Genomic DNA, 144,179 nt, shown 5'->3' with positions numbered 1-144,179 from the left:
ATGGCCATTCTGACCAGTGTGAGGTGAAAAAACTCATTGTAATTTCAATTTGCATTTTCCTAATATTAGCAATGTTGAGCATCTTTTCGTGTTTGCACTGAGTATTAATCCAACTTTATTTGCATGCATGGCCCAGAGACTAACTTGGATATGTTTTCAAGATCTATCTTTCTCAGATGATTTAAATCAGGCTGGGTTTCTAGTAAGGAAAGTGAGAAATTTGGGGCTTATTTGAGAGGATGAGATGGTTAGATAACATCACTGACTCAGTGAACATGAATTTGAACAAACTCCAGGAGATAGTGGAGGACAAAGGAGCCTAATATGCTACCATCCATGAGGTCACAGAGTCAGACACGACATAACAACTGAACAACAACAGTGCCATGACTTCCATTTTCTCTCTTTGACTCCTTCTCATCAACAATAAAACATTCCCAACTCTCTCCCATCTTCAAAAAGTATATATTCATTACTCCCCCAGAAGTTGTTTTTCTTTCCTGTCGTTTACAGTCAAGTGTCCATGAACAGTATGAAAAGGCAAAAAGATATGAAAGATTAATTCCCCAGATGGGTAGGTGCCCGATATGCTACAGGCATAAACCAAAGTGAAAACAACGCCCAGTTATGGATGTGACTGGTGATAGAAGTAAAGTCTGATGCTGTAAAAAACAAAACTGCATAGAAACCTGGAATGATAGGTCCATGAATCAAGGTAAATTGGAAGTGGTCAAACAGGAGATGGCAAGAGTGAATATCAATATTTTAGGAATCAGTGAGCTAAAATGGAATGGAATGGGTGAATTTAACTCAGATGACCATTATATCTACTACTATAGGCAAGAATCACTTAGAAGAAATGGAGTAGTCCTCATAGTCAACAAAACAGTCAGAAATAGAGTGCTTGGATGCAATCTCAAAAATGACAGAATGATCTCTGCTTGTTTTCAAGGCAAACCACTCAATATCACAGTAATGCAAGTCTATGCCCCAACCACTAATGCTGAAGAAGCTGAAGTTGAATGGTTCTATGATGATTTATAAGATCTTCTAGAACTAACACCCAAAAAAGATGTCATTTTCATCACAGGGGACTGGGATGCAAAAGTGGGAAGTCAAGAGACATTTGGAGTAACAGGCAAATTGGGCTTTGGAGTACAAAATGAAGCAGGGTAAAGGCTAACAGAGTTTTTGCCAAGAGAACACACTGGTCATAGCAAACGCCCTCTTCCAACAACACAAAAGATTCTATACATGGGTGTAACTAGACGGTCAATACTGAAGTCAGATTGATTACATTATTTGCAACTGAAGATGGAGAAGCTCTGTAAAGCAAAAACAAGACTGGGAGATGACTGTGGCTCAAATCATGAACTCCTTATTGCAAAATCCAGACTTATATTGAAGAAAGTAGGGGAAACCACTGGACCACTCAGGGATGACCTAAATCAAATTCCTTAAGATTATACAGTGGAAGTGACAAATAGATACAAAAGATTAGATTTGATTGACAGAGTGCCTGAAAAACTATGGACAGAGGTTCGTGACACTGTACAGGAGGCAGGGATCAAGACCATCCCCAGGAAAAAGAAATGCAAAAAGGCAAAATGGTTGTCTGAGGAGGCCTTACAAATAGCTGAGAAAAGAAGAGAAGCTAAAGGCAAAGGAGAAAAGGAAAGATATACCCATTTGAATGCAGGGTTCCAAAGAATAGCAAGGAGAGATAAGAAAGCCTTCCTTAGTGATCAATGCAAAGAAGTAGAGGAAAACAATAAAATGTGAAAGACTAGAGATCTCTTCAAGAAAATTAGAGGTACCAAGGGAACATTTCATGCAAAGATGGGCACAATAAAGGACAGAAATGGTGGACCTAACAGAAGCAGAAGATATTAAGAAGGAGTGGCAAGAATATACAGAAGAACTGTACAAAAAAGTATCTTCATGACCCAGATAACCACAACGGTGTGATCACTCAGTCAGAGCCAGACATCCTGGAATGTGAAGTCAAGTGGGCCTTAGGAAGCACCACTATGAACAAAGCTGTTGGAGGTGATGGAATTCCAGTTGAGCTATTTCAAATCCTAAAAGATGATGCTGTGAAAGTGTTGCACTCAATATGCCAGCAAATTTGGAAAAGTCAGCCATGGCCACAGGACTGGAAAAGGTCAGTTTTCATTCCAATCCCAAAGAAAGGCAATGCCAAAGAATGTTCAGACTACTGCACAATTACACTCATCTCACATGCAAGCTAAGTGATGTTCAAAATTCTCCAAGCCAGGCTTCAACAGTATGTGAACTGAGAAGTTCCAGATGTGCAAGCTGGATTTAGGAAAGGCAGAGGAACCAGAGATCAAATTGCCATCATCTAATTGGATCATCAAAAAAAGCAAGAGAGTTCCAGAAGAACATCTATTTCTGCTTTATTGACTAAGCCAAAGCCTGTGACTGTGTGGATCACAACAAACTGTGGAAAATTCTTCAAAAGATGGGAATACCAGACTACCTTACCTGCTTCCTGAGAAATCTGTATGCAGGTCAAGAAGCAACAGTTAAAACCAGACGTGGAACTATGGACGGGTTCCAAACTGGGAAAGGAGTACATCAAGGCTGTATATTTTCACCCTGCTTGTTTAACATATATGCAGAGTACATCATGAGAAACGCTGGGCTGGATGAAACACAAGGCAGAATCAAGATTGCTGGGAGAAATATCAATAACCTCAGATATGCAGATGACACCACACTTATGGCAGAAAATGAAGAGGAATTGAATAGCTTCTTGATGAAAGTTAAAGAAGAGAGTAAAAAAGATGGCTTAAAACTCAGTGTTCAAAAACCAAAGATCATGGCATCCAATCCCATCGCAAATAGATGGGGAAACAATGGAAACAGTGACATACTTTGTTTTCTTGAACTCCAAAATCACTGCAGATGGTGACTGCAGCCATGAAATTAAAGGACGCTTACTCCTTGGAAGAAAAGTTATGACCAATCTAGACAGCATATTAAAAAGCAGAGACATTACTTTACCAACAAAGGTCCATCTAGTCAAGGCTATGGTTTTTCCAGTATTCGAGTATGGATGTGAGAGTTGGACCATGAGGAAAGCTGAACGCCGAAGAATTGATGCATTGTCTATCTTTCCCTGTTCCCTTCTTCTCAGGCCTCATTTCATTTCACTCTTTTGCTGTTTCTTTCGTCCCTCTGGCCGCTTTCAAATCTCCATTGCAAACTTACACCACTGCTTTTTACTTAATATTAATGTCCTCAACTGCTTTGTCCTGGGCCCTCTTTCTACTCATTTTAAATGACCTCCCCTCGTGATCTCTTCCCCTCCATGAGTTTATTGACTGTCATATACATTGATAGCTACCCAAATTGTCATCAGCTTAGATCTCTCTCCTGATTTCCAGATTTGATACCCAGCAGCATATCAGAACTATTTCTCAGTCGCTCTGCGTCCCATTTGAGTATTCTGCTTCCAGGTCAAAATCCTATGTGTGACTTTTCAGTCCAGACCATAGGCAAGAATATAGCTTTGCTTGGGGGGTGGGGTGGTGGGGAGCCTCAGTAAAAGGAAGCTGAGTTCCATACACCAGCCCCCCACCTCCAGCAAGCCTAGCTGAGTTCTTAGGCATATCTGCATTCTAGGCATGTCTGTTCAGAGGTCTCAGCTGAGGTACTTTTGTCTACTTTTTTTGTTTGTTTGATTGATTTGGCTGTGCTGGGTCTTAGCTTCGACACACAGGATCTTTGACCTTTGTGTCGGTGTGCAGGTTCGTTAGTTACGGCACGTGGGGTCTTTTTAGTTGTGACATGCGTGATCTTTAGTTGCAGCATGGGAACTCTGAGTTGCGGCATGTGGGACCTAGTTCCCTGACCAGGCATTGAAGCTGGGCCGCCTGCATTGGGAGCGTGGAGTCTTAGCCCCTGGACCACCAGGAAAGTCACCTTTTCTCTGCTTTGATTCAGTACCTTTTCTCTCCCAGACCTTCTCCTGCTCACCGACCTGCTTGGTTCAGGGGTCCTTGGCAGTGAGACATTCCTCCTGTTGGCGCTGTATCTGGGACTTCCCTGGTGGCTCAGATGGTAGAGAATCCGCCCGCTGTGCAGGAGACCTGGGTTCGATCCCTGGGTCGGGAACCTGGCTGGCCTGAGCAGTGCTGTGGGGAAAGGGAGCACAGGAGAATTAAGGCTTGCTTGTTACTTTCAGTTTGGCTCTTGCCCTAATGGACTACCTGGACGCTTTGATTGCTTGACATCATTCATTGGGCCCTTTCAATCTGAAAACTGTGTCTCTCTCTTCAGTGAAATAGAGTTTGTTGAGCTTCTAGATCTATGTGTGTTCATAGTTTCCGTCAAGACTGGGAAATTATTTGGCATGATTTTTTTCAAAGATTTTTTTTCTTTACTGCCCTCTCTTTCTAAGCACACATGTATTAGGTTGCTTGAAGCCGTGCCAGAGTGTACTGATATTCTTTTCACTTTTTTCCCCAATCTTCTCTCTCTCTCTCTCTCATTTTGGTTAATTTCTGTTGCTATGTCATCAAGTTCACTGATCTTTTTTTTCTGCAGAGTCTAACCTGCTGTTAATGTTAATTTAGTATATTTTTCATCTCAGACACTGTATTTTTCGTCATCAGGAGTCTGAATTTGTATTGCTCTCACATCTTGTTTTTTTAACATAAGAATGCTTCCTTCTTCCTTGAATGGTTTTAATGCTCCAACCTACTAACACTATTCATGCTTTTTTAAAAACTGATTTTCCTCCTCATCATGGGTTATATTTTCCTGCTTCTTTGCATGCCTAGTCATTTTTGATCAGATGACATATATTGTAAATTTTATATTGTTTGGTGCTTGAAATTTCTGTGTTCCCATAAGTATGCTTGAGTTTTCTTCTGAGATGCAGTTAAGGCATTTTGGAAGAGCTGGGTTGTTTTGAGGCTTGGTTTTGTTAGGTGGGAGCGGGGAAGTGTTCGGTATGTCCTAAATTTGCCTGACTGCCTGAAGTCCCATGAGTCATCAGGTTTTCTGCTCTGGTGGGTGAACTATCCCTGCTCTGTATGAGCCCTAGGTATTGACCTCACTCTTCCTTTGGGTGGGTCTTTCCATAGCCTCAAGTTTTCTCATAACACATGCTCTGATCAGTACTTAGGCAAACATTTGAGGGAGCCCCTTTGCAGATATCTGGAGCTTTTTCTCTGTCAGAATTCTCCTCCCTGTCATCCTGCCCTGTGAAATCTAGCTGCCTCAGTCTTTGTGGGCTCCTAGTTCCACCTCTTCAACCCATAGGGGCTTTGGGTTCTTATTCCTCGTCTTTGTGCTGATGCCTGGCAGTTCTGTCTGGAAAATCAGCTTGGGCAATCACAGAGCTTATCTCAGTTGTTTCTCTCCTCTCAAGGATCGCTGTCCTGACTGTGTCTTGATAAATATCCAGAACTGGTAGTTTTTCAGCTACTTTCTCCTCTCCATTTTCTCTGTTTTCTTATTATTAGGACATTTTACTTTCTTCATTGACCCTTGGTGTCTCTTAATCTGCTCATTCTGTCTTTTTAAAAAATTCTTTGTACTTCTGTGCTTGATTTTGGAGGACTTATTTGACTTCTAATGAAATTTTTATTTCTGCAATTGTGTGTTTAACGTTCAAAAGCACTTTATTATTCTGATTTTTTTTAAAATAGCACCTTGTTCTTGTTTTATGGATCCACAAGCATCTCGAATCTTTTGAACTTGGGTTTTTGTGACATTCTTTTCTGTTCTGATAGTTTGTTTCGTCAAGAGTCAATTTGCTCTATTTGCTTATCTCTATACTTCTCTTTTATGCCACTAGCTTTTCTCATTGTCTGGTAATCTTTGGGAATATATTTAACTGGTCAAAAGTTGTTTTTTTCCTTTCAAAATGCACTAAAAATGGTTCTTGAGCATCATAACTGATGTCTTATTGAATAGAGTACGCTGTGTCTGGGTTGGAGGTAATAAAAGGTTATGAATCCACAACAGTTGGCTCATCTCAGTGCAACTGCTGAGACCACAAAATTATGAAAGTGATTCATAAGGGAAGCCATGGAGAGCCATGTGTACCCACCTGTTTTTTATTTTGATCATTTGCAAAGCTTATTTTCTGCTTCAGGAATAAACTAAAATAGCACTCCATCCTAAGCAGGGACTGAGTCCTATTTTTCCACCTTAGAATTGGGACCAGACATCATTGCCTGGCCTTGCATATACCGATGCTGTTGGTAAAGCATGACCCTTTGAGATCCCTTTACCTGTCTGTGTATATCAGCCAGCATCTGCTAATGGCAAGAGCACCTATACCTTTGCTGGATTCAGCCTAGAAGTTGTCAGGAATGATGCATGGGGAGTATAAATACCCCAGCTCCCTAACCCCTTAGACAGGATACTGCTGAGGAACGTGTTGTACACCATTTTCTTGAGCTTCTCCATGGCATTAAGATTTACTCATCCACTTTGAGAGCTGGTTTATTGGAAATCTTCGTTTCCCTGTATCATGTTCTCACTGCTCTTGTCTTTTTACCTGCCAGGAAACTACATGCTCTCAATCATCACCTTAGGATCTTCTTCGGGGGGGAATCCAATTAAGATAGATCATAATGTGAACCAAAAGCTGACACCTTCTCCATTTCTACTTCTACCAAAAGCCCCACTCCTTTCTCTCTGGAGACTCATTAAGAGAGTCTGGTGAGGAGGGACAGATTTCTACTCTTGTGCTTCCGAGGGTGTATGTTGGAGAAGACTCTTGAGAGTCCCTTGGACTGCAAGGAGATCCAATCAGTCCATCCTAAAGGAGATCAGTCCTGGGTGTTCATTGGAAGGATTAATGCTGAATCTGAAACTCCAGTACTTTGGCCACCTGATGCGAAGAGTTGACTCATTGGAAAAGACCTTGATGCTGGGAAAGATTGAAGGCGGGAGGAGAAGGGGATGACAGAGGATGAGATGGTTGGATGACAACACTTACTCGATGGACATGGGTTTGAGTCAACTCCGGGAGTTGGTGATGGACAGGGAGGCCTGGCGTGCTGCAATTCATGGGATCACAAAGAGTCAGACACGACTGAGGGACTGAACTGAACTGAACTGAACAGGAGGAAGAATGTCTGTACTCAGAATGCAGCAGATCTGTCTTGTCTCTAAGACTGTTAAACCACAAAGAACACAAACCTGCCAGACGGGCAGGGGAACAGACCTCAGCTGTCATAAAGAGTCTCTTCTGCTGATGCTGCTGTTTCACATCCACTTATCTCCACCACAATGGGTACTTTTTGAGTTCTGCAAAATAAGAAGTCACAACAATACATAAATCTGCAAAGTTCATAATAAATTAATAATTGATGCATCACTTAAGGGAGAGGTCCTCCAACTTCTGTGTGCCTCAGAGTCACCAGAGGGCTTGTCAGAACACAGACTTAATTATAAGTCTCTCCCCTAGAGCTTCTAATCCAGTACTCTTGGGTTGGGACCAGAGAGTTTGCATTTCTGATAGGTTTTTCAGGTGATTGCTGCTGTCCAACAAGCACACTTGGAGAATCATTGCTTTAAGAAATTTTGAGGCTCTTCCCAGCCTAGTTAAGGTGATTATATTTTTTTAGTCTCTGTGCCTTTCATGGAATTTTCTAACACAATCTTTGTAGTTTTTCATGTGATTGTATTGTATTGGGTTGGGCAAAGAGTTTGCTTGTTTTTTTTTTCCCTGTAAGACGTGATGGAAAATCTGAACGAACTTTTTGGCCAACCCAGCATCTAGTGGATTCAAAGTTTCTTATTAGGGACGATAGGATATTCAGAATTTCCTACTATATCAGGCTAGCCTCTTCCACTAGCAGTTCTTTCGTCCCAGTAAAATATTAGCCTACTGCATTGAATTTTAAATGCCATCGGAAATCTCATTATTCTCAGATGTGACGATGAATATAGCCAAATATATTGCAAAGGCAGTTCAGTTTCTGTCAAAGGTACAAAGTTTCCAATCTTTTAGGACACTCTTTACCTGCATAAAGTGATTGGCTTTGAAGGAAAAACTTTGATAGTCCTGAGTCTGAAGCATTTGTATTGTACTTCCCAGAATAAAGAGCAAAGTCCCCTAAGGAGTCTGTGGACTGCAGTGTTTCCGGAAGGTGGAAAATTGGTACCAGAAATGGAGTGGAGAGAGGAAAGGGAAGACCTGTGCTTGCAAGGCCTTGGCAAGTGTGGCCAGCAAACAGGAAGGCTGCCAACAGAGCTTAATTGTGCACCGTGGGGACCCAGATGGTCCGGCAGGTTGGAGAGGATGAGTAAGAGGAAAGGGACTAGGCAGCTCTGAGGAGGGAGGCGCAGAGCAAGGAACAGATGCTGGAGAGAAAACAAAGTGGTCCTGGGAGTTGGGGTGGGAAACCAGAAGAACTCCCTGAGTTGGAAGCAGCAAAGAGATAGCTGCTTGTAGCGTCACCAGTGTGACTTAAGCAGAAATTGTCTCTGAAGGGCCCTTATCAGGAAATAGGCTACGATTTTCTGTAATAAGAAACACTATACCCTTCAACTGCTCTATTGAAGAGCAAGATACAATAAAGGTTAGAGGCTATTTTATTTTTTTAAATGTTTCATTCTGTATTGCAGTAGGGCTGATTAATGATGTTGCGACAGTTTCAGGTGAACAGAAAAGGGACTCAGCCATGCGTACACGTGTATCCATTCTCCCATGCCAACTCTTCTCAAGTTTATCAAGAGTTAAGATGAAAAAGGAAATGAGGCTTTCTGGAGAAATATAATGTATTTGATGACAAATACATGAGGTATGTTTGTTTTCGGAAGTGGAATTTGCTCCAAATATGGTAAATACTTGTCATACTTAACCTACCACTCTAATCTGTGCCCAAACTAACTGACCTGCCAAACCAGTGTTGTGTTATTTTAATTCTTCACTGTGGTCGAGATTCTTTCGTTACTTAGAAAGCACTAAACTCCTGTCTTAGTTTTATCTTTACAGACCCCCTGCAAAAAACATTGCCTGAAACTATCCAGATATTCATCAATGGGTGAATGAACAAATGCTGTGTGCGTGTGTGTATTGAATATTATTCTTCACATTAAGTGAAAGAAGCCAGACATAAAAGGGCACATATTGTGTAACCCCATTTATACACATTCCAGTCAGAATAAGCCAATCTGTAGAGACAGAAAGCCGATTGGTGGTAGGTATGGGTGATGAAAGTGGTTTGGAACTTGATACGGGTGGTGATTGCTCCACACTATGAATGTACTAAATGAAACTCAAGTGTACGCTTTCACAAGGTCAATTTTATGTTACGTGAATTTCACTTCAGTGGGGAGGAAAGAAAAAACATTGCCTGTGGTGCATCAGATTCAACTATAATGCTAAGCTTACTGTTTTAAGGGCTGGGGATCTAGCAGCGAACAAGACACACAGTCTCTGACCTCCCAGAGCCTACAGTTTAATGTGGACACAAACAGCTCTGTGCACAAGTATTTGTTGAGCTGAACTGAAATAATGTACAAGCTCCAGGAGTTGGTGATGGACAGGGAGGTCTGGCGTGCTGCAGTCCATGGGGTCACAAAGAGTCGGACATGACTGAGCGACTGAACTGAGCTGAAGGTCAAATGATGATGCCTGCTATGAGAAAGAAACAAGCAAGATAAGGGGCAGAGATAAGGAAGACCTCCCCAAAGAGGAGACACTGCAGAGAAATGCAAGGACACGAAGAGACGGCTGTGTAAACAGAGAATGTTCTGGGCAGAGGGAGAAACATGTGTGAAGGCTCTGAGACATACGTGTGCTTGGCATGTCCCAGGCACAGCAAGGAGGATGAAGGAGCTGGAGTGCAGAGAAGGAGGCATGCAGAAGAAAGGAGCCAGGCAAGTAGTCTGTAGGGCCTGCAGGCTCTGGGGAGGGTTTGGGTTTTGTCTTTAGTGAGACGGATACTCTTCTAGAGATTTCAACAGAGGAATGAACTTGTGCCTCAAAAGGATCCCTCTGGTTTCTGTGTGTTGATTACAGTTTTGAGTGGTGGGCTGGAGAAGATGTAAAGAAACCTGTTGAGAAGGTCCTGTAGTAATCCAGGTGATTGGTTGAAGGAGGGCTGGTTGGGGTAGAAGCAATTATCGTGGACAGAACTGCTGCACATTGCAGCAAAAAAAGGAAAAAAAAAAAAAGCCTTTCCTGGTGGACCACTGGTTAAGATTCTGCCTGCCAGTGCAGGGGACATGGGTTCAATCCCTGGTCTGGGAAGATCCCACATGCCTCCAGGCAGCTAAGCCCATGCATCATCGCTACTGAGCCTGTGCTCTGGAGTCACAGTTACTGAGCCCACGTGCTGTAACTACTGAAGCTGTAACTTCTGGGCACCCTAGAGCCCGTGCCCCCCAACAAGAGAAGCCATCATAAGGAGCCCAACAAGAGACGTCACCTTAAGGAGAAGGCTGAGTACCACAATGAAGAGTAGCCCGCACTTGCTACAACATGAGAAAGCCCACGAGAGGCAACGAAGACCCTGCACAGCACCCTTCCCTCCCCCCAAAAAGCTACACATTGGGCTAGTTTGAAGGTGAGCCATACAAGTCTTGGCGATGGACTGTATTTAAGAGTGAGAGACAACTAGAGGAGGAAAGGATGACTCCAACATTTTGGCCACATCCTTGACTCTGTAAGTCTTAGGTTCTTCATATATAAAGTGAGGGGGATTTGACTAGGCCATGTCTAACACTCCATCCAGCACCGAGAGTCCAAGATTCTAAGGAACACTAGCAATACACAGAAATGGAAGGACCAAACCTCAGTTTACTCATCTGTGAAATGCACCCATCTGAGGCTGGTGGTGAGGAGCAAGCGAGGTCATAGATAACCCTAGCATACCCGGAGCATCAACTACTAGCTGCCTTCCTTTTTTTTTGAATAGCAAGAGTAAAAGTTTTATATTGGCACACGTCTTCCTTTCTCTTGGGTGTATCTCTAAAGGTGGAACTGCTGAGTCAAACGGTAATTCTGTTTAGGGAACAACCGGACTCTTCTCTGAAGTGGCTGCACCATTTTACAATCCTAACAGCAGGGAACAGGAGTTCTGATTTTTCCACATCCTTGCCAACACTTGTTATTATCTGTCTTTTAAATTATGGCCATCCTATTGGATGTGAAGTGGTACCTCACTGTGGTTTGGATGGTATTGCTCTGATGGTTAATGATATTGAGCAACTTTCCATGTGCATCTTGGCTATCTGTGTTTCTTCTTTGGAGGAATGTCTGTTCAGAATTTTTGCCCATGTTTAAATTGGATTATTTGTCTTTTTATTCCCTGTGAAGCTCTTGAAAGCCCCAGTGCTTCTAAGAACAACTTGTATAAGACCTCAGGTTAAAAAACTGGGCTCTGGAACTGGGCTCTGAAAGCCAACCCAGGACAGAATCAGCTATGAACTTGGGAAAGGAGATTTTCAAGGTCACCTGACACTTACCTCCTTCTTGGCTTATAATGACATTGCACTAACCCCATTTAAAAATTTTAATGTCCTAGGGATTCTTGTATACCGATAAGAATGCACGTTAAATTATTTGTTTTTTTAAAGTTAACAATTATCTAAATAGTCACATTCTTTCTAGATGATTATTATATCAAAAACATGAATTTCACAAACAAGAGTTCCCCAAACATTTCAACAGTGATCTCAATCAGTTAAACTATTCCAAATGAAAACTTGATGAAAATTATGAGCCAAATTATGAGCTAGTATGCTGCTGCTTTAATTGCTAAATTTTGTCCAACTCTGCAACCTCTTGGACGGTAGCCCACTAGGCTCCTCTGTCCATGGAATTCTCCAGGCAAGAATACTGGAGTGGATTGCCATTTCCTTCTCCAGGGGATCCTCCTGACCCAGGGATCCTGCATTGCAGGAGAGTCTTTACCATCTGAGCCACCAGGGAAGCCTACTGTTAAGAGACATTTCTAAGTATAAAGACAGGTCAACTTAAAAAGTATCAGCGGGTACATGCTTGACTTTATCTTATAATCTACAAACAATACATTAGAGATAGTATAAAATGCCTTAAATATTTAAAAAATCTGACATACATAAATGCAATGTGTACAAAATTTTCAATATACAGCACACAAAACTTTGTTGCAAAAATGCCACTGTCATATATCTAAATTTTCACCTTTATTTTCTCTGCTGTTATTCTTATTTTCCTTTTTAAAATTGGGGCATAGTCGCTGTACAGAGCTGTGCTGGTGTCTGCTGAGCAGCGAAGTGGGTCAGCCACACGCATCCCTGTGCCCCTCCCTCCTGGATCCCCTTCCCAGCCAGCCCTCTTCCCACCCATCTGGGCCACCACAGAGGACCAGGCTGAGCTCCCTTTTTCTCATGTTGCTTTTCTGGGGGTACTGGAGCCCTCTACTTGCCCCTCCAGACCCACTCTGCCCCTGGTCCGCCCTGGGAGACACTTTGTATAAAATGCAGCCGTGGAGTCCTTTACCTTACGGCTCTGGTTGGGCCCTGCCAGGGGGAGGCGTCAGCCGGAGATTGGAGGGTAGGGGACTCTGAGGTGGAATCCCTTCCTGGAGGGTCTCCGTGGGTTGGCTACAGACCCTGCTACCGACCCCTCTACTCTTCTGGAATATGGTCCTCCCATTCCCCTCCAGGCCTAGAGCTAGTAAGCTCTCCACCACCCTCATGCTACAGCATTCTTCCTGTTGGTTTCCCTTACCCGTCCACCCCCTACAGATAGTCCCTTCTTGTGATCCTCTTCAACTGCTCTGTTGGAGTGTGACGTCTCTTTCCTTTTCGCCCCCTGATTGATAATCAGGTTACAATTTCAGTTGCCTAACTTGCAAAATTAGAGTGACCTTTGCTGACCAGTTAGGCTGATCAAAGCATTCATGTGTGCTAAGTCGATTCAGTCCTGTCCAACTCTCTGCAACCATATGGACCCTAGCCCACCAGGCTCCTCTGTCCATGGGATTCTCCAGGCAAGAATACTGGAGTGGGCTGCTGTGCCCTCCTCCAGGGGATCTTCCCGACCCAGGGGTTGAACCTGTGTCTCTTACGTCTCCTGCATTAGCAGGCAGGTTCTTTACCCTTAGTGCCACATAGGAAGCCCATGATGATCACTATAGCATTATCAGTTGATAGCTCAGAACCAGGGACAGGAGACTTGGATCTGCCATCCAAGGGAGGTGTCCAGGCAGAAGAGCCTCTATATCTTTTTGCATGGACTTTGTTTATTACATGAGACCCTGCCCAGGTTACTGGCTCTAAATAGTTTCAGTTTGATTTTTTTTTAATGTCCTCAGTCTTGTAATTCCTTGAGAAACGATACTGTTTGAAGGTCTTATCTTGAAAGTGGAGGCTGATAATGGACTATGTCCTATTGCATAAGTCTTTATGATGCATCCAATAGAAGTCATTTTGCAATTGATTGTTCCAAGAAGTGCCTGGTTTGGATTGACTAATTATGGTCAATTCAATGGACCTAGACAATGATTTTTTTTTTAATTTTTAAAATTACAAAATTTAAAAAAAATTTGTGCTATGATTAACATTAACAGGTTAACATTGTTAACTTGATTAACAATGTGATCCCTAGGTTGGGAAGATCCCCTGGAGAAGGGAATGGCTACCTACTCCAGTATTCTTGCTTGGAGAATTCCAAGAACAAAGGAGCCTGGCGGGATATAGTCCATGGGGTTGCAAAGAGTCAGACACGACTGAGCAACTAACACTTGAACACTTGATAGCTGATTAACAATGTTGTGATAAGTTTTAGGTGAACAGTGAAGGGACTCAGGCAAACATACATGTATCCATTTTCCCCCAAACTCCCCTCCCATCCAAGCCGCCACATAAAGTTGAGCAGAGTTCCCTGTGCCTATACAGTAGGTCTTTGTTTCTTATGCATGTTAAATATTGCAGCCTGTGCATGTTCGTCCCAAACTCCCTAAGAAGCCTTTTCCCCCATCCTTCCCCCCTGGTAACCATAAATTTTTTCTCTAAGTCTGTGAGTCTCTGTTGTGTGAGTTCATTTGTATCACTTATTTTTAGACTGCACATGTAAGGGATAGACAATGATTTTTATTTCTCAGTAATCATTAAGTCTGACAAGAAGAGGCCTTTCTACCTCTGGGTCTGCTCAGCACCTCAGGGGCACCTGAAGCCTCCAGGGCAGCAAGTACAGTCAAAATGACAGGGCCTTTTAGGGTAGCCTGCCTGGGGCACTTTCAGGCTTTCAAGAGAACAACCTTAGTGATGAGTCTCATTAGCTGCCCAGGGGTCAAGAAGAGAAAGACCCCAAGATTCCACACTTGAGAACTTTCTGATACAAACTGTAAGGTGTGAGTAGGTGCGGCAGGAGTTTTACTGCTCGAACTGTGAAAACCAATTTGATATTTGAATTTCCCCACCTGTGGACATGGGCTGCTCAACTGGGTGCTTCTAAGTCACTTTCAGACACACTTTCTGCTACTTGCTGGATCATTTTCTCCCAGGACCGTTGTGGAAACAAGAAACACAGCAACAGGCCAGCATCACCCCCGGGAGGGCTCTTCTTCCAGCCCTTTTTCCATCTAATGAAGCAAAGCACCGGCTGTTGCCCATCACAGAGCCAGGTGCTTTGCAGACGTCTACTGCTGGTTTTCAAGTACACGTCCAACACTGCCCAGTTAGCCTGCTGCCTCGTTGAGTGAGTTCACTGTATCACTGTCCTGGAGAACCATTTCACATCTCCTTATTTCTCCCCCAAACTCCTCTGTTCCCTCCTTTAGCTGATGACATTTATTAGGAACGTAGGAGATGCCAGAGTTTCTGAATAGCCCTCCCCACTCCCCAGTCGGCTAGCCTGCCTGTGATGACCCACATTGTCTTCTCTCTGTCCTGCCCAAGCTAGGACCAGGGCTCGGGGTCCTGCCACCCTCTCCTGTCCTTTCCGAGGGCATCCTCCCGGCTCCCATGGGCATCATCAGTGTTTGCGTCCAGGGCTCAGCTCAGCTGGAGAGGGAGAGCCTGGCTGCCAGGGATCGGAGGAGCTGATGAAGCAGCAGCCGTGGATGAGAGTGCCAGTGGGGTTTCCACCTCTCACGGCAACAGCATACACAGAGGCACCCCACTCCATATCCTCCTCCCATGGAACATGCCCTGGTCCAGGCCAGATGGATCAGTGGGGGTTGTCTCGCTGTTGAGGGAGCCTGAATCAAAGGCTTCTGCAGTTTTGTGAACCTAGGCCTGGAGAGAGGGGAGGGCGACTGGGTGCAAGTCACAGTGGCCAGCCATGCCTCAAGGATTTTCCCTCCTCCCTCATAAGGGGGCCCTAGCAGAGGCCCCTGAAGACCACAGATCAAGAGACCTAGGAATGAAGGTGCCAGAGCTGCAAGCACAGTGTGAGAGTGTGGCCAGCCAGGGACCCGAGTCCCAGACTGAAGCTCCGGTCAGAGACTTCAGGCCTGGCTGTCACCAGTTCTCAGGCAGGGAAGGAACTTCCCCCGGGTCCTGCCAGTAAAGCCTTGTAATTGCCTATAGTTGGGGCTGAAAGTCACACAGCACGTTTTAGGGCAGGAGCTGGACTCCACGAGGCCACCTGTGTGGTGGTGGTCCTGTCTACCGAGGCCATCCAACAGTCTACAATCGCGGTGGAATATCTATCACTCACCCTAGGACCCCACCCCTGACTCTCTTACCCTCGTCCCAGTACTGATGCATTTCTCTGAGCCCTGAAGTCATACTTCTCAAAGGAGGTGCCTACATCTGTGGTCTCCACCTCCCCACACCCTCCCCTTCACTAAGCTCCTTGAAACCTAGATCTGAATCTCATCACTCCACCGGAGACGGGTCTTGTAAGGTTTCTGTGTTAGGCTGGCTTCCCTGGAAACAGACTGAACAGAAGGGGCCCAGAAGGGAAAGGCAACTGTAAATGATCTTGGGAACAACTTTCATAAAGGGTGAGGAGTGGACGGCTGGGCAGAGGGAGAAGCTGAACTCAGATTCGGTCACATCTCAGCCAAACCCTCAGGGAGCTCTGCCGTGGGGTGATATTTCAGAGTTGTCTGGAGTCGAGGCAGGACTGGATTTGCACTCCTGCTTGAAGCAGACATTGGACGTGGGCTGCCCCCAAGGGAGGTGGGAGCTTGCACAAAGCCCTTCCTTCAGCTTGTCTGTCCTGACAGAGGGACTGGGAGGCACCCCACCATGTCCACCACATGGCCTCTGGGCCACTACATCTATTACACCTCCTGTCCTTATCTCACCCACCATGCCAGCTTTCAACACAGCTGACCAGGTCCTTCCTCAATTCCCAGAACACCACACTCTTGTGGGTTTTCTTCTTACTTGTTGACTGTTTCTGCTCAGGCCCTTTCATGAAGCTCCCTTTCTCCTCTTGGGCATTCCATTCTTCTGGTTCTTCTTCTCAAGTGTTTTTGTACCGTCTTATCTGTTTAAACAACACTACATCCTTGGGACTGCCCTGGAGGTCTAGTGGCCAGGACTCCATGCTCCCAATGCAGGGGGCCAATCCCTGGTCAGGGAACTAGGTCCCACATGCTGCAGCTGAGAGTTCACGTGCGACAACTAAGACCCAGAGCAGGCAAATTAAAAAAAAGAAAAAGCAAACCAACAGAAAAGAAAAAAAATAGAAAAAACAAAACAGAACAGAAAACAACAAAAAACTATGTCTTTGATGCCAGTGTTAATGTCTTTAGCCCAAAACTATTTCTGAACTTCTAGCTCTTACAACCAGCAACCGACCTGTCATCTTAACCTGATTATCTCACAGGCATCTCATACTCAGCATGGCCAGAACTGATGTCTTGGCTTCTCAGCTCACTCTATAGCTGCTCCCTCTCTGACTGACCTTTTCCATTGAGGAAAATGGCATCCCTTCTTTCCAGTTGTCCAGAGCTGGAAGCCTGGGATGTAGCCTAGATTTCTCCCTTTCAGTCAGTTGTTTCTGCCTCTGAGAATCCCTCCGCTGCTGTCTTGCTCCCACCTCCAGCAGACCCTGCCCTTATCTCTAGCCTGGCTGTAGTGAGGGTCTCCCGTTGCCTTTCCTACCCCGAGCCCTCCGCTGGGCAGTCCCTGAGGGCAGCCCACAGAGTCTACTGCAGACTCAGGCGGAATCCCAGCTCCTCTGTGCTGGGCACAGGCTTCTCAGTGAGAAGCCCGCACCCCGCAACTAGAGGGCAGCCCCTGCTCTCGCAGCTAGAGAAAAGCCCACCCAGCAACAAAGACCCAGCCAGCCAAAAGTAAATAAATAAGATGATTTTTGTTTTAAAAAAAAAAAGAGTATTTCATGGTGGGATTCGCCTGCTTTTCCCAAAGGTAGTCTGATTTTCATGGCTCAGTGCAAAAGGTGGGTCTGGGGTGCCCTTGGTAGGAAGGTACCAGAGGATGGTGGTCCTGGGCTGGTCTCTGCGCTGCACCACAGGAGAGAGTCTGACTGCTGTCCCCTAGGGGCCATGACAGCCCCCTGGGGAGCCTCCTTGCTGGCCTTCTCCTTTCTGTCTGGGACATTCCTGCGGTCAGCTTTTCTTGTTTCTTGCTGTGGCTCTTTGACAGTTTATCATAGAGCTGTTGTTGGACATCACTGTTTTATCCTGTTCACGTAGACCCAAGCAGTGACAGCTGCTCTCAAGTGGCACAGTTTATCTTTTTTTAAGAGGGAAATACCACTTAGATCATCTCCACTTACACAGATAACACGGTTAGCAGTCAGAGGCTTGCCTTTTAGTTCTCCAAGAAAACCAAAGTCCACTCAGTGAGCACCGAGGTTGTACACCAAACCACTCCTGGCCTGCCAGGTCCCTTTCCCAGGACAGCTTCTAAGAGGCACTTGAAGGCACTGCAGGTGGCAGAGAATTTGCAAACTGTGTGTTCAGTTGCATTTGATTTCTCTGTGTTAATAATTTGCCCTGCCACAGGGGCCTGGGGACAGCCACACATAGGCTGTCTTCTTCTTAAGGAATTTCTCCTCTTGACTGCCAAGTCCTGACTTCTGGAAATCCAAAGTAAGATGGCTTCTGATTACTGCTGCATTCACCAGAGTTCTCTGATAATGCCAGAATCTTGCAAAGAACAGGTGTTTTGGCTCTAGGAGATATCAAGGCCTCTACGTGTCTGTGCGTAATGCCAGCATGCATTAACCCATCCTTGGGTACTGCCAACCTCCCTCCACCCCCTTGGCAGTTTGCAGACTCATCTGCAGGTAATCTGTCATGAAATTAAAAGACGCTTACTCCTTGGAGGGAAAGTTATGACCAACCTAGACAGCATATTAAAAAGCAGAGACATTACTTTGCCAACAAAGGTCAGTCTAGTCAAGGCTATGGTTTTTCCAGTAGTTATGTATGGATGTGAGTGTTGGACTATAAAGAAAGCTGAGCACTGAAGAACTGGTCCTTTTGAACTGTGGTGTTGGAGAAGACTGTTGAGAGTCCCTTGGATGGCAAGGAGATCCAACCAGTCCATCCTAAAGGAGATCAGTCCTGGGTGTTCATTGGAAGGACTGATGTTGAAGCTGAAACTCCAGTACTTTGGCCACCTGATGGGAAGAACTGACTCATTTGAAAAGTCCCTGATGCTGGGCAAGACTGAAGGCAGGAGGAGAAGGGGATGACAGAGGATGAGATGGTTGGATGGCCTCACTGACTCAATGGACAAGAGGTTGGGTAAACTCCGGGAGTTGGTGATGGACAGAGAGGCCTGGCGTGCTGCAGTCCACGGGGTCACAAAGAATCGGACACGACTGAGTGACTGAGCTGAACTGAACTGAACTGAACTGAACTGCAGTTATTTAGACTTATTCCAAGTCTAAATGACAATCCAATGACTGGCTTTTTGACTCAAAAACATCCCCCAAATCCTCAGCTTCCTCAATTAAATGGGAGAAAGCAAACATTTATTGAGAGCCTTTAAATGATGAAATACAGTGATGAACAGGTTAGTCGTTGCCCACCAGTTGCACTGATAATTAGAGCTCTGACTAAGCTCTATAATGGAGAAGGAAATGGCAACCCACTCCAGTACTCTTGCCTGGAAAATCCCATGGACGGAGAAGCCTGGTAGGCTACAGTCCACGGGATCACAAAGAGTTGGACGCGACTGAGCGACTTCACTCACTCATTCACTCACTGGCAAGAATACGAGATGATTTAATAAGTTATTGCTCAGTCTCTTAGTTGTGTCTGACTCTGAGATCCCAAGGACTGTAGCACACCAGGTTCCTCTGTCCTCCTCTATCTCCCAGAGTTTGCTCAAATTCATGTCCGTTAAGTTGGTGATGCTATCTAACCATCTCCGCATTTACCTTTTTCCCTTAAAGTTATTTCCCAATGTTCATTGATTATTTTGAAAGATTAATGAACTTTAAAAAGTTGAAGTATAGTTGGTTTACAATGGTATGTTAATTTCTGCAGTATGAATTTTATGTTTAGAGCAGTATTAGATCCACATCAAAACCGAGTGGAAAGGACCAAGTTCCTGTGTACCTTCTGACCCCACGGTTGCCCAGTGTCCCTCACTACCAACGTCCCACACCAGAGGGATCCATCTGAAACAATCGATGAGCCTGCAAAGATGCAACATTATTACCCAGAGTTCATAGTTTACATTAGAGTTCACTCTCAGTATTGGGCACATATAGGTTTTGGCAAATGTAGAGTGATAGGCATCCACCATCATCATGTCAGGTAGGATGGCTTCACTGCCCCAGAAATGCTCTGGGCTCTGTTGTCCTCACGCCCTCCCCCAGCCTCCAGCCTCTGGCAACCACCTATCTGATTACTGTCTCCTTGGTTTGTCTTTTCCAGAATGTCCTATAGTTGGAATTATGCAGCTTGTAGCCTTTCAAACTGGCTTCTTTCACTAAGTAATATGTGGTTAAGTTTCCTCCACACCTTTTCATGGCTTGATGGCTCATTTCTTCAGTGCTGAATAATATTCCATTGTCTGGTTTTGTTTGTTTGTCCGTTTTACCTACTGAAGGACATTTTATTTGCTTCTAGGTTTGGGCAGTCCTGAATAAAGCTGCTATTAACATTAGGTGCGCAGGGTTTTGTGTGGACGTAAGTTTTCAACTCCTTTTGGTAAAAACCAAGGAGTGTGATTATTAGGTCATTGATTTTTAATGATATTTCCCCTGTTCTAATCTCCACAGTTCCAGAAATTTCAACCTGGGAAAATGGATGGATCAAACACAATTGCTCCTTCCTCCTTCCATCTCCTTTCTCCTCTTTCTCTCCTCGTTCCTCCCCTCTGCCTTCCCCCCACTCCTCTCCTTGTAGGTGGTTTGCAGTTGTGCCCTGTTCCTTGGTCTGTAGCTGTTGGTTTGGTTTGGTCTCTGTATTTCAGCCCAAGGAGAAGGAATTTCATGAGCGCTAGGGTCAGGGAGCAGAGACCGACAGAGAGGGGATACCCAGGTTCAAGAGCACCTCTGCACAGTGATGTATTCTATCAATATACATTGAGCCAAGTTAAGTGCTGCAGGGAGAGAAAAGCTGTGATGGGGGAGGGGGATTGGACGAAGGAGTTCTCTAAATATAGTATCTCACTCCCACTTCCCAGAATGGAATGTTCTCAGCTTCTCAATTTTTTTTTGAAGAGAATAAACCAGAGTGGGATTTGAAGAAGTGCAGCTGAGTATGTGCAGGTTTCCCTGGTGGCTCAGTGGTAAAAAAAATCTACTGGCAAAGCAGGAGATGCAGGAAACACAAGTTTGATCCCTGGGTTGGGAAGATCCCCTGGAGGAGGGCATGGTAACCCACTCCAGTATTCTTGCCTGGAGAATCCCATGGACAGAGGAGCCTGGTGGGCTACAATCCATGGGGTCACAAACTGAAGCCTCTGAGCATACACGCACACAGCTGACTGTGTAAAAGTTGGGAGGGGACTTGGAGGGACAACAACTGCTCGACACACCTCCACCTCCCCCATTTCCAACTTTGTCCTCTGGTCCTGCCTCCTGGGGCACTTGGCACACCTCTTTCCAGAGCCTTTCTGGGGGCTTCTCGCGGGCAGCCCCTTGCTTAGATACATGATTTCCAGGTTTTTCCAGTCTGCTAAGTGCTGTTCTTTTATTGAATTGTCAGGTTCCAAATATGGGTCAATACCTCTTGACTCTTCTTGCTCTTCTTCCACTATTGTACATGTGGGTTTCTGCTTTTTTATTCAGTTAATGTCACTTGGGTTGAAGTTTTCTATACTTGGAGGCAGACTCGACACCTTAAGTCCTCAAGGTGGTTGTTTAGAAAATGATCCAGAATTAGAGTGGAGGTCTGTTTGCCGTCCTAGGGGAAGATTAGAGATAAATGGGTCCAGTGGGCTGAGTTTCATGATGAGGGGCTCAGCGCTTTCTATTGAATATGAAATTCTTCAGGGGAGTTTTACATTGCTATTCTTGCACAAACTCACCATACTAGAAATCTCTTAAAAAAATATTTAGGGGCTTCCTTGGTGATCCAGTGGTTAAAAGTCTGCCTTGCAATGCAAGGGACACAGGTTTGATTCCTAGCCGGGGAAGATTCTGCATGCTGCGGGGCAACTGAGCCTGAGTGCCACAAGTACTATACTAAAACCTGTGCTCTAGAGAGGCCACCGCGATGAGAAGCCTGTGCACCGCAAGGAAGAGTAGCCCCTGCTCACCACAGTTAGTGAGAGCCCACGCACAGGCAAAAGCAAACATAGTTAAATAAATACTTTAAAAATAGTTATTTATTTGGCTGTGCTGGGTCTTAGTTGCAGCACGCGGGAGTTTTAGTTGTGGCATGTGGAGTCTAGCTCCCCGCATTGGGAGCTGGGAGTCTTAGACCCTGGGCAGCCAGGGAAGTCCCCAGACATCACTTTTGATGGCCAGGTTTCTATCTTTCAAATGGAGCAAAAACATCAAGGTACCTGTGAGGCAACTTGGCACCAAACAACTGACTCTTGTTTTAAAATTCAAGGTCCCCCCACTGGCTCTGAACTGGCCAGCAGACAATGCAAATAAGCTGTACATTGGACCTGGGCAAATCAGTTAACAGAGGCTTGAATGGAGGGCAGAGAAGAGAGTGTCTGTGTATATGTGTAAAAAAGACTGGAATCTTCCCCTACCCCTGCAGTATAATCATCACACTCCTCTTATCTGCAGGGTATTGCAACAGAAGGAGAAGCAGGGAACAGTGGCGATGAAGACAGTCTCTGGACTCAGGCTTGCCCAGTCTCAGTCCATTGCCTGTCGGCTGTGGGACCTGGAGGACTTCCTGCGTCCCCTATCACTCCCTCCCTCCAGTGTAGTCACACTGGCCCCCTTGCCCGTCCTGGCTCAGCAAAAGGGAATACTTCCTGCTCCCTTTGATGCGAGTGCTCTTCTCCAAATAGCTGCAGCTCTTTTTTAAAAAATTAATTCTTTAATTGGAGGCTAATTACTTTACAATATTGTGATGGTTTCTGCCCTACACTGACATGAATCAGCCACGGGTGTACACGTGTCCCCCATCCCGGACCCACCCCCCCCACCTCCCTCCACATCCCATCCCTCTGGGTTGCCCCAGGGCACCGGTGTTGAGTGCCCTGTCTCATGCATCGAGCTTGGACTGGACATCTACTTCACATATGGTAATATACATGTTTCAATGCTGTTCTCTCAAATCGTCCCACCCTCACCTTCCGCTCTTGCTTCTTCACTGCCTTCAGGTCTCTTGTTCACATGTCTTATCTTCACTGAGGCCATCTGTGATCTCCCTCCTACCTCCCAGCATTCCTTATCCACAATCCTCAGTTTTATTCCCCCCCAGAGTACTCTTGCAACCTGCCATATGACTCATTTACGTGTCTGCCATTGCTGCTGCATTTCTCCAAAGGAACAGAACTTACAGGATGTGATACACACACAGATACATCTATATACACACAAATGCATGTTTATGTGCATATATACACATATATGTGTGTGTGTATATAAATATAGTGCATATGTATTTTTATATGCGTATATGCTCAGTAAATAGCTGTCGGGTGGATGAATGAAACGAACTGTCACTCACTGAGATGAGGAGGAACTCAAGGCCTGGCATGGTGCATGGTCAGCGGGCTTGTGGCTGCCATGGAAACACAAGGGGCCCATGTCAATTATCTATGGCATAACGAGTAACCCCAATATAACAGCTTAAAACAACATTATGAGACTTCCCTGAAGGCCCAGTGGTTAAAATTCTGCCCTCCCAATGCAGGGGGCACGGGTTCCACTCCTGGCTGGAGAACTAAGATCCTGCACGCTGCACGGTGAGGCCAAAAGCAAACAAGCAAGCAGAAAGCAAAACCCTACTTTCTCAGTTCTGTGAGTCAGGAGTCCAGGAAGAGCTTGGCTGGATCCTCAGTTCAGGGTCTCTCAATGTGTCAGCCAGGAAGAGGGTCCTCTAGAGAACCCACTTTTTCTTTGATTTACTTTATATTGAAGTATAGCTGATATACAATATTATATATTATGTAAATTATTATATAATTATATAAAATATATTTCATATAATTTTAAATTTTCTACTGAGATACAATTCATAAAATATATAATTATATATATTTATTATATAAAAGTAAATATTATATAAACAATATTATTAATTATATATTATATAAATTACAAGTGTACGATACAATGATTCACAATTTTTAAAGGTTAGATGGCGCTTACAGTTGTTATAAAATATTGGCTATATTCCCTCTGTGGTGGTGGTGGTTTAGTTGCTAAGTCGTGTCCCACTCTTGCAGTCCCGTGGGTTGGGAACCTACCAGGTTCCTCTGTCCATGGAATTCTCCAGACAAGAATACTGGAATGGGTTGCCATTTCCTTCTCCAGGGGATCTTCCTGACCCAGGAATCAAACCCAGGTCTCCTGATTGCTGGCAGATTCTTTACCAACTGAGCTATAAGAGAAGCCCATATTCCCTGTGTAGTATGGGAAAGGTCCACTTTTAAGATCACAGGGTTGTTGGTGGAATTCAGTTTCTCTCAGTTCAGTCACTCAGTCATGTCTGACTCTTTGCGACCCCATGAATCGCAGCACACCAGGCCTCTCTGTCCATCACCAACACCTGGAGTTTACCCAAACTCATGTCCGTCGAGTTGGTAATGCCATCCAGCCATCTCATCCTCTATTGTCCCCTTCTCCTCCTGCCCCCAACCCCTCCCAGCATCAGGGTCTTTTCCGCGTCAACTCTTTGCATGAGATGGCCAAAGTATTGGAGTTTCAGCTTCAGCATCAGTCCTTCCAATGAACACCCAGGACTGATCTCCTTTAGGATGGACTGGTTGGATCTCCTTGCAGTCCAAGGACTCTCAAGTGTCTTCTCCAACACCACAGTTCAAAAGCATCAATTCTTCAGCTTTCAGCTTTCTTCACCATCCAACTCTCACATCCATACATGACCACTGGAAAAACCATAACCTTGAGTAGATGGACATTTGTTGGCAAAGTAATGTCTCTGCTTTTTAATATGCTGTCTAGGTTGGTCATAACTTTCCTTCCAAGGAGTAAGTGTCTTTTAATTTCATGGCTGCAATCACCATCTGCAGTGATTTTGGAACCCCCCCAAAATAAAGCCTGACACTGTTTCCACTGTCTCCCCATCTATTTCCCATGAAGTGATGGGACCAGATGCCATGATCTTAGTTTTCTGAATGTTGAACTTAAAGCCAACTTTTTCACTCTCCTCTTTCACTTTCATCAAGAGGCTTTTTTAGTTCCTCTTCACTTTCTGCCAGAAGGGTGGTGTCATCTGCATATCTGAAGTTATTCATATTTCTCCTGGCAATCTTGATTCCAGCTTGTGCTTCTTCCAGCCCAGCATTTCATGTACTCTGCATATAAGTTAAATAAGCAGGCTGACAATATACAGCCTTTTCCTATATATTCCTTTTCCTATTTGGAACCAGTCTGTTGGCCCATGTCCAGTTCTAACTGTTGCTTCCTGACCTGCATATAGGTTTCTCAAGAGGCAAGGCAGGTGGTCTGGTATTCCCATCTCTTGAAGAATTTTCCACAGTTTATTGTGATCCACACAGTCAAACGCTTTAGCATAGGCAATAAAGCAGAAATAAATGTTTTTCTGGGACTCTCTTGCTTTTTCGATGATCCAGCGGATGTTGACAATTTGATCTCTGGCTCCTCTGCCTTTTCTAAAACCAGCTTGAACATCTGGAAGTTCACAGTTCATGTATTGCTGAAGCCTGGCTTGGAGAATTCTGAGCATTACTTTACTAGCGTTGCACTAGAGATGAGTGCAATTGTGCGGTAGTTTGAGCATTCTTTGGCATTGCCTTTCTTTGGGATTGGAATGAAAACTGACCTTTTCCAGTCCTGTGGGCACTGCTGACTTTTCCAAATTTGCTGGCATATTGAGCGCAGCACTTTCACAGCATCATCTTTCAGGATTTGAAATAGCTCAACTGGAATTACATCACCTCCACCAGCTTTATTCGTAATGATGCTTTCTAAGGGTCACTTGACTTCACATTCCAGGATGTCTGGCTCTAGGTGAGTGATCACACCATCATGATTATCTGGGTCGTGAAGATCTTTTTTGTACAGTTCTTCTGTGTATTCTTGCCACCTCTTCTTAATATCTTCTGCTTCTGTTAGGTCCATACCATTTCTGTCCTTTATTGTGCCCATCTTTGCATGAAATGTTCCCTTGGTATCCCTGATTTTGTTGAGGAGATCTCTAGTCTTTTCCATTCTGTTGTTTTCCCCCTATTTCTTTGCATTGATCTTTGAGGAAGGCTTTCTTCTCTCTCCTTGCTATTCTTTGGAACTCTGCATTCAAATGGGAATATCTTTCCTTTTCTTCTTTGCTTTTGGCTTCTCTTCTCTTCACAGCTATTTGGAAGGTCTCCTCAGACAACCATTTTGCCTTTTTGCATTTCTTTTCCATGGGGATGGTCTTGATCCCTGTCTCCTGTACAATGTCACGATCCTCTGTCCATAGTTCATCAGGCTCTCTGTGTATCAGATCTAGTCCCTTAAATCTATTTTTCACTTCCACTGTATAATCATAAGGGATTTGATTTAGGTCATACCTGAATGGTCTAATGGTTTTCCCTACTTTCCTCAATTTAAGTCTGAATTTGGCAATAAGGAATTCATGATCTGAGCCACAGTCTGATCCCGGTCTTGTTTTTGCTGACTGTATAGAGCTTCTCCATTTTTGGCTGCAAAGGATATAATCAATCTGATTTCGGTGTTGACCGTCTGGTGATGTCCATGTGTAGAGTCTTCTCTTGTGTTGTTGGAAGAGGGTGTTTGCTATGACCAGTGCATTCTCTTGGCAAAACTCTATTAGCCTTTGCCCTGCTTCAATCTGTACTCCAAGGCCAAATTTGCCTGTTATGCCAGGTGTTTCTTGACTTCCTACTTTTGCATTCCAGTCCCCTATAATGAAAAGGACATCTTTTTGGGGTGTTAGTTCTAAAAGGTCTTGTAGGTCTTCATAGAACTGTTCAACTTCAGCTTCTTCAGCATTACTGGTTGAGGCATAGGCTTGGGTTACCGTGATATTGAATGGTTTGCCTTGGGAACAAACAGAGATCATTCTGTCATTTTTGAGACTGCATCCAAGGACTGCATTTCGGACTCTTTTGTTTACCATGATGGCTACTCCATTTCTTCTAAGGAATTCCTGCCCACAGTAGTGGATATAATGGTCATCTGAGTTAAATTCACCCATTCCAGCCCATTTTAGTTCACTGATTCCTAGAATGTCAACATTCACTCTTGCCATTTCCTGTTTGACCACTTCCAATTTGCCTTGATTCATGGACCTAACATTCCAGGTTCCTATGAGATATTGCTCTTTGCAGCGTTGGACCTTGCTTCTCTCACCAGTCACATCCACAACTGGGTATTGTTTTTGCTTTGGCTCCATCCCTTCATTCTTTCTGGAGTTATTTCTCCACTGATCTCCAGTAGCATATTGGGCATCTACCGACCAAAGTAAAAGTGAAAGTTCCTCTTTCACTATCCTATCATTTTGCCTTTTCATACTATTCATGGGGTTCTCAAGGCAAGAATACTGAAGTGGTTTGCCATTCCCTTCTCCAGCGGACCACGTTCTGTCAGACGTCTCCATCATGACCCGTCCTTCTTGGGTGGCCCCGCAAGGCATGGCTTATTTTCATTGAGTTAGACAAGACTGTGGTCCATGTGGTCAGATTGGCTAGTTTTCTGTGATTATGGTTTTAGTGTGTCTGCCCTCTGATGCCTGCCGGGAGCCGTTATGGGAGGTCCCGCCCGTGACGAGGTCATGAAGAAAATACCGGGCAGGCAAGGCCGTCCGGGACCCCATCTATCCATGACGAGGTCATGAGGAAAAAACCTGACAGGCAAGGCCGTCTAGGATAAGGGACCCTCCAGGTTGGCCTCGGCCTCTGCCCCACCCTGTGTCCTCTCCCCTTTCCTGCTGTTGTTCTTGTTCGCCCTGCTGCGGATTCTTGTGTTGCCTGCCGAGAGCTCTCCTGCTCCTCTCTCACTGAATGAGGACCAACTTAAAACCCTAATTAATAAATCTCCTGGACGCTGGTACCCTATGAAGGGGCCAGAGATGAAGGAAATGCTTCCATTCAAACATTTTGCTGGCATTCTGGCTTGTTTGATAAATGTGTGATCTCATTGCACAAACTGTTCATGATTGTTCTAAACATCCTAAGCACAGTACGCTAACAAAAGAAACTATTAAGCATAGGTCCCTCTGCAGATGAGAAAAGCCCCACAAATATTATAGCCACATATACACCTAATAGAAAATAGTTTAGATAGAGATTAGCTGGCGACTTTTTGCAGGTAATTAACTTTTAGACTAAAAGCCTGTTCTGTGCCATATCTGCTGTTTTTGCAATCCTTTGCATTTCTGTTCTGTAAAAAATGTAATCCTATCTAGTTCCCATGGAGATGACACCTAATAGAAAGAAAATAGATTAACCACAAAAGAGACAGGGTTGACTACTGAAGTTGCTTAAAGTTGCACCAGGTGCAAGCCATAAATTGTCAACAGGCCTGAAAGCCAAAAGATATTATACATAGAGATTAACCATAAAAAAGGCCCTAATAGGCACAGAGCCCTTTGCGGGGTGAGGAAGCCCTATTAGAAGATACAAAAAAATATTGTTTTAAAAGTGGTTATTAGATCAACGTTTGATTGATGTTAATGTGCTGAGGTTGTGCAGTGGAAACTATTGTTAATATAGTTAAAGATATAGTAAAATAAGAGTTTAGCCCTAGTGTAAAAACAATAAGATAATTGCTAATTTTAACCAGGAGTGCTAAACAGGGGCTCCCTCACCAGAGCCACAGAGTGTTTGTGTGTTAAACTTTTTAGATAAATTTAGCTGAGAATTTCTGCAAAAAGACTGTCTTTTATGTTAACAGGATTGTATTTCTATTATGTTACAACCTGCTGTATCATGAGACCGCCACTTTTCTGTTTCCTGCTAAGCTCAAGGCCAGAAGATAACGTACAAAAAATCTATGGGAAAAGACGCTCATAAACAAAAATATACAGAGCACACCTGGTTTCGTGAAGGACAAGCTGATGTAATGTTAAACTAAGTCTGTGTGCTTATCTGCCCCTTAGAAATGTACCGACTTAGGGTATAAAGGCTACGGTGAAAAATAAAGCAACTGCCAGACTCTGCTGCATATTCCTGGTCTGGTCTCTTTCTTTCTTTCTCTCTCTCTCCCTAGCAGACTTGGCCCTATCAAGGCCGGTCCTACGTGTCTCTCTCTCGCCGACGCCGTTCATCCTGAGGGTTCCCCTGGATCCTGCTGGGGCTGGACCCCGGGAGATGCCCTCTCACAACACCTACCATCTTATTTGGGTTTCTCTTACCTTGGACGTGGGATGTCTCTTCATGGCTGCTCCAGCAAAGCAGTTTCTTTAGGACCATTTTTATCTCAGAGGGGCTTCCCTGGTGGCTCAGATGGTAAAGAACCTGCCTGAAATACAGGAGACCTGGGTTTGATCCCTGGGTTGGGAAGATCCCCTGGAGAAGGGCATGGCAGCCCACTGCAGTATTCTTGCCTGGAGAATTCCATGGACAGAGGAGGCTGGTGGGCTACGGTCCATGTGGTCTCAAAGAGTTGGACATGACTGAGCAACTAATATTTTCACTCTCATTATGTCAGAGACACACAGTAAGTGGTCCTGCAGAGAGATTCTAGTTGCTGTCCAGGAGCTGAACCTGGGTGGCTTGGATGAAAAACCAAGAATCTTAGCTGCCAGACCACCAGGGACTAGAGGCTAGAAGCAAAATGGCCCTCGCTCTTGCCCCTGTTTGAAAGCAAGAATGTTTCAAGGAGACAAAGACTGTAAAAACAGGTACAAAGTTTAGAGACAGCACTATGTATGGGAGAGCACAAAGAGAAACAGTTTCCTTACTTAAGTCAGAAAGAAGGCAGAGCTACACCCCCGGAGAGAAAGGCTGTGGGTGTCTGGAACGAAGAACACTGGAGAGAGGAGGTTACACCGTTCATACAGGGTCAGAGCTTCCAGGTCTTCATTTACCTTTGACCAAGCATCTTGTTTCTTTTCCCACATCTGACTTGTCCTAAGGTCCTCCCCCATCTTCATGAGCATCTTTTCGCCAAGATGGATTCCAGTGCTGAGGCCTGTGGGAGGCTTGACATCACCTATTATGGGATGGCATCCCCTCCTTTTGGACCCCCCAGGAGCCTTCCTATGTGTGTGCAGACAGGGAGGTTCTCCTTGACCTCAGGAATGGGTATCTTATCTCTGTGCTTCGGCAGAACTCGGATCTTGCCAGTAACCTTGTCCTTGGAGTGTCTGGGTGAGAACAAAGCCCCAGTTTTACTCTGTTTGACCAACACCAGCTGTCCAGTCCTGGGGCCCATCTACTTCCTACCGCACTTAAACTGAGGACCTCAATTCCTTACTGGCGAGTGGGGGTGGCCTCAGGTCCTTGCCACATGTGTCCTTCCACCCTGGCAGCTTGCTTCCCCAAAGGAGGCAAGCTGAGAGCTTCTCTGGTGGTTCAGTGGATAAGAGCCCGCCTGCCAAAGCAGGTGACACAGGTTCGATCCCTCGTCCGGGAAGATTCCACATGCTGCGGGGCAACTAACTCCGTGTGCCACAAGTACTGAGCCTGCGTTCAAGAGCCAGGGAGCTGCAGTACTTAAGCTCATGCTCCACAACACAGAGTCTGCGCTCCACAGCAAGGGAGGCCGCTGCAATGAGAAGCCTGCACGCCTCAACACGCAGCAGACCCCCCACTCCACCCCTGTGCTGAAGCTAGAGAAAGCCACAGAAATAAATTTTTTTAAAAAGGGTGCAAGCTGAGAAGTCACTCGAGAGAGTCAGCCAGCAAGACAGGAACCACCATCATCTGTAACTTAAATACAGAAGCGGCATCCCTATGTTAGCTTCTGTCGAGTCACAGGTACCATGCACGCTCAAGAAGAGTGGATTACGCAAAGGCGGGGATTCCTCTGAGGTGTGAGTACCAGGAGGTGGGGATCAGCGGAGGCCATCCCAGAGTCTGCCTGTCACAGGTGGGAAAGAACACAGGCTCTGGAGCCAGACCACCCAGCTTCCCTTCCCTGCTGTGTCACTGCTTTCCCGAGTGATCTTAGGGACGTTACTTAGTCTCTCTGTGCTTGAGTCTCAACCTTTGAAAAATGAGGCAAACAATAGTATCCACTTCAGAGGGCTGTTGTGAGAATGAGATTAACATACAGAAGTGCTTGTTTATATAGCTGCACACAAGACTGGCTAACTTCTGCTTCATCCGGACGAGTACACAGTGCCGTCCTCAGAGGGAAAGATGTCTCAGCTGCCTTGGGTTTCCTGTTTTGGTAGAATTGCTCAATGCAGTCCAGAGCCTGTCCTGGCCCTGATTTGTCCTGCTCAGAGACTTTACTCTCGTAGCTGTAACCTTCTGGGCATATTTCTAGTCACAAACCCGGGACAATCATCTAGCTCATCAAGTGCCAGCCTGTACGTTCCAGGCTGTTGAATGAAGAGTTCTGATGGTCGTGGAAACTAAGGTGGTGTTCCCTGGCGGCTCAGAGGGTAAAGCATCTGCCTGCAATGCGGGAGAACTGGGTTCGATCCCTGGATGGGGAAGATCCCCCGGAGAAGGAAACGGCAATCCACTCTGGTACTCTTGCCTGGAAAATCCCATGGACGGAGGAGCCTGGTAGCCACTGTCTATGGGGTCGCAAACAGTCAGACAGGACTGAGCGACTTCACTCACTCACTCACTCACTCACTTGGCTCAGATGTGAGTCGTGAGGCGACCAGGAGACAGGAAGTGAACAGGACTCAGGGAGGAAAATCACACTGAGTTTTTGTTGCATGAGGCAGACTTTTATGTTTCTTTTACCCGTTTTTTTTACCCCCCAGGAAGTAGATTGGCTGAGCGCTGTCTGAACTAGGCTTCAGGGTACGAGACAGTTTGTAGTCACTCCTCTTGGCAGAGAAGAGGGTGGAATGGTGCTCCAGCTGCGCGCTTGCCCGCCCTCCTTCCCATTTTAAACATTAAAAAGAGGTTATAACTGGGCAGGTTAAAACAATGGAGTCGGGTTCCGAACACTACTCTGCTGGTCTCCTGTGGCTGCCTTGACAAATGATCATAAACTGACTGGTTTAAAAAGAACAGAAATTATTCTCCCACAGTTCTGGAGACCAGAAGCCTGAAATCCAGGTGTCGTCAAGGCTGCACTCCTCCAAAGGCTCTCAAAGAGAACCAGTTCCTTCTGCCTCAGATGGTTCTGGACATGTCTCAACTTGTGGCCACATCACTCCAATCTCTGCCTCTGGTTACATCGCCTCTTGCCTTCCTATCCACAGAATCCCTCCCACCCCCCACCCCGCCTCTCATACAAGGACACTCATACAGGCATTTAAGGCCCACCTGGATAATCCAAGACAATGTGTATGTCAAGACCTTGGACTTAATCCCATCTGCAAAGATCCTTTTTTTCCAAATAGAGTCACATCCACAGAGTCCAGGAGTTATGACCTGGGTATCTTTTTAGGAGATTATTTTTCAGGACTTCCCATCCCGCTGCTTGAATAATTTCATGACGGAATGAGTGAAGGATGCCCCTGAGACAAAGTGGAGATGACGGCCCCGTTGTGTAACAGTGAGGCGTGCTGAAATCATGGGCCGGGGGAAGGGCATTTCCAAATGTTTTAGGACAAATCAAGGCTCTCCCCAGAGCACAGTAGGCGAGGAGGCAACCCACGAAGATGAATAGAAGTGTAACTAAATGTTTACTCACTCATGTTTTTTGAGCTCAGACTTAAAGGATCCATTCTAAAGATTAAAGGCAGGCATACAGCTCTGGGCAAGTGTTTTAGAGCATCCAGAACCTTTTAGGGAGAGTGCCAGAGAGACTGCAGCGCCAGAATGAGCCAAGAATCTTCTAGAGATGAGCTTCTGAGAAGCCACATTTGCAGCAGGAAGAGCAAAGAAGGGCAGGCCCGCTCCCCTGGGTAGGTGTTTTGTAAGTGAACCAAGAGGAAACAACTGTTCAGTTGCTATGTTTGCTTCTGGCCTCACCATCAAAGCAGCTCAGACAGGAAAGGACAGGTGGGTGACAATATGCTGCTGGGCAAATCAAAGCCAGAGACAGGCGTGGTCAAGGGGTCCACTGGAAGGAACTCTGGCTTCTGAGGCTAGAAGACTTGGCAGACTTGACTGTGGACCAGTGAGAGAAATACGATGGGGGTGCTGGAGAAGGGCCAGTGGAGTGAGGGTGAAGGAGGCTCCAGGCACCCACGAGCAGATGGGGATCCTCAGATCATGAAATTCTCCAGTCTGACCCGTATTGTAGAGAGTTCATTAACCATGGCCCAAAGGGTAATTTTGAGTCTAGGGAGACTTGTTGGGGATGGAGCTATTTGGTTGAAAAATCAATAATGCAATTTATTCAGTTCTGATTCATAGAGTCAGCTAACCAGGCACCCCTCTGTCTGAATGTTTATTCTTCTGCTTTTTTCAAGGAGAATCAACAGTGTGCATCTCTCGAGTCCACTGGATTCAGTTCCTGGGAGTTCCCTCCTCCCTTCCCCTGCTCCATTCCCTAACCCAGTCTGGACATGGATCCTCTTGCTGACCCCCCCCATCATTTTTCCACTTGAATATGAATGAGGCAGATGAAGACATGTAGCCCATGAAAGGAAATCCCGACAGCTCTGGACCCGCCAAAGGCTGGCAGCGGAAATTATAAATGGGCAGAGACCACTGAAAGAAGAGGTAAGGCCAAGTTAACTGGGAGAAGGGGAGTAAAAGCATGTAAAGCTTTACCAAGAAATATTTCTTGGGACTCCCCTGCTGGTCCAGGCGTTAAGATTTCACCTTTCAGTGCATGGGGTGTGGGTTTGATCGCTGGTCAGAGAGCTAGGATCCCACATGCCTTGTGGCCAAAAAACCAAAATGTGTCACAGCAATGAACATCCCGTGCATTGCAACTAGAGAGTAGCTCCCACTACTGGAGTGATGAAGACCAGTATAGTTTAAAAAAAAAAAAAAAACCCATAATAAGATACTACCTCCACCTGTCACACACCATTATCAAAAAGACAAGGAAAAAAACACTGTTGATGAGGATGTGGCTAAAAGGGAACCCTTGTGTACTGTTGACGGGAATGTAAGTTGGTATTGGCACTATGGAAAATAGTCTGGAGTTTTCTCAAAAAATTACAAATAGAACTACCATACAATACAGGAATTTCACTTCTGGATATATTTCCAAAGAAAAGAAAAAGGCTAATTTGAAAAGATATACAGGCCTCTATGTTCACCACAGCATTATTTGTAGTCAAGATATGGAAACAATCAATAGATGAATGGATAAAGATGGTGTGGTAAATATGCAATGGAATACCACTTATCCACGAAAAAATGAAATCTTACCATTTTTGACAACATGGATGGAACTAGAGGTTATTAGGCTAAGTGATTTAAGGGATTTGATTAGGGTCATACCTGAATGGTTTAGTGGTTTTCCCTACTTTCTTCAATGTAAGTCTGAATTTGGCAATAAGGAATTCATGATCTGAGCCACAGTCTGCTTCCAGTCTTTTTTTTGCTGACTGTATACAGCTTTTCCGTCTTTGGCTACAAAGAATATAATCAATCTGAATTCGGTGTTAACCATCTGGTGATGTCCACGTGTAGAGTCTTCTCTTGTGTTGTTGGAAGAGGGTGTTTGCTATGACCAGTGCGTTGTCTCGGCAAAACTCTATTAGCCTTTGCCCTGCTTCATTCTATACTCCAAGGCCAAATTTGCCTGTTACACCATGTGTTTCTTGACTTCCTACTTTTGCATTCCAGTCCCCTATAATGAAAAGGACATCTTTTTTGGGTTTTCGTTCTAAAAGGTCTTGTAGGTCTTCATAGCACCATTCAACTTCAGCTTCTTCAGCGTTACTGGTTGGGGCATAGGTTTGGATTACCATGATATTGAATGGTTTGCCTTGGAAACGAACAGAGATCATTCTGTTGTTTTTGAGATTGCATCCAGGTACTGCATTTTGGACCCTTTTGTTTACCATGATGGCTACTCCATTTCTTCTAAGGGATTCCTGCCCACAGTAGTAGATATAATGGTCATCTGAGTTAAATTCACCCATTCCAGTCCATTTTAAGGGACTAGATCTGATACACAGAGTGCCTGATGAACTATGGACAGAGGTTTGTGACATTGTACAGGAGACAGGGATCAAGACCATCCCCATGGAAAAGAAATGCAAAAAGGCAAAATGGTTGTCTGAGGAGACCTTACAAATAGCTGTGAAGAGAAGAGAAGCAAAAAGCAAAGGAGAAAAGGAAAGATATTCCCATTTGAATGCAGAGTTCCAAAGAATAGCAAGGAGAGAGAAGAAAGCCTTCCTCAAAGATCAATGCAAAGAAATAGAGGAAAACAACAGAATGGAAAAGACTAGAGATCTCTTCAACAAAATCAGGGATACCAAGGGAACATTTCATGCAAAGATGGGCACAATAAAGGACAGAAATGGTATGGACCTAACAGAAGCAAAAGATATTAAGAAGAGGTGGCAAGAATACACAGAAGAACTGTACAAAAAAGATCTTCATGACCCAGATAATCATGATGGTGTGATCACTCACCTAGAGCCAGACATCCTGGAATGTGAAGTCAAGTGACCCTTAGAAAGCATCATTACGAACAAAGCTAGTGGAGGTGATAGAATTCCAGTTGAGCTATTTCAAATCCTGAAAGATGATGCGTGAAAGTGCTGCACTCAATATGCCAGCAAATTTGGAAAAGTCAGCAGTGGCCACAGGACTGGAAAAGGTCCGTTTTCATTCCAATCCCAAAGAAAGGCAATGCCGAAGAATGCTTGAACTACCGCACAATTGCGTTCATCTCATATGCTAGTAAAGTAATGCTCAAAATTCTCCAAGCCAGGCTTCAGTAATATGTGAACCATGAACTTCCAGATGTTCAAGCTGGTTTTAGAAAAGGCAGAGGAACCAGAGATCAAATTGTCAACATCCGCTGGATCATCGAAAAAGCAAGAGTTCCAGAAAAACATCTAATTCTGCTTTATTGCCTGTTCCAAAGCCTTTGACTGTGTGGATCACAATAAACTGTGGAAAATTCTTCAAGAGATGGGAATACCAGACCACCTGCCTTGCCTCTTGAGAAACCTATATGCAGCTCAGGAAGCAACAGTTATAACTGGACATAGGCCAACAGACTGGTTCCAAATAGGAAAAGGAGTGTATAGGAAAAGGCTGTATATCGTCACTTTGCTTATTTAACATATGCAGAGTACATCATGAGAAACGCTGGGCTGGAAGAAGCACAAGCTGGACAAGATTGCCAGGAGAGACATCAATAACCTCATATGCAGATGACACCACCCTTATGGCAGAAAGTGAAGAAGAACTAAAGAGCCCCTTGATGAAAGTAAAAGAGGAGAGTGAAAAAGTTGGCTTAAAGCTCAACATTCAGAAAACTAAGATCATGGCATCTGGTCCCATCACTTTATGGGAAATAGATGGGGAGACAGTGGAAACAGTGTCAGACTTTATTTTTTTGGGCTCCAAAATCATTGCAGATGGTGATTGCAGTCATGAAATTAAAAGACACTTACTCTTGGAAGGAAAGTTATGACCAACCTGAGTAGCATGTTAAAAAACAGAGACATTACTTTGCCAACAAATGTCCGTCTAGTCAAGATTATGGTTTTTCCAGTGGTCACGTATGGATATGAGAGTTGGACGGTGAAGAAAGCTGAGCACCGAAGAACTGATGCTTTTGAACTGTGGTGTTGGAGAAGACTCTTGAGAGTCCTTGGACTGCAAGGAGATCCAACCAGTCCATCCTAAAGGAGATCAGTCCTGGATGTTCATTGGAAGGACTGATACTGAAGCTGAAGCTTCAATACTTTGGCACCTCATGCAAAGAGTTGACTCATTGGAAAAGGCCCTGATGCTGGGAGGGGTTGGGGGCAAGAGGAGAAGGGGACGACAGAGGATGAGATGGCTGGATAGCATCACTGACTCTATGGACATGAGTTTGGGTAAACTCAGGGAGTTGGTGATGGACAGGGAGGCCTGGCATGCTGCAATTCATGGGGTCACAGAGTTGGACATGACTGAGCGACTGAAGTGAACTGAAGGCTAAGTTAAATGAGTTACACAAAGATAGACAAATATTGTACGATGTAGAATCTAAAAAACTTAACAAAAGAACAAACATAATAAAAACAGGAACAGAAACACACTCACAGATGCAGAGAACAAAGAGATGGTTTGCAGAAGGGAGGGACTGTGGGGATGAATAAAATACATAAAGTAATTGAGAGATAAAAATTTCCAGTTACAAAATAAATGAGTCTTGGGGATGAAATGCACAGCATGGGAAATACAGTCAATAACATTGTAATAAATTTGCATGGTCATGGTAACTAGATCTATCATGGTGATCACTTTGCAATGTATCAAAGTATTGAATCACTATGTTGTACACCTGGAGCTAACATAGCATGGCAGCATACTTCAGTTATTTAAATTAATATTTTCCCCTTCTTGTTCTAGCCTTCTAGAAATACTATGTAGAACTCATGGCTTAGAAATACAACCTTAAGGAACGACAACAGACTGCATTTGCCAAACAAAATAAGTGGGCGACACACAGATGGTTTCTATTTTCTGTAACCAGTGGAAGCTTTTGTGGCTGATCACAATGCCAGGTGGCTCCAGGAAGCTGTACAAAGAAGTGACGATAGTGGTATCAGTACAAAGCACCGGAAACTCTCAGGCAACCTTTAAGTCAGGTAAGAGGCCCTCCTCGGCGCTGCCCTGGCATCCTGTGTATACTGCAAATTCAGCACTTAACAACAAATAAATAACAGTTTTACCAAGATACAATTCAGATACCACATAATTCACCCATCTAAAATGTAGGATTCAAAAGTTTTTGTATATTCACAAATATATGATGGCCATCATCACTATCTTATTGTAGAACATTTTTATCACCCCCAAAGAGGTCCCCTATCCTTGAGTAGCCACTCCCCATTCTTCTCCTCTTCCCCCCCTGCAACCCCGGCACTTTAGGTAACTTCCACTTTCTGTGTCAATGGATTTGCCTATTCTGGACAATTCATGGAAGTGGAAAGATATCAAATCTTTGTGGCCCTTTATGACTGGCTTCTTTCACTTAGCATGTTTTCAAGGTTTATGTGGCATGTAGGGATGCTTCATTTCATTGCTGCATGCTGCTCCACTGTGTGGCTTTACCACACCGTGTGTCCATTCCGCATCTCAAGGACAAGTGGGCTGTTTCCACTTTTTGACTAGTATGAATAATACTGCTATGCGTATTTGTGTAGAGCAGGTTTTTGTGTAGATATGTAGTTTCAGTTCCCTTGGTAGTATAACCAGGACTGGGATTGTTAGGTCATATGACAATTTTATGTGTATTTGATGAACTGCAGACTTTTCACAGCATTGGTTTTTCACAGTGTTGGTTATCAAGAGTGGTGGCGCCAGATCCTTGTCTTCCCTAGCACTTAGGATAACAAAGGGGCTACTAGATGCTTGCTGAGACTTCTGCTGATTTAAAGTCCTCTAATCTTCAGGGCCCATCAGTCCACTAAAGACCTTTACAGAGAAATATTTCTTTCTTTATAAAGATTTTTATTTTTTGATGTGGACCATTTGTAAAATCTTTATTGAATTTGTTACAATGTTGGGTTTGTTTTCTGAATTTCTCTTTCTGATAGTTTGTTGTTAGTGTATAGAAATACAATAGATTTCTGTGTATTGATTTTGCATCATTTTACTGAATTCACTGATGAGGACTAATAGTTTTTTTGGTGCCAGCCTGAGGATTTTTTTATGTATAATATCATCTGGTCCGCAAACAGCCACAGTTTTACTCCTTCCTGTCCAACTGGATTCCTTCTATTTTTTCCCCTTATCTGGTTGCTGAGGCTAGGAATTTCATGTTGAATGAAAGTGGTGAGAGTCAGCATACTTTTCTTGTTCCTGATCACAGAGGAAATGATTGGCTTTCACCATTAAACATGACGTGGCTATGGGTTTACCACGTGTGGCCTTTATAACATTGAAGCGTACTCCCTCCGCAGCGACCCTGGTAGCTCAGCAGTAAGGATCCGCCTGCCATGCAGGAGATGCAGGTTCCATCCCTGGGTCAGGAAGATCCCCTGCAGAAGGAGATGGCAACCCACTCCAGTACACTTGCCTGGGAATTCCCATGGACAGAAGAGCCTGGCAGGCTACAGTCCATAGGTTTGCAAAAGAGTCAGACGCAATTAGTGGCTACACAACAACAATATTCTTTCTATACTCACTCTGTTGACAATTTTTTATCATGAATGGATGTATAATTTTGTGAAAAGCTTTTTCTGTATCTATTGAAATGATATGATTATTACTCTTCAACTTGCTAATGTAGTGTATCATATCGATTGATTTGCAGATATTGAACCATCTCTCCATCCCTGGCATAAACCCCACTTGGTCTTGGTGTAGAATCTTTTTAATATATTGCTGAATTCAGCTTGCTAATATTTTGTTGAGGATTTTTGCATTTATGTTCATCAGGGACCTGTGATTTTTTTGTGTGTAGTGTCTTGGTCTGGTTTTGGTATCTAGATGATGCTGGCCTCAGAGAATGAGTTTGGAAGTGTTCCTTCCTCTTCAATTTTATGGACTATTTTGAGAAGGCTAGGCATTAACACTTCTTTAAATGTTTGATGGAATTTACCTGTGAAGCCACCTGGTACTGGACTTTTGTTTGTTGGAAGTTTATTGATTAGTGACTCAGTTTCATTACTGTAATCAGTTGGCTCATATTTTCCATTTCTTACTGATTCAGTCTTGGGACATGGTACATTTATAGGAATTCATGTATTCCTTCTAGGTTGTCCATTTTACTGGCGTAAAATTGTCTGTAGCAATCTCTTATGATGCCTTGTATTTCTGTGGTGTTGGTCATAACTTCTCTTCTTTCATGCCTGGGTTTACTGATTTTTGCCCTCTCTATTTTTCTTGATGAGTCTGCCTAAAAGTTGATCAATTTTATCTTCTCAAAGAAAAACTTTTAAAATGTATCTGCTAGGATCTTTTTGATTTCTTTCCTCCTCCTAAGGTTTCTTTGTTCTTTTTCTAGTTCCTTTAAGTGTAACTTTAAGCTGTTTATTTGAGATTTTTCTTCTTTCTTGAGGTAGGATTTAGAGCTGTAAACTTCCCTCTTAGAATGGCTTTTGCAGGGTCCCATAGATTTTTGGTCATTGGGTCTCCCTTTTCATTTGTCTCAATGTACCTTTTTTTAAAATTGGGATATAGTTGCTTTACAATATTGTGTTAGTTTCTGCTGGACAGTGAATGGATCAGCTACATGTATATATATACCCCCTCCCTCTTGGACCTTCCACCCACCTCCCTGCCGTCCCACTCATCTAGGTTGTCACAGAGTGCTGAGCTGAGTTCCCTGAGCTACACAGCAGGTGGCCACTAGCTATCTGTCTTGCACAGGGCAGTGTACATACACCAATCCTAATCTCCCAATTCATCAACTCCCACCCTGTGTCCACCCATCCATTCTCTGTGTCCGAGTCTCTATTCCTGCCCTGCAAATAGGTTCATCTATACCATTTTTCTATATTCCACATATATATGTTAACACACAAATTTGTTGTTCTCTTTCTGATGTACTTCACTCTGTATGACGGACCCTAGATCCATCCATGTCTCTACAGATGACCTGACAGCTTTCCTTTTTCCATTCTATGTATGTACCGCATCTTCTTTACCCATTCATCTGTCGATGGACATTTATTGCTTCCGTGTCCTGGCTATTGTAAATAATGCTGCAATGAACATTGAGGTGTGTGTGTGTTTGAATTATGGTTTTCTCAGGGTATATGCCCAGTGGTGGGATTTCTGGGTCACAGGTTGTTGTCATTGATAGTTGCTCTGTAAATAGTTGTAATTTGGGTGTGTCCATGGGAGGGCGTGAGCTCAGGGTCTTCTTACTTTACTATCTTTTCTCTCCTTTGAAACACAACTTTTAAAAAACTTTTTTTTTTTTATTTTAAATCCTTAAGTTTCTTCCACGGTACTTGGTCCATCCTTATTACATTTTTCCATTTCTTTCTTCTAAAGAGCTAAGCTTTACAAGCTCACTTGGCGAAAACATTCCATTATTTGTCCTTGTGCTTCAAAGATGGCCTTTGACATTAAAACAAAGCTTGCCACTGAGGGTTTGATTTCTAACCCACTCTTCTGCTGCTAACTAAAATAAGGGCTAATCTTATTTTGGCATAAGAAGCAAAAATTGGCAAGAAGATTTGGCAACAAGAAGTAAAAATATTAAAAATGGGGAATAGAACTGAGATACTGTAAAATTCTGTGGCTTCTGATGTGCAGTTGAAGGTGAAAAATAACTTCAACTCAATTTAAAAGTAGACAGAAGAGAATATAACCTTTTTCTTTACCTGGGAGATTTTCACTGATTTTATTTTTCTCTTGCCTATGTTTTGGTGTTTTGTTAACTTACTTAAACAGAATTCGCTCTATTTAATCTGCATGTGCTAATGAGTTTCTATTTGGTCTGCAGTGTAGTTGCCAGGTGCTCCAGAAGTCTTCAGTTTACATTTTTATTATCTATTATTTCAACAGACACTTCTTGGTACTAGGTCTGTGTCAGGCGCCAGCAAAGAGAAAGGGATAGCAGCAGGGAGAATTACTTCCCAGATGACCAGTGGTGAAAAGCTCAGAAACCTGGAGCAGTGCTGGGAGGAAAAATTTTCGGCCATGAATATATTTCCCCAAGATGTTTATAACTCCAAATAACTTCTGATCTTCTTGTAAAAGCAGAAGGTAATGAGTGGACCTTTTGTTGTTGTTTAGTCACTAAGTTGTGTCTGACTTTTTAGTGGCCCCATGAACTGTAGCTTGCCAGGCTCCTCTGCCCATGGGATTTCCAGGGCAAGAATACCAGAGTGGGTTGCTGTTTCCTTCTCCAGGGGATCTTTCCGATCCAAGGATCTAACCTGCATCTCCTGCACTGGTAGGTAGAATTTTTACTGCTGAGCCACCTGGGAAACCCTGGTGGACCCTTTAGCTGGGTATTAAAGATGAGAGAACAGGAAAACAGACAGGAGTGCAGGGTAACATTTACTTACCAGCTCTCGCACCTTCTCTGGTAGAGCAGCAATCTGCACCTTGGTTGCACACTCCCTGGAAAAAACCTGGGAAAGCTTTAAAACCCAGGACACCTGAATCCCACCCTAGAGTGTTCTAATTTAGTGGTCAGAGCAAGGCCTGGCATTGACACTTCTAAAGCTTGCCACGTGACTGCTATGGCAGCCATGGCTGAGAACCACAATGGAGAGGAGGAACAGGGTGACCAAGAGGCTGATCTGGTCTTGGAGAGCAGGATTGGAAGTGCCTGTAAGGAAGCACAGTGAAATCTTCTCTTCTTCCGGAAGAAGCTGGCAAGGGGAAGCCTGAGGTGGGGGGTGATGGGAAGTTGGCTCAAGCTGGCTTCCCTCAGGGGGTCTTTCAAACAAACCTGACATCTATTTCTGCTATGGTGTCTTCATGGGGGCCCACAAGATGACCTGCTGAATCCCTTTCTGATCTCAGAATTCTTGTGAGGTTCTCCCCTTCTTCTTCACTTCCTAGCTGCAAAGCTTGCAGCCTCAGCAGTTAGATTGCCCACATTCTTCTCAAGAGAACTGGGCTCCAGAGACTTGGCGAGGCCACAGAATCCACCTTCAGCCCTGGCAGGGCCTGGGCCACAGCCCTCATTACACGTGTGGATTGAACTCTCAGTGCAGCCCCTGCAGCCTGCCTCGGGCTTTCCTTCAGAGGGTCCTGTGGAGAGTTCAGTCTCAGAGAATAAGTAAGATAATCAATGTAAATATTTATCACTAAGCCTGGCTGCTACTCCCTTGATGTCAGTAGAGACAACCAGAAGTGTTCCCAGACATTGTCAAATGTCCTGTGGGAGACAAATCTGTCCCCTCCTATGAGGGAAATTAAAATAGAGGAAGTCTTGCAAGGTGGGGCCGGAAGTGCCTGTAAGGAAGTGCAGTGAGAAGCAGAAGCAGGAGAGCAGGCCTCTGACCTTGCTCTGACCCTCCTGGACACTGTCCGGATTCCACGCCTGCCCGCAAGCACAGCTAGTCAGGTGGTCAGGCAGCACTTTAGATGAGAAAGGAAGTAGGACTTGGAATTCTTGAACCCATGGAGGTTTGGCCAGTCATGCCTAGGGTTTAAAGAAATCCTATGACTCACAAGATAAAACAAACAGCATTGTAAAAATGTTAAAGTCAATATTAATTGGACCTTGAAATGTTTCATCTTCAGTTGTTCTCCTCCCTCTGTTTTAGTTTAAACCCAAGATACATTATATGGAAAATAGCTGTTTAAATTTACTCATATATCTAGCAGTTTCTTTCCTGTATTTCTTTCTTTCTTTTTTTCCTTTCCTATATTTCTTCTTACATATCATAACTTCCATCTGGGAATGGTTTCTTTCTGCCTAAAATATATCCCAGAGATCTTTCTCTAAAAAGGTCTTTTGATGTCAAAAGTTTTTGTTTGTCTGATTCTATCTCTTTTACTGAAAGATTGAAGTCGATATCAGTTTGTGACCTGGGATTATGAGTGGGAACCCCTGAAACTGCAATTTGCTGTCTCATCCACAGAGTGGATGCACTGCCTGGGACCTTTTCTCGGCTGGGATTCTAAACTGCTGTTGACCAGGGACTTGCCAGTACTGTTTTCAAGTCTGGATGTGCTGATGCTGCTGCTAAGTCACTTCAGTCGTGTCCGACTCCGTGTGATCCCAAAGACGGCAACCCACCAGGCTCCCCTGTCCTCGGGATTCTCCAGGCAAGAACACTGGAGTGGGCAAGTCTGGATGTAGGTCAGCCCAATTTGGTGATGTATATGCTATGACTCTCTCCTATTGCTCCCATTTCTCTTCTTTTAATGACTGTTTGTTGAAGTTAAGTCAAATAGTCTTCTATAGAAAATTGAAATTGTTTGTGTGTTACAAGTGGTTTCTTTTGTTAACAAACCCTTTGAACCTAAAACAAAAGTAAACCTTTCAGTAAAACACCTCCCCAATTAAGAACCACTTCTCCAGAATTGAGGTGATTCTAGAAATTTTATGATATTCAACTTACCCATAGCTCAGATTCATCTTATTCTCCTCTGAAAAAAAACAGGATCTTAAAACATTTCATCTTCAGCTGTCTTCCTCCCTGTATTTTATTTTAAACCCAGGATATATTGCTATTGTTTTATACAGAAAACAGTTGTTTAGATTTGTTCATGTATTTACCAGTTTCTTTCCTGTATTTCTTCTTATGTATCATAATTTCCATCTGGGAATGGTTTCCTTCTGTCTGAAATACATCCCTTAGATCTTTATTTGATCTTTTAATGTCAAAGATCATTGACTTTGTTTGTCTGAGTCTTTATTTTATCCCTTTTCCTGAAAGATATTTTTGCAGTCTTATAATTCAAAGTTGACAAAAATGTTAGTGCACTTGAAAGGTATACTATCACTTTTTGGCTTCTTTACTGCTGAGATCATCATCCATAATTTAATTATCTTTTCTTTGAAGATACTATGCCGTCTTTGTTTTTGAGGCCCTGCAGTTTCACCTTGAATTAAATTTGCCCATTCTCATTCATTTTAGTTCACTGATTCCTAAGATGTCGATGATCAATCTTGCCATCTCCTCCTTGACAGTCTCCAATTTACTTTGATTCATGGACCTAACATTCCAGGTTCCTATGCCATATTGTTCTTCATAGCATCGGACTTTACTTTCACCACCAAACACATCCATGACTGAGTGGATTTCGCTTCTGTTTTGGCCCAGTTGCTTCATTCTTTCTGGAACTATTAGTAATTGCCCTTTGCTCTTCCCTAGTATCATGTTGGAAACCTTCCAACATAAGGGACTTATCTTCCGGTGTCATATCTTTTTACCTTTTCATACTGTTCACGGTGTTCTTGTGGCAGGAATACTGGAGCAGGCTGCCATTTCCTCCTCCGTGGACCACGTCTTGTCAGAACTCTTCACTGGGACCCATCCATCTTCAGTGGGCCTGCACTGCGTAGCTCATAGCTTCACTGAGTTAGGCAAGCCCCTTCGCCATGACAAGATGATGACTGCAGCCATGAAATTAAGAGACACTTGCTCCTCGGAAGGAAAGTCATGACACGTCTGTGAAAGGCTCTCAGTCATGTCTGACTCTTTGCGACTCCATGGACTATATAGTCCATGGAATCCTCCAGGCCAGAATAATGGAATGGGTAGCTGTTCCTTTCTTCAGGGGATCTTCCCAACCCAGGGATCGAACCCAGTCTCCTGCATTGCAGGTGGATTCTCTACCAGCTGAGCCACCAGGGAAGCCAAAGCGTGTGTGTTAGTCGCTCAGTGGTGTCTGACTCTTTGGGACCCCATGGACTGTAGCCCACCAGGTTCCTCTGTCCATGGGATTCTCCAGGCAAGAATACTAGCGTGGGCTGCTGTTCCCTTCTCCAGGAGATCTTCCTGACCCAGGGATCTAACCTGGGTCTTCAGCATTGCAGGCAGATTCTTTACCAGCTGAGCCACCGAGGCAGCATATTAAAAAGCATCTGAGCCACCAGGGAAGCCAAAGCGTGTGTGTTAGTCGCTCAGTGGTGTCTGACTCTTTGGGACCCCATGGACTGTAGCCCACCAGGTTCCTCTGTCCATGGGATTCTCCAGGCAAGAATACTAGCGTGGGCTGCTGTTCCCTTCTCCAGGAGATCTTCCTGACCCAGGGATCTAACCTGGGTCTTCAGCATTGCAGGCAGATTCTTTACCAGCTGAGCCACCGAGGCAGCATATTAAAAAGCATCACTTTGCTGACAAAGGTCCGGATAGTGAAAGCTATGGTTTTTCCAGTAGTCATGTTCGGATGTGAGAGTTGGACCATAAAGAAAGCTGAGTGCTAAGAACTGATGCTTTTGAATTGTAGTACTGGAGAAGATTTTTGAGAGTTCCTTGGGCTGCAAGGAGATCAAACCAGTCAATCCTCAAGAAAATCAATCCTGAATATTCATTGGAAGGAATGATACTGAAGGGGAAGCTCCAATACTTTGATCATGTGATGCAGAGTCAATCGTTGGAAAAGACCTTGATGCAGGGAAAGACTGATGGCAAAATGAGAAGAAGGCAGCTGCCGGGGTCCAGCCTCGGCAGGATCCAGGGGATAGCCTCAGGATGAACGGTGTTGGCGAGAGAGAGACAGAGAGAAGACACGTGAGACCAGCCTTGATAGGGCCAAGTCTGCGAGGGACAGAGAGAGAATGACCAGATGGGGGTGTTTGCAGGGTCTGGCAGAGTCTGGCAGTGCTTTATTTTTTTACCGTGGCTTTTATACCCTAAATTAGTACATTTCTAAGGGGAAGATAGTTTAACATTACATCATCTTGTTCTTCACGAAACCAGGGTGTTTTCTGCATACTTCTTTGTTTATGAGGGTCTTGTATATTATCTTCTGGCCTTGGGGCCTATTGACATTTTATGACCTAGGTGAATGCAAAGCTGTTTTCCGTAATCTATTCTTTAATGAACACAAAGGTCAGTCCTTTTGCAGAAGTTATCAGTTAAATTTATCTAAAAGGTTTACCACACAAAGACTCTGCAGCTCCAGTGAGGCAGCCCCTGTTTAGCATTCCTGTTTAAAATTAACAATTTAAAACTCTTATTTTTCTAAATCTTTAACTATAACCACTTTTAGAATAATATTTTTATGTTCTCTAATAGGGCTTCCTCACCCCCGAAGGGCTCTGTGCCTATTAGGGCCTTTATGTGATCAGGTTCTTTATGCTGTTTTTATGTTTTATGATTAGGGTACTATAAGCAATCATGCATATTAGTACCAAGGGCATAAATGCATTTGCCAAACAAACTAAAATACCAGCAAAGGAGTTTAAATTAAAACACTCCTTTCATCCTGGATAATCTCGTAAAATACCACCACCCAGGAAAGTGGTTCTAATTAGTGGTTCAATTTAGAACTTTGATTAAAGTTCTAAATTGATTCTTATTTGGAAAGAGATGGGGAAGGCCTTCTGCCTGTGTCACAGAAATTAGGGAGTAGTCTATTGAAGCAAGCATCAGAAAGACAGATATCATCTTTAAGGTGAGCGCTGGGGGCAACTTTTCGGAATCCCTGAAAACCTGATCCGCCTTGCCCGTCAGGTCTTTTCCTCATGACCTTGTCATGGGTGGGATCTCGTGTGCCCGGCACTCGTGTGCAGGCGGCAGAGGATGAGATGGTTAGATAGCATTAACAGCTCAATGAACATGAATTTGAGCAAACTCTGGGAGATAGTAGAGGACAGAGGAGCCTGGCATGCTGCAGTCCATGGGTTGCAAAGAGTCAGACATGACTTAGTAACTGAACAACAGCAAGATTTGTCCTGATGTGATTTCTTCTTTGTCCAGCTAGGGATTTGTTGTCCTGAGCTTGTAGACTGGTGTCTTTCATCAATCATTATCTTTTCAAATATTCAAATACTGCTTTTGCCTCATCCTTTCTCACCTCTCCTCCTGAGACAGTGATTCAGTTCAGTCAGTTCAGTCACTCAGTTGTGTCCGACTCTTTGCAACCTTATGGACGGTAGCCTATCAGGCTCCTCTGTCCATGGGGTTCTCCAGGCAAGAGTACTGGCGTGGGTTGCCATGCCCTCCTCTAGGGTATCTTCCCACCCAGGGATTGAACCTGTGTCTCCTATGCCTCCTGCATTGGCAGGCAGGTTCTTTACCACTAGCGCCACCTGGGAAGCCCCTCTCATATTTCTCATCCTTATGTTAATGCATTCTTGATAATCACTTCAGATCTACGCTCCTGGTGGTGGTTAATATTTGTCAACTTGACAAGACCATAGTACTCAAATATCTGATCAAATACCAGTCTGAATGTTGCTGTGAAGATGTTATTTTTAACATGAGATTGGCATTTAAATTAGAAGGCTTTGAGTAAAGCAGGTTACCCCTTTATCATGTGAGTGGTTCTCTTCCAATCAGTTGAAGGCCTTGAGAGAAAAAAAGGCTGAGGTCCCCAGAGGAAGGAGTAATTATGCCTCCATATTGCCTTTGGACTCAACTGAAATATCAACCCTTCCCTGGGTCTCTGGCTGTCAGTCTGCTCGACATATTTTAGACTTGCCAGCTTCCGCAATTCCATGAGTCAATTCCCTAACAGAAATATCTCGCTTCTCATTGGTTCTGTCTGAATCCTGACTCACATGCTCCCCTTTCTGCCCAATTTACTTCATTTCAATTTTCCTAATTTGCTGTTAAGCCCATTCTCTGACTTTTAAATGTCAGTTACAGCTGACCCTTGAACAATGTGGCGATTAGGGGCACTGACCTCCTGCACTGTCAAAAATTCACATATAACTTTACAGTTTGCTATCAAAGCTGTGGTTCCACAACCACCAATTATGTAACATTATGGTATGTATTTAATGAAAAAAAAATCTGTGTATAAGTGGAACTGCACAATTCAAATCTGCATTGTTCAAGCAACTTTATCATAATTTTCATTTTCAGAGGTCTATTTAACACCTCCTCTACCATGTCCCCATCCCGTCACCAAATCCATTTGAAACTTAAGTCTACAGCAGATTTCACTTATTGCTCCCAATTATTCTGTCTCTTCCTTGTGAGGGAATCACACAGTCCTGACTATTCCTACCTGACTTGCAGCTCTTCCCAGGGAAGGAGCACACGTGCCCATTCCACTAACACTGGACTTGGCCAAGCTTTTGGCCATAGGAAGTGGAGAGCAGTGACATGCTCCATGTTCAGCAGAAGCTCTGAGGACAATTGTGGTCTGGTAGTTCTTTCCCCATTTGGCAGGTCCTTCAGCCTAGATTCTAGAATAAAGACATCACTGAGAAAAGAACAGACCCTCGGTTGATTGCCAGCCACACACAGAATGAGCAAAAAAGAAGTCTTTGTTCTCCAAGCCACTGAGATTTGGGTTCCTGTGACTCACTCAGCCTCTTGCGCCATCCTGATGCAATCAATGGTTTCTTAGATTTACTTGACTGCGCTCTGCATGCTCTCTTTCCTTGGACCATTTATGTCGGCATCTGAGGTCTTGGTGGGTCAGGCCCAGCTGCCTGCTGTTTCTGCTGGCTTCTCCTTGCGACGTTTTCCTTTGGTGTTTTGTGATTTCTAACAGTTAATCTCAAGTTTTATTTTGACCACCCAGGGAGAGGGGTCAGGGGCTGCAAATCTACAGTTTTGATATTATAACTTCTCAGGAAGGCTACTACTTTGCCTCTCCAATCAGAAACAAAACTGAAACCAAAAAGGTTCACTTGCAGTCCCTGGGGCGGGAGTGTAGTAGGCTGAATAATGACACTCAAAAGTCCTAGTCTCTGGCATCTGTGAATGGGACCTATTTGGAAAGAGTCTTTTCAGATTTGATTAAATTAAGGATCTTGAGTTGGGTAAGTTATCCTGGATTATTACCTTTTCAGTTCAGTTCAGTCGCTCAGTCGTGTCCGACTCTCTGCGAACCCATGGACTACAGCACGCCAGGCCTCCCTGTCCATCACCAACTCCTGGAGTTTACCCAAACTCATGTCCATCGAGTTGGTGATGCCTGGGTGGGCCTTAAAATGCAACCACAGGTGTCTCTATAATAAAGAGACAGGCAGAGGGAGACAACCAAACAGAGGAAGAGAAAGTGATCTGAATACAGGCAGAGATAGGAGTGATGCTGATGCAAGCCAAAGACTGCTGGCATTTGGAAAAGGCAGGAGCAGACTGTCCCCTAGAACCTCTGAAGACTTCTGGCACCTTGAATTCACTAGTGCTAACTGATTTTGGACTTCTGAAGTCAAGAGCTGTGAGAGAGTAAGTTTCTGTGGCTTTAAGTCACAAACTTGTGATAGTTTCTTATGGCAGGACACTGATATGGGGGTGGGGTGGGATTCATTTATTCCTAGTTCACCCTTACACAGGGGAGGGGATGCTCTTTGGGATTTCAGACTTAAGGGTAGGTGTCCTTTCCACGCCACCTTGGGTGAGCCCCGAGTCTTGTCTTCTGTTCCCTGAGTCCTTGGAAGGGGCTGAAATCCTACAAGGTTTGTCAAATGCCCTCCAGAGTGAAAGGTGGCATATTTTTTCCTTCCTCACTAGGGATCATTTGAAACGTTGATTTTTAAACGTAACATCCAGCATTTTACTTGACTTCATCTGAGGGTCAGGGATGTTGTGATACTATGGGACAGGGAAGCCTAGATGAGGTTCCCTAAGATTGCTGACATCTTGGGGGCCAAATGATAGACGTGTCCCCCTCCTATTCATCGTGCAGAGACACGAGCGGTATTTTCTCATCAGAGTGGCGGCCGAGAGCCACTCGGAGTCATGAGGAGGGTGGCGAATACGGGGGCGACTTGGGCAAACATCCATCATCAGTGGTGGGAGACAGGGGTGTGTGTAGGGGGAGGCGTGCAAACAGTGCATCCCCCAGTGTGGCTAGAGACCCTGGTCCCTGAGATGTCTCTGACTCCACCCCCACAACACTGTACTGGGGGCAGGGCAGACAGTAGCTTAGGGGTCAGCTCCTGGCCCAGGAGGGCCTGTGCCCTTCTCTGTCCTCATCTTAGCGCACTTAGTGGTAGGAGGAGACGCGGGACACGCAGGTTTGATTCCTGGGTCTGGAAGATCCCTTGGAGGAGGAAACAGCAACCCACCGCAGTGTTCTTGCCTGGAGAATCCCATGGAGAGGGAAGCCTGGCAGGCTGTAGTCCATGGGGGCACAAAGAGTCGACAGAACCGAGCAGCTGAGCACGCACGCATGGCTCTGAATCCCCCCATCCTTGGTAGGAGGCTGCTGCCCTTGCGGTCTGCAGCGAGTCAGCCTCAGGCTTCAGCGGGTACCCTTGAAGCCGCTCAGGACCTCCCAGCCCTAGAGGATGAGTGCCGCTGTCAGTCCCTCTGCCGGGAAACCGCACAGAGATGGCTCACTCCTGTTGTACCCCCATGCCCGCCTGGGTGGGCTTCTCGGACTGGAGAATCCATATCCACTCTGCTTTGCTTTGGGAAGCCTGCTCAGGGTTTGAGCTGCAACCATTAGAAACCGACCGGCTAAAACGAGTGTCTCAGCCTGATTTGGGGGAGCTCAGAATCTCAGGAAGGACTGGAGGAACAGCCTTGGGAGGTGAAGGCAGGAACAATGTCCAAACCAAACCCAGAGGAGAATCTGCCTGTAGTGTCAGAGACCTGGGTTCAATCCCTGGGTCAGGAAGATCCCCTGGGAAAGGGAATGGCAACCTGCTCTAGTGTTCTTGCCTGGAGAATTCCATGGACAGAGGAGCCTGGTGGCCTACACAGTCCATAGGGTCGCACAGAGTTGGACACGACTGATCGACTAACCCTTTCACACTCACTGCTGGTGCTGAGTCTCCCAGGCTACTGGATGCTTCTACTGGAACCCTGGCCTCTACTGCTGCCCTGCACGCCCCGGCAGCAAGGGGGCGCAAAGGAGCAGGTGGCATTTTGAGCCCCTAAAAAGGGAGAAGGGTTCACACTTTCCAAGATGGAGACTCTTCAGACACGTGAAGGGCTTTAGGCAAGGATTGGATGAATAATGGGCAATAAAGTAATATTCCTTTCCTTCTCTCTCAAGTCAGACGCATTCATGTACACGCATTCCTGTCACGCCTCCTTTGGTGATGACAAGCTGAACTGGGGAAGGGAACTGACTTCTCCCCTGTTGTCAGACTACCTCCAAACCAGAATCAGGGGCTGAGAACCCAGGACATGGTGACCTCTCCCTCACATCACTGAACGTAATTTAAAAATACCGAACAGGTCAACAAACTTTTGATCTTGTCCCCCCATGTTGTTTCCATTAAAAACAGTGTCAAATTATTTTTAAAAGTGGGTTCTAAAAAATTTTTGCTATTTTGGGGAACTTCAATGAATCTACTTTATTGAGCAACCTGACCCAGAGGAAGGGATGTTTGTTGCTGACCTAGGTTTGTGAAGTCTGTCACCCATGAGATGATGCAGTTGGTAAGATGAGCTACCATTTATTGAGTGACTGCTATGTGCTGGCACTGGGGTGGGCATTTTTCACCGAGTGTCACTAACCCTTAGGTTTTTTCATCCTCATGTACAGATGAACTGTTACGGGTCTGAGGTGGAATTCAAAGCCCATGCGTGCGTGCCCAGCTGCTCAATTCTGTCTGACTCTTTGTGATCCCATGGACTACAGCCTGCCAGGCTCCCCTCTTCATGGGATTCTCCAGGCAAGAACACTGGAGTGGGTTGCCATTTTCTCCTCCAAGGCACCTTCCTGACCCAGGGATCGACCCTGTGTCTCCGGCATTGGCGGGCGGGTTCTTTACCACTGAGCCACCTGGGAAGCCTGGAATTCAAAGCTTGAGGGCCTTCTCTTTTCTGAAGCTTCCCAGCTGCTGTTTGGCCCCTGGGCCCGGCACAGTCCCTGGCTGACCGCCAAGCAGGGACTGAGGAATATCCAGTGACTGAGTGAACAGCAAAGACAGCACACGAGAACCTGGCTCACTCCAACAGTCACACGGACGGGAGTGTCATTTAACGCGCATGGACTAAACAGAGTGACGCTTTAACTGAGCACCGGCGTTATACGAAACGTGTCCGCATAGAAGAATAAACCCAGTCCAGGTGTCCCTGAGAATCCAGAGTCTGTACTCTGTACAGAGCTTGGTGGCACTGACTTCCGAGTCGACGCCATTTCTCCCGTCAGATTCCACAGTGTCTTGGTCTTTCTTGCTCATTTTATACATTTTTGTTTCTAACCATTTAAAACTTTTTTTTTGGTGGTTTTGTTTTTTTGCCACATGGCTTGTGAGGCCTGAGTTCCCTGACCAGGTATTGAACCTCGGCCCTCGGCTGTGAAAGCGTGGAATCCTAATCACTGGACCTGCTGGGGAATTCCCTAAAACCTTTTCATATTAGTGAATACACAAGACTGAGAATCATACCTCCAGCGGCCAACCTCAACTTTTTTTTCTGGCCACATTATGTGATATGTGGGATCTTAGTTCTTCAACTGAGGATGGAACCTGTGCCCCCTGCATTGGAAGCGTGAAGTCTTTTAACCATTGGGATGGACTATCAGGGAAACCACAGTGGCCAACTCTTTTTTTTTTAATCATTAAGGCCTTTAAAAAGTGGCAAGTTCCCAAGGTTTTGCCACATGAGCATGTAGAGTCCAGCTCCTTGGTGGTGCGGATGCTGTCCCGGCGTCTGTGTTTCTCCATCTGGGTTTACTCAGGTGGTCTCGGCCCGCGCTGGCTGGCTGCTCTGACTGCCCTCGGGGGCAGCCAGGACAAGGAGGGGGTCACTGCGCCCAGCTGAGTGTGCTCCCTCCTCGGACACCACTGGAAGGACCCCTGCCCACGTCAGGTCCTGAGACCGCAGCTGGCCCCAGGGTTCGGCTTGCAGCTTTCAGACACTTCCGTGATGGCGCTCAGCTTGTCAAAGACTTCATTCTCATCAGACAGTGGGAAGGAGAATAAGAGAAGAGTGCTGTGATGAGGGTGGCTCATAAACTGCAGGGAGAAAAAAAAGTTAATTAACAAATTTTCCCATTTCTTTTTCTGGGCTCACAATTTTCTACAGAACTCCTGGCTGAAAAATCCTGTTTAAAAAAAAATGTAACAACAAGAGTATGACAGTTCCTCACAAAATTAAAAACAGAATTACCATATGGGCCATCAAGTCCACTTCTGGTTATACACCCAAAAAGAACTGAAAGCGGTGTCTCAGAGACATACATTAATACGTACTCCTGTCTTCAGAGCGTCATAATTCCTGAGAGCCAAAGGTGGGAGCAGACCGCGTGCCCATCCACACATGTGTGAGTGCGTGCTCGGTCGCTCCAGTCATGCCCGGCTCTGTGTGACCCCGTGGACTGTGGCTGTCCCTGGGGTTCTCCAGGCAGGAACACTGGGGGGGATGTCTGCCCTCCAGGGGAGCTTCGCATGAGTCAGATTCTTCCCAGGGAATCACACTCCTGTCTCCTGGGTCTCCCGCATTGGCAGGCAGATTCTTTATTACTAGTGCCACTTGGGAAACCCTGTTCATGCATGACTGGACAGATACTGTGTTGGCCAAACATTTGTTTGGGTTTTTGTTATAGTGTTCAGAAAAATCCAAACAAACCTTTTGGCCAACGCAATAGAATGTGGTCTATCCACATAATTCAATTTTTTTTTCAATCTCAAAATGTAATGATGTTCTGATACATACCACAATGTTGAGGAACCTTATGCTAGGTGAACTATGCCAGACACAAGAGGACAAATTGGGCACGATTCCACTTAGATGAGGTACTTAGACTAGGCAAATTCACAGACAGAAAGTAACGGTGGTGGCCAGCGGCTGGGGGACAAGGGAGGTGGGGAGCTCTATTTAATGGATCTATTAATTTATTTAATGGGTCTGGTTTGTTTTGCGAGATGAAAGAGGTTCTGAGGATGGAAGGTGAGGAGGGTTGCACAACAATGTCCATGCACTCAATACTACTGAACTGTACGCTGAAAACTGGGTATGGTGGCAAATTTTACATTATGCATGTTCTACCACAATTTAACAAATTCAACAATAAATCTTCACCTCCTTTGCTTAGCGATCACAGGTCCTCCTCTGACAGTTCCTCTCGTAAAGCTGGAGGGAGACTCGGACGGTCCCAATGCCGCCCGGGGCATCCTTACCTCGAAGAAGCCAGCATGGGATACATGTGTCTTGGCATAAGTCCCTCTCCTGTGCATCCGCAGGCTGAGTTGGAGGCCCTCTCGGGTGCTCCCCAGCACCCCGAGTGTCCCTTTGTCCAGCCTTCAGCCCTGTGCCATCCTGTACGGCAGCCACCAGCCACGTGGAATGTGGCCCGTCTGACTCTACGTGTGTTGAGAGGTAAAACACACACCAGATTTTGAAGACTTTGTATGAAAAAAAGAATATAAATGTTTTGACCAATGAAAAAAATTATTGGTTCCATGTCAAAATGATATTTGGATATACTGGGTTGCATAAAATGTATTAATATTAATTTCATCTGTTCCTTTCTGCTTGTTATTTACTAATTGGAGTCTAATTGCTTTACAATGTGCTGTTAGTTTCTGCTGTACCGTGAAGTGTGTGCACACACACACACGTACACATGCATACGTATGCATACACATGTACACACACGTGCACACATGCACACGCACACATGTGCATGCATACCTACATGCACACATTCATACACATGTGCGCACACACTTCTGCACATGCATACATATACATACACGTGCACATACATACACATGAGCACACATGCATACATACGTGCACATATTCATACATACAAGCACACATACATATATGTACACATGCACACATATGCGTACACATGCATACATGTGCGTACACATGCATACACATACCTATGCTCCCTCTGGGGCCTCCCTCCCCTCCCCATCCTCCCCACCAACGTCATTGCAGAGCCTGAGTTGTGCTCCCTGCGCTGCACGGCTGGTTCCTATGAGCTATCTGTTGTTGCTCTGTGCTTTGTTTTGTTTTTCTTGGCCATGCCTCATGGGACACAGGGTCTTAGTTTCACGACCAAGGATGGAATCTGTGTCCCCTGCAGGAGAAGTATAGAGTCCTAATCACTGGACTATCAAGGAAGTGCCCTGTTCCTTTTCACTTTTGAAAAAACTGTGCATGCGTCTTAGTCGCTCAGTTCAGCTCAGTTGCTCAGTTGTCTTTGCGACTCTTTGCGAACCCATGGACTGCAGCATAGCCTTCCTGTCCATCACCAACCTCTGGAGTTTACTCAAACTCATGTCCATTGAGTCAGTGAGGCCATCCAACCATCTCATCCTCTGTCATCCCCTTCTCCTCCCACCTTCAATCTTTCCCAGCATTAGGGTCTTTTCCAATGAGTCAGTTCTTCAAATCAGGTGGCCAAAGTATTGGGCTTTCAGCTTCAGCATCAGTCATTCCAATGAATATTCAGGACTGATTTCCTTTAGGATGGACTGGTTGGATCTCCTTGCAGTCCAAGGGACTCTCAAGAGTCTTCTCCAACACCCCAGTTCAAAAGCATCAATTCTTTGGTGCTCAGCTTTCTTTATAGTCCAACTCTCACATCCATACATAACTACTGGAAAAACCATAGCTTTGATTACATGAACCTTTGTCAGCAAAGTAATGTCTCTGCTTTTTAATATGCTGTCTAGGTTGGTCAAAACTTTTCTTCCAAGGAGCAAGTGTGTTTTAATTTTTTGGCTGCTGTAACCACCTGCAGTGATTTTGGAGCCCCCCAAAATAAAGTCTGTCACTGTTTCCACTGTTTCCCCATCTATTTGCCATGAAGTGATAGGACCAGATGCCATGATCTTAGTTTTCTGAATGTTGAGTTTTACTTTTTTCACTCTTCTCTTTCACTTTCATCAAGAGGCTCTTTAGTTCTTCACTTTCTGCCATGAGGGTGGTGTCATCTACATATCTGAGGTTATTGATATTTCTCCCAGCAATCTTGATTCCAGCTTGTGCTTCAGCCAGCCCAGCATTTCTCATGATGTACTCTGCATATAAGTTAAATAAGCAGGGTGACAACAAACAGCCTTGATGTACTCCTTTCCCAATTTGGAACCAGTCTGTTGTTCCATGTCCAGTTCTAACTGTTGCTTCCTGACCCACATACAGATTTCTCAAGAGGCAGGTCAGGTGGTCTGGTATTCCCACCTCTTGAAGAGTTTTCCACAATTTGTTGTGATCCACAGTCAAAGGCTTTGGCATAGTCAATAAAGTAGATGTTTTTCTGGAACTCTCTTGCTTTTTCGATGATACAACGGATGTTGGCAATTTGATCTCTGGCTCCTCTGCCTTTTCTAAATCCAGCTTGAACATCTGGAAGTTCACGGTTCACGTACTGTTGAAGCCTGGCTTGGAGAATTTTGAGCATTACTTTGCTAGTGTGTGAGATGCGTGCAATTGTGCAGTAGTTTGAACATTCTTTGGCATTACCCTTCTTTGAGATTGGAATGAAAACTGACCTTTTCCAGTCCTGTGGCCACTGCTGACTTTTCCAAATTTGCTGGCATATTGAATGCAGCACTTTCACAGCATCACCTTTTAGAATTTGAAACAGCTCAGCTGGAATTCCATCACCTCCACTAGCTTTGTTCATAGTGATGCTTCTTAAGGCCCACTTGACTTTGCATTCCAGCATGTCTGGCTCTAGGCGAGTGATCACACCATTGTGGTTATCTGAGTCATGAAGATCTTTTTTTGTACAGTTCTTCTGTGTATTCTTGCCACTCCTTCTTAATACCTTCTGCTTCTGTTAGGTCCATACCATTTCTGTCCTTTATTGTGCCCATCTTTGCATGAAATGTCCCCTTCGTATCTCTGATTTTGTTGAGGAGATCTCTAGTTTTCTCCATTCTGTTGCTTTCCTCTATTTCTTTGCATTGATCACTGAGGAAGGCTTTCTTCTCTCTCCTTGCTATTCTTTGGAACTCTGCATTCAAATGGGTGTATCTTTCCTTTACACCTTTGCCTTTAGCTTCTCTTCTTTTCTCCTTATTGCCAAATTCAGACTTAATTTGAAGAAAGTAGGGAAAACCACTAGACCATCAGATATAACCTAAATCAAACCCCTTATGATTATACAGTGAAAGTGACAAATAGATTCAAGGGATTAGATCTGATAAGAGTGTCTGAAGAACTGTGGATGGAGGTTCATGACATTGTACAGGAGGCAGTGATCAAGATCATCCCCAAGAAAAAGAAATGCAAAAAGGCAAAATGGCTGTCTGAGGAGGCCTTACAAACAGCTGAGAAAAGAAGAGTAGCTAAAGGCAAACGTTATGTAAGTATCTATGTAATACCTCGCAGCTTCCCTGGTGGCTCAGGGGTAAAGAATCTGCCTGCCAATACAGGAGACAGAGGTTTGATCCCTGGGTTGGGAAGATCCCCTGGAGAAGGAAATAGCAACCTCCTCCAGTATTCTTGCCTAGAAAATCCCATGGACAGATGCGCCTGGCAGGCTATAGTCCATGGGGTTGCAAGAGAGCTGGACACGACTTAGTGACTAAAGACCAACAACCGCGTAATACCTCAATCTTTGTTACAAAGCCTAAAGCAGTTATTATCCCAGAGGGGGACGTTTCCAAGGGGACGTGGGAGGGATTCCCTCAAACTATAAGTTATAGCTGCCACCTTTTCACATCAGGATCCTTGTGCCAAAAAACTAGCCGGCCAGGAAAGGAGTCAGGAGTCACTACCTGGATCATCAGGGGGACAAGAGGCTGCTGCTACATGATGGGGCCCGGGGGAGGGGGGACTCCTGCCCAATTCTGATGGCACGTGGAGAAGCACAAGAGACGGGGTCTCTGGTGTCCTGTGACCAGGGGCTCAGGCCTCGCAGAGTGGAAGGTCTGAGTCGCTCCCGCCAGGTCAGCAGCGGCTGGTCCGGGGAGCAGGCAGCAGAGCGGTGAGGTCACGGGGGTCACTTGTGCCCTTGGACCGGCTGCAGGAGCGGGGCTGGCCCTTGTTCCCTTAACCTTCCTCTTGTAACCTTCCCTGGGGGAGCAGCTCGACTCGGCTCTTAAGAGAAGCTGCACCCCTGGGTCCTAGCGGTTTACGCGTAGGCTGGAGTGGATGCTATGATGCGCCACCCTCACCCCATCTTCTTTAGGAAGCAGGGGCCTGCTCCCTCGGCTGCTGGGAGTGGGGCTCCCCCAACCCCACCACGGGAGGTTCCCTGAGCTGAAGGAACTTCTCCATCCCAACTGCGCCTCCTTCCTGGGGGAGCCCACACCCAGCCCAGGGGAGACGTGGGCTTCACTTCACATTTCCTTTCACTTCATTTCTAACTGAAACAAAAGTGAAAATATCACCAAGATTTCATTTCTTAAAGCCGCTTCTGTCCTACAGGCTCCATCCAGGTACATTCTTTCTTCCACCCAAACGTTTTGAAAGTACCTTTCCTGTAACTCAGTCAGTAAAGAATAACCCTGCAATGCAGGAGAGCCCGGTTCGATTTCTGGGTCAGGAAGATCCCCTGGAGAAGGGATAAGGTTACCTACTCCAGTATTCTTGGGCTTCCCTGGTGCCTCAGCTGGTAAAGAATCCGCCTGCAATGTGGAAGACCTGGGTTCTATCCCTGGGTTGGGAAGATCCCTTGGAGAAGGGAAAGGCCACCCACTCCAGTATTCTGGCCTGGAGAATTCCACGGACCGTATAGTCCATGGGGTCGCAAAGAGTTGGACACGTCTGAGTGACTTTCACATTTTTTTAAATTTCCTGAAGGAAAAAAAAAAAGAACTGCTTTCCTAAAGCCTGGGACACACGTCCTGTAATTTCAGGTGCTCTCAGATGTTCCCTGCTCTGACACTGCTCCTGCCCCTCCTCTGTCCCTGGCTGTTCCGGGCACTCAGCCCAGAGTGCTCTCTTTCCTGTCTTCTCTGCTCTGAGCTCGGCTTGGTCCCTTCCTGCTCCGGGACCATCAGCTTGGCTCTCAGACGACTTGGGCCTCCGGGCAGGGAAGGTCAGAGAAGGAACAAACATCCAGGCTGGAGGGGGGGCTTTTAGGAACAAAACCTCTGTGCCCTTCCCATAGGGCTGTTCCCCGAGCTCAGACTTCTCCGAAAGGGCACTAGGAACGGGACCTGCACGCAAGGTGTGTGTCGTCCTCCGAGAAACCATGCTGGACTGACTCAGGCGGCTCTGACTCTGAAGGTCAGCGTCTTCTTACCCACATCTGGCTCCGTGCCACTACCTACCTCTTTCAGGTGCTGCGGAAGAGAATTCCTCGGGGGGAAGGCATGCCTGGCCTTCCTGTAACCGCACCGCAGCAGGAAGAAGCAGCCGAGCAGCAGCAGGACAGTGGCGCACACAGAGGCCACCAGGACACCGCTGGCCACGATCCAGGACGTGGTGGTTTCTGCAGGGGTGAAGGGCTGGGTCATATTCGCATCATGCCCGGCTTGGGGGATGGCGACCTTAACGCTCTTTTCACCACCATGATCTCATGGTGACTCCTTACCACTGGGGCGGAGAAGGGGGCACAGGTGTCTCAGAAGGAAACACAGCAGCAGCTATTCGAGGATCTGGAGGTTTTCAAGTCTCACCCTTTCCTACCATCTTCCAAGTTGGGTTTCTGGGGCATGATTGCTGATACGCCCCCAAAAGCAGCAACTGCATTAACTCTGATCCCTGTTATCTAACCACAGGGGAGCCACCAGCTCCCTGTTCTGCTGTTCCATCAGCAGATAGCGGGGCTCCCCGGGCCCCAGAGCCACAGTGACACACACATGCTACGGCGTTTGGTCCTGAGAACTGCACAGGGGACCCCACCTGACCCCCTGCGTGCAGAGACCTCCCCAAATGCTAGTGCCCAGCAGCCTAAAGCTGATCTCTGGGTGCCCCCTCCCTTCCCCAGCACCTCTGTGAGCTCCTGTCTGGAAAAACCCGAGGCTACCAAAAGAATTCACCTCTGTTCTACCAACTCTTGATGTTCCTTTCTTAGTGCACCTTCCTAAACAGCTCAGGACTGTAAATCCTTCCTCTCTCCCTCTGAGACCTAAATTAACTCCTACAATCCAGGAGTGTCTTTCCCAAGGATCTGGAAGCCAATCCTTTGACATGTCATCATCAGGATGGAGCATCACGACAGAGGAAGAGTCTCTGTCTCAGAGTCCCAGTGGGATGAATACCGCAGGTGATAAAATCCAGTTAGCAGCAGACGCAGAAAACAGCCTAAGTGTGTTAATATCACCCCATGTGCCCACCCAGTTTTGGTCATTTGTCACTTCCGTGACCCTGATCTCTTTTTGTCCCAATTCCCAATTCTGTCTTTAAAATGCCCCATCAGCTCTTTCCCCTTCTCCAATCATGAATGAATCAAATCTGTTGTTACCACCTTAACTGATGTCCAGCTTTATCTTGCACCGTCTCCAAGGGGTCACCCTTGGTGGCCCGGCTCCCCTCATCTAGCACCAGGCCCTCTGCCAGCTGCCCTCCTGGCCTCCCTGTGGCCAGCCCTGTCAGCAGCACCGCCCTCCTGATGCAAACTGAAAGCCTCTGGTGCTGGGAGAGGCCAGGAGAACGAACCTTGCCCTGGAAGAGCAGGTCCCTCCATGGGGATTGCGGCAAAGTGTCAACTCTTACTTCCGCAGGGCAGATCAAAGAACTCTGATCGGCACACAGTCCTGGAGCCGCCTGGACGGCCACCCCCGGCTGGCCTCTCCCAGCACTTGGCACAGTGTGTGGCCATAGACACTCCTTACACATCTAGTGACCGGTGAGGGCACCCAGCAGGGGGAAGAGGCTGGACGGGCCTGCTGCCCCCTCTTGCACTGTGATTAACACTGGCAGTGACCTTGCAGCCTGTCCAGCTCGTGCCCTGGCCGAGTTCAGGGAACTCACTCCTTATCCCTGAGCCCCATGAATTATCGTTTCAGTTACCAGGATCGAGCAGTGGTGCCTTTAGCAGGTTCAACTCAGATGGGTCTTCTGGGTGGATACAGGGTCGTGGGGCAAGGGAACTGGTGGGGGTGGCCCCCAGGCTTCAGGAGAGCTGATGATGGTAGGTCAGCTTGGGATCTGACGTCCCAGCTCTGGAGGAAGTTCCAGGACCATCTACTCATCTCTCTATCTTTCCACTTAATATTTCTGTAGCTCTCTAATTTGCCATGCATCGGAATCACTCATTAAATATTCATTAAACATTGACTGCTGGGCCCGAGCCTGCACAGTTGGTGGCACTGTGATGACTCCCCTGGGGGAGCTCCTGGGTCTCCTTGGGCCTCCAACCCAGACGTGTCAGCGTCTTACACAAGGGCATTATCCCACGGGCACACCTGGTTCATGGTGACAAAATTCAAAAGATGCTTTTGTGACCTACCAAGAAGGGGAAATGGGGAAGGAGAGGGGATACTGCTTTACATAGGCTGTGAATTGTGGGAGAACCTAGTAATCAACTGAACTGAACTAGTAATCAACACTCTGTGTAAAGCTCCCTGACCATGCCATCAGGTCAACTCCCTTTTCCTGTTTCAACCACAGCAAGTCATGCCTTTGCTTATGTATGGGATTAGTCTGTAGGTATGGGCGGAGATGTTACTTCCTGTTATTTACTGGTTGAGCTGACTTCAGGCGAATTACTTTATCTTTCTGAACTTTCACCCCCCTTCTGGGAAAGGGGAGAGGAACCTTTCCACACTTTCACTGAAAACCTGTGAGGTTTAAACAGGAGAATTACATTTAAACAAACAAACAAACTCTAAACTGATGTTTGACAAAAGCAGGTTTTCAGTGGGCTGTTCTCTTCTTTTATGAAATGTCTGGATTTTGTTAGTTAACGAGTGATCATTTAGAGTCACAAGATATTTGAAATACTTTTCTTTTTGGTCCAAGTGTGTGCCTCATGCCATGTTTCGCGACATAAGCCCTAAGTAATATTTAAAGGCGTGATCTTATTTTTTAAAAAACATGTATTTATTTGGCTGTCAGGTCTTAGCTGCAGGGCTCTGGAGCACATCGGCTCAGTAGCTGTAGGGCGAAGCTGCCCTGCAGCATGTGGGATCCTAGATCCCCGCCCAAGGACCAAACCTGCATTGCCTGAAATGGAAGGTGGATTGCTAACCACTGGAGCATCAGGGAAGCCCCTAAAAGTATGATTTGAATAATAACAGTAATGCCACCTAACTCATACTGCAGGCTGACCCCGTGCCTGGCACTGTCCTGGCTGACACCTTTGATTACTCTCCTCTTGCAGGTGAGGCGACTGAGGCATGGGGCGTTCAGGACCTGCCCCACATCACTCACTGTGCTGGACTCACAGCAGGGAAGGGTGGGACACGGGACAACCAGGCATACTCAGGCCTGGAGAAAGCAGTCGGCAGGTGTTCAGAGGAAAGAGTGAAGACCCCAAAGTCAGGATTCTAGTGATTTCAACAGGATGGGTGCTCGCAGGGCACAGAATTCTCATTCAACTACAGATGATTCACGAGCGGAATAAAAAGGCAGGCTTTTGGGAGTTCCCTGGCGGTCCAGTAGGCAGGACTCTGCACTTTCACTGCCAAGGGCCTGGGTTCAATCCCTGGTTGGGGAACGAAGATCCCACAAGCCTTGCTGGGCAGCCAAAAAAAAAAGGTTTTTTGGTTTTTTATTAAGGCAGGCTTTTGTTATTAGAGGCACTTGTTGGGAGGCTCAGCCACAAGGTGGAACACAGGCAGGCAGACGGAGCCTTGGACAGCTGTGGCTCGGCGCTAGCCGGGGGCTACAGAAAAGAGAGAGGGGCAGAGAATTCCCTCCAGAGAGACAGCAAGACTCCATCTTCCACGTGGCTCTGATTCCTGAGAAACCGTGCTTAATATTATTGCAGAATACTTTTGGATGACACTGGAAAGATCACATGACCGGGTGAGATGAGAGATTCCTGGATTTGGGCAAGTAACTTGTGCAATAACAAAAAGCAAAAGAAACCTCAACAAGATTCAGGAAACTCCAGGCTGGTAAGCCTGATTCTATATCCAGAAAACAATACAAAAATTCTAAAATGGATCGTTAAGTGGCTACTTGTTGTTTAGTTACTAAGTCGTGTCCGACTCTTTTGTGACCCTCTGGACTGTGGCCCACCAGACTCCTCTGTTCATGGGATGTCCCAGGCAAGAATAACTGGACCAGATTGCCATTTCCTTCTCCCAGGATCCTCCCAGCCCAGGGATCGAACATGTGTCTCTTGCACTGGCAGGCTGATTCTTTACCACTGAGTCACTAGGGAAGTCTGAGATTACGGCAAAGCTGCGTTTTTCTCAGCTGCTCTGAGACTATGGACTGCAGCATGCTAGGTTTCCCTGTCCTTCACTGTCTCCCAGAATGTGCTCAAATTCATGTTCACTGACTTGGGGATGCCATCTAATCATCTCATCCTCTGCAGCCCCTTTTCCTCCTGCCCTTAACCTTTCCCACCATCAGGGTCTTTTCCAATGAGTCAGCTCTTGGCATCAGGTGGCCAAAGCATTGGAGTTTCAGCTTCAACATCAGTCCTTCCAGTGAATATTCAGGACTGATTTCCTTTAGGATGGACTGGTTGGATCTCCTTGCAGTCCAAGAGACTCTCAACAGTCTCCTCCAACAACCACAGTTCAAAAGCATCAATTCTTCGGCGCTCAGCTTTCTTCACGGTCCAACTCTCATACCCATACATGACCACTGGAAAAACCACAGCTTTGACTATCCAGACCTCTGTCGGCAAGCTGACCTTCCTGCTTTTTAATGTGCTGTCTAGGTTGGTCACAGCTTTTCTTCCGAGGAGCTGTGCTGCGTTGTGCTTAGATGCTCAGTCGTGTCTGGCTCTTTGCGACCCCATGGACTGTAGCTGGCTAGGCTCCTCTGTCCACAGGGATTCTCCAGGCGAAAATACTGGAGTGGGTTGCCATGCCCTCCTCCAGGGGATCTTTCCAACCCAGGTCTCTTGCATTGCAGGCTATTCTTTACCATCTAAGCCACCAGGGAGACGTCTTTTAATTTCATGGCTGCAGTCACCATCCACAGTGATTTTGGAGCCCAAGAAAATAAAATCAGTTTCCACTTTTTCCCCATCCATTTGCCATGAAGTGATGGGACTGGATGCCATGATCTTAGTTTTTTGAAGGTTGAGTTTCAAGCCAGCTTTTTCCATTTTCCTCTTTCACCTTCAGCAAGAGACTCTGTAGTTTCTCTTCACTTTCTGCTACTAAAGTGATATCATCTGCATATCTGAGGTTGTTGATATTTCCCCCAGAAATCTTGATTCCTGCTTGTGATTCATCCAGCCCAGCATTTGATATGATATACTCTGCATATAAATTAAAGAAGCAGGGTGACAATATATAGCCTTAACATACTTCTTTCCCAATTTTGAACCAGTTAGTTGTTCCATGTCTGGTTCAAACTGGTGCTTCTTGATCAGCATACATGTTTCTCAGGAGACAGGTAAGGTGGTCTGGCATTCTCACCTCTTGAAGAATTTTCCACAGTTTATTGTGATCCATACAGTCAAAGGCTTTGCATAGTCAATGAAGCAAAAGCAGACTTTTTCTGAAATTCCCTTGCTTTCTCTATGATCCAATGTATGCTGGCAATTTGATCTCTGGTTCCTCTGCTTTATCTAAACCCAGCTTGTACATCTGGAAATTCTTGGTTCACATACTGCTGAAGTCTAGCTTGAAGGATTTTGAGCATAACCTTACTGGGGTGTGAAATGAACACAACTGCACAGTAGCTGGAGCATTCTTTGGCACTGTCCTTCTTTGGGATTGGAATGAAAACTCACCTTTTCCAATCCTGTGGCCACTGCTGACTTTTCCAAATTTGCTGACATATTGAGTGCAACACTTTCACAGCATCATCTTTTAGGATTTGAAACAGCTGAGCTGGAATTCCATCACCTCCACTAGCTTTGTTCATAGTGATGCTTCCTAAGGCCCACTTGACTTCACACTCCGGGATGTCTGGCTCTAGGTGAGCAATCATACCATCGTGGTTATCCCAGTCATGAACACCTTTTTTGTATAGTTCTTCTGTGTATTCTTGCCACCTCTTCTTCATCTCTTCTGCTTCTGTGTGGTCCTTGCTGTTTCTGTCCTTTATGTGCCCATCCTTGCATGAAATAGTCCCTTGATATCTCCAATTTTCTTAAATATATATCTAGTCTTTCCCATTCTATTGTGGGCTGTTTTTTTTCAAGCTGTGTTCTTGGAAATGTTCCTTCTCAAAAAAGGTGTTGAAAGATCAAATATGCTAAAAATGCTCATATATAGGGTGTTTTTCTCTGAGAGGGAGAAGCGGTGAACCTTCATTTCCAGGCACATCTGACTACAGGGCTCTTGTTTTGAGAAATATCCCATAAACACTCACTGGGACAACACAACTGTGTGTCCCCTGTTTGGGGAACACAATTGGGACACCCAACTGTGTTGGGTCCCAAGAAAGTTGGGACAATAATGCACTTGGCACTGGGTGTTGATTTCAGCTGATATTTACCAAAGTCTTTCACGGTGACTTTGCGGACGGTCAAACACAATAGCTTACAAAATAGTCCACTGTGCTCATATGGATTGGTGACCATTAGGTAGTTAAGCAGTCTAGAGAAAGGCGTATCCTGGACACACCAACGGTTTAAACAACAAACTGTTAAAGATCCTGAAGCTCTTTCTAGCAAATCAGCTTTTCTTTGATAAGACAACACAAAATTGGGTGAGAAATACATCCAGTGACAAAAACCAACATTCAGGAAGAACTTGATAAGCTGAAATGACAGTGCACCATGATGGGAGCAACAGTGGCCTCAGGACTGCAGTGACACAGAAGATGGAAAGTTTTCCCCTCTATCTGGGGGAAATTTTTTCTTTTTTTCATATGGATACACAGTTGCTGGTCATCATTCTTGTTGCTTTTTGTTTTTAGACCTTTTATTTTATGTTGGAGTATAGCCAATTAACAATGTTGTGACAGTTTCAGGTGTACAAATACCTGCTTCCAGTCTCCCTCAAACTCTAGAGGTAATTCTTTTCTTACCATTGCTCTCCTTTGTATTTCTGTAATCCCCAGATCACGGCTTTGCTTTCCAAAGGCACTCCATAAATGAAAAGAGCCAGGATCAGACCTGCTTGTGTGCATCTGAGCTGGTGGATCCTCTGGACAACGTCTTTAAATAACAAAAGGCCCCTAGTGTGTGCAAGATTTTAACATCTACAAGATTTTAACATCTCGAATGATAATACATCTCTACATAATTACTCAGTGTCTAGGCCAACTGGTACCCTCCTCTCCCCTCTTTTCCTCCTTCCCTTCCTCCCTCCCTGTGTTTTAAGAAACACCAAGTGTGGAGGCACTATGCTAGATACTGGGGTACATGTACCCATGTGTGGAGGTTCTGGTGCTATAATTCATGAGGAACCCTAAGACTATCTTGCTGAGGACAGTGGTGGGGTTTCCAAACTCTTCCTGCAGTGTGGGAAGGAACTGGAGGTGGACAGCCTGGGAAGGAAAGGCGTCTAGTAGAGGGCATCTGGGCTCGACCTTTGCTGGGTGGCCTTGGGAGGACTGCGACTTCCTCAGGGAGCCCAAGAGGAGAGAACAAGCATGCTGGAGGTGGGTGTGTGTGGGGAGACCTTAGTTCCCTGGACGGAAGGACTGTCCATCAATCCCTTGGGTCTAGGAGTGAACAAGCTGCCTCAGAAGGTGGTGGTCTCCTTCCCGGCAAGAGGCTCAGTCAGTCAGGGATGAACTGGAGTTTGAGCTGGGTGATGTTCTCTAAGGAGCCTTTCAGCCGGCACACTCGCTGGGAGTCTCTAAAGCCACTTAAGATGCTCAGAGGAGGGAATTCCCTGGCGGTCCAGGGGTTAGGACTCTGTGCTTCCACTGCAAGAGACACGGGTTCAGTCCCTGTTTGGGGAACACAGATCTCACAAGCCTTGCAGCATGGCCCCCGCCACCGCCACTACCCACGTCCAAAAAAAAAAAAAACAGGGTGCTCAGAGGACACAAAACTGCAGACAGTGAATCTCAAGACTCACCGTCAACGGCTGTTTGCTCACAGACAGGCTCACTCCATTCTCCAGCTTTGTTCCGATCAAGAAGAAACCCTCGAACTTGGACACAATAAGTTGTCTGTGACTCAAGATTTCGGAGGAACTCGAAGTCATACTGACCAGAAATTGAAAACTAGTAACAGAGAAAAAAATCAGAACATGCCTCAGCAGTGAAGGGACATCACTTCCCATCGCCCCACCCACCCCGCCACCTGCCACTTACTGGTTATAATCTTTACTTCAGGCTCAAAATAGGAGGATAAAGGAAGCAGATGCTCCTCCCAGGTCATCTCAGGTGACCCTGAGATCATTCTAAGTGGGAAGGAGGGGGAAGGGCAAGGACTGACCATGGTCCTGGCAAACTGCCTTATTCCCTGAATTCCCTAGTCTAAATGATATGCAAACCATCCCACTTTCTTTTTTTCTTTTTTTAAAGATAAACCAGTTGTATGGGTTGAATTTTGTCCTCCCAAATTCTTACATCAAAATCCTAACCCTAGTACTTTCAGAAGTGACTGGTTGGACAGGTTTTTTTAGATGTAATCAACATAAATGAGGTTATTAGCGTGGGCCCCAGGCCAGTATGACTGGTGTCCTTAAAAGAAGAGGACATTTAGACACAGACGGGTACACAGAATGCCACTTAGAGATGAAGGCGGGGATTGGGGAGATGCCTCTATATACTGAAGGATTCAAAATTGGCCAGCTCCCACCAGAAGCTGGGTGGGATCCTTCCTCTTGGTCCTTAGAAGGAACCAATCCTGCTGACACCTTGATCTTGGACTTCCAGGCTTTAGAACCTTGAGACGATACATTGCTATTGTTTCATCTGTCCAGTTTATGGTACTTTGTTACTGCAGCCCTGGCAAATGAACACACCAGTCATCTACAGTAAGACCCAATGTTATTTCTGGCCCTAGCTGCCTAGGGTTCTCCTCTGAATCACTTCTCCGTTCATGCACCTGGGCTGCCCTCCCCGAGCGGCTCATCTCACCTCAAGGATATACACCATAGCCTGCCTCTGGTGGGGCCATCCCAGACTTATCTTAGTTTAATTTGAACATAAGATATCGTAATTGATGGTATATTTCTGAATTTGAGAAACCAAAATTGTGTTGCAGGGAAGAACAAAATCGGACTCCATATTGGATCTGTTTCTTTTACTTTAACCTTTGGTTCCTACAGGATACTATTTTGTTGTTTACTACGAGGATACTATTTATATGTAATGGCCTGCCTGGGGGTACCCTGCCCCTCTCCTTTACTATTAGACCAAAGTGCCATTGTTCAAGATCCTGTCCACCTGTGAACCGCTACAGGAAGGAAGAAATGAACACATCTGCAGCACCCCCCATCCACCACCCCTGAGGTTGGCCATTCCAGGAGATACTTGCAAGATTAATGGCCTTTTTACTTCCTCACTTCCTCCCCCTCTCTATTCTATAAAAGAACCTGGCACCCAGAGCCCGATAAGAAGGTTATTTTGAGACATTAGTCTGCCATCTTCTCGGTTTTCTGTTTTCAATAAACTCATTATTCCTTGGCTCAATACCTCCTCTCTGATTTATTGGCTTGTAGTGTGGTGAGCAGAGTGAGCCTGGATTTGGTAACAATAGTTTCCGGCAAAATAAAGGGAATTAAAAGAGTACACGTGGCCTGTATTTCCAGCATGGTTACAAACTCCTTATAACAGGGCCTTGTGAAAAATTTGCCATGTGAATAGGAGTTCCAGTAGAGACTGAGCACAGACTGTTTTCACTTTAGTAACTGGTTACTTTTCTTTGGGTGCTGGGCTTGCTGACAGCTTGTCTCTATTCTTTTATTGTATGAGAATATGAGCTCCCTGAAGGCAAGAACTGGATTGTACCAAGTGAAACATGACAAGCACAGTCCCTTGCATTGCAAGGCCAATTCTTCACCACTGGACCACCAGGGAAGCCCCAACTTCTGGTTTTATCTCCTCACTTTCTCCTTCCAGGAAGAAAGAATTTCTAGAAGCTTTTAATATTTTTAGCTCAGGGACTTGAACTGGTGGCACTCTCTCAGAGACACTTGCATTCTAAAAGGGAACCATTTAATCTTATTTCTTTCAGGCTGCTGTAAGCAGAATGCCAAAGACTGGGTGGCTTATTGACACACATTTCTTTCCCACAGCTCTGGATACTGGGAAGTCCAAGATGAAAGCACCAGCAGATTTGGCCTCTCAGGAGGGCCTGCTTCCTGGTTCATAACTGGGTTTTCCTGCTGAGTCCTCCCCAAGGGGTGGAAGGGGTGAGGAAGCTCTTTGGGGCTTCCTTTAAAAGGGCGCTAAAACCATTCACAAGGGCTCCACCTTTATGATCTACCTCCTAACACCATCACACTGGGGACTGGATTTGCAGAAGGGTGAGGGCTGGGCAGGGTAAAGCGACACAAACACTGGGCTGCTAGCATGATAAACTGGTGGAGGCGGCCCCCCGGGCACCAGTGAGGCACACGCTGGGGAGCACGCAGCCTTTCCCACACTCCACATGTTCACACCAAAGTCTACCCACCACAGGTGGAAGGAAGGAACAAATGTGCAACCAGATGCCAGGCCTGAGGGCATATTCTAGATAAGAAGCTAAAGATAGACTGAATTTTACATTTCATGCCTAGGGCAGGAGGCACTCAGGCCCTGGCTAACTGTGGAATCTGATTCTTAATCAGATCCTTAATCTCCTGCTAGCTCCAGGAGTTATTTTTGTATCTCAGAGTTTAGCAGGGACCCCTGCATTCAACAAGTGATCATAAAACTTATTGTTCTGTACTGCTTCCTAGATACACGTAATCTCGGGGTCTTGATTATAAGCAAAATCATCTTTCCTATGAAGAAGGCAGATATCCTATATCATTTAACGAAACATTTAAAAAAATTGAAGTGTAGTTGATACACAATATCTTAGTAGTTTCAGGTGTACAACAGTGTGATCTGATATTTGTATACATTATGAATTGATCACAATGGAGCATTTTTTGGGGGAAATTAACTTGAGATTTTGGGGGACTACACAGTATGTAGATATAAATTTAATTACATCATTTCTCAGATAATACAGGATTCACTGGTAGCTCAGCTGGTAAAGAATCTGCCTGCACCGCAGGAGACCCCGGTTTGATTCCTGGGTCAGAAAGATCCTCTGGATAAAGAATAGGCTGCCCACACCAGTATTCTTGGGCTTCCCTTGTGGCTCAGCTGGTGAAGAATCTTCCTGTAATGCGTGAGACCTGGGTTCGATCCCTGGGTTGGGAAGATCCCCTGGAGAAGGGAAAGGCTACCCACTCCAGTATTCTGGCCTGGAGAATCCCATGGACTGTATAGTCATGGGGCTGCAAAGTGTCGGACCTGACTGAGCAACTTTCACTTCACTTCACTTCAGACAATACAAACGGGTGACCTGTTCTTGCCAAATGCAGGAGCAGTAGTGATTTAATGTAGAGGAGATAACATATATGTAACATAACTTACACAACATATATGTAAGTCAGTTTAGGACCAGAAATGACATTCGACTCAGAAGCACTAAAAGAATGAAAGGTGACGAAAGATGAATGTCTACACAAGGGGAAGGGACTCACATATTGACCCATACACATTGTTCGGGCGATGGGACAAGTTTACCTTTCTTTTTACTTTCTTCATTATGTCATTAAATTCCTCAACAACCTTGTGAGGTAAGTTACTTCTGCTGCTCAGATGTGTCAGTTGTGTCCGACTCTGTGCGACCCCATGGACTGCAGCCTGCCAGGCCCTTCTGTCAATGGGGTTCCCCGGGCAAGGGTACTAAGAACGGGTTGCCGTGGCCTCCTCCAGTGGAGCTTCCTGACCCAGGGATCGAACCCGGGTCTCCTGCACTGCAGGCAGATTCTGCACTGCTGAGCCACCAGGGAAGCCCCAAAGTAGGTTATTCTCTCCACTTTATTAATGAACTGGGTTACATGCCCATTTTGCAGACCTGAGAAGCTGAGGTCAAGACCGTGACCAGAGTCACACACGGGCAGGGCAACATGCCAGCAGGGCCTTCCCAGTCCCAGCTCATGTTCTGAAAGGCATTGCTCCTGAAAGAGGAGAGCAATGGGGAGAGGCGGGGTCAGAACTATGGAACATGACACCCAACATGCATCCAGGGCTGGGGCTGCCCTGACCACGGGCTTGACTATCCTGTGGAGTATGTGGGGCCTCATGCACCGGATTCCAGGGACCCCACCCTGCCCCAGCCAGCGGCTGAGTCAGCTTGGCCTCCAGCAATCTCCCTCTGGGGAGAGAAAGGCTTGTTCTCCTGCACCAGCACCCAGGAAGTCTGCCCTTGAAGCCTGGGAAGTGCGACCAGACATACCAGCCAGCCCCAGAACGGGTACCTTCTGGAGCTCAGAGGGCCAGGCCTGAGATCCTCTGGACCATAAGGTGCTGCCACCTGGCAAAGCTTTTCTCCATCATCGTGGCCTCCAGCCAGCGCTGCGCATAGGACAGGGAGCTGACATCAGCAACGCGCGTGATTCACTGCACTTACCTTTTCATCAGAGCCGTTTTTCCAATACCGCACATGATAAGTCCATGAGTTATAAATGTTCCTCATGGTCCACGGTTCAGGTTCATTCTCGATTCTTGGGGCAAAGAAACGCATATGTAAAGAATTAGCAAGTGCTTCTACTTGCATTCTGGGAGGTCCGATAATGGCTGAGGACGAGAACAAAGCAAAATGACAACCAAGATTCACGTGTTAGAAACATCAACATTTACTTTTTGTAACTGGGCAGACCAACTGGGCTACTGAAGTACTCTGCCCTTTGATACACCACTGTGGTGATGTTGACTGATATGGCTAAGGACAGTTAGATTTTGTTTCTTAAAAAAAAAAAAAATTCTTTTTACCTTTGCCTTTATTAATCAGGTTTGGTCCTTCTATATTTACTGTGATTTCTGATATATTTGCAATTACTCCAACTACATTACTTTGTGTTTTCTGTAAAGACTGCTTTTTTTGTTTTTAATGGCTTATTCCTCTCCCCCCTCTCCCTTTCATTTTTATTTATTTTTTGGTTGGGTTGAGTTTTCTTTATTTCCATTGCTGGGTTGGAAGCAAGAGATGGTATTTCTATTTTTAGTGTTTAACCTATATAACCTATATATTTAAACCACTTTCCAACAAATACATTTTCCAACAAAGTCTGAAACCACTCCCCCCTCCCCAAAGCTCTTTTACTAGACATTCACGTGACGGGTCCCTTCAACACATCTGGGTCTCTGGCCAACTGCCGCCACCTCAGAGAGAACTGTCTCACCATGCTATGTAAGGAGCAGCTCCAACCACTCCCTGTCCTGGCACCTACTTTATTTTCTTTAGAGCCACGGTCACTATCTGTCATAAAATATGTATCTGTTTATTTATCACCTGTCTTCCCGATCAGAATGCACATTTCACCAGGGCAGGGGTTTTTGTCTTGTTCACTGCTGTAGCTTCAGCACACAGTAGGTGCTGGCACACAGAAGGTGCTCAATAATAACTGTGGAATGAATCATGAATGGCCCTGGGCAAGCACGCTGTTTGAGTTATACCTGATATTCTTGTCTGCTGACTGTTACACCTGGGGGGCTGCAAATAGGCCTGGGTTAGCATTCTACCCTGTTTCTACCCTGCTAGAAGCTGAAGACCAGACAAGCACATTCATCATGTGTTTTCCGAAGCAAGTATAAATAAGTCCACATGACATTCTGAAGCACTCTCCCATCATATAAACTTCAAGAGGCAAATAGCGGATGTGGGGTAGTCACTGCTGAGAGCCCTGGCACAGAGGAGGCCTGGGTGAGCTCCTGTGCTGCCTGCTCACCACCTCTGTGACCTTGGGGCAAACTGCATATATACTGATATTTGGCATCAGTTTCTAAAGAGAACTTCCATAAATGGGCCCTAAGATAGGATTTGGAACCAGTCAGGAACTGGTAAGTCTGTTCAGTTAAGGAGCTGTACAGATAATAATAAATAATAAACCTGTACTATGTTTATTGCCTTATGCTGATCCTGTTCTGTCTCTCCCACAAACTTCCTTAAGGTTACAGCTCTCTTTATTACAACCCCTTTGCTCCTTATCCAAGGCCATCCACTTGGTGGGCACTCAAAAGAATTTTTGCCCATGGGCCAACCAAGGGGGAAATAATCAAGGCAGGGTGATGACATTACAATGAGATGAAAACTAAGGTGGCTTACTGTCATCCACAGGACAGAAGGTGATGTTTATCCAGTCTGAACTCTCATCAGCAAATTCAGCCCTGACTCTCAAGGTGTGGTCACCATACTTGGAAAGACTTGAGAAATCGCATTCCGTCAACAAAATACTTGTGCATGTATCTTGGAATTTCCTGTAACTACAAAATCAGAAAAAAAAAAAAAAATCATGAGAATTCTATTTGGGAAATTAAAATGGAGGAAGTCTTGTTCAGGCTTCAGAAGCAGGAAAGCAGGCCCTTGACCTTGCTTCTGACCTGCCTGGACACTGCCTAGATTCCAGGCCTGCCCATAAGCACAGCTAGTCAGGCAGCACTTTAGATAAGAAAGGGACTGGATCTTGGAATTCTTGAGCTTCTGGTGAAAGTGAAAGTCACTCAATTGTGTCTGACTCTTTGCGACCCCATAGACTATACAGTCCAGGGAATTCTCCAGGCCAGAATACTGGAGTGGGTAGCTGTTCCTTTCTCCAGGGGATCTTCCCAACCCAGGGATTGAACCCAGGTCTCCCGCATGGCAGGCAGATTCTTTACCAGCTGATCCACCAGGGAGCTCCTGGAGGTCTGGCCAACCACTCTTGGGGTTTAACAAAATCCTATGATCCACAAGATAAAACAAACAGCACCATAAAAATATCAGAGTAAAATGAGAGCTGCATTTTGGGGTGCAAACTGATGACATTAGTTTTTGGCCTGGGATTATAGGCAAGAGCCTCCGAAACTGCAATCTGAAGTCTAACCCATGGAGTGAACACACTACCCAGGACCTTTTCCCAATTGGGACTCCAGATTACTATTAAAGAGGGACTTCCCGACTGTTTAATTGGGATGTCGGTTGGCCCAATTTGGTGATGCATGTGCTGTTACTCTTTCCTACCGTTTCTATTTCTCTTCTTTTAATGACTGTATATTGAAATTAAGTTAAATAATCCTCTATTAAGGATTGAAATTGTTTAATTGTATGTAATGAGTGGTTTCTTTTGTTAACAAATCCTTTGAACCTGAAATGAAAGTAAAACTTTCAGCAAAACAAGGTCGAACCTCTGTCTCTCTGAGGTTGTCAGTGCATTTTCTAAACTGTGCTCCATGGGACCTTAATGATCCTTGATGTATCATTAAGACATTTCAAAAACAATCCATCCCATGGTCAAACAACCTGGGGCAAAAATGAGGTGAAACATGAATAGATGTCTCTTCTCAACAGAACTTCTCAGAGCACATGTCTTTCCAAAAAGGGGTTGACTATTCAACATATTTGACCGAGAAAGCTTCCCTTTTTGCTTATGTATCTCTGAAAGTTGTGGGGCATAGTCTGTGAAATGTCAGTATACATACATTAACCAAAATAGGTACATCACAATGATTTCAAATAATGTCCTATATGCGACTTTGGCTCAATCATGCTGGAAAAATTATTAAAAAAACTCATTGGCCTCAGATCTCCAGGCCAACACCCAGAGGGAGGGTGGCAGAAACATGGTGTGGAAGGAAAGGGATGTAACTTAACCTCACAATAGCCTCAGGAACTATAATCAGCGCCACCTGATGTAAGGAAGATCCTGATCCAGGATCTTGTCTTGCAAAAAGTAAGAATTTTGTCTGGTTGGCACCTTCCTGCCTTGGTGCCAAAAACAATCTAGCTGCCCTCAGAGGTGACAATGAAGGTGATAAAAATAATAACAACCAACGTTTGTCAAGCATGCAGGTGTCCAGCAGTGTGCTATTTCAACAGTATTACCTCACCGAATTTTCACAACTGCAGGAGGGCAGAAATGACATCACCCTTATTCTACAGACAAGGCACCGGGGTGGAAAGTCTAGAAACTCGCTCACAGAACTCAGGTCTGCTTGACTTCAAAGCGCCATCCCCACACTCCACCCCACTCTTAGGAGGCAGAGATAAGTGGGCTTATGCTTTTTTACTGTCTGCTTTTTTCACTTAATAGGCCACAAACACTTTCTCAATCAATCAACTTTTCATGGCCGCTTAACATCCCATCATTGGGAAAATCCAGGGGTCGTTCCCTTGAAGGGGGTCTTCCCACATGTGGCCATTTCTTCCACGCATTTAAACTAATGCATCAATTGACCGGAACACAGAGTATTTCAACAGTTATTTTGCAGTGACTTCCCTTTCATTAGGTCATTTTTTTAATAGTATCTACACATATTTTTATTTCCATTAAGTAGTTAACATGATTTGTTCCCTGTATTTACACCTAGTTGTTTTAGATAGTTCCATATTAAAATCACCAGTACATTCTTTGAAGCCCCACCCTTGGCCACCCCTATCCGATGCACACAGACAATGAGAGCCTGTGCTTTGTGACCACTCAGGCTGAATTCTAATCAAATGTTTTCTAGAGCCATAGAAGGATAAACACATTTTTCAGGGTCAAGTTTCTTCCACACCCAGCGTATGTTTTGTTTTCCCCAGCAGAGGTCTGCACAGCCTTGTTCAGGAGACTGGAATCCAGGTACCCACTCTTGGTTATTGGCAGCTCTCATCTAAGACAAACATCTAAAACCAAACACTTCTACTCCAATGGCAAAGAAACAAAAAACAGAACAATAAGAAATACACTACAGGGAGAGAGAGACAGAGAGGGAAGTTAATTTTCCATAACAAAATCCCCAGAGCTATCAAGACAGAATGGAGAAAACACAGAGATGAAATTAACCAATCAAGGCTAGAAAATACATGGCAGGAGAAAAAAAATCAAGTCTCTGGCTGACCCTTCTTAAGTCCTCGGGGAAACTGACAAAACTGGAACACGGACTGAGATAGCAGGACTGTATCACTGGTTAAACTGCCAAATCTTAGATGCTGCTGCTACAGTGATGTGAAAGGTTATCCTCGCTCTTATGAAACACACAATGAAAGGGGCAGAAAGCATTATGTAGGACAGACACATTGTGGCAGACCTTACAAACTGGTGAATGTGGATAAAGGCTATTTGGAAGTTTTCTGCATTATACTTGATATTTTGAAATGGTTTGCTACTTGGGAATTATTTGGAACTAAAAAGTTGAAAAAACAAGTAAACAAAGGTGATCTTATTTATCTTTCTCCTCCTCTGACTCAGCAAGCTCTGGATATGTTGGAAAAGCGAGGCATGCAGGACCAAAGCGCCTGCATCTCGCATCTCCTCCCGGCTCACTGAGGGAGCGTACCTGCCTCTGGCCGTTTCTGAGTTGCCTGGGGAGCAGGCGTGCAGCTCTCTGCCCCCGGCCTCCTGTTGCTGCTCTGCGCCCCACACAAAGACGCGTCACCTGCAGCCCAGCCTGTGACATGCGGCAGCAGGCCCGACACAGGGAGAGACTGACAGGGAGGGCGGGCCCCGGGAGCTCGGGGCATCACTGAGGTAACAGCGGGGGGCGACACTCACCCTTCCTTCTTAAGCCTCTGCTGACTTCAGAGAAGACAGCTTTCAACAGCCAGCAGCTCTCTTACAATTCAGTTTCGGGACACAACCTCAGAGTAGCTGACACCCACTAGGCACACGATCTGTAGCCCCCAGCACTGAGGCATGCAGTTTATAACCTAGGCGGGTGGGCGGTAAGCCAGCAAGGGGCTTCCTGCGTGCTGTGCATACCTCGGTTTTCTAGGCTAGCTCCCACTTACAAACTGCTGACTTGGAGCAATACTACTCTGGGCTCCCCTGGTGGCTCAGATAGTAAAGAATCTGCCTGCAATGTAGGCGACCTGGGTTTGATCCCTGGGTCAGGAAGATCCTCTGAAGAAGGGAATGGCTACTCACTCCAGTATTCTTGCCTGGAGAATTCCATGGACAGAGGAGCCTGGTGGGCTACAGTCCATGGAGCGGCATAGAGTTGCTCACGACTAAGCAACTAACACTCTCACTTTCAGCAATGCTACTCTAATAACTGGAAGATGGTCTCACCACTGGCATTTTTCTCTTAAAAAACATCAACAGTGACAAGTCTGATAAGTTTACATTGCAGCAAGCTGCCATGGTGGCTGATGATAGCCATGATCTATAGGCTAAAATGTCTGTCACACCATGCACCATCACAAGAAACAGGAGAAAGGATTTTACTGTCTGTTTTCGGGGAACAGAGCTTTCACAAGGATTCTGGGACAGAATGAAAAAGGCCAGGGGAAATGCTCTCCCTGGGCTGTTACGGTCACTTGGGTGACAGCAGTCAGGCTCTCTCCTCAGTCCAGCCCAGTGACCAGCCCTGCCAAGGTCACCATCCTCTGGTGCCCTCCTGCCAAGAGCGCCCCACACTTACCTTTGGTACTGAGCTGTGAACGTCAGATTCCCCTTGGGAAAAGCAGGTGACTCCCACTGTAGAATATTTTTGAAATTAACTGAATTCATTCTGACATTTTCAGGAGGTGGCACCATTCCTAATGCTGTAAACATAAAGGGAAAAAAGTTGGCAACTCTCTTTCTCAAAACGGTTGTCCAAGAAGATAACCATGTCCAATATTCAGGTCATGTACCCTATGGCTCAAAGTCTCCACATGGGCTTGTGGGAGAGGGAGACATACTTTAGTGGTGCTGAGGAGTCTGGATTCTATTTGAAGAGAAGAAATTGCTAAGGGGAGAAGGAAAGCAATAGAGAAGCAGGGATGGATGAGGGTGACCTGGGATTTGGGTGGTGGTAGAAAGGTGTGAGGGTTTCCCAAATGGCTCAGTGCTAAGGAATCCGCCTGCCAATGCAGGAAACATGGGTTTGATCCCTGGATTGAGAAGATCCCCTGGAGAAATGGTAATCCACTCCAGTATTCTTGCCTGGGAGATCCCATGGACAGAAGGAGCCTGGTGGGTTACAGTCCATGGGGTCACAAAAGAATAGGACATGACTTAGTCACTAAACCACAATAGAATGGTGTGAGAGGGTAGATTTTAAATCTATTTCCAGAGGTATAAACTTTAGACTTCCTGATACATTCGGTGTGAAAAAGTAGATATTAATATCCACTCCCTGCTTAAGCACCTAATGCTCTGACTGGGGCTGGGGATGGAAATCAAACAACAGTAAATATTCATTGGAAGGATTGTTGCTGAAGCTGAATCTCCAATACTTTGGCCATCTGATTCGAAGAACTGACTCATTGGAAAAGACCCTGATGCTGGGAAAGATTGAAGACAGGAGGAGAAGGGGACGACAGAGGATGAGATGGTTGGATGGCATCACTGACTCAATGGACATGAGTTTGAGCAAACTCCAGGAGATAGCAAAGGACAGGGAAGCCTGGCGTGCCGCAGTCCACGAAGTCTAAAAGAGTCAGACACGACTGAACAATTGAATAAAAACAACAATTTTAGGATTTGCATTAGGTTTGAGATACTGAAGGATACATAAGTAGGAATGTCAGAGACAGCTGGATGAATAAGCCTGGGGCACAGAGGGTAGATTTGAGCTAGAGATAGAAACAGTTGTTAAACTTTTTAACAGAAAATGCCAAACATACACAGAAGTACAGAGAAGAGTATAATAATGGCCACCAGACCATCACCCAACTAGCGCCAACAGACAGAAATTTGAAAGTCATGAGCCCACATTGTTGTCGTTCAGTCGTTAAGTAGTGTCCGACTCTTCTGCAAGCCCATGGACTGTAGCCCACCAGGCTGCTTCTAACCATGGGATTTCCCAGGCAAGATTACTGGAGTGGATTGCCATTTACTACGCCAGGGGATCTTCCCTGACCAGGGATTGAACTACATATCCTGCACTGGCAGATAGATTCTTGACCATTGAGCCAACAGGGAAGTCCAATGTTAGTGTTAGTCCCTCCGCAGTGTTAGACTCCTTGGGATCCCATGGACTGCAGCTGGCAGGCTCCTTTGTCCGTGGAATTCTCCAGGTAAGAATACTGGGGTGGGTTGCGATTTCCTTCTCCAGGGGATCTTCCCCACCCAGGGATCGAACCTGGATCTCCTGCATTGCAGGCAGATTCTATATACTATACAGAATCTATACAGATCCTATACTGCCTGGGCCACCAGGGAAGCCCAGAGCTGGTATTTAATGCCAAAGTTCTGCTGGTAGACCCCAGAGGAGTAGTGTAGGAGAAGGAGAGAAGAGGGCTGGGTATGAACTTGGCTGTATGGAGGTCTGATAGAGGCGGAGAATCCCAGGGAGACACAGCCTGATATAGGTGGGGGGGAAACCGGAGAATGAGGGATCCTGGGAGACCCAGGATGAATTCATCAGAAAGGCAGGAGAGATCCACAGTGTTATTTGAAACTGGGCAGGCAGTTTAGACGACTTCCCTGTAGCTCAAGTGGTAAAGAATCTGCCTAGGATGCAGGAGCCCAGGGTTCAATCCCTGGGTAGGGAAGATCCCCTGGAGAAGGGAATGGCCACCCACTCCAGTATTCTTGCCTGGAGAATCCCATGGACCTCTAGAGAAGCCAGTGCATGGGGTCGCAAAGAGTCGGACACGACTCAGTGACTAACACACACACATACACACAGAGGCAGTTTGGAGTAGGACAGGAAAGGTTTCACTGGATTTAGAGCTCAGAAGCCCTAGAGCTGTAGGGGTTGAGGAGCAGAATTCAGATTTTGGGGTGCTGGGCCTGACGGCCCGCCCAGAAACTTTAGACACTTTGAGTGAGCCTGGGGGTGCCCTCGCGGGGGAGGGGGTTCGTCCTGGCGGGTCAAAGCTGCCTGGGGTCGTAGCCACGCCTCCCGCGTCCCGAGCGCACTTCCCCCGGTCGGGACGCAGCGCCACAGGCAAGTCGGGGTTCCCGCGCGGGCAGCCCCGGCGGTCGAGCCGACGCCCCGGAGACTACCCGGGGTCCCCTCCCCGCAGACCCCTCACCTGACATCAGGAGGCAACCGCCCAGCCAGCTCCGGAGGCTGCGCGCCATGGTCGCGCCGGGAGCCCGGGAGGGCACTCGGGGGGAGCCCCGCGGACAGCCGCCGGGCACCGGGGCACACCCCCCAACCCTACGCCGGGGTCCCACGTAAGAGCGCCAGCCTGCCAGCTCCGAGGCTGCTTCCGGGAACCGGAGGGGCGGGGCGATAGTGGCCTCGCCCCGCCTGGGCCTCGCCCCGCCCCCGCCCCGCCCCGCTCCTCCTGGGCCACGCCCCCGCGCGCCCAGCTCCAGAGACCGCTGTCACCAGCTTGACTGTGGCAGAAACAGAGGTGAAAGCGGACTTTTCGCCTGGGGGTGAGCGGAAAACACCGTTAGTAAAACAGGGTACGAAACTGTACATGCGGTGTCCCCGATTACAGTAAACGCGTGCTTTGGAAGGAGCCCTCAAGTTAAATGAAAACACTCCAGATAGTAAAGAATCTGCCTGCAACGCAGGAGACCGGGGTTTGCTTCCTGGGTCACGAAGATCCCCTTGGAGAAGGGCATGGCCTCCCACCCACTCCAGTATTCTTGCCTGGAGAATTCCATGGCCAGAGGAGCCTGGGGGGCTGCAGTCCGCAGGGTCTCAAAAGAGTCGGAGACGGCTGACAGACTAACACAGAACCAACCCAGAGTTGATGTCTGGATGGTGGGATTAAGGGTGGTGATGGTTTTTCTTAACACTATTCAGCTCAGTTCAGTTCAGTCGCTCAGTCATGTCCGACTCTTTGCGACCCCATGGACCGCAGCACGCCAGGCCTCCCTGTCCATCACCAACACCCCGAGTCCACCCAAACCCATGTCCATCGAGTCGGTGATGCCATCCAACCATCTCATCCTCTGTCATCCCCTTCTCCTCCTGCCCTCAATCTTTCCCAGCATCAGGGTCTTTTCAAATGAGTCAGCTCTTCTCATCAGGTGGCCAAAGTATTGGAGCTTCAGCTTCAACATCAGTGCTTCCAATGAACACCCAGGACTGATCTCCTTTAGGATGGACTGGTTGGATCTCCTTGCAGTCCAAGGGACTCTCAAGAGTGTTCTCCAATACCACAGTTGAAAAGCATCAATTCTTCAGGGCTCAGCTTTCTTTATAGTCCAACTCTCACATCCATACATGACTACTGGAAAAACCATAGCCTTGACTAGACAGACCTATGTTGACAAACTAATGTCTCTGCTTTTTAATATGCTGTCTAGGTTGGTCATAACTTTCTTTCCAAGGAGTAAGCGTCTTTTAATTTCATGGCTTCAGTCACCATTTGCAGTGATTTTGGAGCCCAGAAAAATAAAGTCAGCCACTATTTCCACTGTTTCCCCATCTATTTGCCATGAAGTGATGGGACCAGATGCCATGATCTTAGTTTTCTGAATGTTGAGCTTTAAGCCAACTTTTTCACTCTCCTCTTTCACTTTCATCAAGAGGCTCTTTAGTTCTTCTTCACTTTCTACCAGAAGGGTGGTGTCATCTGCATATCTGAGGTTATTGATATTTCTCCTGGCAGTCTTGATTCCAGCTTGTGCTTCTTCCAGCCCAGCGTTTCTCATGATGTACTCTGCATATAAGTTAAATAAGCAGGGTGACAATATACAGCCTTGACGTACTCCTTTTCCTATTTGGAACCAGTCTGTTGGTTCATGCCCAATTCTAACTGTTGTTTCCTGACCTGCATATAGGTTTCTCAAGAGGCAGGTCAGATGGTCTGGTATTCCCATCTCTTTCAGAATTTTCCACAGTTTATTGTGATCCACATAGTCAAAGGCTTTGGCATAGTCAATAAAGCAGAAATAGATATTTTTCTGAACTCTCTTGCTTTTTCAGTGATCCAGCGGATGTTGGCAATTTGATTTCTGGTTCCTCTGCCTTTTCTAAAAGCAGCTTGAACATCTGGAATCCCCAAATTTTCTCCAGTGAACAGGTGCGGTCTCTGATCTCCTCTCCCCTGCAAATAAACTGATTTTAAAGCACTCCTTTAGCAAATCTAGCTTGAGAGGATCTTCTTTACGGTAACTCCCCTCTCCTCACAGGGATAAGCAGCAACAGAGAACCAAGTCATTTATGTGACTGGAATCACTTCTCTCACAGGACTGCTGACAAAGGCTTAATTTCCTCTTTTTCAATGTGTTATTTAATAGCAGTGGTGAGGTTGGAAAACCCAGGGCAGGGGTAAGTACTAGGTGATGTAAGATGCTGGCTGACTTCTGTTGCTAGAACATTCCACATGAACACTGCTCAGGGAGGCAGAAGGTCCCTTTGGCTCCCAAAGGCCACGAAGTAGTTAGAGGCAGTTTTGTGTAGCCCAGAGATGCCAGCAGAACTACACATCCACTGCATATGTCTCCTGTCTAATAAGAAACAAATGTGGAGACATTTCCAAGTTTATATTAAAAAGTATACACTTTATTTTTTACCAACCACTGTACAAAATTATACCTTTAAACATGACACAGACCCTCTCCCTCATGCAAATGTTTCTGTTAGTCACCTGTCTGGCACCAGAGTTATTATGTGTGTGTCTGCCTTCCTCACTCAGATTGAGGAGGGCTGGACCAGGGGCTGAGAGTTGAACTCTCAAGCGTGTAGGCGACACAATATTATCTGGGGGTGCCCCAGACTTGGTTGGGGCTTCCTTTCTTCCAGTCCCCACCCAGAGCATGTGCTTGCCTCGTGCATGTCCTTGCTTTGTAACTGCCCGCCCTCCCTCCTCTTTTTCTGTGTCTTTTCTGGTATTTCCTCAAGCCTGTGGGGGGAAAAAAAACCACTGCTGACTGCTCCTGCTATGAACTCTGCTGAATGTCTTCCTTTTCTCTCCCTACTCCACATTGACCCAATTTAATAACTTCCCAGAAATCTTACAGGGCCCTGGAACATCCCCTGAAAACCACAGGGAGCCTTGTTCTTTCCTCTGGGAAGCACGATGCAGAAACATTAGACATCCATGAGAGGAAAGGGAACGGGCAAGGCATTTTTCCCATCAAGGCAAATTGCCTTGAACAGGTAAACAACGCACTGAATGGTATCAGAATACTGTTTCCCACCTCCCCTTCCCCCAGAGTGAGACTTTGCACAGATGATGTCACCAGTCTCCTACTCCTCCCGAGGGAGAACACTCGGAGACCCCAAAGGAGCAAGTGCAGGTGATGGGGGTGGGGGGTGAGGCCTGGAGGCAGCGTGTGTCCAAGTTAATTAAATTTTTTTAGATTCACTTGTCTTACTATATATCCATCCCCCATGTCAACATCTGACTCGGAAGTGTCACTTTGATCAGAAGGAGCATCTTGGGGCCTCAGGCACTCCATAGAGGGGTCGGTGAAGGGCAGCTGTGTCCTTTCTTCACTGGCCACCGAAAGGCTAGATTCTGTCTCGTTGAGGTCCTCCAGCACGACTGTCTCTTCTGGACGAGACGGGGACATTAGAGTGACTTCTGAGTCCTTGTCGTCCTCGAGGGCTCTCACACACACAGAGTTCAGATTCACGTTGAAAACAATTCTGCCTTCAGATCTCTCCGTGGAGTCACTGTCCTCCTCGGAAGTGGGGTCCTGCCGCAGAGTCCCTCTCGTCTGGTAGCCCCCACTTGTGCCTTCCGACTGCCAGGGGCCGGGCCCTGGTGCCATGGGGGTCTCAGCATCCCCCTTGGGCTCAGGCAAGTACGGCTCCTCGGCGTTGGGGTCGCTGCAGTCCTCCAAGCTGGCTGAAGTGGTGGAAGCTGGACACAGCCTGCCCGTTAGTCCATGCTTGGTGTAACCGCCAGAATTTACGCAGGGAGCTGCTTCATTTTCAGCATCACTTTCATCGTCATAATTATAATTCCACACTTTCTTTTTTCTGTTGATGTGAATGACCTCCACGGTAGCCACTTTTTCCAACGGAGGCAGCTCGGGAAACACCCAGACTGACAGTCTACGAAAATTCTTTAAAGAAAAAAAAAGAGAGGGGGAGAATGATCAATCCTTACTGTTTGTTCTCCATCTTTTTGACATCATAAAACTTAATGGCGTTAACTAACTGCACAGAGACGGAAAAGGTGGTCATGAAGACGATGACAGCAGCTATGACTATAGCGGACAGCTATACAGGGTTTACTGTTTGCGGGGTACTGCTTTTAGTAAGCTACCTATTAGAGTCCATTGCATCCTCATGACTTCTCTATGAAGTAGGCTTACTAGTCTTGCTCCCACTTTACAATGCAGAGAGGTTAAGTTTCAAGGAATTCTCAGTGGTGGAGGCTGGGTTTCAAACTAGGAGGCTGCCTGCAGTAGAGACTGGCCCACTCCTTCTCACTACTGTCCCCTTGTTGCTTCTTGCTTGTCAGGGGAATCTATCCATCGATAGATTTGATAGATGGATAGATTTCAACTGGATAGATTTCACCTCTGGATTGCTGACATTCTTATAGGTGTCAGGGAACTGTGAGTGAGGAGAGATTCTAGGGAGCTGATTCCACTGGGGTCAGAGCTCCCTGGACTGGAGGACCTTAGAGACGCAGGTGACCCCTAAAGCGTCAGAGATGAGAAGAAGCAGGGAGACTGGAGGTTGTATCCAGCACCTCCAGGATACAACAGGTGAGGTGGGCTAAGGAGACTGGCTACAATGGGGTCACGTTGAGGAGGGTGGTCACGAGATTCCCTTCACAGACCTTGCATCATCGTCGACATCCTTCTCCTTTCCATTGTCTTGCTCAGGCTGCGCAATGTGACAAGCCTACTTTTCCCTGACTCTATTCAGATGCAGCCTTAGGATGAATTGTTCCATTGGGTTGTTTCGTCATTTTCTTATTTATTTATAGAGGCGGTTTGTATAACTTTGGGGCTTCCCAGGTGGCCCTAGTAGTAAAGAACCTGCCTGCCAGGGCAAGAGACAGAAGAGATGTGGGTTCGATCCCTGGGTTGGGAAGATCCCCTGGAGTAGGAAATGGTAACCTGCTCCAGTATTCTTGTCAGGAAAATTTCAAGGACAGAGGAGCCTGGCAGGCTATAGTCCATGGGACCACAAAGAGCTGGATGTGACTGAGAACTTATTTAACCTAGAAGCTCATTATTTGTTGATTGTTTATGCTGCATGTATTTTCCCCTAGTCTGTGGTTTAACGTTTTACTCTTGTTATGATGACATTTAATGGAAAGAAAATTTCCATCTTAATTTAAGAAGGTATATCAATTTTCTTTCTCCATGGTTTCTGCTGAATCTTCCTTACCTTTAAGTGTGACTCCTATATGGCCTTCTAAAACTTTCAATAGTTTCGCTGCTCATATGACAGTCTTTAATATGCCTGAAATTGATGTTTGTGTATGGTGTGAGGTAGGAATCTGATTTCATTTTTCCCCACATAGGTAACATTTATTGACCTCAATCCTTTCCCCACAGCAATTCCTACAAAACCCTAAGCCTAACCTTGTTTCCACATATGTGAGTTTGTCTCTGGGTTCCCCATTTGACTAGATCTTTGTTAATGCCTTTCAACAAGGTTTGATAATTTTCCCCACAATGGGCTTGTAACATCTTCTGTTAGATTTCTTCCTTAAATACCTAAAAAAATATTTTTATTACTATTGCAATGATGTTTTAAAAGCTTTATGATGATTCCATTGAACTGTATGATTCTAAGTTCAAAACCAGGTAAAACTAATCTATGCTGTTAGAGTGTAGAGAGTGGTTATCCTGGGCATGGGCAGTGACTGAAAGGTAGAAGAGAGACTTCTGGAGTGGGTTGGTCATGTTTTCTTTCTTGATCTGGATGTGACTTATGTGGGTATGTTGAGTTTGTGAAAATTCAGTTTTTTGCTATGACTTGTGCACTCAATTTCTAGGATGTTGAAAAGCAACTTATAGAAAAACATATTTTTTTTAAGTGACTATTGCTAGGGTATAAAAAGCAGCATTTTTATATTGATCACTTTGTGTGTAATAAACTTATTAGTCTAAATAAGTGGCTACTGCTGCTGCTAAGTCACGTCAGTCATGTCCGACTCTGTGCAACCCCATAGACGGCAGCCCACCAGGCTCCTCCGACCCTGGGATTCTCCAGGCAAGAACACCAGAGTGGGTTGCCATTTCTTTCTCCAATGCATGAAAGTGAAAAGGGAAAGTGAAGTCGCTCAGTCGTGTCCGACTCTTCACGACCCCATGGACTGCAGCCTACCAGGCCCCTCCTTCCGTGGGATTTTCCAGGCAAGAGTACTGGAGTGGGCTGCCATTGCTGTCTCCGAAATAAGTGGCTAATGTGGCTAAACTTATTAGTCCTAATATTTCATCTCTAGATCTGAATTTCTTACTTAGCCAGTCATATCATCTATTAATGATCATTGTCTCTACCCCCCATTTTTCAAAGTTTAACCTCCATAAGGGCATCTTTTTTGTTTGTCTTATTCACATCTAGATCCCCAGCACCCAGCTCCTGTGGATATACAGTAAATACACAACACATATTTGTTAAATGCAAAAGAGGAGGTGTAGGAGAAGGAAAAGAAGAGAAGGGGGAAGGTGGTGAGGGGAGGGGAGGAGAAAAGAAAAGACAGTTTAAAATTTTTAACTTCTGTTCTTGATTAGACATACATATACAAACATATTAGACCTGAGGTGTTCTGTTTTACTATTCCTAGAGTTTGTACTTAAACACGGAGCAACAATTTTTCCTGGAGAAATAGCGGACAGACACAAGATAACAATACTTGCTGTCATTACTTGGGGATAACATAATAACTGGTATAAATATAATTGGCATATAATTTTGGGTTCATTTTAAGGACAGGAAAAACCCAGGGAGACCTGGGATAAGGGTTAGTAATGAGTTTAGGTAATTCAGGTAGAAAATTATCTAGGAAGTGATGGGTGTGGTGCTAGGGGGTTTTATATCTCAAGGCTGCAAGAGAAACATCAGTTGGAGTGGGATTTTCCTAAGAGCTCAAAGCCAAAGCTATACATGGCCAATGGGAGAGTTGGAGTGTAGGTTGAGAGTAAGCCTGCAGCTGAAACTAACATAAAAAACTCAAAGAGATATCCTGTTAAAGCTACAAAAGATTAGGTTATACTGATAGATAAAAACCACGACAGGAATCACAGTATGGATAAAATCCAACACAGAGCCGTTTACTTCTCATAAGCCACAGCCAAATGCCACCTAGGTTCCAATACTAATTGTAATTAAAAACGCCACAAGCACCCCTCCTCCCAAACAGTCCACCCCAAACTCAACCTAAACAAACAAGAACAAGAAAAAGAAGAGAATAGCCGTCATAACAGAGAATGAAAGAATGCCGTTTTCCAAGACTCGATGGACCTAGAGATTATCATATTAAGTGGAGAAAGACATGTCAAGTCAGAGAGAAAGACAGATATCATACACTATCACTTATTTGTGGAATCTGACAAAAAAAAATTGATACAAATGAACTTAGAGGAGCCTGATGGGCACAGTCCGTGGGGTTGCAAAGAGTCAGACATGACTGAGGGACTAACACTTTCACTTTACTTTTTCATTACTATATAAAAGTAGGTGAACAATAAGGGCCTATTGTATAGCACAGGGGACTATATTCAGTATCTTCTAATAAGTTATAATGGAAAAGAATCTGAAAAAGAAATTATATATATTCTTTTTCAAATTTTTTTGTATATATATTATTAAACTGAATCAGTTTCTGAACACTTGAACACAACATTGCAAATAAACTGTACTTCAATTAAAAACATTTAAAGAAACAAAAGAATAAGAAAAAAAGACTATACTTTTACCACCTGTAGAAGAATATCTATTTGTGGCTATTTAAAAAATTAGAAGATGATTGAGTTCAAACATAGAATATCTTTTAATGTAGAAGGAAATATCTGAATATCTTCTAATATCTGAATATCTTCTAATGTAGAAGAAAAGTGACAGGATAAGGAAAATGAAAAATGATGGACAAAGTGGTTGAATCAAAACATGTGAGGAGGCTTTAGAAATATGTAAGATCAATACTTAGACTTGGTTGAGTGCCAAAGATTCTGAGCAGGAAGAATATGCCTTATGAAACACAGAGAAAACACGAAGACAAAGTGGCTGGTTCCACTTACAATTAACACAAGTAAGAGACCTCTGGGGGACCGTTATACTATGATAAATGAATATAAGTAGAAAAAAAAAGATTAATCAATGTTGGCAAAGCTTTGGAGACAGGTGTACACCGTGATGTTGACACTAGCATTATGAATTAGTTCTTTATATTTTCATATAAGATATATTCACTTTGTGTATATATTCCACATAAGTAATCCAAACTAAAAAGACAACCTGTATTAAAATGTTCATTGTGTTACTCCTAATGGCCAAATAAATGAAAGGAAAAGAAATAATGAAAAGGATATCAATCCAAATGCTAGACAGCTAAGAAATGATTAAGGGAAAAGGAGACATTAATAACAAGGGAACACTGGGATGATGGAAAATCATATGTGGACAAAGTATGAAAAGAATGCAGAAAATGCAATATATAGGTTTATAGGAATGGTAAAGAACCCAGAGTGATAAAACACCTTGATGTTTTGAGAAAATGGGATTTCTTCTATGAAGATATTTAAGTGTATAATAAAAATTCTTAAGTCAAAATGAAAAATAAAGGTAGAAATGAAAAAAAAAATACATACCAAAACTTTGGGGAAATCATTTCTTAAGCATATATAACCAATCCGTTTCAGTATCATTACAGTGCTTATGAAGACAGCAGTTATTAAAAACAGAGTAATTATTCCTCCCATTGTAGCAGATTCTGATGACTCTGTTGATGAAAAATTAAATGACTTTATTTCAAAGTAAATCCAGTGAACAGTCACAGTTGGGAACAAATGTATATTAACCTGGTGGTGAAAGGGTTTATTATGGGGGCAAAAGTTGGAAAAACTACTGTTAAATATCAAAGAATGGAAAGTAATCCAAGTATACATTTAAAAAAATGTTAAAATTCAGTTTCTAAAAGTAAAATTTCTTCCAGTTGATAATTATGCTTTATGACTGCATTGTCCAATTAATGTGGCAGTCAGCCACATGTGACCGTTTAAATGTAAATTATAAAAAAAAAAAAAAAAAACAAAAAACTGTTTCTGAGTCACACTAGCCAGGTCTCCAGAAGGAGTTGAAAAAAGGAGTTTGTCTGAAGATGACAATTGTGTTACTTGGAAGCTGGACTTTGGCCATGCTAGAACCCAGAACTGGGGTGTGGTAGATCTTGTTTTGCCCAATTATGAGTTTTCCTTTAGCTTCTTGTCAAAATGACTTTTGGAAAATTTCAATTTTCTGAATGTAAACAGCTTTTTCCTGTAAGTCCAACTAGGCTGAGAAGAAATCAATACTTATAGAATTAAGGCTGTCTTTAATATTCAGAAAAGCTTTTATTAATATTAATCCTATAGCCATAGCCTCAAGCAAAACAATACAGGAGAAAAAAACCTAAAGATGGCTCATATCTTTCTAATGTCTTTTAAAAGGTTAAAGAATGGACAGAAAGAAACTTGGTGAAGATCTGAGCCCTTAGACGGCAGAAGACTCATGAATCCCTTTCATTCCCATCAAGAATGAATGGGCCATCATCAAGAAAACTTACAAATAATAAATGCGGCAGAGGGTGTGGAGAGAAGGGAACCTTCCTGCACAGTCAGTGAGAATGCAGACTGGTACAAACTCATGGGGAACGGTATGGAGGTTCCCTACGAAACTAAAAACAGAGCTACTATATGATCCAACAACCCCACTCCCGGGCATGTATACAGAGGTCTATGCACCAGTCACTGCAGCACTATTTACAATCGCCGGGACATGCTGGCAACCTAAACGTCCATCCACCAGGGAATGGATAAAGAAGACTGTGGTACATATATACAATGCAATATCACCCAGCCATAAAAAAGAATGAAAAAATGTCATTTGTAGCAACACAGATGGATCTAGAGATTGTCATACTGAGTGAAGTAAGCAATATAGAAAAAGACAAATATATGATATCGCTTATACGTGGAATCTAAAAAAATAGTACAAGTAAAACTTATTCACAGAACAGAATAGATTCACAGAAGAAAAAACCAAACTTATGGTTGCCAAGGGGGAAGCAGGCGAGGGGTGAACTGGGACTGACATGTACACACTGCTACGTATAAAGCAGATGGCTAATAAGGACCTGCTGTCACGCACGGGGAACTCTTCTCAGCACACGGTAGTGACCTATATGGGGAAGGAATCTGAAAAAGAGTGTATATACATATGCACAATTGATTCACTTTGCTCTACACCTGAGACTAACGTAATATTATAAATCAACTATATTCCAATAAGGAGAAGGAAATGGCAACCTACTCCAGTATTCTTGCCTGGAAAATCCCATGGACAGAGGAACCTGGTAGGCTACAGTCCATGGGGTTGCAAAGAGTCGGACACGACTGAATGACTTCACATATTCCAATAAAAATTTAAAAAAAAAGAATGAAGATGTGTTGTATTAATGGCAGTTCTCTAATCAGATCTAGTCATAAAGGCACACTTTTATAATGCAAAATCCTTACATGTATAGAGCTTACATTCCTGAAGAGGATTCTGTGAACCTATGTGATTTCTTTGGAGGAGCTATATGATGTCATGGGATCTTGACCCATGTGTCCCACACCTCTGAGTCACCTGAACTAGAATTCTGATTTCGGCTCTGCTTCCAGAGAACATAAACATGACACCACCCTATTTAAAAGAGACCTGGGACTTCCCTGGTGGTCCAGTGGTAAAGAATCTGCCTTGCCATGCAGGGGATGTAGATTCAGTCCCTGGTCTGGGAAGATTCCACATGCCATGGGGCAACCATGCACTGCAACTAAGACTAGATACAGTCAAATTATATATATATATATATATATATATATATATATATATACACACACACATATATATATATATTTTAAATTAAAGAGACCTATCATCCTTTACCAGACATTACCCTTCCCCTGCCCTTTCTCCAGAGTATTATAGTATTATACTTAACCATCCCTTAACACAATACATATTTTATTTTTTTGAATCTTGTTCTTTTGTCTCCCAATGTAAGCTCTATAAACTAAGGAATTTTTATCTGTTTTGTTCACTGCTGTATCCCCAGTATTCTCTTCTAAGAGAATCTGGCCCATAGTGGGCCCCAATAAACATTTGTCAAATGGATGAGGACACTGTTCCCTGGGGAACTTACTGAAAAAAAGTCAGCCGATTAGTTTAAGGTTTGACAAAAAGGGAGGCATTTCTCAGGAATAAATCCCCCTTTATCAACACTGCTTTAAGATATCAGTGTTTCACCACTGATATCCCAGTAACTTAACTCTGGTTCCAGGTCATCCTTCAAGAATCCCCCACCATCCAAACCTGCCTGGTCCCTGAGTTTAGCTAGTTGAGGGTGGCTCACATGGCCAGCTTACACAGTGAGAGGGGTCACATGACCTGAACCTACTTGGTTCCTGAAGTTTCAGACAAGAATTGTGACATGAAATATTTGGATAGCGAGGCATACGTGTACCTTAACTGTCTCATGTATGATAAAAGAACAGAGGCTGAAATAGACCAAGTGATGTGTTTGCACCAAGGAAACATGAAGTGATGGGCCAGCATATTGCCGTATGGCCACTCTTAGCAGGTGAAACAGAGAAGAGTCAGGGGAGGCACTGAATCATCACAGAGCAAGGACATCACCTTCCAGTGCCTTAGGTTCACCTGAGGGCAGCCTGAGTTTCAGCCAACCACCGTCCGTCATGTCCTATTACTAGTCTGAGTTTTTATTGCTGTGATATTCTGATTTATAATGAGAAGTACCTATTTGGTCTTTGTCCTCAATTCTGAAACCCTTAGAAATTCCTAAATAATAAGAGCAAAGAAAGTGAAAGGAGCTTTTTTTGTTATTCAGAACAAGCCCCTCTGAACCTCACTTGGTTTATGTGAAACCCAGAATGAATGAACATAATTGGTGTCCTAACACCAATTCTCAACATCAACCAGGTGTCCAGAGATCTGACTCGTTTCTGACAGTACCAGGAGTTAGTCAGAACCCACAGGTCTATCTGTCAGCTTTGATAATTATCAAATGCTAGAATGGCTCACAGAACTCATGAAAACAGTTTACTCCCTAGATTCCTGTCATATTATAAAAGATTATAACTCAGGAACAGGCAGAAGGAAGAGATACACAGGGCCAGGTATGAGGGATGGAGCTTGGACTTCTGTGCCATCTCTGGGCATGCCATCCTCCCAGCATCTCAGTATGTTCACCAACTTGGAAGTTCTCTAAACGCCATCATTAACGGTTTTTAAGGAGGACCCGTTATATAGATGTGACCAATTAAATTCTTGGCCATTGGTGGTCACTTCAACCTCCAGCCCTTCTCCCCTCCACAGAAGTCAAGGGGTGCGGCTGACAGTTCCAACCCTCGACTTCACAGGGTTGATTGCCAGGGGAACTTTCCAAATGTCAACAGACATGCACATCCGCTGTCCATTATTTTCTCAGGAAGCCAGCTGTTTTGTCCTGTGTATCTCTTCCTTCTGCCTGTTCCTGAGTTATAATCTTTTATAGTATACCAGGAATTGGTGTTAGGACACAAATTATGTTCATTCATTTTGGGTTTACATTTTTATAAGCGCCACAGGCATGAAGAGACTATATGCAGTTTTAGGTTTGTTCAGTTGCTAAGTCGTGTCCAACTCTTTGCGACCTCATGAACTATGGTGCGCCAGGCTTCCCTGTCCTTCACTGTCTCCCAGAGTCTGCTCAAACTCATGTCCATTGAATTGGTGATGCCATCCAACCATCTCATCCTCTATTGTCCCCTTATCTTTCCCTCAATCTTTTCCAGTATCAAGGTCTTTTCCAATGAGTTGGCTCTTCAAATCAGGTGGCCAAAGGATTGGAACTTCTGTTTCAGCATCAGTCCTTCCAATGAATATTCAGGGTTGATTTCCTTTAGGATTGACTGGTTTGATCCCCTTGCTGTCCAAGGGACTCTCAAGAGTCTTCTCCAGCACCATAATTCGAAAGCATCAATTCTTCAGCACTCAGTCTTCTTAATGGTCCAACTGTCATATCCATACATGACTACTGGAGAAACCACAGCTTTGACTAATGGACCTCTGTCGGCTGTTGGTCATAGCTTTTCTTTCAAGGAGTAAGCATCTTTAAATTTCATGGCTGCAGTCACCATCCAAAGTGATTTTGGAGCCCAAGAAAATAAAGTCTGTCACTGTTTCCACTGTTTCCCCATCAATTTACCATGAAGTGATGGGACTGAATGCCACAATCTTAGTTTTTTGAATGTTGAGTTAAATATGGGCAAAGTTTTGCCCATATGTAACTGACATTATAAACATGATTTAAGTTAAAGCTGTGAAATAGTTTTTCCTTTAACATTGATTTGTGTATGATTTGATTCTGAGTAACATTTGTAAATAAACTCACATTGCCTGGAGTTATAGCAAACACCAGGTACCTTGACATGTCAGCTGCTCATTAGCGGAGCTCACTTCATCTGCAAAGAAGCCATCACACTTGTAGTCACTGCTTTCTAAATCTCGTCTTATTTTGACTCCAGTTAATCAGAGCACTAAAGAAACTCTGGAGTTGGTAAATTCAGAAAGGCTTCTTTGGGGGAGAGTTTCATAGATTTTCACTCTGGGCAAAACAGTTGGCTTCCTGAGAAAACAATGAGCAGTGGGTGTTCCTAAGGCTGACTGTTCTCCCTGCAAATTCCTCCATTCCAAGGAAGATTTGGAGAGGAGGCTGCATACTGTTTTGATGCCTTGACCACAGAAGGGCTTTCGGCCTTCGTCCGTGACCGGCTCATCCACACTGGCAAGTTCCCTTGTCATCCATGAGGCACAGCCAACCTTCTGGAGAGCCAGGCCATGGCTCTGGATCTCACTGCGACTGTCGTCCTGCCCTTTGGCACCTCTGCAGAAGGTTGCTTCACGAACCAAGTCTCCTCCAACACCTGACTTGAATAACAGCCAAACCAAGGTCACACAGAACTGAACCTGATCCTGCCCCGGAAGTAAATCATTTCCCCTTCAGCCTCCCGCAGCGGAAGTTACCTGACTGTCCCCATGGGATGGCAGCATAAAAGCACCTCTATCACGTGGTAGAGACTGACCAACAGAAGACACCTCTGTGATGTGCCTTGTTGGAACAAATATCTTTGGCCCTTCAGGATTTTCAGACTCTTTTCCTTAAATAGGTTTTCCCTCAGAGGAAAAGCAAACCATGAATTTTCAAAAACTGTCATACCTGATTCTCGTCTGGGTTGAAAGAGAGTACATTTTAAGGGAGATCTGTTAATTTTTCTTGGATCTTTAGGCTCAAAATAAACAGATACACAGTAGTTTGTGTTTGGAATTAACTTGTCGATGACATAATTGAAATTTTCAGTGATGTTTCCAGTTATTTGGGGTTGATACTGTAAAAATGTGCAAAAAAGAAAAAAAGTCAGTAAGACATTAAGTGAGAATTTCGTTTAGAGGCAAGCCCTAAGACAGTCTTTGAGAATTGGTCTTCAAATCTTAAAAACACGGGTAGAAATATCATAGGCTTGGCAAGAAAATGTTATTTATAAGTTACTCAGGCAAATGATTTATTCAAAATTACATGCACATGTATAAACACACACGTCTTTAAACCATGAAATCTAGTCTGGCAACTTCCTTTTACAAATGAGGAGAAAAAGACCCAGTGAGGAACAAAGGTCTCCAGGATGTCATTTTTGTAAGGTGATGTTACTCAAGATCACCTTGCAAAAATAAGAAAATAAGATGATCCTACTTCATTAATGATATGTATCTACACTTCAGAAACTGCTTTCATACATATTAGTTCATCTGATTATCAAAAGAGTCTGCAAAGTAGGCATTATTCCTGTTCTCCAGATGAGGAAACTGTAGCTCAGAGTGGTTTACCTCCTCAAGCCCACACAGCTTATCTGTGGCAGAACTGAGGCTGAGGTCTAATTTCCCTGTCTTTTCCCTAAAAACAGCCTGCCTCTTCTTCCCTGGCTACTGCTGTTCCATTTTAGAATTAAAGAGATGATCTGAAGAGGTTCTTTCATGAAAAATAACTTTTGTAGAATGTTTTATAGTTTTCAAAGTACATTCTTGCCAATGGTTTGATAAATGAAGCTTTCCACCAGCTCAAATACAGCCTTCTATAATATTTTTCTGCAAGTTTCAATTGGGAAGGAAGAGGAATTTTTTTTTCTCACCCCCACCCATCGATAAACTAAAAGGTCATGCATGGCAAATAAACAATGAGGAGGAAAAGAGAAGGAGCAGAAGTACCCTCGTGGGAGTGCTCTGGCCTTGAAGGGAAACCACAAAAGCATAGCTGGGCGCCAGAACTCTGGGTTCCACACCTGGCATGATCATTGTGGTCATCATGTGATCTGCAGTCTGCAATACTTGCTTCCTGTTTCACTGGAAGCTCCTTCCCCCTTGGTGGCCATGGACTCTGCCTCCCCCACGATGACTCAGATGGATAGTTCCTGCTCAGAGCCAAGGTCAACCCCTTCCCATGCTCATGAAAGTCTGTCCACTCTCATCTCCTCCAGAACATCACTCCCCTCCCCCACTCCGCCCATCCCACCCTGGAACATTTCCTCTGCATAGAAATCTGCTGTCATTTCTTCCATCTAAAGAGTCCCTCCATAGACCCCACTTCCCCTTCCAGCTATCACAGCATCTCCCTACTAGCCTTTATAGAAAACCCTGGAGACGTCTTTCCTGAAGTCAAACAGCAATGAAGCCCAGACCCTTAGGTTTTAATTGTCCAAATCATTAAAGGTGTCTTTTAGCAATGTGTTCATTGCCAAGTCAGAACTGTTTTGACCACTTACCCTCTTAACACTGTTCCCTGCATGCTCTTCGATAAATGCTAAGTAAAACTGTAATTCTTCTTCACTTAGTATCCTGGGATCGATGGATTGAAATTTCACATTCACACTGATGTGGTTTGTAAAACTAACAATCTCAAACTCTGGTGGGTCCAAAGGCCCTGTTTAGAAAATGAAATAAACCCTAAGGTTAATCAATAAATAGCATAATCATAATGATAACCACTGTCCTGATACAACCATACCTCTTTACAGCTCTCTTTCTGATTACCTGTGGCCCTCGAGGCATGGGTTTTATATATATATATATATATATATATATATATATATTTTTTTTTTTTTTTTTTTTTTGGTGAAAAATTGAGAACAGTAAAAGTGAAGTCATTTGTTTACCATTACCACAAGAAACGGAGGACAGATTTTGGGGTGAAAGTCAGTATTTCACAATTTTCAGGTTGTATTTGAAACATAAGAGTGAAAATGACTTCTCATGTAATAATATAATAATAATAATAATACATAACCAATGCAGAAATATCAGAAAATACAGACAGACAATTGTGTTTGAATGTGGTAAATCCTCTTTTGCGTATGCAGTGTGTGGATAAATACATACACACGTATAAAAGCTGAACTAGTGTACACACGCAACTAAACTAAAATTAAATCATTCTTATACTGTTTTACATGGCGTATGTTTTCACTTATTTCATGAGCATATTAAATGCATGTTTACCTATGAGCTGGCAAACTAGGGCCTGTGGGTTGGATTTTGCACAGCCTGAAAGTTGAGAACGGTGTTTATTTTTGAAAGAGTCGTGAACAAATTAAGGCTATGTGACAGAGACCATATATGGCCCGAAAAGGGCAAAGTTTTTTTCTCAGTCTTCAAAAGATTGATTCACTCTTTTAAACAGTCAGATTGGCTCTAATTTTTCTGAATGGAATCTGCATATCAGTGAGTATTAGCAGAGCTCAGTCTTTGCATTTGGCTGTAATCATTTCTTTAGGACAAATTCTTAGAGGAATTCTGGATTAAAGCAGGCCCAGGTTAAGGTTTTCAACACATACTGCCAATACCTTCGGAAAGATTGTGTCAAGCTGTATTTTCTGCATTTCTTCTAAGTCTGGGTCTTTACCTACTTTTTATATTTACCATTTGAGTCTTGAAAAATGATATCTCATAACGATGTTAATATCCATTCTTTAATGGTCTGAGTAGTCCGAGTACCATGTCCTATAAGTTGGGCTTTCCTTTCTTTTCTACGAGGACACAGACCCAAACACGTAATTCCGTAATTCTGAGAATCTCTAAGTACCCAAGTCTGCTCCGTGGGATTCAGCCACGCTCACTTTGCTAAGCACGGATGTGCGTGCATGCATACCCGCGCAGCCTTTGACACAGCTCCTTGTGCTGCTGAGTCACTCAGTTGTGTCTGACTCTTTGTGACCCCATGGACTGTGGCCCACCAGGCTCCTCTGCCCATGGGATTCTCCAGGCAAGAATACGGGAGTGGGCTGCCATTTCCTTCCCCAGGGGGTCTTCCTGAGCCAGGGATCAAACCCATGTCTCCCTCTTGGCAGGCAGATGCTTTACCACTGAGCTGCCTGCAAAGCCCTTTGCAAGATCAGGATACCAGAGATGTGATGGCGTCTGGCAGAGAGCCCCTGCCAGCTGCTCTGAAGCTGTTAACACAAGTGCCAGAAGGAGCCGCCTCCCGTGGTAGGGAAAGGGAGAGCGGGCACACCCCTCCTGGGATCCAGGCTTGTCTGTCTGGGCCCCGCGTGCACACACACCTGGGCGCTCACACAGGCCAGAGCTACTGGGATCTGATCTGGGGAGGGGATGCGGTATTAAGGAACACACAGACCCCCAAAGTTATGACAGCTCAGACACAGGCCTTTCTGAACCCCGTTCCCCACTTCCTGTCACGCTGTGAAACAAAGCAAAAAGTAGCAGCTACTATATATCAAGTGAACACAGCATTGTAAATCAACTATACTTTAATGAAAAATAGCTTCAAAAAAAAGTAGCAGCTGCTACTGCCTGAGTGACTGCTTTATACAGGCACAGAGCCCTTATCTTCAAAGAGCAGGTTATCATTCCACTTTTTTGGAGAAGAAAACGGAGGCTCAGAGAAGCCAAGTAACCACTCCAGGGTGACGGAGATAGGAGGGAGCAGGGCCAGGAGGTGAACCCAGCCCTTCATCTAAAACACCTTTACAGAACTTCCTGCTTTCTGGCAAAGCAAGTAATGGTGAACTGAGCGGTGATGATGAAGATAATAAACGAGACGAACTCACTGTCTGACTCGAGGAAGAAAGAGCCCATGCAGTTGACCAGCTCCGCCTTCTCTCTGAATCCAACCACTCGGGAGACATACATGTCCGTCGTGTTCACCCACACGTGTGTCAGGTCACAGAACGATCTTGTGATGTTTATGCAGTCCTTGACGACCTTCATGTCTTCTGGTTTACTTTGAAAGGCAAAGAGACAGTCAAAGAAGACGTCAGCCTGTGTGTGATGAGGGTCCACTAACCTGAAGCCCTGCTTGCATATTCCTGTATGGCTCTGCTCAGAGGTCCCTTGTGGGTTTTCTTTCTTTTGATTTTGAAATTTCTTTTTAAACATTTTACTTTGTATGGGAGCACAGATGATTAACAATGCTGTGACAGTTTCACGTGGACAGCAAAGGGCAATGGCTCCATGTTGTCACCGGCTCTCACCCCCTTATTTCAAATGGAGCACCCTGATCCCAAATGGAGCACCTTGATCCCAATTTCCTGTCTTTATTTTTCTTCATACCATTTGCCCCCACCTGGCTTGTTATATCTTTGCTGACTGAGACCTCTGCTTACTTTTGGAATGTCTGCCCCAAGAAAACAGGGGTCTGGGTTCCGAGTTGCACCCCTGGCACATGGTAGGTGCTCAGTAAATACTTGCTGGGTGAATGAATAAGCAAATGTTGGGTGTTCATGGCAGAGGCCCCAGATCTTTCTAATTCTACAGGACAGTCATGACTGCCTCTCCCTGAGACCCGTTTCTCAGGCTGAGGATCGCATGGTCTGGTCCTAAGTCAGCCTGTATGGGACCAACACAGACATTTGCTCTCTTGAGCTTCAGAGAGGCAGGTGGATGATACACGTGACTGCCTAAGGCAGGGAGAAACTTATGTTAGTAGGTAACAAAGAGAAACCCTATCCTAAAGGAAATCAACCCTGAATATTCAGTGGAAGGACTAAGGCCTAAACTCTAGTACTTTGGTCACCTGATGCGAGGAGCAAACTCGTTGGGATAGACCCTGATGCTGGCAAAGATTGAGGCTAAAGGAGAAGAGGGCGGCAGAGGATGAGCTGGTGAGATAGCATCCCGGACTCAAAGGACATGAGCAAGCTCCGGAAGACAGTGAGGGACAGGAAAGTGTGGCATGTCGCAATCCATGGGGTGGCAGAGTCGGACGTGACCTAGCGACGGAACAGCAACAAAGAGACACCCACCAGAGGTCCTTCAGTGGGCCAGACAGCAGCAGGAAGAGCAGTGAAGCGGACAACCAACCAGAGGACACCCGAGGGGTAACTGGATCAGAGTAAGGCTTAGGAGGGCGGTTGTTGGATGTGCGAAAAGAGAGCCGAAGAGCACACTGTCCGTTAGGCCACGACTGCCTGCAGCCACCCCGAGCAGGAGGATCAGCACAGAGAACTGAGCTCTGTGCCCGGGGCCACAGCTGGTAGTGACCAGGCCAGACTTCGGACCTGGGCCTGGCCTCGTCGGGACCAGGTGGGTTTCTGATGCCCCGTGTGCCTCCCTGAGTAGAGAAAAGTAAACATAACCCATCAATATGGTCACCAGGTCTTTGGACTTCGGTCCTTAGGATGATGCAGCACTTTTGATGCCCAGGCTTACTGAACTAGGGAAGCGATTGTGAATAATGGTGATAATTATTTTCCTTCTGAGACGTTGACCTGTAGAAACTGGCTTTGGTTATAAGTACAAGTGTGTCAAAAATAACTTTGTGGTGTTCAAGAATTCAGTGTAATTAAAAATGGAGGAGTCTTTTGTCTTGGACTTTTAAAGCTCTAAATAAAACACTGAAATTGAGAGGGGCTGAGTGAGGGAGAGAGAGAGGGAAAAGCTCTATCACAAATAAGGTCACCTCTTCCCCACTTCCCACATAATAGAAACATGATATAGTTAGCAAGAGAAAAACAGAATGTCAAACCCACCTCATGACTGTGTACCATAATGTATAGTGAGTTGGTACAACTGAATGGTTTTTTAATTCCCATGATAAGATTGACTGGAAATTTCGGAATCTCATCTTTAAAGTGCAAGGTTCATCTGAAAAATCTAAAGGGAATAGAAGTTAAAAAAAAAAAAAAGATTGAAATCTGGAATCCAGTGTTGTTATCTTGGCCACAGTTCTTACTGTCCCTTGGGATCTGAACTTCCACACTTCTAGCAGAGAAGCCCCCACTGGGATCTTGGAAACCCAAAGTAAATGGTTTTGTTGAACACTAGAAATGAGCTAATACAAGTAATATACAGGAACGCAACACGGTATAAACAGAATTTGGTGGTAGTGGTTTAAGTGGTTAAGTCACGTCCAACTCATGCAACCCCATGGACTGTAGTCCACCAGGCTCCTCTGTCCATGGGATTCTCCAGGCAAGAATACTGGAGTGGGTTGCCATTCCCTTCTCCAGGGGATCTTCCCAATCCAGGGATCGAACCTGGGACTTCTGCATTGCAGGCAGATTCTTTACTGACTGAGCTACAAGGGAAACCAGAATTTGGGCTCAGCCAGTTATCACAGGCTGGCAGCAGCAATTTGGATCAAAATGATCCATGTTATCCTGGGCCAGCTCATGCTCTCAAGTCAATCCTCAACCCCTCCTCTGGTCCCCCCACCGTAGCTCAGCCCATGGAAAGCTTTCCTTCCTCTGAATTTCCCACTGCGCTTATTCTCCATCACAGAGGGGAGGTGGAGAATGTGTGCCCAGATTGGATCTTTCCAGGCATTTCATCCCCATGCCTATGCTGGAGTAGATTTGATTCACAGACCCATTTCACAGACTGTGAAACTGAGAAGTTGAGTTATGCAACTCAGCTGGGATGTGGCAGCGGCAAAGGAGACCTTACAGTTATACTTCTCAGACTCTGCCTTATGCGGTTAACATTTCAAAGAGCATCTTAGTTTCCTGTGGTTAGGACTTTGCTTCCTGGTGGCCAAGTCTTCATCCCCCAGTGCTGATCACAAGGCTGGATACATATTTAACCCACAGTGAAGTTTTGTGGGAATATTTATGTATAGACAAGAAATTTAGTTTAAAAAAATGTATTTTCTCAATTAAAGAGAAATGATTTCTGTAAGATTTTTCTTGTTTGGCACAGTCTCCTCATTCTTCTATTAGTGAGAATATTAAGAGCTGGATATTTTTTTAAGGGGCTTCCCTGATGGCTCAATGAGAAAGAACCCACCTGCCAATGTAGGAGACCCTGGTTCAATCCCTGGATTGGGAAGATCCCCTCGGGGAGGAAGTGGCAACCCACTCCAGTATTCTTGCCTGGAGAATCCCATAGACAGAGGAGTCTGGTGGGCTACAGTCCGTGGGTCACAAAAGAGTTGAACGGCTGAGTGACTAAACAATAACAACCACAACAACAATTCCTTTAAGGGGTTTAAAAATTAACTCTAGTGTTAATTTCCTGTAATAGTTTTATGAGACAAATGTGAAAATCAGAATTGGCTAAATTCTCCTTCTATGGAGAAAGTATTTAAGGAAAAAGGCTCAAACAAAATGGCAACAGATCTGGAGTCAGAAATCCAACTTCCCACATTTTTTGACTTCTAAATGGTTGCTCCCCCACTCTCAGCCTTACACAAAATGTTGTTAAGTCAAGAAAATCTCTTACCAGACACAACATACGAAATGCCAAACACGAGGCTGATGTGCACTGGGAAGAAGAAACACATGTTAGAAAAGCAAACAACACTTTCTCCAGGCTCAGTTTATGATCGCCGCTCTGAGTCTGGCATTCTTCCACACATGTGTATTACTATTGGACTAAGACTTTCTTGCACTAAAGAGAAAGGGTCAAGTAAATGGTTCTGGGCTTCCCAGGTGGTAAAGAATCTGCCTGTCAATGCAAGAGGCATAGGAGACGTGGGTTTGATCGCTGTGTTGGGAAGACCCCCTAGAGTAGGAAATGGCACCCCACTCCAGTATTCTTGCCTAAAAAATTCCATGGACAGAGGAGCCTGGAGGGTTACAGTCTGTGGGGGTCACAGAGTTGGATACAACTGAATGACTGAGCATGTAAAATGATCTTAAAGAGTTGATGGTATCAGCAGTGCATCTTCTGAGGATGTTTTGTCCTGAGTGGATCCAAAACAAGCTGTTTGGGAACTGATACTAGTAAAGAGGGTTGGCTGGCTGGTTGGGGAACCATCCTGAGAAGCAGTCATCCATCTGGAACAATTCTCAGAATGTGAATAAGCATGTTGCTAATTTAAAACTTCCAAGGCAAAGATATTTCCCGAGGTCGGTGAAGGGAGAAAGGTCTTGGTGATGGGAAGTGGGGATTCTCATTTGTTTTCTGAGTGGGAGGGCAGGGTTGGCATTTTTCAGTAGGTGAGGCCCTACTGTCCTCACATACTCCCCAATGCTTGACACTTCTTGGGGGAGAAGTGTCCCAACCCTTCAGTAATGGATCCCTTACTGATAAACTATAGAACAGATGACACAGTGATACTGAAACAGAACCAAAAGAAAGCTAAAGAGAAGGCACAAATGAATAGGATGATGGAAAAAAAATGACAAATGAAATGTGGAAACCGAAGTTTAGGGGTGACATTTTGGTTTTGTGATAAGGAAGGAGACAGGAGTTTTTTATTATTTAGTCATTAAGTCGTGTCCGACTTTTTGTGACTCCATGGACAGTAGCCTGCCAGGTTCCTCTGTCCATGGGATCTTCCAGGCAAGAATACTGGAGTGGGTTGCCGTATCCTTCTCCAGGGGATCTATTCCAGGTGGAATTTTTTGGAGGGTTTGAGATAGCTGAGGTTATTGATATTTCTCCCAGCAATCTTGATTCCAGCCTGTGCTTCCTCCAGCCCAGCGTTTCTCATGATGTACTCTGCATATAAGTTAAATAAGCAGGGTGACAATATACAGCCTTGATGTACTCCTTTCCCAAATTGGAACCAGTCTGTTGTTCCATGTCCAGTTCTAACTGTTGCTTCCTGACCTGCATACAGGTTTCTTAAGAGGCAGGTCAGGTGGTCTGGTATTCCCATTTCTTTCAGAATATTCCACAGTTTATTGTGACCCACACAGTCAAAGGCTTTGGCATAGTCAATAAAGCAGAAATAGATGTTTTTCTGGAACTCTTGCTTTTTTGATGATCCAGTGGATGTTGGCAATTTGATCTCTGGTTCCTCTGCCTTTTCTAAAGGCAGCTGGTTTCTAAAAACCAGCTTGAACATCTGGAAGTTCACAGTTCATGTACTGCTGAAGCCTGGCTTGGAGAATTCTGAGCATTACTTTACTAGCGTGTGAGATGAGTGCAATTGTGCAGTAGTTTGAGCATTCTTTGGCTCTGCCTTTCTTTGGGATTGGAATGAAAATTGACCTTTTCCAGTCCTGTGTTTTCCACTGCTGAGTTTTCCAAATTTGCTGGCATATTGAGTGCAGCACTTTCATGGCATTGTCTTTCAGGATTTGAAATAGCTCAACTGCAATTCCATCACCTCCACTAGTTTTGTTCGTAGTGATGCTTCCTAATGCCCATTTGACTTCACATTCCAGGATGTCTGGCTCTAGGTGAGTGATCACACCATCGTGATTATCTGGGTCATGAAGATCTTTTTTGTACAGTTCTTCTGTGTATTCTTGCCACCTCTTCTTAATATCTTCTGCTTCTGTTAGGTCCATACCATTTCTGTCCTTTATTGTGCCCATCTTTGCATGAAATGTTCCCTTGGTATCTCTAATTTTCCTAAAGAGATCTCTAGTCTTCCCCATTCAGCACAGGCTGGAATCAAGATTGCCGGGAGAAATATCAATAACCTCAGATATGCAGATGACATAACCTTATGGCAGAAAGTGAAGAAGAACTAAAGAGCCTCTTGATGAAGGTGAAAGAGGTGAGTGAAAAAGTTGGCTTAAAGCTCAACATTCAGAAAACTAAGATCATGGCATCCAGTCCCATCATTTCATGGCAAATAGTTGGGGAAACAGTGGAAACAGTGGCTGACTTTATTTTTCTGGGCTCTAAAATCACTGCAGATGGTGATTACAGCCATGAAATTAAAAGACGCTTACTCCTTGGAAGGAAAGTTATGACCAACCTAGATAGCATATTAAAAAGCAGAGACATTACTTTGCCAACAAAGGTCTGTCTAGCCAAGGTTATGGTTTTTCCAGTAGTCATGTATGGATGTGAGGGTTGGACTATAAAGAAAGCTGAGCCCTGAAGAATTGATGCTTTTGAAATATGGTGTTGGAGAAGACTCTTGAGAGTCCCTTGGACTGCAAGGAGATCCCACCAGTCCATCCTAAAGGAAATCAGTCCTGGGTGTTCATTGGAAGGACTGATGTTGAAGCTGAAACTCCAATACTTTGGCCACCTTTGATGCGAAGAGCTGATTCATTTGAAAAGACCCTGATGCTGGGAAAGATTGAAGGCAGGCGGAGAAGGGGATGACAGAGAATGAGATGGTTGGATGGCATCACCAACTCGATGGAAATGAGTTTGAGTAAATTCTGTGAGCTGGTGATGGACAGGGAGGCCTGGTGTGCTGCAGTTCATGGGGTCGCAAAGAGTCGGACACGACTGAGCAACTGAACTGACTGAACTGAACTGAAATATATTATCCTGATCTGTTATCTCATTATTACCCTTTGTTGAATAGAAAAACATTTAATTTTCATAGAAGACTTTTTTTGGTTTCAATGTGTGCTTTGTAAGCTTTAAGAAATCTTACACTTAGGATACATAGATGCTCTCCTGCAGTTTGCCCGACCCAGGGATAGAACCAGCTCTCCTGCATTTGCAGGCAGATTCTTAACCACTGAGCTGCCAGGGAAGTCCTAGGGGTCTGGCCTCTTTCCAATTGTAGGAATGGAGTGATAAACTCCACCCTGGATTAGAATGAAAGTATTAAGGGAAATTCCTCTTCAGATCACAATGAAGCTAGCTCCCTTCATTATTGAGCCTCACGTCTATGATTGTTTGGTTGTTTTCCTAAAATACCAGCAGAACAGAAACCCATTGTAAACCAAACCATCAACATAGAATTTCTATCTACATTCCACTCGGCTCTGACATTGGGCAGCTCATACTGTGTCCTCAGGACTGGGAAATCAATTGGCTACTTCCTAACAGGGTCCCTGTACATGGAACTGTGAGAAAAAGTAACACTCACCCATGGGATACAAATTCAGTGGTCCAGTCACCGACACATTCTGGCTCAAGAGCATTTTTATTATTTTATGCGTCCTTTCGTTACTTTCACATCTGAAAAGAAATCAACATTAGGGATCAGAATTGTGAAGTATCTAATTAAAGTGCAAAGACAAGAGACAAAGACAATCTGTATGCAGGTCAGGAAGCAAGAGTCAGAACTGGACATGGAACAACAGACTGGTTCCAAATTGGGAAAGGAGTACGTCAAGGCTGTATATTGTCACCCTGCTTATTTAACTTATATGCAGAGTACATCATGAGAAACACTGGGCTGGAGGAAGCACAAGCTGGAATGAAGATTGCCGGGAGAAGTATCAATAACCTCAGATATGCAGATGACACCACCTTTATGGCAGAAAGCGAAGAACTAAAGAGTCTCTTGATGAAGGTGAAAGAGGAGAGGGGAAAAGTTGGCTTAGAACTCAACATTCAGAAAACTAAGATCATGGTATCTGGTCCCATCACTTCATGGCAAATAGATGGGGAGACAGTGGAAACAGTGACAGACTTTATTTTTTTTGGCTCCAAAATCACTGCAGATGGTGACTTGCAGCCATGAAATTAAAAGACGCTTGCTTCTTGGAAGAAAAGCTATGACCAACCTAGACAGCATATTAAAAAGCAGAGACATTACTTTGCTAACAAAGTTCTGTCTGGCCAAAGCTTTGGTTTTCCCATTAGTCGTGTATGGATATAAGAGCTGCACCATGAAGAAAGCTGAGCACCAAAGAATTGATGCTTTTGAACTGTCGTGTTGGAGAAGACTCTTGAGAGTCCCTTGGACTGCAAGGAGATCCAATCAGTCCATCCTAAAGGAAACCAGTCCTGAATATTCATTGGAAGGACTGATGCTGAAGCTGAAACTCTAATACTTTGGCCACCTCATGTGAAGAACACATATGAGCGACTGAACTGAACTGGGTCTTAGCTGTGGCACGTGGGATCTACTTTGTTGCAGCACAGACTCTCTCGTTGAGTCCGTTGGCTTCAGTAATTGAGGTGTGTGGCTTAGTTGCCCTGTGCCACGTGGGATCTTAGTTCCCTGACCAGGGATTGAAACTGCGTCCCCTGAATTGCAAGGTGGATTCTTAACCACTGAGCCACGAGGGAAGTCCCCAGCAGGAAATTCCTGATTCCAGGTTTCCTCTCTGCCCTTCTGGGAGCTGGATCATTCACCCCATTTACACAAGGAGCTTTATCTCAGCTTGTGGGACCCGTAGTCATTTGGTTCCAAAAATTTAAATATACGAAAAATCAAATTGTGAAGTGTCTTGCTCCCTTTGGAAAACTATTTTTATTTTTTTGGGTTTGTCCTTCAGAATATCTTCATACATGTTGTTGTTCAGTCGCCTGGTCATGTCCAACTCTTTGAGACCCTGTGGACGGCAGCACGCCAGGCCTCCTTGCCCCTCACTGTCTCCCAGAATTTGCCCAAGTTCATGTTCACCTTCATGCATAAGCAAATACAAAAATGTATTCTTATTCTCCCCACCCCTATTTTTCCAAACACAGAGATAGCAGGTGATGCTGGTGGTAGAGAACCTGATTGCCAGTGTAGGAGACACAAGAGAGATCTCCTCGACCCAAGGGTTGAGGAGGACATGGCAACCCACTGCAGTATTCTTGCCTGGAAAACCCCATGGATAGAGGAGCCTGGTGGGCTACTGTCCATGGGGTCAGAGTTGGACACAACTGAAGCAACTTAGTACACCATAGCATATACATTCCCTGTTTAACTCCTGCTTTTTTCCACTTAAAAATAAATTTGGGAGCTCTTTCTATATCAACACCAAAGAGAATTTCTTTTTTTTTTTTTAATAGTTACATATAGTCTACTCTGTGAACATACCATGATTTATATGACCAGTCGCCACAAAGAACATTTGAGTGACTTCCAACTGTTTCTGCAATGGATTTTCTTGAAAATGCCTCATTCTGAGCATGTCAAGTCTAAATGTGAGAAAGCTTCCCAGAAACAGGACTGCTAGGCCAAAGTGGGGTTCAGGCAGGGTCCCAGCAGGTAAGAGCACATTCAACTCTGGCTAACTTGAAGATTTTCATCAAGGGACTATTTAATACAAATGTGTGAGCTGGCTCCAGGCTCATAAGGACAAGCGTAGCATCTGAAAATAACAGCAGCGAGGGCTGTTATCCTTGTGGGCTTGAGGTACAGAGGGAACGTCCCAAGCCTGGAATTAGAAAGGAGAGAGGAGCACGGATATTCCTCACTGTCTTCCTTCTCCTCTCCTGGGGCTCCCCATTGGCTGATTCCAATCGAAGCCACAGGACAAGGCAGCTGGTGGCCGTATCCATGCAAGACAGGACCCCAGGGCACAGTAAAAGATGGGGAAGGTGGAGGTGTGTTTGCAGGGGCAGACAGAAGAGACCAGGCCCAAAGTGACCATGCATGTGTGTTTTTTTTTTTTTTTTTGGCTTCACTAAATGTGAGGCTTGTGAGACCTTAGTTCCCCGACCAGGGGTAGAACCCTGGCCCTCTGCAATGAAAGCCTCTCTGCAATGAAATCATGGAGTCTTAACCACTGGACCACCAGGGACATCCTTGCATTTGCAGTTTTGATAGAGACAGCCACACTCTTGCCCTTGTGGCTGTAGTGGTTTACACAACCCGTTGCAGTATGTGAGAATTTCTGCTTCCCCACAAAGGAAGAGCTTGTAGGGAATGATAATGATAACTAACGATTATGATAGTGATAGCCATCAAGCTCTTGGATTTCTGAAAATCAAATTCATAAACGCAAAGTTGTCTTCAGATTTATAGTAATTCTGTACTTCTCTTATTCTAAGTAAGACTGAGCATATAAGGCAGAGGTGTTTCCTTTCGAATTAACTGTCTATCTTTGAGTCATTGCTTTTTTTTTTTAACATTGGTTCTTAAAAATTTTTTTTTTTTGGAATATAGTTGCTTTACAATGCTGTGTTAGTTTCTGCTGTACAGTGAAGTGAGTCAGTTATACGCATATATCCCCTCTTTTTAAGATTTCACTCTTCACATCAGTTAGAAGAGCTTTTTAAGTGCGAGGCAAAGCAGCTGTTTGTGACATGAGTCACATCTTTTTTATTTTTGTCTGCCGTTGTCACTTGTCCTTTGATTTGCCTGTGCGGCTTTTTTTCTTTTTTAACGGAAACTTCTGAGCTTTTAGACTTAAAGGTATTTTCTTTCTTAGCATCTGCATTTTGAGTTAGTTAGAAAGTCTTTTTCATTCCAAGGTGAGAAAGGAAGTCTTGAAACATTTTATGGAGCCCCCAGTCGGTCTCAATCCTTCGCTCCCCCGGATCTCTGTCTCCATCCAAACTACTGGGTGTTCTCCTGTCCCTGCAAACACTGGGGTAGCCCCAAGCCCCAAGTCAAAGTGAAAAATGACCACCACGTGGCAGACATGAATTCAAGCTAAGAACACATTAAAAAGTAGCTTCGACTATCATGCTATCAAGCCAAAAGATTCCAAGTCAAAATTGCCACCTACCACCCATGAGCTATCTGGGCACCTCAGCTTTTCCCATAACAAGTGCATGCTTAGTCGAGTCTGACTCTTCACGACCTCCTGGACTGTAGCCCACCAGGCTCCTGGGCCCATGGGATTTTCCAGGCAAGATACTGGGGTGGGTTGCCATTTCCTCCTCTGGGGAATCATCCCAACCCAGGGATGGAACCCACGACCCCTGCATCTCCAGCATTGGTGGGCAGATTCTTTACCACTGGGCCACCTGGGAAGGGTACCATCGTTAGCACATCCACAGAGGTGTCTTTATGACATGCGATGTTATCTGCCATCATCACTGCTCAGCAGAGGGCTTGCTTGGTCGTGGACGTTCTCGAGATGCTGGGAGCACCAAGACTGTGGAATGCCACCTTGGGGGTGACTCCCTCCTACCTGACCACTTGTCCTGTGGCCTCTGGTCTCTCTGTTGTGCTCTGATGATGGCCTGCGCAGAACCTTCCCTCTCCTCCGCGGCTGAAAGTACACACACCCAGCTACACAACTATAGCCCCTCTCTCCTGCTCCGGGCCACAGGATGTGGCCTCCCTTTCTTTGCTCCTGGTGAGTCATACTCCGCTTCCAATTAGATTTCTGATAGCAGATTCTTGCTTGCTTGGAAAATCTAATTTACCATCTTGGCATCCCGCCTGGAACTGTTCATGAAGCTCTTTAAAATTCTCCCTGACTCCAAGCAGCTCAGCCTCCCTAAAGGGTTACTCCTCTGGTAACCTCCCTCTGGTCACTCTTCTCTCTGCAGCTGGGCCAGCTTCAGTCACCCCAGGCGCCCTGCACACAAGAAGGGGCCCACTCTTGGTTTATTGCTCTCCTGTGGCCATCTTGAAATTCTTAATCGTTTTCTCTTTGAACTTGTGTTTTGTTAGTGAAGTCTGATGGGACAAAATAGGAGATCAGTTCACACTTGGACCTTGCTCCTCCAACCCCTTCAGAATGGGGGCCTGACCTGGTCCCTCTCTCCTACGCCCCATGACTGCTTGATGTTCTTTTCGTGGGGGCAACAGCTGGGTCACAGGGTGGGAGCGCGATCATGGTGCATTGATGCCCTCCTGGCGTGTGTGCAGGGAGGCTGGAAGCTATCCCTGGCCCACCTTGCCACCCACTGGTCTGGCGGGAGTTAACTGTCAAGGTCAGTCTGGATCGGGGTATACAGCAGGGCCAGGAGCAGAGGTTTAAGGACTCTTCACTGTCTGCCAGCATGCTATGGGTTGGGATGGCAGATCCTTGGAAAAGGGAGACTCAGGGTTTGCCTTTTCCAGAGTCCATCTCAGGCTGGTGGCTAGCAGTTGAGGGTTCAAGTGCATGTATGCCCAGGGTTGCCAGGGCAGAAGAGCCCCCGGGGCCTGTGGGCAGTGGCACTGGCCCTGGCTGTGGGCCCATGGGAATCCTCTCTTCCCCTTTGCTCCCCTCCTGAGTCTGGGCTTGAGTTTACTGCTTCCACCTACTTCCAGGAATTCTCCCAAGATGTGCTGCTGCTGCTGCTAAGTCACGTCAGTCGTGTCCAACTCTGTGTGACCCCATAGACGGCAGCCCACCAGGCTCCCGTCCCTGGGATTCTCCAGGCAAGAATACTGGAGTGGGCTGCCATTTCCTTCTCCAGTGCTTGAAAGTGAACAGTGAAAGTGAAGTCTCTCAGTCGTGTCCGACTCTTCGCGACCCCATGGACTGTAGCCTACCAGGCTCCTCTGTCCATGGGATTTTCCAGGCAAGAGTACTGGAGTGGGGTGCTAGGAAATGCCAACTCTGTATTATAATTTGTTGATTCACCATCGGGCTTAAATGCTCTTATATTTGCATTTAGATCTGGTTTCAGTTCAGTCACTCAGTCGTGTCCGACTCTGCAACCCCATGGACTGCCGCAAGCCAGGCCTCCCTGTCCATCACCAACTCCCGGAGTTTACTCAAACTCAGGTCCGTCGAGTCAGTGATGCCATTCAACCATCTCATCCTCTGTCGTCCCCTTCTCCTCCTGCCTTCAATCTTTCCCAGCATCAGGGTCTTTTCCAATGAGTCAGCTCTTTGCATCAGGTGGCCAAAATATTGGAGTTTCAGCTTCAACATCAAGTCCTTCCAATGAACACCCAGGACTGATCTTTAGGATGGACTGGTTGGATCTCCTTGCAGTCCAAGGGACTCTCAAGAGTCTTCTCCAACACCACAGTTCAAGTGGCCCACACAAGTGGCTCGCTCTGAACTCTGAGCCACAAATCACACCTGCTCTGAATCTCCTATCACCACCATCCCCTCTCCCTTCCTCCCTCCCCCAACAATCCTTGTCACTGATACCCAGACAAACACTACACATTTTCAAGGCCCAGCTCAAATGGATGCTACTGTGGCAAAGTGACTCTTCTCTGAGTTTCAACTCCTCCTAACAAAGACAGACATACAACCCTCACAGAACTCGCTGCCCCCTGTTCTCCTGGGAGAGAGAAGAACTGTGTCATTTCTTCTATCCGGTACAGCCTGACACCTGGCACATCTTTGCTCATCAGTGAATGAATGGATTCAGAAAAACTCTACAAATAAAATGACATATATTACCCCCCCCCACCGGAAATTTTAAAAAATACAGAAAAGCACAAAGAAGAAAATAGCAAGCATCTTTATTTTTACTACTGGGCAGCAAGCATTGTTAATGTCTTGGCATATTTGTTTCTGGTTTATTTCTTGCTTTGGTAAGAATAGTTCAACTCACTCATTAAAAAAAATTTAAAAATAAGGCATAAAAGTAAAATCTCAGCATCCAGATAGTTCCATCATTAACATTAATGAACAACATAATCCCAGAGATCTTTCTATGCACACACACAGCACACACACACACACACACACACACACACACACAGGGTATTTTTGTCTAAATTTAATTTTACTTGGAAAAAAAACTGAAGCAAAGGAAGAAAAATTGTTGACATTTCAATTATTTCCATAAGAAAGAATAACTCCCTAAAATATCCCTCCAAAGTTAAAAAAATTACAAAGACTTTGGAAGTTGGAATACGATATTCACAGCACTAACTGTTCATCTCTGTTTACTGGTCCACGCCTTCAAAGGTGAGAACAATAGGGCCTACTCTCATATTTCCTTCCATCTTCCTCTTCCGCCCCTACCTGATTACTTTTTCTTTTTGTGTGTGTGCCGAGTTATATAATAATCACATTTTATTGCATAATTTCCAAAGATGTTTTATATTAATTCCACATTTAAATAAATAGTCACCTACAGTCCTTTCCTTTTCTTTTCTTTTTCTTTTTATTGGCTATGCTGGGTCCTCATTATGGCACTTGGACTCTCTATTGTGGCTAACAGTCCTTTATATCATGAGTTCTCGATGCTTGAGTTCTTTACTTTGACTTCTCTCTTTATTTACTATGCGCTGAATTTTATTCTCTAGCAGTTTTTTTTTTTTCCCCATAAGGGCTCATGGGTGCTGCATTTCCTTTGTTCTTTCATATTTGAAGAAGCCCCTTTCTGTTGACTTTCAACCTGAATGACATCTTCTAGCTAGATGACGCATCATCTTGGGAAAAAGTTTCTTTCCCTAAAACTTTCCCTTGGAACCGTCGTCCTCTGGCATCCAGCACAGCCCTGGAGACGTCTGAGAGCAACTTGATGTGATTTTCCTCTCCTTTATCTACTCTTTTTTCAATTCCTAAATAATGATGATTCTTTTCCTTTGAATTTAAACTACTGAAGATATCGTGGTACTAAGCATTCCTATATGAAAATTTCCTGGAAAATGTCAAGCTCTTTTGGCCTACAGACCATTTTTCTTCATTTCAATAAAATTTATCTTATTTTTATTTGCATTTTCTGTCCCATTTGTTGGCTTCACTTCAGGAAATTCAAGTATCCTAACGCCTGACTGTGCTTTATCTGTCTCCCACATCTAATTCTTAATAAATGACTTCATCTTTGTCTCTGAATTTGGGGGCTTAAGAGTCTTTCCTCTGTTAAAATATGTTTACTTTCAGCAGGATCTGTTCTATTCTTTCCTCTTATTTCTTCTGTAATTATGTTTCAATGATCCTCAGTGTATTCCTGTAAGTCTGCAATCTTCCTTTTCATCCCAATTAAATTTTTTTCTTACCTTTGAGTTTGTTTTATTGATAATGGACAGTTATTGATAATAACAATTTGTTAATTCATATTTTAAAATCAATTTTTGAAGGATCTAAAGCTATTGTGGTCGTTCAGATGGTAAAGAATTTGTCTGCAAAGCAGGAGACCTGGGTTTGATCCCTGTGTTGGGAAGATTCCCCTGGAGTAGGACATGGCAACCCACTCCAGTATTCTTTCCTGGAGAATCCCATGGACAGAGGAGCCTGGCGGGCTTTAGTCCGTCAGACACAACTAAGCAACTAAACAACAACAACAACAAAAAGCATGGCTTTTGTTCTTGTTGTTCGTGAAGAATGGCCTTCTGTCCCAAGAGTAATATTTTCTTTTTAGTAAGATTCCTGCAAGCTATCACTGGTGGCTCACGTGGTAAAGAATCTGCCTGCAGTGCATGAGACCAGGGTTCCATCCCTGGGTCAGGAAGATTGCCCAGAGAAGGGAATGGCTACCCACTTCAGTATTCTTGCCTGGAAAATTCCATGGACAGAGTAGCCTAGTGTGCTAGAGTCGCATGGGTTCACAAAGAGTCAGACACAACTGAGTGACTAATACTGCAAGCTATCATGTTCTTTCCTTTCTTTTTTTTCCGCACCATTTCTGCTTACCTCGTTCATACTTCGATTCCTTTGTCTCCTGCAATTGTGATAAAGTGGAGTGAAATCCTGACCTCCTTTTAAAAACTGTGCCTGATTCCAGTTTGTTCTGTGAAGACTGGGCAGTTTCTCTAGCCCAAAGCATTGGTGCTGGGATGTGGGCGCGCCTATTAAGGAAGTGTAGTCTGGGCTCTGCTTCTTCCTGGAACACCCGGTAAGTGTCCTGCAGGCAGGGTCAAGGAGTGGTGGGTCAACCATGGGGCCTTTGTGGGGTCCCCTGACTCTGGTGCTGGCTTCTCCGGTCCTGCACCCCCCCTCCCCCGCCCAGTATATTTCCCTCTCACCCCTGCAGAAAGCGCCAGCTGCTCCTTTGACTGAAAAGGAAACAGCTAAGTCATGCTAAAACTCATGGTTTCATTCTTCCTTATTTGTTAGGAAACACTTTTAGGATTTTTGTGGATTCCCTACCATTTTTTTCTGGTGGTCGGATACACTCAAATTTTAAATATATTTTTTAAAAAACCTCAGAATTAAAACAACAGTGTTTCAGAAAAACAGGGTTTAAGAATAACTCTCCCATGTACCAGTTTGTTAAACTCTGGCTCGTGGGGATACTGAATGAATTCATTTTCTTGCTGGTTCTTGAAAAGATTCTCAATGGTTCTGAACTACTCCCTACCCAACATCCATTCATGTCTCTCTCTCCCTCTCTCTTTCCCTTCTTCGTATTCTCCTTACTCCACTTCTTACCACCCTTACGTCGGGCCAACTGCTCTCCCAGCAAGCTGTTTTCATTTATTCTTCCTGAACTGCACACCACCAGTTTAATTCTTTGAAGCAATGAAAAGTCCTCAGGGAAAAGTATCATCAAGCTCTGCCAAGAGATTCCATCTCACGAATTATAAAACGTACACTTCCTTCTGACATCTGAACATCTGTGAAATCAGGGTGCTCTGTGTGGTGGCATGACATACCATAATTGACAGTGGTTTTTCCTACCCAGTGACATAAAAGTTTTTAAAGTACACCTTATATCCATCATTGTGTCTTACTTTTGGTAAAATATGATTGACTGTCAAAGAATACATATGCTTCAGACTACAATAATTTGAAGATTTGTAAATGTCACAGGAAGTCCAACATGCTCTGTGTATGCAAGTGGAGGAGGATGGAAAATACATTTTAATAAAAGTTTCACTTTCAAGACAGTACCTCCAGGCAATGATTATTCGTTTTTGTTTTTTTTTTTTAAAGATAAATTACCAGCTGTCAAATTTCAGGAACCAAATCTCAGGCAGATTGTCTTTAAGTTTGAAATAAATACATGAGAAACATTAGAAGAAACACAGGTAAGGATAAAAGAGTCGCGCAGATTTTTGATGATCCAACGTTGAAAAGCAACTCATGAATTAGAGAACTCAGAAGTTCACTCTCTGCCACAAAGTGGTCAAATCTTATCAACTAAGGGCACACTGATAGATGTTTTCTTTAGAGCAAATTTTACTACAGTCTTGCTTTCACCCCTGTCCTCTCCAAGTCAGGACAGCAGGAGGCGGGTACTTTGAAACCTGGCTAAGATGCCGGGCAGGTGGCAGCCCAGTTGGTCTCTGGGTCAGTTTGCTCCAGGCCAGGAGCGGGTGGTGGGGCTGGGACGCCGGGACCCTTGCAGCACCTGCCTCCCCAACTCCTACCCCCTTCCACTTAGTTTCTAAGACTTTTTGCCAAACAAAAGCAAGGAGATCAAACAAATATTAAAAGAGAAAGACACAAAGAGAGACGGGATAGCTAGAGTTCCTCAAAGCTACCCTTCGCTAGGTTAAGTGGTTGACGGATCCAACTCGTAACTGGGTTTAACTGGCTCCATCGGTCAGAATCAAACGTGAAGCGTCGACTGGCACCCGGTTCCTCGCTCCCTCCCGACTCTGGACGCGGGTCCACTCCAGTCTCCGCCACGCTGTCCCATCGCCCTGTCCCTACTCCAGCTTCCAAGCGACGGGTCTGTAAGGACGTAGGACCATCCAGCTCCGATGGCCCCTCCATACCCCTCTCCGGGACGGGGACAAACTATGCCTAACCTCGTGTTCTGCTGGAGGGCGGACGGAAGACCCCGAACCGGAGACCCGAGCCGGTAACCCAGTTTTGCAGGGCGCTGTGGACCCTAAGGAATTTGACTCTCACCTCGAAGCGGCCAGGGCCCTTGGGGGGTCAGCTGCAGGGCTGAATGTACAAACAAAGGGTCCCCGGGGGTGTGCGTGGGGAGCGATGAACGGAGGACGCCTGGACAGGGCCGAGGGCAGCGCGGCCGCCGGGGACAGTCAGTGGATGCCCCCCAAGGACCCTCCAGGGCCGCGCGGAGCTTGGAGAGGGGGTGCCCCGGGGCAGGAGTGCGGCGGCGCGCGCGGCAAAACCCTGCGATCCCGGACGCAGGCGGGAGGAGGAGTTCCAGGCAGAGACAGGCTCCTGGAGAGGGATTCCGGGAAACGGCGGCGCAGAGGCGGCATCTCCCGGTGCCCTCCCCACCCTCCCCCGCCCCGCGATCCCCGCCGCCCCCGCCGCCCCCGCCGGCCCGCGTTACCTTGGCAGTGTGGCCTCGCCGCTGCCCTCGGGGTGCCAGCCTCGGGCCCACCCGCTCTAGCCGGACTCCGCCGCCGCCCCTCCGCACCCCGGCTCGGCGCTCGCGACCCGGGTGCCGGCTGCTGTTGGTCCCTTCGGCAGGGACCGCCGGGGCCGGGCAAAGGCGAGCAGAGGGGGAGTGGTGGTGGCCCGCAGCCTTCGCTCCCGGGGCGCCCCGGATGAATCTCGGGGTCTCCGCCCAGAGAGGTGGAGCAAGTCTCCTGCGCGGGTGCGCGCCCCCGGCTGCTTTCGGATAGCGCGCGGGCGGGGCCTCCAATTTACCCACGTGTACACCCTGGGGACAGAATGAGATCTCAGTTCCTTTCCAAGGAAAACCGTTCAACATCACAGTAATCCAAGTCTATGCCCCCACCAGTAATGCTAAAGAACTTGAAGTTGAACGGTCCTATGAAGACCTACTAGACCTTCTAGAACTAACACCCCCAAAAGATGTCCTTTTCATCATAGGGGACTAGAATGCAAAGTAGGAAGTCAAGAGATACCTGGAGTGACAGGCATTTTTGGCCTCGCGGTACAAAATGAAACAGGGCAAAGGCTAACAGAGTTTTCCCAAGAGAACGCACTGGTCATAGCAAACACCCTCTTCCAACAACACAAGAGAAGACTCTACAAATGGATATCACCGATGGTTAATACCAAAATCAGATTGATTAGATTCTTTGTAACCAAAGATGGAGAAGCTCTATACAGTCAGCAAAAACAAAACCAGCAGCTGAGGTTGGCTCAGATCATGAACTCTTTATTGCCAAATTCAGACTTACATTGAAGAAAGTAGGGAAAACCACTGGACCATTCAGGTATGACCTAAATCAAATCCCTTACGATTATACAGTAGAAGTGACAAACAGATTCAAGGGATTAGATCTGATAGAGTGCCTGAAGAACTATGGATGGAGGTTCATGACGTTGTACAGGAGGCAGGGATCAAGACCATCCCCAAGAAAAAGATATGCAAAAAAGCAAAATGACTGTCTGAAGAGGCCTTACAAATAGCTGAGAAAAGAAGAGTAACTAAAGGCAAAGGAGAAATTTGAATGCAGAGTTCCAAAGGAGAGAGAAGAAAGCCTTCCTCAGTGATCAATGCAAAGAAATAGAGGAAAACAATAGAATGGGAAAGACTAGCGCTCTCTTCAAGAAAATTAGAGATACCAAGGGAACATTTTATGCAAAGATGGGCACAATAAAGGACAGAAATGGTATGGACCTAACAGAAGCAGAAGATATTAAGAAGAGGTGGCAAAAATACATAGAAGAACTCTACAAAAAAGATCTTCATGACCCAGATAACCACAATGGTGTGATCACTCACCTAGAGCCAAACATCCTGGAATGTGAAGTCAAGTGGGCCTTAGGAAGCATCACTCCGAACAAAGCTAGTGGAGGTGTGATGAAATTCCAGTTGAGCTATTTCAAATCCTGAAAGAGGATGCTGTGAAAGTGCTGCACTCAATATGCCAGCAAATTTGGAAAAGTCAGCAGTGGCCACAGGACTCAAAAGGTCAGTTTTCATTCCAATCCCTAAGAAAGGCAATGCCAAAGAATGCTCAAACTACCGCACAATTGCACTCATCTCACACGCTAGCAAAGTAATGCTAAAATTCTCCAAGCCAGGCTTCAATAGTATGTGAATTTCCTGAACTGAACTGAACACTCTGGGATGGCTTAGCCATAAAGAACCTGCCTGAAATGCAGGAGCCACAGGAGACTTTCAATCCCTTCATCTGAAAGATCCCCTGAAGGAGGAAATGGCATCTCACTCCAGTATTCTTACCTGGAGAATCCAATGGACAGAAGAGCCTGTCAGGCTATCGTCCAGAAGGTCGCAAAGTGTCCGACATGATTGAGGCAACTTAGCATTCAGGCACACTTTACTAAGACCACGCCTTCCGCCACCCTCCCCCATCATGTACCACACTGGTGCAGGACGTTAAAGATGGGGGAACTGTGTGGTGGGGAAGGGGACTGTGGGACATCTCTGTCCTATATGATCTGTGGACCAACGTTTTCTCCCATTTTTCTTTAAAGAGACAGCGTTCCCTGGGTACTTTGTTCGTCATTTCTGCTAACACGTCTGTGCTCAATTGCTCAGTCATGTCTGACTCTTTGTGACCCCATGGAGCCTGGCTCCTCTGTCCCTGGGATTCTCCAGGCAAGCATGCTGGAGTAGGTTGCCATTTCCTCCTCCAGGGGATCTTCCTAACCCAGGGATTGAACCCGAGTCTCCTGTTTCTCCTGCACTGGCAGGCAGATTCTTTACCTCTGAGACACCTGGGAATTCCAACTATATGCTCTATATTCCCATAAAGTCTACTATATGTTTAAAAATACACATTTGTTCATTTATTCAGGAATATTCATTGATGCCAAGCACTGTTGTAGGTTTTGGAGACAGCACAGAACATTCAGTCCCCTACATACGAACCTTCAAGCTGTGAACTTTCAAAGACTCAAACGTGTGCTCGCTTCGGCAGCACATATACTAAAATTGGAACGATACAGAGAAGATTAGCATGGCCCCTGCGCAAGGATGACATGCAAATTCGTGAAGCGTTCCATATTTTTAGGATTAATCTCAAATATATACAAGCAACTCCTCCAGCTCAACTCCAGAAAAATAAATGACCCAATCAAAAAATGGGCCAAAGAACTAAACAGACATTTCTCCAGGGAAGACATACGGATGGCAAAAAAACACATGAAAAGATGCTCAACATCACTCATTATCAGAGAAATGCAAATCAAAACCACAATGAGGTACCATTATACACCAGTCAGGATGGCTGCTATCCAAAAGTCTACAAGCAATAAATGCTGGAGAGGGTGTGGAGAAAAGGGAACCCTCTTACACTGTTGGTGGGAATGCAAATTAGTACAGCCACTATGGAAAACAGTGTGGAGATTCCTTAAAAAGCTGGAAATAGATCTGCCATATGACCCAGCAATACCACTTCTAGGCATACACACTGAGGAAACCAGATCCGAAAGAGACACGTGCACCCCAATGTTCATCGCAGCACTGTTTATAATAGCCAGGTCATGGAAGCAACCTAGATGCCCATCAGCAGACGAATGGATGAGGAAGCTGTGGTACATATACACCATGGAATATTACTCAGCCATCAAAAAGAATTCATTTGAATCAGTTCTAATGAGATGGGTGAAACTGGAACCCATTATACAGAGCGAAGTAAGCCAGAAAGATAAAGACCATTACAGTATACTAACACATATATATGGAATTTAGAAAGATGGTAACGATAACCCTATATGCAAAAAAAGAAAAAGAGACTCAGATGTATAGAACAGACTTGTGGACTCTGTGGGAGAAGGCGAGGGTGGGATGTTTCAAGAGAACAGCATCGAAACATGTATATCTAGGGTGAAACAGATCACCAGCCCAGGTTGGGTGCATGAGACAAGTGCTCAGGCCTGGTGCACTGGGAAGACCCAGAGGGATAGGGCGGAGAGGGAGGTGGGAGGGGGGACCGGGATGGGGAGTACATGTAAATCCATGGCTAATTCATTTCAATGTATGACAAAAACCACTGCAATGTTGTAAAGTAATTAGCCTCCAACAAATAAAAATAAATGGAAGAAAAAAAAAAACAAAAAAAAACAAAGGGATAGTCCCCAAAGAAACGATAAAAAAAAAAAAAAAAAAGACTCAAACGTGTGTTCACATGTCCAGTCACATGTCTGGTGTATGTTGCTGCATGACTGTGCTTTTGTGTGCTTTACTGTACAGTACTGCATAGAGTATAGCAATACACTGTGTTTATGTCAAGCCCAGGATGTCTGGAAGCAATTGTGAAAGCAGTGGGGATATAGCCAGTACTTCTGTAGTTTTCAAGGTACTGTCAGTTCAGTTCAGTCACTCAGTCATGTCCAACTCTTTGGAGTTGCTGCGACCCCATGGACTGCAGCACGCCAGGCCTCCCTGTCTGCCAACTCCTGGAGCTTACTCAAACTCATGTCCATTGAGTCGGTGATGCCATCCAACCATCTCATCCTCTGTCATCCCCTTCTCTTCCCGCCTTCAATCTTTCCCAGCATCAGGGTCTTTTCAAATGAGTCAGCTTTTCACATCAGGTGGCCAAAGGATTGGAGCTTTGGCTTCAGCATCAGTCCTTCCAATGAATATTCAGTACTGATTTTCTTTAGGATGACTGGTTGGATCTCCTTGCAGTCCAAGGGACTCTCAAGAGTCTTCTCCAACACCACAGTTCAAAAGCATCAATTCTTCTGTGCTCAGCTTTCTTTAGTCCAAGTCTCACGTCCATCCATGGCCACTGGAAAAACCATAGCCTTGACTAGACTGACCTTTGTTGGCAAAGTAATGTACTCTGAGATTACAAACATTTTCTTTGTTTTTCTGTGTGTGTATTTTTTGTTTTTATGTACCTAGGCTAACTTTGCTGGACTTACCCAAGCAAGCTGACTTACGTATGTACTCTCAGAACAGGATTCATCCATATGTAGGGGACTTACTGTATATGACACAGGCCAAGTTCCTGCTGTCCTCTGGGCTTATGTTCCAGTGGGTGGGGAAGTTGGTGGTACAAACTATAAACAAAGAAAATAACTGCAGTTTTAGACTTACAATAAGTCTCCTTCAAGCTGCAAACTTTCGAAGATGTGAGTGTGCGTTGCCACCTCCAATCACATGTTCATTCATGTGTCTGGTGTGCATCGTCACACGTGTGCACCTTCTACAATGATTGTGCTTTTGTGTACTTTCCTGCACAGTATTGTGCAGAGCGGGCTTCCCTGGTGGTGCAGTGGTAAAGAATCCTGCCGATGCAGGAGACGCGGTTTGCATCCCTGGTCTGGGAAGATCCCCTGGAGAAGATAATGGCAATCCACCTCATTATTCTTGCTGGGAAAACTCCATGGACAGAGGAGCCTGGCAGGCGGTGATGCATGGCATTGCAGAGTCAGATCCAACTAACGACTGAACAACAACAGCAACTATATAGAGCACAGAAGTGCAGAGTCTTTATTTCAAGCCCAGGATGTCCAGAAGCAAGTGTAGAAGCCATGGTGATGTATCGGGCACTACTGTATTTTTCAGGGTACCATACTGTAAGATTAAAATTTTTTCTTTATTTTTTGTGTTTTTTATGTATTATTTATGTGAAAAGCATCACAAACCTCTTATAGTACAGTACCTTAGAGCCAATGGTGTTAGCTGACTTCTGAACAAATTGGACTTAGGAACACACTCTGCAGAATGGAGCCTCTTATTTCCCCTCCCTCTAGTCTCCTCTGGTAACACCTTGTAACAATGTGGTACATGTGTTATAACTGGTGAGCCTATCATACATTGGTTGATACATTGTTATCAACTAAAGTCCCTGGTTTACATTGGGACTCACTGTTCACGCTGTACATTTTTTCCCTGCTGCATGTTCTGTAGAGCTGTAACAAAGGTATGATAGGTATTCACCATTACAATATCACACAGAGTGGTTTCTAAAAGTGCCCTGTGTTCCATCTATATGTTCATCATTTTTTCCTCCTTAGTCCCTGGCAACTGCTGATCTTTTTACTGTCTCCATAGTTTTGCTTTTTCTCGCATGACAGAATTGGGATCACATAGTTCATAGCATTTTCCGACTGGCTTCTTTCACTTAGCAATATCCATTTAAGGTTCCTCCATATCTTTTTGTGACTTGATAGTACCTTTTTTAGAGCTGAGTAATATTCCACAATTTGTACCACAATTTGTTTATCCATTCACCTATTCAAAGACATATTGATTGCTTCCAGATTTTGGCAATTATGAATACAGCTGTTATTAACATCCATGTGTAGGTTTTGGTATGAAGATTTCCAACTCATGGGTAAATGTCAAAGATTGCAATTGCTGGATCATATTTTAAGAGTTATGTTTAGTTTTGTAAGAAACTACCAAACGGTCTTCCGAGGTGGCCATGCCATTTTGCATTCCCATCAGCAATGGTGAGAGTTTTCACTTCTGCACACCCTCACGTCTTCACCAGCATTTGCTGCTGTCAGTGTTTCACATGTTAGCCATTCTAGTGGGTGTGTAGTGGTATCTCATTGTTGTTTTAAGGGATGGGTATTTTAAGATGGGGCTCCCCTGGTGGCTCAGCTGGTAAAGAATCTGCCTGCAGTGCGGAGACCTGGGTTTGATCCCTGAGTTGGGAAGATCCCCTGGAGAAGGGAAAGGCTACCCACTCCAGTGTTCTGGCCTGGAGAATTTCATGGACTGTATCGTCCATTGTGTCACAAAGAGTTGGACACAACTGAGCGACTTTCACTAGAGTTCACTTCATTTTTAAGACAGGAGAATACTATGTGTGTCCCTAGTCTATTGAAAATGGTCCCATAGAGAGTGGTAAATCAATCGTGGGGAAGAGATAAAGAGTGAAATTGTTGAGATAGGAGGAACACTGGAGGTGGGAGAGGCCTATCTTAGGTAGAAGGGACCTTCTGTCTTTTGTAACAGGAGAAAGGAAGGCAGAGTGGGTAGACTTGGTGGCAAAGGTGACAGAGAGTCTGACAACTTCTGCTTTTTATAGGAAGTTTATGCAGCAAAGTCATCTGCTGAAAACAAGATGTGTGAACAAGGTCATGAAGGTAGTTTGTAGAGAGAGAATTTCTAAACATAAAATACTCATAATGTATCAAAGGCTTCCGGATGGGAGGGGATCTGTGAAGAAATTCCTCTGGACTGAAAAGAATACTGATGTGGGTTTGATCCTTCCCTTCATAAAACCCCACAGCCCTACACCTCTCTGCTCTCCTCGGTGTGGGGAGGAGTTCAGTGGAAAGAATGGCAAATCAGGCATCAGAGAATGGGATTCTGGTTTCAATCTCGGTCACGTTGACTTGTGAGGTCAAATGCTGAGTTCTGGCTTCTGCTTGGGGACTCTGGACTGTGAGTCTAGATGCTGGGCCCACAGCGCCCTGCGAGCACTCCCTCAAAGTTGCACGTGTGAAGGCGTTGGGGGTCAGTTCCTCCCATGGGTCTCTGACCCAGAAACCCCAAGCCTGGGTAGTTTGACCACATTTAGCCTCTCTGTGCAGCTGCCCACTTTGCCCAGGCAGGTGGGGGAAGTGGGGTAGCGAGCGGCTTGCTTCTTTCAACTCAGCTGCAAGTTGCGTCTGCTAACCGTTCAGAGCACTGCACCTTGACACCTCGGGGCCTGTGTGACCCACGCAGAGTGGGCGGCATCCGTCACCCAGCCTCAGCTAGGCGACTAGACCATAAGCACGTGACCCTCTTTCCCCATGTCTGATTCTCAGAATGAGTCATTTCCTTCCTCCTTCACCCTCTTCTTAAGCCAGCACGACCCTCTAGGGCTTGGCTCTACTCACACGCACACCCTTACACACCTGCGTGTGGTACTATACCAGGGCCCTGTGGCCACTGCAATTGAGTGGGGTCGAGATCGTCCCCCAGGCTTGCTTGGGAAATGGGAGCCACCAAGACTGGAAAGGAAAGAAAAAAAGAAAGCAGGCAATTTGAGACAACATGCTCATCTAGAACATGCTGATAGACCACGTGATTCCTAAAGTCTCCTGAGACTTTGTATTGTGGCAATGAATTAATTTTGCATATGCATTACTAAATGTATCATTTAGTGAATTACTACATAAATGAAATGCAGATTGATTTTTTTTTTTAAGAGCCTAAACCTCATTGTCTTCTCATGTACCCTAACTGTCCCAGTGGCTCCTGACCATGTGTTGGGAGAACTCTGCACAGGAAGCTGATGGATATCCAGGAGACCCTGCCTTTCTAGGGGAGAAGCCCAGGAAGTCAGGGTGCTCATATGAGGCTGGCAGGTCAAGGTGCCTGGACTCAGTCCTAGGTCTTGGTGGGTCATTGGGAAGCAACGACTCGGGAGAATTCCATCAGTGTTCACAGAGGGAAGCTATAAGAAACTCCAAGATAGGGACCTCTTTCCTGGTGGTCCAGTGGCTAAGACTCTACTCCCAAAGCAGGGGGCCCAGGTTCGATCCTCGATCAACGAGCTAGATCCCATGTGCTGCAACTAAGAGTTTTCATGCTGCAACAAAGATGAAAGATCCCAAGTACCACAACTAAGACCCGGCGCAGCTAAATAAGTAAATAGTAAAAAAGAAAAAAAGAGAAAGAAACTCCAAGACAAATGCTATGAGCCCTCTTGACGGGCTTAGTACCTTCTTGGGAAGAGGGAGCGGCTTCCCTGGTGACCCAGTGGTAGAGGATTCGCCTGTCAAAGCAGGAGACGTGGGTTTGATCCCTGGGTTGGGAAGATCCCCTGGAGAAGGAAATGGCATCCCACTCCAGTATTCTTGCCTGCGGAATCCCATGGACAGAGGGGCCTGCGGGCAGACATGGGGTTGCAAAAGAACTGGGCCAGATTTAGAGACTAAACAACAAGAAGAGGAAAAGACTTTCCCCAGCAACTGTACTGATCAGAACCTCGAGCTTAGGCTGCCAGCTGCCAGAGCCATGAGAGATAACTACATGTTGTTTAAACCGTTCGATCTATGGCATATTGTTATACCAGCCTGAGCAGACTTCGATGTATGGTTTTAGTATAATTGAATTTCCCAGAAATGTAACTGCTGTGTAAATTGAGAGAAGCTTGTGATTCGTTTTGTTCAGAACTTTACCATCAGTTCTTCTCCACTCTGAAAACTCACACACCAGTAACACCACTCGTGATGGCTGAGTCAGTGAGAGATCACACCTGTTTCAACTTGTGTGATAGCCGTGGCCTTCGTGGTGGGTCCAGAGCAGGAAATTAGCACAATCCAGTTTCCAGACTAACAAGTTCTCTCCTTGCTGTGTCTACGACAGATCTGAAGAAGGAGAGACTGGATGCAGAGTGCAGTGCAGAGGTTCTTGCTGGACCAGGATTTTGGCAGTAGGGATGGATTAGAAATATTTAGGAAGAAGAATAAATAGAACTGGGTGCTAGATTGGCTGTGTGGAGTGAGGGTTACATTAGAAGTCAAGGCAAACCCCCAGCATCCTGGGTTAGACATCTCTTGGATGGTGGTACCATTTTCTTTTCATTTTTAAAAATTTATGTTGGAGTATAGTTGATTTACAGTGTTGTATTAGTTTCAGGTATATAGTAAAGTGAATCAGTTAAACATATACACATATTCCCTCTTATTTACATATTTTCTCATATAGGTCATTATGGAATATTGAGCAGAATTCTCTGTGTTAAGTCGTGTCTGACTTTTTGTGACCCCATGGACTGTAGCTGGCTAGGCTCCTCTGTCCATGGGATTGTCCAGGCAAGAATAGTGGAGTGGGTTAATGTGTCCTCCTCCAGTCTTCCCAACCTGAGGGGCTGAACCCAGGTCTCCCACTTTGCAGGCAGATTCTTTACTGTCTGAGCCCCAGGAAGCCCTTGGACTCTACAGTACATCCTCATTAACTACCTATTCTGTATGGAGTAGTGAATATATGTCAGTCTCCGACTTCGAGTCCATCCCTCCCCTCACGTGCCACCCTTGGGAACCATAGGTTTGTTTTCTGCATCTGTGATGTTGTTTCTGTTTTGTAAGTTCATTCATTTGTGCCATTTTTTAGATTCTACTTATATGCAGTATCACATGGCATTCATCTTTCTCTGACTTACTTCACTCGGTATGACAATCTCTAGACATTATTATTTTGTTTTCTTTTATGGTTAGGTAGTATTCCATTGCATGTATGTACCACATGTTCTTTATCTGTCCCTCTGTCAGTGGACATTTAGATTGCTTCCATGTTCTGGCTACTGTCATTAGTGCTTCAGTGGATATTGGAGTGGGTATATTTTTTCAAATTATGGTTCTCCCTGGATATGTGCCCAGGAGTGGGATTGCAGCATCATATGATAACTCTATTTTTAGTTTTGTAAGGAACTTCCAATACTCTTCTCCATAGCCACTGTACCAATTTACATTCGGTGGTAACATTTTCTAAGATGGTATGTGTGATGATTAAGGTACCCAGGCTATGGTAGGTGATAAATAAATGTTCATGTGTTGAGATATAGGGAAGTCATTCTGGCTTATTCATGAGTTAACTTGAATTTTATGCTGACCTAAACAATGTGTTTGTGGCCTATCAAACATACATTGTACATATACTTTAATTATTAGAGAAAAGGCTATCAGAAGTTAAAAAAAAAATTGATAAAGATGAAGTGCATCTTATCCTGGGACGTCAGTGCTGGCGCTCCTTTGATGCTAAGACTCCCTTCCCAGGTGCCGAGGCCAGGCTGACTTGCCATGTGTGTGCTGATCTCTCTGTGTGTGTGTGTGTGTGTGTGTGTGTGTGTTTTACCTTCAATAAATATATCCCTAATTTGTTTAATCTCCTTTGCTCAGACAAGATATAAAACTGTGCTGAAAAATCAGGCTTCTCTGGAGCAGCTTCTCAGATTAATCTGGGAAGATGGCTTCTGGGCTAGTCTTTGGTTTGACTCAGAAAACTCTTTTCTATTCTTATTGTAGATTTTGATTATTCACATAGGCCATGGTACCTAGCTTTTTATTAAATCTCAGTCTAGATATAGTATGAAGGTATTTTTTGAGATGTGATTAATATTTAAATCAATAAACTTTGAGTAAAGCAGTCACCCTCCATCATGAGGATGGTCCAATCCAGTCATTTGAAAGCCTTAAGAGAAAAGACTAAAAGTCCTTTGGGGGAAGAAGGGACTCCACCTTCAGAATGCTTTCAGACTCAAGTGGTAGCATCATCTCTTCCCTAGATGTCCAGGACACCAGCCTCCACAATTGCTAGAACTAAATCAAACCAGTCCATACAAAAGGAAACCAATCCTGAATATTGATTGGAAGGACTGATGCTGAAGTTGAAGCTCCAATACTTGGGCCACCTGATGCGAAGAGCTGACTCATTAGAAAAGACCCTGATGCTGGGAAAGATTGAAGGCAGGAGGAGAAGGGGACAACAGAGGATGAGATGGTTGGATGGCATCATTAAGTCAACGGATAGGAGATTGAGCAAACTCTGGGAGATAGTGGAGGACAGAGGAGCCTGGTGTGCTATAGTCCATGGAGCCTTAAAGAGTCAAACACGACTTACTGACTGAACAACAGCAACAGCAATGGTGTGCAAAAGGCAACTGATGCTCTGAGAGCAAATGAGCTACTCCAGAGAGGTGAGGGAGGAGGACCCGGGGACATGAAGACAGAGCCACAAGCAACATTTAACACATAGGGGACAGCGGAGAAAGTTGAGCCTGTGGATGAGACAGGAGAGGAGAGTCAGGGAGATGACAAAAAAAGAAAAAAAAAAAAAAAAAAAAAGCAGGGTGCTGTCCCAGCTGCCAGGGGAACAGGATCCAGAGTTAAAGGGCAGCGAAGTGTCAGGCGAGTCAGGTGTTGAGCAGTCATCTGTGTCCTGCTGAAGCACACGTGTTGCCCAGTGGTGGGTGAAAGTGTGGGCTGAGGACTGAGACCAAGAATGGAGGGGACTGGTTTGCGAGAAGTTTTGCTGGGAAGGCGTGGGACGGAGCTAGTGCTGCACATGTTGGGTGCAGGGAGGAAAGAGGTCCGGCTTCACTCTTAGCCTTTCTGTTCCCCAAATAGGAGAGCCATAAGTGTATTTGAAGGTTGATGGAAAGGACCCAGAGGCAATGGAGAGGCGGAGGCAATACAAAACCAGGGAGCCTGAGGTCTGAGTGCGTGAAAGTGACAGCCAATCTCCCCAGATATGTTCAGACTAGGGGTTCCTATGCTGGTGGTAAAGAACCCACCTGCCAATGCTGTAGACTCAAGAGACTCAGGTTCAATCATTGGGTCGGGAAGATCCCTTGGAGGAGAGCATGGCAACCCACTCCAGGATTCTTAGCCTGGAGAATGCCATGGACAGAGAAGCTTTTCTAAGAACCAATGCTAATTTCCTCTTACATTTTGGAAGTTTTCCAGGGTGATGAGTTTGTCCTGAAGAAATCAGTCACTGCCTCTTTGGTGCTATCTGGAAACCAAGGGCTTCCCCTGCCCTGCGTTTTATTCTGCATGTTCTTTCATTTAAAAAGTTTTATTTCTTTCTTTTCTGCTTCATTTTTTATTAGATCCCAGGCACATTGAATGGGAATAAATAATCATAATCCTTCAGTTCAATTCAGTTGCTCAGTTGTGTCTGACTCTTTGAGACCCTATGATGAATGTAGGCCGCCAGACTCCTCTGTCCATAGGATTCTCCAGGCAAGAATACTGGAGTGGGTTGCCATTTCCTTCTCCAGGGGATCTTCCTGACCCAGGGATTGAACCCAAGTCTCCTGCATTGGCAGACAGATTTTTCACCACTAGCACTACCTGGGAAGTCCCAAAGTGAAAGTGAAAGTCGCTCAGTTCTGTCTGACCCTTTGAGACCACATGGATTAGTTCTCCAGGCCAAAATACTGAAGTGGGTGGCTTTTTCCCTTCTCCAGCAGATCTTCCCAACCCAGGAATCAAACCAGGGTCTCCTGCATTGTAGGTGAATTCAATCTGCCTTCTCCTCCTGCCTTCAATCATTCCCAGCATCAGGGCATTTTCCAATGAGTTGGCTCCTTGCATTAGGTGGCCAAAATATTGGAGCTTCAGCTTCAGTATCAGTCCAGTTCTTCTAATGAATATTCAGGGTTGATTTCCTTTAGGATTGACCGGCTTGATCTCCTTGCAGTCGAAGGGACTCCTGAGAGTCTTCTCCAGCACCACAATTCAAAAGCATCAATTCTTTAGTGCTTAATCTTCTTTATGATACAACTCTGATATCCATATATGACTACCAGAAAAATCATAGCTTTGACTAGATGGACCTTTGTGAGCAAGGTGATGTCTCTGCTTTTTAACACACTGTCTAGGTTTGTCATAGCTTATCTTCCAAGGAGTAAGCATCTTTTAATTTCATGACTGCAGTCACAATCCGCAGCGATTTTAGAGTCCAAGAAAACAAAATCTGCCACTGTTTTCACTTTACCCCTGTCTATTTGCCAAGAAGTGATGAGATCAAATGCCATGATCTTAATTTTTTGAATGCTGAGTTTTAAGCCAGCTTTTTCACTCTCTTCTTTCACCTTCATCAAGAGGCTGTTTAGTTTCTTTGCTTCCTGCCATAAGGGTGGTATCATCTGCATATCTGAGATTATTGATATTTCTCCCATCAATCTTGATTCCAGCTGGTGAATCATCCAGCCCAGCATTTGGCATAATGTACTCTTGCATATAAGTTAAATAAGCAGGGTGACAACATTCAGTCTTGATTTACTCCTTTCCCATTTTAGAATCAATCAGTTGTTCCATGTACGATTCTAACTGTTGCTTTTTGATCGACATACAGGTTTCTCAGGAGGCAGGTAAAGTGGTCTGATACTCACATCTCTTTAAGAATTTTCCACAGTTTGTTGTGATCCACACAATCAAAGGCTTTGGTGTAGTCAATGAAGCAAAGGTAGATGTTTTCCTGGAATTTCTTTGCTTTCTCTATGATCCAATGAATGCTGGCAATTTGATCTCTGGTTCTTCTGTCTCTTCTAAATTCAAGTTGTACACCTGGAAATTCTTGGCTCACATACTGTTGAAGCCTAGCTTGAAGGATTTTGAGCAATACCTTGCTAACATGTGAAATGAGCGCAATTGTGTGGTAGTTTGAACATTCTTTGGCATTGTCTTTCTTTGGGATTGGAGTGAAAACTGACCTTTTCCAGTCCCGTGGCCACTGCTGAGTTTTCTAAATTTGCTGACATATTGCAGCAAGTTGTAGCATTTGTACATATTGTACAAACTGTACATATTGTAGCAGTTTAACAGGTTCATATTTTAGGATTTGAAACAGCTCAGCTGGAATTCCATCACTTCCACTAGCTTTGTTAGTTGTAATGCTTCCTAAGGCCCCCTTGACTTCAAGTTCCAGGATGTCTGGCTCTAGGTAAGTGATAACACCATTGTGGTTGTTCAGGTCATTAAGACTTTTTTTGTATTGTTCTTCTGTGTATTCTTGCCACCTCTTCTTAATCTCTTCTGTTCCTGTTAGGTCCTTATTGTTTCTGTCCTTTATTGTGCCCATCCTTGCATGAAATGTTCCCATGGTCTCTCCAAATTTCTTGAAGCGATCCCTTGTCTTTCTATTGTTTTCTTCTATTTCTTTGCATTGTTCACTTAAGCAGGCTTTCTTATCTCTCCTTGATATTCTCTGGAACTCTGCATTCAGATGGGTGTGTATCTTTCCCTTTCTCCCTTGCCTTTCACTTCTCTTGTTTTCTCAGTTATTTGTAAAGCCTCCTCAGACAACCACTTTGCCTTCTTGCTTTTCTTTTTCTTTGGGATGGTTTTGGTCACAGTCTCCTGTACAATGTTATGAACCTCTGTCCATAGTCCTGTAGGCACTGTGTCTATCAGGTCTAATCCCTTGAATTTATTTGTCACTTCCACTGGATAATCATAAGGGATTTGCTTTAGGTCATACCTGAAGATCTAGTGGTTTTCCCTGACAAAACATGGTCCGCTGGAGAAGGGAATGGCTGACCATTCCAGTGTTCTTACTTTGAGAACCCCATGAACAGTATGAAAAGGTAAGATGAGGATAGCAGGACAATTGAGAGAGGAGGCTGGGTCCTGCCCAGACCACATATTTCTCATTCTTGAAGCAGAAGACCTCTCCGACCACACATGCACAGAAGGGCTCCTTGGGGGTCAAAAAGGAAGGGATGTAAAGTGATGCTAAGCTATCCACAGGCTTTTGCAGTAGTATCCACTTTGGCTAAGAGAGGACTGCACACATCGATCATCTTGAGATAGCCCAAATATGGACTGTGAACAGGGCAAATCAAAAATGATTCGCCAAAGGAAATCTGGACGAAATGCCCCATAAAATAATTCAAATGGCCACGAGGGTACAATTCAGTGACTCTCTCTTCGAGTCTGCCTGTGTGTCTATCCACACGTACTGTACTCTTTTTCCTGCTAATATTTACTTGCTTCCCTACTTTCTGTCTTTGTTGACTTTCTTTCCTGCAGAACTGAGGGGCAAAGGCTCTTGTCATTGACCACAGGTTTCGGGGCTCTAAGCACCAAGACTAGGCCTCAGTCTCTGGCTGGGAATCCAAGCCTGCTGCAAGCTATTTTGGGCCGAGGCAACTGGAGATCAGTCCCAGAGGTCAGGGTGCCTGATGTCAGTAGGGACACTTCCCTCCCCAGGGAGAAGCTTTGTTATTTGTGAGATGCCATCCTGATGTGAGTCTCCTCACCGAGGGTGGGGACTTTGGTGAGACCATATCCTTGCCTCTCCCAGCTTCTTGATGTGCCTGGTTTACCCTTTGTTGCGGAGGAGTTGTTCAGCCAGTTTTCAGATTTTCTCCAAAGGGAATTGATTCATCTTCATCTGTAAATTTCTTGTGTCTGTGGAATGTGGGAACACCTCCATCTTTAACTTCTCCTCATCCCTTATTTCTTGATAATTTATTGTTCTTGTTCAGTTATTCAGTCATGTCCAACTCTTTGTGACCCCATGGACAGCAGCATGCCAGGCTCCTTCTTGTCCTTCACTATCTCCCTGAGTTTGCTCAAACTGAGGTCCATTGGAGTCAGTGATGCCTTCCAAACCTAACTTCTTGGATTTTAACAACATCTTTGTTTCTGATGGAATCTGTAATCCAGTGTTTGTTTTGGAAATTGTTGTGCTTATCAGATGTCTTTTGCTATTTTGACCTGTGAGCTCATTTTTCCATCGTGAGAGTGGAGGTCGGGGGGAGAGGGCTTGACAATTTTTGTTAGGCATCATCTACAGAAGAAAGCTGGACTCTAGTCCACTTGCCCCAGGGCAATAGGTAGAAACACATCAGTCCCGGAAACCATATCAACCCAGTCAGAGTATCAGGAGTTCTCTAAGCATTGAGGGAAATTCCAGAGGTGGAGTTCCTACGTGTTTTGAGCAGTGGCTGGCTGCCCGCACAGGCATCGAAGAGGAGCAAAGAATGACCTTGGCCTGTGGGCTTTTGAAGTGGCTCTGTGAAGCACGAATCATCCCATTGCTGTGAGCCCAGTTCTACTTAGGTTGGTTGGAAACAAGAGGAATTGAAACCGTTTACCTCAGATTGGGACTTCAACTCCTGTGCGGGGACTCAAACCCAGCCAGAACTCAGTTTAGGACTCAAACGCACATGGTGAGGACCTGAAATCAGCCAAAACCCAGTCTTCCAACTGAGATCACACACCTGGTTTCAGAGCTTAATGAAGTTCAGGTGCTTCATGTCTTACTACAGAAAGAATCCAGTGAGAGACAAAGAGATAGGCAAGAAGTGAATTTGTTTAGAGAGATGCACACCCCGCAGACGGGGTGGGGGACATCTCAGAAGGCGAGAGCGGCCTTGAAATGTGGTGTGGTTAGTGTTTACAGGCTGGGTAACCTCAGAGGCTCAGTGCTTCCCCCTCAGGGCTTCCCTGGTGACTCAGTGGGAAAGAATTTACCTGCAATTCGAGACCTGCTTTTGACCCCTGGGTCGGAAGGATCCCCTGAAGACGGGAATGGCAACCCACTCCAGTATTCTTGCCTGGGGAATCCATGGACAGAGGAGCCTGGCCTCCATGGGGTTGCAAAAGGTCAAACACTTCTGAGCGACTTGCACTACTTGCAACTTCATAGGCTAATGAGTGGGAGGATTATTCCAGCTCTTTTGGGGAAGCGGTGGGGATTTCCAGGAATTGGGTCACTGCCCATTTTTTGGTCTTTGATGGCTGACCTTGGAACTGTCGCGGTGCCTGTGGGTCTGTCATCCAGCTTGCTGATGTGTTACAGTGAGCATATACTGAGGCTCACGGTCTAGTGGAAGTTGACTCATCTGCCGTCTTGGACCCATTTGGTCCTAATTAGTTTATGTTAAGTCCTAAGGCCGTGTCGCTCTTTCAAAGGTTGTGCCTTGCCCAGTTCCCTCCTGTTTCCGAATCATCTGTTGGACTGAATATTTTCTAGAGAAAAAAAAATCATCCCAAGACCAAACTACTGTGGTCTCGCTGAGTCATCATCTGGCAGATTTAGTTCTAGCTGTGGCTGTTGTACATTCCCTTTACTTTTCAGGCCGTAGTTTCCAGAGTTGCTCCACTCTATGTTTCTATGTCTGAATCACTGGATGTGAATGATTCTCTCTGTCCTGCATTTATAGCTTCACTTATTTAATAGCTGGTTTGAAGAAAAGTTATATTAATAGTAGAAACACCTCAAACCAGTCAGAACTTATCCTTACTACGTGGCAAATGTGCTATTCTATTCTGTTTCTTCTTTCTTACCGCCTGAGACTCACTCAAGTGATTTCATGATCCACTAATTGACTCCAGGTTGTAATGTGTAAAACACTGATTTGGAGGAAGGCAAAGGAAACCCACAGGCGTGCGTGCTAAGTCCCTCAGTCGTGTCTGACCCTTGCGACCCCATGGACTGTAGCCTGCCAGGCTCCTCTGTCCATGGAATTCTCCAGGCAGGAATACTGGAGTGGGTCGCCATTTTCCTCCTCCAGGGGATCTTCCCCACCCAGGGATCGAACCCATGTCTCCTATGTCTGCCACACTGCAGGCAGATTCTTTAATTGCTGAGCCATAGGGGAACCCCCAAAGGAAACCCGTAGGCCGCTTCATGTGAGGGGGTGATTAAAAACAAAAATAGGAAAAAAGAAACAAAAATAGGGGAGTTTACAGCTTAGGTTAAAATTAGCTGGTGGACACGATGAAGGACCCCCCCACCAGCTGTCCTCAGCTGGGGGGCTCTGCCCCTGCCCGTTCTCGGCTGGGGCAGCCACGATGGGAAGGGGGGTGCCCCTGTGACACAGCCGTGTCCCAGGCTGCGCTGGGAGCCCTGCCAGCCAGCAGATCGACGTTCGCCTCACAGCAACCTGTGGGTTTCCTCTGCTTCCTTCCAGTTTGTTTTTCTAAAGTCAGGTTCAGGACCTATTCGTGGGTTGTGAAATCAATTTAGTGAGTCTCAGATAACATCAGAAAAAAAAAAAAAGAAATGGAGTGGAAAATAGCAGAGTACATTGTACATAGTAAGAATAAGTATAGACCTGTTTGAAGTGTGCAGTGTATGCGTACATGCAGTGAATGGTGTGTGTGTGTGGTATATGGCATGTGAGAATATGTGTGTATGTGTATGCGGTGAATGTTGTGTGTGGTGTGTGTATTTTATGTGTGGTATGGTGTGTGTGTATGTGGTGAATGGTGTGTGGTATGTGAGTATTTGTGGTGTATGTGGTAAATGGTGTGTGGGAGTGTGTGTGTGTGTGTGTGTGTGTGTGGTGAATGGTGTGTGTGTGAGTAAATGGCATGTGGAAATATGTGGTTATGTATATGTGGTGAATGGTGTGTGTGGTGTATTTTATGTGTGGTATGGTGTGTGTGTGGCGTATGGTGTGTGGCAGTATGTGTGTATGTATATGTGGTGAATGGTGTATGTGGTATGTGTATTTTGTGTGTGTATGTATGTGTGGTGAGTGATGTGGGGTGTATGTGTGTGTGTGTGTGTGTGCACAGTGTATGTGATAGGGATGTATTAGGATGTAATCAGAAGTGACTTTACCTCAAGGCTGATGGGGGAAAATGTTGAAGTATTGGATTATGGGAAGTCACTCTGTCTTACCTAATATGTGGTTTGGCCTGAACTTTGTATGAACTAGAACAGAGGCCTGTCAAACATACACAGCACATCTCTAACCATTAACGTCAAGAATATCCAATTTGGTGAGAGGATAAATGACTCCCTTCCTATGTGTCCATGTTAACACTCCCTCGAAGATAAGATTCCCTTCCCAGATGCTAGGGCCCAGCCAGCTCACTAGATATGTAGTAAGCAGTCTCTTTTTAAAAAAAAAATAAAAAATTTATAGTTTACACAAGACTTTTTCTTTACGCAAATAAGGATTATCTTTAAAAAATGTTATAGGGGGATTTTTTTCATCAGCTCTTCATACAGTACAATCCTTTTATTGAACTAAGGTTATACTGGCAATGAGTATTTATGGATCAAAGCAGACTTGAGCTTTTGATATGAAAAATTTAACATTCATTCTAGTTCACCGATTAGTTGCAGAAACGAAACATCTGTCCAGATTTACACAATTCGGTAAAAAGTTATCTCTTTTGAAACTGCAAAGGAATGTTCCTTGTCACGTTGGATGTATGTTCTTTGTTCTGATAAGGTATGAATTTGCTGACGACCATGATTCTATGCATCAATTTCTCAGAGCTACCAAGAGGCTGCCTGCAGGGCTACCACCCTCAGTTTGGCTCAAATAAAACTTTCTTCCGTTCCTTATTAGAGATTGATTATTGATTATTTGCACCAGTAAGGCAAATGAACTTGAATTTCCAGGGCCCTAGCCACTTGTGTGTGGAATGCCCCATTATTTTTTAAAGAGGGGAAAGCTTTATTTTCCTCAACCCCTGGGCCTGTTTCCAGTTGTGCAGTAGCAAGCTTTACTTCCTAGGTGTGCATGCTAAGTTGCTTCAGTCCTGTCTGACTCTTTGTGAGCCCTCAGACTGTAGCCCGCTAGGCTCCTCTGTCCATGGAATTCTCCAGGCAAGAATGCTGGAGTGGGTTGCCATGCCCTCCTCCAGGGGACCTTCCTGACCCAGGGATGGAACCAGTGTCTCCTGCGTTGCAGGGAGATTCTTTACTGCTGAGTCACTGGGGAATCCCAAATGAAACATAATTCTCAATTTTTAGGTTGTGCATTTCTTTTCAGTCGTAAAGCCCAGGGAATGCACTTCCAGGAACATGGCATGCTAACACCACATTGAGTATTGACTTGTCCCTATGCTGTGTGTCTGCCACATAGCGGTCTCCCGACACTCTTACTCCATGTGGGCCTTGCTGCACAAGCCTCTCATGTGCTAAGTCCTCTCCTCACTTCAAGGAAAAGAGTCAGGAACTGCTGGGGAGGGGATGTAAGACAGGTTCAAAGATGTGTTATGTTTTATACAACACAGGAAATATACTGTGTAATAACTGTAAATGAAGAGTAATCTTAGACAATGGTCTAAAATTTTTAAAAAATTAAAAAATGTAATTTAAAAGAAGAGTCAGATGCTGTTATCACCCTCCTCATTTTATAGATGAGAAACCGAAGGCCCAGAGAGGTTAAGTAATTGGCTCAAAGTCACACAGTAAGTAGTCAAGCCAGGATTTTAACTTTAGGGTTTGGTTCCAGAGTCCCCTTTGTGACCACAATGTAGAAGACATTTGATGGGTAAATAGGTTGTTAAGAGAACTGAACATGTAAAAGCTGTATGTAACCTAAGCTGATCTTTAAAGAGAAGTTTGGATGAGCCCCCTGGGGGCTCCCCTGGTGGCTCAGCTGGGAAATCCACCTGCAATGGGGGAGACCTGTGTTCGACCCCTGGGTTGGGAAGATCCCCTGGAGAAGGCAACGGCTTACCCACTCCAGCATTCTGGTCTGGAGAATTCTATGGGCTCTATAGTCCATGGGGTCGCAGAGTCGGACACGACTGAGTGACTTTCACTTCACTTCACTTGGGTGAGCCCCCGGATGGGATGGGGAGTGGGAGGTGGCCTGGGGGCTGGGGAGACCTGGCTTTCTCTGCAAGTGTCACTGTGGAGCTGGGTGGGCTTCGAGGCGGCCTGGAGGTGGGGGAGCTCCAGGATGGAAGATGGGGCTCCAGTGGGGTGTGCACAGTACATGACAAGTGGGGAAGAAGGGCGCACTCGGACATCAGAGAGGAACCATCCCCCGGCCCAGCACTGGAGAATCAATATCTGAAAGCACATGCTGTGAGGCTCTTTGCTGTGGATTTTGTGATGGAACGATTGAGCCCTTCATCTTCTGCCATGATTCTTTCTGAAATGCTCACAGGGCTTTTTTTGTGTGTGAGCAGATTGCCCTGACAGAGCTCAGAGAAGTCTAAGGATGCAGGCCTAGTGGACTGACCTCATGAGTCACGACAGTGATGGGCCTGAGCCCATCGCACGTGGACCTGCAAAGGCACAGGGTCCTAGCTGACTTCTGGGTCTAGAATGAATGGCCGAGGGAATCAGCCTTGATTCAGTGCTCCCCTCTCATTTCACTGGGACTGCCCCTCATCCCAGAGCCCTGAGGGTTTGGAAAGACTGCCCTGCCTCTGGACCCAGACTCTAGTTTTTCATCTTTTTTATTAATTAAGTTATTTATATTTTGGGCTGCGTTGGGTCTTAGTTGCAGCACACGGGATCTTGGTTGTGGCAGGTGGGCTTAGCTTCCCTGTGGGATCCAGTTCACTGACCAGGAATGGAACCCTTGTCCACTGCCTTGGAAGGCGGATTCTTAACCACTGAGCCACCAGGGAAGTTCCCTAGCTTTTCCTCTTTTATAAAAATTAAGCTCTACCTCCAATGTCCTGACGTGCCCAGCAGGTACAAGTAACCTTATGGTAAAGCAACTGTACTTCTAGCAAAGAACCCTAAGATCCCCTGGGGAAGGAATGGCAACCCTCTCTAGTATTCTTGTCTGAAAAATTGCTTGGACAGAAGAACCCGCTGGGCTACAGTCCATGGGGTCACAACGAGCAAAATTGAGCACCATGCCTACTTTTAGCAGAGGATTGTTCTTTTCTGGTCATATTTGGGGTATTAGTAGTGAAAGTGAAAGTGAAGTCGCTCAGTCCTGTCCGACTCTTTGCGACCTCATGGACTGTAGCTTACCAGGTTCCTCCATCCATGGAATTTTCCAGGCAAGCATACTGGAGTGGGTTGCCATTTCCTTCTTCAGGGGATCTTCTCAACCTAGGGATTAAACCCAGGTCTCCTGCATTGCAGACAGACACTTTACCATCTGAGCCACCAAGGAAGCCCCTAGTAATGGTGTGTTTTGCATAAAGTCTCTGATACATGGAGGCATAAACCTGTATATACAATATCTTTCTAATGATGTTTGTTTGCAATGAACTGATTGCTTAGTAAGATGACTTTGGAAGCATTTGTCATCCCTAAGATAACTCTTTAGACTGGGTAGACCACAGTTTAGGATAGTAGGGTGGGACCCAAGGTGGGTCTAGGAACCAGTTAGCCTGACCACTCAGGACACCTGTCCCTGCCTTTGTTCCCTTGCAGAAGCTCTAAATTAAGGGTGTATTATTGGACAGGACTCCATTTGCCTGGGGAGCGAAGGTGCTTCACTGTAGGCAGGTTGCTATTGTCTAACTGCATGGTTAATGAGGCCACCCCAGGCTCAGTGAAGTTTCTTATATCACCCCAGGCTAGCCAAGCAGCAGAACTGTTCCAGCCTTGGGGCTACGAGCAGGCGTGGGGAAGGGGGAATCAGGAGGGAGGACAGAGTCCCCGAGGATGTTTGGAGTGGCGCTTACCGTCCTGGCCTTACCATCTGCAGCTCCCCATTTGGTGAGTCAGGAACCCGACTGGGCCTCTTCAGATGACTGCCAGCTGCCCTGCTTGTGTCCTGAACTCACTAACTTTCTTCCGTATGTTTAGATACGGGAACTTGCGTGGTTTTGCTAAGAGTGACTGGGTCTGGGCTTTCTATTAATTTGAGCGCACCATTGATGCTTGCCAATATGGTGGTGGGGTGAAGACCTTTGAACCACCAGTTCATCGTTACGGGAGTAAAAACACCATAGGTGATTTAATTTTTAGAAAGCTATGAAAACGTTTAATGGACATATTTATTTTTAATATATCTTATGTGGGCTTCCCAGGTGGCCTTAATGGTAAAAAAACCACCTGCAAATGAAGTAGACTTAAGAGACGCAGGTTCGATCCCTGGGTCGGGAAGATCCCCTAGAGGAGGGCGCAGAAACCCACTCCAGTGTTCTTGGCTTGAGAATCCCATGGACAGAGGAGTCTGGTGGGCTACGGCTGACAAGAGTCGCACAGAGTCGACTGAAGCGACTGAGCATGCGTGCGTGCATATGTAATATACACAGAATGAATATATAATATGTAATATATATAACGTGTGGTCTTCCCCAGTGACTCAGCAGTGAAGAATCTGCCTGTAACGGAGGAGCTGCAGGAGATGCAGGTTTGATCTCTGGGTGGGGAAGATCCACCGGAGGAGGGCATGGTAACCCACTCCAGTATTCTTGTCTGGAGAATCCCATGGACAGAGGAGCCTGGTGGGCTACAGTCCATGGAGTCGCACAGAGTTGGACATGACTGAAGCGACTTAGCATGCATTCATATGTAATACATATGTAATGTATAAAGAGATATAGTTTATAATGTATTAGAATCATAAAGTATTTTCAGGGTTAAACAAACTGAAAGCAGGGCCGCTAGCTATTAAGGGCTGAATTGTATCCCTCCCCCACCCCCTCCACCCTGCTCCAAATTCATATGTCCAAGTCCTAACCTCCAGGACGTCAGAATGTGACTGTGTTTAGAAACAGGGCCTCTGAAAAGGCGATTAAGATAAAATGAAGTCAGTAGACTGGGCCCTAATCCAACACGACTGGCGCCCTGATGGGAGGAAATCAGAACTCGCACAGGGGAGCCCCTGTGAGGACACGGGCAGTAGACAGTCATCTACAAGCCAAGGAGAGATCAACCCTGCCAACACCTTCAATTCAGACTGCTGGCCTTCGAAACGGAGCAAGTAAATGTCTCTTGTTTAGACCCCAGCCCGGTACGCCGTTCGGGCAGTCTGGCCAGCTAGGTAGCCATCTTGTTCGTGTCTGTAGCATCCTTTAAGCTAGGGAAGGGCTCCCTCTGCTGTGTCTTTATGTTAAACACCAAATGCCCTGAAAACAATGCATTTCATGTTTGGACACCACAGAATTAAGAACCAAGTACTTAGATGCTTCTTTACAGAATCCTTTATAGAATCAAGAATACAGAATCCTCATCAAATTCTTTACAGATTCCTTCACCTGTAAGTTCAGTTCAGCTCAGTTCAGTCGCTCAGTTGTGTCCAACTCTTTGCAACCCCATGGACTGCAGCACGCCAGGCCTCCCTGTCCATCACCAACTCCTGGAGTTTACCCAAACTCATGTCCGTCGAGTCGGTGATGCCATCCAGCCATCTCAGCCTCTGTCGTCCCCTTCTCCAACCCCTCCCAGCATCATGGTCTTTTCCAATGAGTCAGCTCTTCGCATCAGGTGGCCAAAATATTGGAGTTTCAGCTTCAACATCAGTCCTTCCAATGAACACCCAGGACTGATCTCCTTTAGGATGGACTGGTTGGATCTCTTTGCAGTCCAAGGGACCCTCAAGAGTCTTCTCAACACCACAGTTCAAAAGCATCAATTCTTCTGTGCTCAGCTTTATTCACCGTCCAACTCTCACATCCATACATGACCACTGGAAAAACCATAGCCTTAACTACGAACTTTTTTGACAAAAGTAATGTCTCTGATTTTTAATATGCTATCTAGGTTGGTCATAACTTTCCTTCTAAGGAGCAAGCATCTTTTAATTTTGTTGCTGCAATCACCACCTGCAGTAATTTTGGACCCCCCCAAATAAGTAGGGGTGCTATTAAAAATATTCAGCAACTGAGGGTGGGGGTTCTCCTATTGTGCCAGGTGTGGAGGAAGGGGTGGGGAGGCCCTGGGGGAGGGGCTGGGTGGCCTGGGCAGGCTCTGGAGGACGGAGTTGGAGAGAAAGACTATGCACCAACCCCTTATGGAAGATGTGGCCGTTCGGGGTATCCCGTTGAAGATAAGTTTGTAATCACATAAAATCTTTTTCTAGTACTTCCTTTATGAAACTGCAAATCTTTAACCTAGTTAGTGCTCCTAGAAATAGCCCTCAAGCAAGTACTCTTTGCTAGGTAGGAAATCACTGTCTAGCTATGGTTTGTGGTTGTTCAACACACGCTCCTTGTAAGTCAGATTCATGCTACTGACCTCACCCTCCTTCTCGTGGACAAGTTCTATGAATGAGACAGCAAGTCTTGAGACCAAGTCAGATGCATCACAGTTAGAGGGTGAAACTCTCCATCCCTTCCATTGCTACAAAACAGAGGGCAACCCAAATAAATTGTGTTCCCAAAAGCTACCAAGAGAATGGAAAGATCAGCTCCTAGATTGGTAGCACACGGTAGGTGTCCAATTAATAATTTTAAAATAAGCAAATAGTGACCAGACACTATGAAATGGAAACACTTGGCAGCCTGTGTTCCAAATGTGGGTGGTCACTTGGCTGTTGCAGATTATTTCTGCAAAGTGGGAGTTGTCTTCTGTTGTCCAGAGAGCAAATGAGAAAACAGAGGGTGAAAGCCCAGAACCTGTCCAGGCTCAGCCTCCATGACCCTGTCGGATACGCAGACTCAGCATTTCAAATGGGAACTTCCTGGCATGTCCAGTCTGCTTGGAGTGAGGAGTGTGCTCAAGCTGTTCTCCTTAGAAGGATAAGGAAGCTTCTAATGAGTCCTGACTTGAGCCTCCCATCCGCTCCACCACCCACGGATTCAGGAAGCGTTGCTGAGTGCAGGCCATGTGCAGGAGTTATGGCAGTGAGCATGACAGACACACATCCTTCTTTCTGCGAGCTTACATGCTCATGCAGAGGAAAATCACACACACACGTGTTGTAATCGTGATGAGGCAAATTAGGGAGAAATACAGGGTGACATGAGCCTGGAAAAATGGGAGCAACTTCCAGCTGGGAGGGGCTGGGAGGGCTTACCAGGGACAGTCATCTCTAAGGCGAGGCTTGGTGGGGGAGGCAGAGTGGGTGTGGGGTGGGGAAGCCTTTCGCCTTGGGTAAGTGTCCAAAGCAGCAGCACCCTCACAGCAGACTCGGGGGCGGCACGCGGGGCTCGAATCCATGTGTGGGGACGTGGGTTTGCCCAGTCCCCGAGAAGACACCCATTCTCTGGTTGTCCTAGTCCAGAGGAAGATGTCTTTACCAAACTGGTACAAGGGGACCTTCGGGCTGGTGGGACCTGAAGCCTGGCTCATTCAGGGAACTGAAAATATGATGGATCATGAAGAGCTAAAACCTCTTGGTCAGTTAACAGCTGCTCCTCATAGATGATGGTCCTCAGCTTTTTACATGTCCTGGACTCTCTGCTCAGGTAAAGCCCGTCTCCAGCCACTGGTCTTGCTCCTTAGGGAAGTATCGCTTATTCCCCTGCATAAGCTCTCATCTCCTCTAGATCCAACCAAATGCCTCATCTACTTACATCCCATTAGAATCACCCGAGACCTGGGTTTGTTGCTCTCACCACCCTATGCCCAGCACAAAGCACATAGAAGGTGTGTAGCTGAATGAATGGATCTGTTTCCAAACACACGGGGACCTGTCTACGGGAACAGCTGTGCCTAAATGCAGGCTTCATTATAACACGCACTTAGCACTGACTTCTGTGCACACTACTCACAGCCATCAAAGGGGATACATACACTTAATTTCTAACATTCCACCTCTCTGGAACTTACATTAACCCTCCAGATGCCACCAAGAACAAAATAAAGCCGTCTCAGAAAACAATGCCCTGACGACCATGCTCTGAATGCTGCAGAAACAACCGTCGGTATTCTCTGTCCTAGCTTATTAACCCTTATTTTACAAACAGTGATAACTGATATTCACTCTCTCTTGTCCTAGGCTCCTGAAGAATAGATATTGTAAAAGGAAAGCCTGGGTCATGGGCCGAAGAGCAGAAAGAAGGAAGCTAGCAGGGTTAGACTCTTAGATGACATTGACAAAGAATTGCTAATCTACCATCATCATCACTGGGGCTTGAGAAAGATCTTACCTGGTTCAAAGCAGGGTTAGCTCAGACACAGCTGCTGCTGTTGGGGACCCCAGCACAATACTCTTTCAGAGATACATGTCTTGTACACAGTTCTGATTTTCTGTCCTGGTCCCTCCTCGGTCGTTGCCCCTTTGGCTTGACCATTAGCTGCCAGCCGCTCTGACTTCCTTCTGTTTCCTCCTCCTCAGTCCTTGCCTCCGAGACACCATGGAACCAACACATTCTGATTGCATGCAAAAAAAAAAAAAAAAAAAAAACCTGTATACCAACCATTAAGCCACCTGATGTGAAGAGCCCACTCATTGGGAAAGACCCTGATGCTGGAAAAGGTTGAGGGCAGGAGGAAGAGGGTGACAGACAATGAGATGGTTGGATGGCATCATTGACTCAGCAGACATGAGTTTGAACAAACCCCAGGAGATGGTGAAGGACAAGGACTGGCATGCTGCAGTCCATGGGGTTGCAAAGAGTTGGACACAACTGAACGACCGAACAACAACGGCAACAACCATCAAGCATTTGGTTCTCAATTTCTAATTAGCTGTAACTTGGTGATTACACAACCTCGAACAACATGATTTCCTCTGACTATAAGAAGAGATGCTTAAAACTGAGAAATTTTTTGCTTATGCCATTTTTCTTTTTCTGGCATCTGCCTGTGGCTCAGCTGCCATATTTTAACTTCTCCTTTCTCAAAGGGTCAACTCAACGCTGCTGCCTTGTTCCTTCTGAATGTGTCCCACTTCTACCCACAATCCAAAGTTCACTGGTACTTCTCTCATCCCCCTCTCAGCCAGGCTCCTTCCTTGGGCTCTGTCCTAAAGTAACTTCATTGATGTTTCAAAGATGCCAAATCACCCCAACTTGTATAATTTCCATTTTCTGCACATAGATCGTACTTTTTTTTTTTTTACTAATATTTGTTGTTGTTGTTCAGTTGCTCAGTTGAGTCCAACTCTTTGCCATCCCATGGACTGCAGCATGCCAGTCTTCTCTGGCCTTCACCATCTCCTGGAACTTGCTGAAGCTCGTGTCCATTGAGTCGATGATGCCATCCAACCATCTCATCCTCTGTTGTCCTCTTCTCCTCCTGCCTTTTATC

General features: G+C 45.2%; 1 protein-coding gene, 2 long non-coding RNA genes and 1 other non-coding gene across 12 annotated transcripts; 3 read left to right on the top strand and 1 right to left on the bottom strand.

Moving 5' to 3' along the window:
- Positions 1-3,786: 3,786 nt before the first annotated feature.
- LOC139031069 (uncharacterized) lies at positions 3,787-10,941 on the top strand. The gene is made up of 2 exons (XR_011483505.1): positions 3,787-7,598; positions 8,647-10,941. It is a non-coding gene; the product is annotated as an uncharacterized lncRNA (long non-coding RNA).
- Positions 10,942-32,495: 21,554 nt separating this feature from the next.
- LOC139031068 (uncharacterized) lies at positions 32,496-54,189 on the top strand. 2 transcript variants are annotated; one of them, XR_011483503.1, is made up of 4 exons: positions 32,496-32,568; positions 32,982-33,234; positions 37,051-37,289; positions 51,691-54,189. It is a non-coding gene; the product is annotated as an uncharacterized lncRNA (long non-coding RNA). The 2 variants fall into 2 exon arrangements; XR_011483504.1 differs by lacking the exon at positions 51,691-54,189 and adding an exon at positions 41,164-41,631.
- Positions 52,686-116,584, bottom strand: LOC110133969 (interferon alpha/beta receptor 2). Of its 8 annotated transcripts, XM_070455181.1 has the most exons (13): positions 116,349-116,569; positions 105,502-105,593; positions 101,988-102,029; positions 100,298-100,421; positions 98,378-98,550; positions 96,077-96,234; positions 94,480-94,648; positions 77,631-77,754; positions 73,357-73,514; positions 71,662-71,828; positions 67,118-67,265; positions 59,336-59,496; positions 52,686-53,107 (listed from the first exon to the last, which is right to left on the bottom strand). In XM_070455181.1, exons 2-13 carry the CDS (start codon positions 105,554-105,556, stop codon positions 52,958-52,960), a joined length of 1,629 nt encoding a protein of 542 aa, XP_070311282.1. In that variant the 5' UTR covers positions 105,557-105,593; positions 116,349-116,569; the 3' UTR covers positions 52,686-52,957. The 8 variants fall into 8 exon arrangements, with proteins under 8 accessions (XP_070311282.1, XP_020743892.1, XP_070311281.1 ...); XM_070455177.1 differs by lacking the exons at positions 52,686-53,107; positions 59,336-59,496; positions 67,118-67,265; ... (1 more) ...; positions 73,357-73,514; positions 77,631-77,754 and adding exons at positions 82,589-84,121; positions 88,832-88,962 and having other exon boundaries at positions 116,349-116,584; XM_070455175.1 differs by lacking the exons at positions 52,686-53,107; positions 59,336-59,496; positions 67,118-67,265; ... (4 more) ...; positions 105,502-105,593; positions 116,349-116,569 and adding exons at positions 82,589-84,121; positions 88,832-88,962; positions 99,572-99,879; positions 101,553-101,713.
- Positions 116,585-118,862: 2,278 nt separating this feature from the next.
- LOC139031136 (U6 spliceosomal RNA) lies at positions 118,863-118,969 on the top strand. Its single transcript, XR_011483542.1, has one exon. It is a non-coding gene; the product is annotated as a U6 spliceosomal RNA (small nuclear RNA).
- Positions 118,970-144,179: the final 25,210 nt, after the last annotated feature.

This window comes from Odocoileus virginianus, chromosome 25 (assembly GCF_023699985.2).
Source record: "Odocoileus virginianus isolate 20LAN1187 ecotype Illinois chromosome 25, Ovbor_1.2, whole genome shotgun sequence".
Lineage (NCBI taxonomy): Eukaryota > Metazoa > Chordata > Mammalia > Artiodactyla > Cervidae > Odocoileus > Odocoileus virginianus.
This window is presented reverse-complemented; position numbering and strand designations above follow the sequence as displayed.

Excerpts from the sequence above, each read along its gene's own strand:
- LOC110133969 (XM_070455175.1), bottom strand. The coding sequence starts at position 100,360 with ATGGGAATTAAAAAACCATTCAGTTGTACCAACTCACTATACATTATG. Across the intron at positions 98,551-99,571 it reads GGCCCACTGAAGGACCTCTG|TAAACCAGAAGACATGAAGG; the intron begins GTGGGTGTCTCT and ends TGCCTTTCAAAG. Across the intron at positions 88,963-94,479 it reads TCAACCCAGACGAGAATCAG|AGTCATCAGAATCTGCTACA; the intron begins GTATGACAGTTT and ends TTTCATCAACAG.